The sequence below is a fragment of the Lepisma saccharinum genome, chromosome 27, assembly GCF_977018435.1.
Source record: "Lepisma saccharinum chromosome 27, izLepSacc3.1, whole genome shotgun sequence".
Lineage (NCBI taxonomy): Eukaryota > Metazoa > Arthropoda > Insecta > Zygentoma > Lepismatidae > Lepisma > Lepisma saccharinum.
In genome coordinates, this window is record NC_139255.1 from 50,959,978 (window position 1) to 51,104,156 (window position 144,179).

Sequence of the window (144,179 nt, forward strand, 5' to 3'; positions counted from 1 at the left end):
TGAAAATATGATTACATTAGTGATTTTAAATTGTATTCTTGGGGTCATGTACACACTTGAATTTTGAATTTTTCCCCGAGAAAATTTATATATAAATACCAGAGCTGAAAAAAATATTATAATTATAATTATTGTTTTTTAAGTTACATTTTATTAATTATCATAAGTTTAAAAGTGTTTTTTTTTCTAGTAAATAGAATCTTATTAAATTTTGAATTGATTGTGAGTTTTGTGTTTTTCCCCGAGAAAATTTATATATAAATACCAAGAAACTTCTATTTAAATAACATCTTGTAAAAAATGACAACTTGTATAACTGACTTACCACTTGAACTGCTATACAAGATTTTTGAATACACAGTCGATGGAGGTGAGGATGTTGCGAGGCTTGTTGAGTTAAGCAAAATAGTGCCTGAATTTTATCCACCGTGCAAGATGATTTTTATGGATAATCTACGCAAAATAAGTGGTATGAAAAACTTACAGAATCCCGAGTCTCTTTTTCGGGCTGCAGGCAAAAAGTTAGCTGATAGGATGGACGAGCTTCATGAGGGGAGGGAAGGAAGGAGACGGTATACGGATGATTGGTATAAGTCAAATGCTGAAACAGACAGAATTATCACACAACTTATTGCTTTGACTGAGGCACGAATTTTTTTTCTCACCTGACATGATATATAAATAAAATACTATTACTAAAAAGGAGATAAACGGATTAACTTTTGCAAGCAACCAAATCTTATGAAATATTGATAAAAGATATGCTTTCTATTAAAAATGTAATTACTTATAAACATGGAATGCGTGATATTCTCGAAAAATGTAACCTCTCTTTTCTCTCTTCAAGAAGTCGAATCTTATTAAAACAAACAAAAAAACATTAACACGGACGACAAATATGCATCACATGAAATAACAAACAACTTATTTTGTTTAGTTAAAAAATTCTAAATTTAATATCCAATAAAAACACATGATAACAACTTATTTGAACTAGTTTTCAAATTCAAATATTTAGGAGTAATATTAACAAATGAAAATTATATTAAAGAGGAAATAAAATAAAAAGTAGACTTAATTCAGGAAATGCATGTTACTTCTCTCTAAGAAACTAAAAGTTAAAATATACAAAACAGTAATTCTGCCTGTAGTATTAGTGGAGAAGGTTACATAATTTATATTTATGTCCAGATATTATTAGAACAATTAAATAAAAAAGACTTAGGTGGACATGCTATGTGGTACAAAGCTCGAATGGGAGAGGAAAGAGGTGTTTACAGGATTTTTGTTGGGAGACCTGATGGTAAGAGGCCTAGACGAAGATAGGACAATATTGAGATAGATCTAAAGGAAATTGCTAGGGATAGTTAAGAATGCTTGTTTAGAAGTAACAAAAAAGAGATTACTTAAAAAGTAAAATTAATGCAATTGAAATAAAAGTATCAGAGGTGCAAATAAATTTAGAAAGGGGTGGCAACCTAAAATAAACTTGATGAAAAATGGCTGACTCTCTTAAATAGATGGAAGAATTGCTTTAATGATTTTTTAAATGTTCATGTAGGAGATAAATCAGAAATAAATGAAGCAGAACTTATAGTCCCAGAAACTAACTTGATTGAATTTAAAAATGCTAAAAAGATAAATTATTCGTATTTGGAATACCTACGAATCTTGTTAATATGTATGACAAAATGTACAATTCATGATATATTATAAAACAAAGATGCATTATATTTATTGCTTTTTAATTTTGTCTTAGAATATGCTGTTAGGAAGGTAAAAAAAAACTAACAAAGTACTGTGACTCAACTGTTAGCATATGCAGATGATGTAAATACAATTAAGAATAATGCTTAAATATTTTTCAAAGCATCTAAGGAAGTTAGCACAGGCCGAAACTAAGTGATAATTACTCGATTTTTGAACTAGTTTCCAAATTCAAGTACTTAGGAGTAATACTAACAAATGAAAAGTAGGATTAATTCGGAAAAATGCATGTTATTTTTCTCTTCATAAATTTTTGTCTTCTTGTTTAATATCTAAGATACTAAATGTTAAAATATACAATAACAGTAATTGTGTCTGTGGATGTGAAAACTTGATCTCTTGAAGATAAATTGAGGTGTATTTGAAAATAAGATCCTTAGGAAAATATTTTAGCCTAAAAGGGATGAAGAAACAAGTGAATAGTGAAGTTTACATAATTTAGAAGTACATAATTTATGTTAGTTTCCAAGTATTATTAGATTGATGATTAAATCACAAATACTTAGGTGGGTACGAATGAGAAAGGAATAAAGGAGATTTTACAGGAGTTTTGTTGGGAAAAACCTGATGGTAAGAGACCAAAACGAAGATGGAGGCGGACCTAAAAAGAAATCGGTAAAGATGGAATGGAATACATAAATCTTGCTCAGGATAAGTACAAATGGAAAACTGCAGCTATGAATTTTCGGATTCAAGAAGGCTAGAGAGTTAGTTAGTTAATTGATATTCAATGTAATATAATTTAACATATTTCAGAAACTAAAAGGCAACAACATGGTATTCATATTGACAAGGGAATTCCTACAAAACTTTTTTTTTTCCTCGTAAGTTTACTAATAGCACTTACTTACTAATTATGAAGATGAGGATGATAATATGTTCCATCGTTCCTATATAAACGTTTCAACGTTTCGGTAAACGTTTTGGTAATGTTTTAACGTTTCGATAAATGTTTTAGTAATATTATTTTAACATTTAGTATCTTAGATATTAAACAAGAAGACAAAAAATTATGAAGAGAAAAATAACATGCATTTTTCCGAATTAATCCTACTTTTCATTTGTTAGTATTACTCCTAAGTACTTGAATTTGGAAACTAGTTCAAAAATCGAGTAATTATCACTTAGTTTCGGCCTGTGCTAACTTCCTTATATGCTTTGAAAAATATTTAAGCATTATTCTTAATTGTATTTACATCATTTGCATATGCTAACAGTTGAGTCACAGTACTTTGTTAGTTTTTTTTTACCTTCCTAACAGCATATTCTAAGACAAAATTAAAAAGCAATAAATATAATGCATCTTTGTTTTATAATATATCATGAATTGTACATTTTGTCATACATATTAACAAGATTCGTAGGTATTCCAAATACGAATAATTTATCTTTTTAGCATTTTTAAATTCAATCAAGTTAGTTTCTGGGACTATAAGTTCTGCTTCATTTATTTCTGATTTATCTCCTACATGAACATTTAAAAAATCATTAAAGCAATTCTTCCATCTATTTAAAATAGTCAGCCATTTTTCATCAAGTTTATTTTAGGTTGCCACCCCTTTCTAAATTTATTTGCACCTCTGATACTTTTATTTCAATTGCATTAATTTTACTTTTTAAGTAATCTCTTTTTTGTTACTTCTAAACAAGTATTCTTAACTATCCCTAGCAATTTCCTTTAGATCTATCTCAATATTGTCCTTCTATCTTCGTCTAGGCCTCTTACCATCAGGTCTCCCAACAAAAATCCTGTAAACACCTCTTTCCTCTCCCATTCGAGCTTTGTACCACATAGCATGTCCATCTAAGTCTTTTTTATTTAATTGTTCTAATAATATCTGGACATAAATATAAATTATGTAACCTTCTCCACTAATACTACAGGCAGAATTACTGTTTTGTATATTTTAACTTTTAGTTTCTTAGAGAGAAGTAACATGCATTTCCTGAATTAAGTCTACTTTTTATTTTATTTCCTCTTTAATATAATTTTCATTTGTTAATATTACTCCTAAATATTTGAATTTGAAAACTAGTTCAAATAAGTTGTTATCATGTGTTTTTATTAGATATTAAATTTAGAATTTTTTAACTAAACAAAATAAGTTGTTTGTTATTTCATGTGATGCATGTTTGTCGTCCGTGTTAATGTTTTTTTTGTTTGTTTTAATAGGATTCGACTTCTTGAAGAGAGAAAAGAGAGGTTACATTTTTCGAGAATATCACGCATTCCATGTTTATAAGTAATTACATTTTTAATAGAAAGCATATCTTTTATCAATATTTCATAAGATTTGGTTGCTTGCAAAAGTTAATCCGTTTATCTCCTTTTTAGTAATAGTATTTTATTTATATATCATGTCAGGTGAGAAAAAAAATTCGTGCCTCAGTCAAAGCAATAAGTTGTGTGATAATTCTGTCTGTTTCAGCATTTGACTTATACCAATCATCCGTATACCGTCTCCTTCCTTCCCTCCCCTCATGAAGCTCGTCCATCCTATCAGCTAACTTTTTGCCTGCAGCCCGAAAAAGAGACTCGGGATTCTGTAAGTTTTTCATACCACTTATTTTGCGTAGATTATCCATAAAAATCATCTTGCACGGTGGATAAAATTCAGGCACTATTTTGCTTAACTCAACAAGCCTCGCAACATCCTCACCTCCATCGACTATGTATTCAAAAATCTTGTATAGCAGTTCAAGTGGTAAGTCAGTTATACAAGTTGTCATTTTTTACAAGATGTTATTTAAATAGAAGTTTCTTGGTATTTATATATAAATTTTCTCGGGGAAAAACACAAAACTCACAATCAATTCAAAATTTAATAAGATTCTATTTACTAGAAAAAAAAAAACACTTTTAAACTTATGATAATTAATAAAATGTAACTTAAAAAACAATAATTATAATTATAATATTTTTTTCAGCTCTGGTATTTATATATAAATTTTCTCGGGGAAAAATTCAAAATTCAAGTGTGTACATGACCCCAAGAATACAATTTAAAATCACTAATGTAATCATATTTTCAGAACCTCTTTTTTCCCCTTTCCCTATACTTATCAACATCTAAAACCAACACATATGCCTACATCTGATAGCAAATTTCCTATAACTATTCTATGATAAAAACTATGTTGTATTAGGACATTCAGGAGCTCCAACTAATCCGAGTTCTGGGTTCAGGCGCGTGGAAGTGTGTTGGACCCTTTCTTGAGAGTAATTCTCGAAAACTACATGTTACGCATTGCATCTCTTCTTCTTATTATATCTTCTTGTTTGTAATTTTGTTATTTTACGCCGCCTTTCTTTCGATTTTAGCTAATCGCAACAATAAAAATAAAGATGAAATTGGATAAGAAACACTTATAAAGATCTCCTATGCAGGGGTTCGAACCCGGAAACTTCAGTGGTGAGACCTAAAATCGACCCTTGAGCACTATGCCGGTAGAATAATTATTGATCCACACAAAATTTAGTGCCTGTCTGCATCCATACCTAGATCAAAAAATTCGAACCATGTCTCAGCTCCTTGTAACTTATTTAATTATTTACACTTGTGCTTGTATTAGCTCTCTTCGTGTTTAAGATGTCTAGAGATTTAGTTAGTTAGTTGTTTTCTACTGCAGTATTTGAATTTTTGAATAATCACATGTTAGTTATGAATGCATTGTTGACATCCTGTCTACGTCAAGCAAGTTACATGATCCTCTATCTCTTTTTTATAGAGAAAAAGAAATGTCACGACCTTCCCAAGCTAGTATTATTGACGTGACATTCTTAAGAAGTTGACGTCACATCTACACACACGCATGCACACTCGGGGAATGTTTGGAATGCAAAACTATTGATTTTGTCAACAACTAAGTTAGATGAGAATTCTTGCCAACATTTCTGTGTTGCAAAAGTTTCTTTGGAAAAATAATTGCATTTAAGAAATTATTAGACCCGTCTAGTTCGATATACTTTTAGACATATTGTGGAATGCAATAGTAGAACTGTTTTTTGAACTTCTGCAACTATAAAAGAATTCTTATACAATAAAACTGGAATTTGAACTCTTGCGTAAAACAAATTTTCAGTTTTTATACTTGTAAAATCAGCTAAAATCATGATTTTCAGTTAAATTACACTAAGAGAGCTCACTATGAAATTGTTAGATTTTGGGGAGGGGGGAGAGGAGGCTATTTGCTCGTACCCCCTTCTCTGACTACTGAAGAACACTAGAACAACACCTCTATACTCTTCAACTATTCTCACAATATTAACTCATCTGTAATACGAAAACTCTTTAAATAGCCTAAGCGCGGACCGCATCTGAAACAGTAAGCCAATCAGAAAACACCACAGTAACCCACAAGTGTCTGTCAAATAAGCCGGAAGTAAACCAGAAGTAGACTAGAAGTAAACCAGAAGTAGACTAGAAGTGGACCGGAAGTAGACCGGAAGTGGACCGGAAGTAGACCGGAAGTGAACCAGAAGTAAATATATATGTAGGTGTAGGTGTATGTGTGGGTAGGTGTGTGTGGGTGTGGCTCATATGAGTATCTTGGATTAGTTTTTAGTGTAGTTAAAACAATATTGAGAAAAGCCATATTTTTAACAAATTTATAAATAGCAATTTTAGCAAATTTAGGTTTTGTAAAACATCAATTTGGGGGGGGGGGGGTCATCTTTTCTCGGAAGCTTTTTTTTTACAAAAATCGTAGGTTTTACACAGTAACAATAAAATTTTATAGACATTTTGCCTTAGTTTTAAGTATTTCTATTCAGTCAAAACACTTCATCATTTCTCGTCCCAATAATATCATCAATTGACACCTGACTTAGTCTAGCGAACACGGCATAGTAGGGTATTAAGCTTTCACTTATGACAAGCAGGGCTGGATTAAGATGAAATTGGGCCTGATGGTGCTAGTGAGTAAAGTGTTTAACGTAAAATTGATTGCATTAACTTGAAATCTTCGGTGAACAATAAACACAACGACGTTATAGTTACGTCACAGCGCAAAGAATAATAGTAACTGTATAATAAGTAACGCTGTGCCTAGGCGTCCGAAATTGGGGCTCCAAATTTCATTCTAAGATTTATTTTCAGGTTAATATAGCAAACGAAAACTGTTCAGCTTTCGGAAAATTTTCGTCTGTTTTCATCTGGGCCTATTTCAGGAATGGGCCTAATGCTGCAGCATCAATAGCACCCACCTTAATATGGCCCTGATGACAAGAATCGTTTTGAAAATACATGTATATTGTCCGCTTTTTATTACGTACTGTACGCTACATCACGGATACATATAACAACACAGGAATGTTCAGAAATTGATAGAAAGACAGGGGGAGGGGTAGCGAGAATATTGTTTCGACGCGGACAGTAGTATTTAACATACTCACATGTAAAAGTGCATTTATGGTGTGAGTTCATTCAGTTACTAATTTTCATTATCTCTTTAGAAGCGATAGGGTCGAATAAAGTCCTCTCGCCTCCCCCCCCCCCCACTATACAGTGTAGTGCAACATAGAGCCTCGGCACTAAATAAACTTGCATTTGCTACGACCATACACATGCAAAGTTAAAGACGAAATAATAAAAATTAAGAAATTATCAAATAGTGGTACGTACTCACCACAAGAGACCAAGGAATTGCTTGTGCTCACGTCTGTACAATTTTGATTTTGACATACCAATCTCATATCATAGGGTGACCAGACATACTCTTTTTAAGAATATTATACTCTTTTAGAGGTTCATATACTCTTTTCAATTTGAAAAATCCCCAAATATACTCTTTTCCATAAAAACAAAGGTAAATATGATATTGAACAACATATAAAATCGAAGTCACACACAGAATGTTCATCGGTTTCTGAGACACGTAAGTTGGATAGTTTCTTCAAGTGTATTGATGGATACAGTAAGTCAATATGGTTTGGAAACTAAGGTTGTTGGATTTGTAGCAGATAATGCACCATTAAATTTTGGTAGCATGAACAAGACAACATCAGTAAATAAAAATGTGCACAGAGAGTTAGAGCGCAGATTAGAAAAAAATATTTTGCCTATTGGTTGTGGAGCTCATATTCTACAGAATGCAATTTCTGTACCTTGTGCGAAAATAATACCCATATATGTTGAGAACTTGGTTTTCAAAATATACAATCATTTTAGTATTTTTACTGTGAGAACAGAAAATTTGAAAAGATTCTGTGAATTTATTGGGTGCCATTATGAGGGTCTTTTATACCACTCAAAGATAAGATTCCTCTCTTTACTTTAATTGCACGTCAGTATGAAACGATAAAGGCCTATTTTTTGAGTGAGGAAAATGCCCCAATTGCTATAGTCAATTTTTTTCAACATGATACAAGTGAACTATGGCTACATTTTCTGCATGCACAGCTACTTCTGTTTAATGATACTATTTTAAAATTTGAAAAGTGTGATATAACAGTAATTGAAGTTTCTGTTCAATATTTTCAACTTCTACAGAATAGAACAGAACTTTTCCCCATTCTCAGCAAAAAGTTTACCTATGAAACTTGTAAAGGAAGGGAGTATGAAGGAGGAATATGCATACTCTGTTTCAAATAGGTTTTTTCCCGTATTGTGAAGTGGTAAAATACTTAGAAACACTTAGTTTTTTTTGAAGATGTCAAGAAACTGAGGCATTTACTCCTTGACTCATGAATTTCCTATGAACAATTTCAAGTGTCATTTTTATATATCCATCAACAAGCAAAACATATTTCAAGTTCATTGGAATTTAATGATAATGATATTTTTGACACTTACTGTGAAATTTCAAAAGCCGTTGAAAAACATCTTGAAGATGGTGGGGGGGGGGGGAGAAAAGAAGCAATGATGGGTAAGTGGAGGCCAGTCTACAAAGATTTAGTACAGGCTGGGTCAAATTTAAAAGTGATTGTGCCTCTTATAAAATTCTTGTTTACCTTACTCTGCCTGGTACGAATGTTGTTTGTGAAAAACTCTTCAGTGTTATTAAAACTTTTTGGCGAGAGGAAAAACGTACACTCCTGGTGTCAACACTCGAACAAGTAATGAAAGTGAAATTTAATGTGGACATGAGGACGATTTATACATACTCAAGAAAGCAAAATCATCCCAGAAGTATGAATGATGGTGCCCATTGGTGAGAAAGTATTTGTAATTAGCGAATTACATTAGACCCTTAAGTAATTTGAATCTGTAGAGTTTAGGCCTATTTTATAGGGGATATAATAGAAGCAATAACAAACAGCCACCCTTATTTTCGTTTTATTTTTATGTTTTGTGCATGCGCACCTTCAACCTATAGACTATACTCTTTTTGGACAACAAATATCTGGTCACCCTACATATCATGTAACACACTTCACTTCATATGGCACTGGCATTATCAGAAAGTTTGAAACATGCAGCACAAGGATTGTATTGTGATTTACATCAACATCAAGTAACAGGAACATACAGCACTCTTCGAAGAACGGAATAGCACACACCACCGACATTTTACCGGCCACATCGAAACAACACGGAGAACACGTTAATTATGACAAGAAACTCGCTCGTTATTTGTAACACGACAATAGTCTATACACGTACCAAACAAGCAATGCATGTACGTACATACATGCTACAAAGTTATAAACAATGAAAATACGTAAAACGTTTGAAAAATATGCGTTTTTTACACCATCCACTTGGACTGATAGGTTCACCCACAACCGACACTTCATATCCCCACCGCAAACAGTGTTGCCAGTGCACAGTGGTTGCCTTCTGGTCTCACTTATCGCACAACACTTGAGCAACATTCTGTTCTGACGTCACGGAAAAAAGCTTTTTAATTTTAGGCTAGATTAGTCTAGCTATGCTTAGTTCTATTAGCCTAAATAATAATTTTTCTTTGTATTTATGCTAATGGAACCTAACCCAACAGGCCTAACCTAACCTCGTAGACATTCCTTGTCTGACGTCATAACAAAACTGTTGTGCGACAAGGGAGGCCCGTTTCTTTCTTCCAGTGATTCATTTGCTTACGTATTTGGATTAATGAAGATAGACGATGATTAAGTGAAATAAATGGAATATTTTTTTCTGGGGGGGGCGGTATACATATATATGTGCATCTCTCGAGTAATTTTGTTGGTGCCTATTACTTAAATACTAAATATACTATACAGGGGCGGCTTAAGAGCTAGGAGAAACGGACGCCTGAAGGGGCCGCCACACCGGAACATGCTCCTTCAATAGCACCAAAACTTTATATCTGATTACATAAGCGTGGTTATTTGTTTGTTTCAGTTAATTCTTAAGTACACTTTATGCAAGAAAGGCTACTCGGGACTGTACCTACAGTTTAAGGCGAGGAGATACAGTTACGCACCATCTGTGCATTTATTTGAATATCGTCGGAATGGGCAATGCTACTGAAGAAAAACGTGGGGGTACAAGAGAGTATGAATTTCTCCACATGTGGCATGTCGAAGCGTTTTTCAAAGTTGATTATTAAGCTAGATACGACCAATGGCGTCGCGTGCGGTTCACACGGGTGTTCACAATAACGTTTTTATACTGAATGGAGATTTACTCCTCTCCCCTTGTAACTTCATATGCAATTGAAAAAGTAAGAATAACAGTTTAACTTATTTCCCACAAAAATCACGCTATATTTGAAGTAATACAAGATTTTTCATTCAATTAACACCCTTTTAATTACGCAATTTAATTAGTGCAAAACTAATTAGTATAACATGCAATCTCAGGTATGTGCAATGCAAGACTACCATACTTCGCAATATACTTTCTATAACACTGACCATATGTCAACCAACGACATTCATTCAGCGTTGAAAGCACGTGCATCGTTAGCGGAACAGAAGGGAGGAAGCGTTGTCCAGAAAAAATATTTTGTGTATGTAAGATATTTGGATATTATACAGAATGCCCTCGCCCCGCCCACAATAACTCTTGTACAATGCAGAGGTTTGTCTGGTGAGGGCCCATCCTTTTTACTTCCGTTCGTTCTGCTTCGCTCATTCGCGAAAATGAAGTTCCTTTCAAACTCCTAACAGTATTCATAGTGTAAAAAACACAACACTACACTACACACACACACGCACGTCTGAAAGCCAATGCACATAAGGTCACCCAACCGCTTGCCAATAGATATCGCGCTCTCAACAGTCGACACCACTCTAACCGCGCTTTGCCGGTTGCCGCCAAAGAGCATAGGCTTTTTTACAGCCCCGAAAAATGAACGGAACTTGACCTTTCCCAAAATAACGTGTCCCCTTGCAGTTCTCCTACAGCAACAGTGTTGCGAAAAATTGAAACGCAGAAGTTGCTAAATCTTCAACATGCATTAAAAGTTGCTGAATCAAATTTACAGGTGAAAAATGCAAAATATATTTTTAAAAAGTGCTGTAAAGAACAACTTACATCAGGTTTATTCCAACCAATAAATTAAATTTCAATGTTTGTGCGTTTATATGTAGATTGATAAATTACTTAATTTCAAATGAGATAATTTTATGCATATTTCATTTTTTAACTTTCTAACTTCAAAAAAGAAAATATTATATGTAGCAAAAATGCATCTCTAGTACATATTCTAATAACGTAGAGGATAGTCAAAATAATTTACTAACATCAATTGATAACTGTTTTCGGTAACAGCTATTTAGGCCTAGGACTCCATACTATTCTGAGTATAGTTACCAGAAAAATGCGCGTTCAATTGATGTAAATATAGTCCGCAATTTCCTTTGCAATTTAAGTTGGTGACACTTCTTTTTTTTTTTCATTAAAAACATCGATTACTAAAAAAAGTTGCATAGTCTGAATGGCCCTTAGACGCACATGCGCAAATCATATAAACTAGGGATGGCCAAACGGATCCGGATCCAAAAGTTACGGATCTGGATCCGGGTCCGGATTCGAGAGTTCCGGATCCGGGTCTGAAAGTTTCGGATCTGGATCCGGATCCGGGTTCGAAAGTTTCGGATCTGGATCCGGATCCGGGAGTTTCGTATCTCAATCCCATTATAATATTACCACACCTTAAAAGGTATTATGATCTTCGATTACAAAGACATTTTTCCTTAGTCCTACAATAATTTTTTTCAAGCGTTGTTCCTAAAATACTTTGCTACGCATAGGCTAACACGCTCGTGCACAAATGTCCGAGGTGATTTTGTAAATGCCATTGAAACGAATATGTATTCATTCGAATGTATTGGAAATGAAAACACACATAAATGTGAGACATTCAATTCCAGGATGAAACCTTTAACACATATAACAAGATAGAAATGTTATACAAAAATTATTCAATTGTTCTACAGTTACAGTTTTACAAATTAAAATAAAACATTATAATATATGCAGTGTTATATAATTACAAAGTGTAAGACTAACAAGGGAGGTTATCTAAGTGTCCCCCCTCCGATTTCCATGAAACGTGGCAGGTGTATAGAGGGGCCCAAAGGAAGAAATACGTGTTTTTTTTTGTTTCAGCTAAAAAACGGTTTTAGGGGGCAAAACCCGCCTCAAATGTCAACATGAGGACAAATTGACGTGCGAATCATCTGACCCCTGTGTCCCCCTCCGATTCTCATGAAATTTGACATGTGTATAGAGAGGCCCTATGCCCCCTGTTTCTTCCTATGCCATATTTACGGGGTTTCGGGGTCAGATCCCCACTTCAATTTCTCCTCATCTTGACATTTGAGGGGGGCCTCTATACACCTGGCAAGTTTCATGGAAATCGGAGGGGGAGACTTAGACCTCCCTAGTAAGTGTATTAATTAATTACAAATCGCGCACGCGCACAAACACACTATATATATATGTGTATGTATATTATATATATATGTACATTAGTAGGTAACAATATGTTATAAGCACATTCTTACTTTCCAAAGAAGCGCATGTGGGATGGCAAAACGGATCCGGATCCGGATCCAAAAGTACCGTATCCGAAAGTTCTGGATCCAGATCCTGGATTTTGGATCCGCCAGGATCCGGATCTGGCCATCCCTAATATAAACCTTGAAAGATATGTAACTCCTGCAGACTAGTTTCTAAAGAGAAGTCGCTCGTCACTATTCCGTGAACTTTAGCGCCCACTGGAATTTAAAATCCGCCAGGTTTAGCGATTTCTCACTAGAGTTGGCAACTATGTAGCTCAGAAGGTCTCTAGTCCCCCTAGACATGCCTTGTATATGCTGCACTCTGGTGCCGAATGCAAGAAGTATTGCCGCTTGAATCAGGGCTTCCAGCACCATATGTTCGCACAGCCCAGTGAACATTTTCGCGGTTTAGTGGCCAACAGTCCCTTAGCTGTCAGTCTGATGTGATCTGATGCGACAAGCACAGCGATTGTGTTCAACGCAATCCGTGGAACACAGTGGGAGTCAGTGTTACCAACTCTTCAGACGTGAAAGACGTCAACTCCGAGTAAATTGTGTGTATATATTCGAACATCAAAGAAGTATTTTTTCGAATAAATTTCGAATAAATATGTGTGTGTGTGTGCATTTAATATGTACGTAATTTAAAACATTTACATGAGTGTTCACGTGCTCATGCGAACATTATCACGTGACGCGCCTGGATACGACCTGTCTTATGGGGAATCAACTTCAACATCAAGTTCCGGCTAATCAAATGGGAGTTTCGACTTTTCTGCTGAGCAATCACGTCTTCAAACTGCCCTCTTTCCGTTGATATCATTTTCTATTCCATCGGAAGTTTGATATTCCCAAGATAACAAAATCAAAAAATACTCCCACATGCCCAATGCATTTATCCTTGCCTCCTGGCAGTGTTGCCAAACCTGGTGCGCATAAAAGAGCTAAATTTCACCTTAAATGGAGTTAAAACTGACTTTCAAGCAGCTAGATTTACGAAGTGCTTCCTAGAGTAATGTTAGTTGTCAAAGAGGTGGGGCGCTGCTATTACCGTTAACTCTAAATTGACGACAATTTATTCTTAGTTTTCGCCATCTAGATCCAGTGGCATCACCCATGTCGTACGAAATCGAAAATAAAGGATTCCCTGATAATAATATTATGCCCATTTCACGTCAACACGGCGCTATAAGAAAAGTAGCTGGGGATATAAGAGGGGATGGGTCGACGCAGCCACGCAGACACGTGTAAAATGTATAATCATGGCAAAAGTTGGTCTATGTGGGCCGGAACCAGTGATGGTATCATAGTAAAGCACGGGGGAGGGCGCCCCAGTTCACAGGCAAACGAGTGCACGAAAGAGCCAGATCTGGCTCCAAGAGAGCTAAGTTGGCAATACTGACTCGGAGGGAAAAGCCGGGCGGAGACTGTCCCTCTACCTGGTGCGTGGTTATTGTTTTAAAAAGAGTTGGATTCATTGCTGTTACTGCTGCGTAACATAACAAGTAGGCTATATTGCAAAATTATGTACAAGGGTTGGATAAAAAGTAATGGCAACACTGGTATAATTGGTACTTGACTGTATTGGCAGAGGAGCACGTGTTACATTCCTTCAAAGTAATCGCCCCTCATCTCTACGACCTTCTGTAACACGTACGGAAGGCGTCGTACACCGTCAGCGCGTCCATCTCAGTCGATGTCCCGCAGTGACCGCCCTATAGCACGTATGATGGCTTCGCGCGCGTCGTAGTGCTTCCCGCCCAGTGGTTCCTTCATTTTGACAAAACGGTCGTAATCACACGGTCTCATACCGGTGAATACGGCGGATGTTCCAGTACCTCCCACCAGTAGCGTACGCAGGATTTCATCAGGGGGGGTGTTATTTCGAAAACTTTCTACAAATTCACATTACCATTGTTTTATTATACTTTAATTAATTAATAATAATAAATTAATTAATTACTTTAATTACTACTAATGCAGCTGCTATTTATGAAAGATATAGAACAAAATTACATTTCTTTTGTTTCTTTGTTACAAAATAATTGTCTAGTCAACGGTTATTTGTATATGATAAGTGAGACATTTTAAGTGTGAAGAAAATTCATAAAAACAAGCAAATATATTAAATTTATTGAAATAATCGAAATATGAAACTCATTCAAGGAGCCGCGCTGGTCTAGTCTGACAACTTCGTGGGATATCCGGGTTCGATTCCCGGAATTGGTTGGAATTTATCCAGCCTTCTCCACACCCAGCCTCATAGCAATGAGTACCTGAGAGCAACCCTGGGGGATGAAGGCTGCCGGAGCATGGTTTGATCACGTCACCTGTAAAATAGTTCGAGATCGAGAATCTTTGGGGCCCACCACACCACTACGTGTGCCTTCATGGCACGGTGCTATATGCACGGGACAATTTACATTACCTTTACCTATGGAATTCGCCCAGGATGATGATGAAGCGCGAGAATACATGTTGCAAAATTACACTGAGTCTCTGTTTTCGTTGAAAAGTAATTTTGTAGACATTCCAACACATTTATCACTTCTAGGTGATTCACAAAGCACTTCTTCAACATTATTTATGGATGTAGACTCAGCATCACTTGAGAGTTCACAAGGGGATGTGAAATCAGTACCGGGAAGAACGTTTGCAATAAGGTCGGCACACTGCAACGAAGCAAGAAAGTTTCACAATTCTCGCGAGAGTCACTGCGCGACTTTTTGCAAAAAAAAATTGCAAAATTGAACTTTGCGGCCACTTAGATTGTGTTTGGAATGTTGTGTTTTTCTTCATGCTGCATGGGAATAATAATTCAAATTATTATTATTATTATTACTGTCGCAGATCTTGGACTGTGATAAATTAGCCATTTTTAATTTTTTTCTACAGCATTTTCCATAATATTTCAAAAGCTCAAGGGGGGGGTTTAAACCCGGTAACCCCCCCTTTGCGTACGCCACTGCCTCCCACTACCAGTTATGCAGGAGCGCCGTCACATTGTTCGCAGTGTGACACCTTGCATTGTCAAGCAGGATGATGGGACACCGTGCCGTCGCTTCCTTCTTAATGCGAGACGAAGGTGTTGCAAGAAGGTGCAGAAGTAGGCTGCGTTGACCGTCTGCCTGAGAGACGTTGTTCTTCTTGCCTAAACATATTGTTAGGGCGCTTGCACTCTCGTCTTCTGCTTCAGAGCACTGCTGTTTTTGACTGAATAACATACAATCGCTCCCACTCACTATACTTCCTCGTCTGACATTCCTTTATCAGCCACGAAACGCTTGTGGCGCTGTGACTCACCCCTTTCACGGGACAGCAGTGTTGCCATTACTTTTTATCCAACCCTTGTAGTAGCCTAATTTAAGCTAAAAGATAGCTGTTATTTTGATGTCATTATGCAGGTATTAAATAAACACATATCAACAATAAACGCGTTCTTTCACAGTAACTCTGCAAATAATAAAAAATCAAGACGTCTGTCTCGAATACTTGTACTCGTCCGAATTGCACGAGAGCGTAAAGACAGCACTCTAGAGGCCCATCGGTCTCTTCCGGGCTATTTTCTTCCGGCAGACAATAGCATTTGTCTTGAATGTCTAGAGGAGGTTGTTATCGCATCTGGAAGCGCATCATTCTTCCGTTTTTCTCTCTCGAGCTTTCAACTGGTGACCCTAGAGGTCTCTACTCTGCGTACCTCAAGCTCCTCAAATCTCCATTCAAAACTGAAATCAATCTTTATTCGAATATCGCTACTTGCAGTGGCGCAGGAACGGTATTGATTTGGGATGGCTTTTAATCTTAACTGGCCTATTGGTAGGGATTTTTCATTAAATAAATATTTATTTTCTTTATTACTAATTTCCAACTTTACCTAAGTCGGGGTCGATTAAATAAACGTTAAGAAAACTAAAAAATAAAGATCAAACAAAAGTACAGAAAAAGTCAAGAATTCTGGATTTGTTATTTTGGTAGACGCCCTGTAATTGAACTTAAAACTACTCAAGATGAAACTCTGGAACTATCTCAAATTATGGTAATTGCTGAATATTTGTTTGCCATTACAGGTCTAATGCAAATGTTGAGAGAGTACTTTTGTTACCATCAGCACAACAGACTCACAAGAGAAATGATTTTTTTCATAAAGTCTGTAAAATGTTTGGTACTGGTTCCTATAATTTCAAGAGTTTGACTGTCCACTCTAACTTAAATATATTTTGACTAAACCGGAAATTTTGAGAAAAATTGGCTCATCTGAGAAGTACCACTTAAATCATGTAGTAAGATTAATTGATTTGTTGTTTTAAGTTCAATTAAGTCGGGACTGGACCTACAGTTTAAAGTGGGATCCGAACCACTATGTGCCTCCACCAGGAATCGAACCAGAGACCCTTTGATTACAAGGCGATGATGCTACCACTGTGCCATCGGGGAGGCCTCATGTACTAAGAGGTGCATTGTTTAGTATGATTGCAAGTTTTGAAATTTTGCATTTAAAAATTCATTGTTTTAAACCGAAAAGTGTAATTTTTAAATTACTTTCTAACGTGTTCTATGGAAATACGTATTTAAGGACACAAATTATTGGTAAATAAAAACTGAGGAGAGCGGTAAATAAAATGGTAGATCAGCGGTATATATCAGCGGTGGAAAAAAAATTGGCACACACTTTTTCATCATGAGAGGAAACAACATACAAGAGCTATAAATTGATAAACTATTTCTTCATTTTTATATACTGTACACATACACAAGTACTTAGCTGTCCAACCAAAAATAAAACATCAACACAAAATCACTTCATTTCTAAATTGCATATCTCAAGTGATTTATTCATTGTATGTATTTAAAGGATATCCTTGCTGTCCAACAAATAAAATAATCACTACTGCACATACACAAACACATGTTGAAAATCACATGATGATAAACAAAATTCATTCATGACTGAACACAAATGACTCCATTGTTTCCCTTGATGTGCGGGAACAGACTAATCTTATCGCTGCTACAACTAGCAAGTTCAATGAAACTGGAAGTTGAGTAGACATTCGGGGGAAGAAAGGAATGCAGCTTGACAGGGAGCGAAGTTTTCGAACTCAGATTATATGCATGGGAAATCCCAATTTGCAGCGTCTTCCTGATGTATCGAAGATAAAACGTTCTTCAGCTGCAAGTGGTAGGAAACTTTAGGTAAACGTTTCGTTACAAATCGACAGTTTGCGCGCACAATCTCGATTGCCGGTTTTTGCGTGGTTTCTACTTAATTTGATGATATTTCACGGTTATTTCGCGAAAAAGCGTTCATTTCGTGGAAAATCACACATTTCGCATTACTTCGCGAATAAAACTCATGCATATTTCATCATTGGGGATGTAGTTAGGTGCAGAATGTTCAAAATTGCAACTTTTTTTCACATTTCGCGATTTCGCGCATCGCTAAATTTAAATGTCCCTACGTATTATTTATTGAGAATGTTTTGTGTCCTACACTTCCCTTATAGTGACGTGGTAACCCTAGGTGCTCCGCCACATTGGGCTCTCATAGTGTGGGATCATCTTAATGGGATATTCAACAATCGCTGGTGTGGCTGTGGTGGACCAATCCCATAGCCTGCGAACAGCCTGGAATTAACGCCTCCAGATACTTTGGGGGGGGGGGGGGTAAGTCAAGACATTGGTGTATACTAGGGCTACCATATTTTGAAATGCTAAAAAGAGGACATTTTCTTAGAAAGCCACACACACCATCAATTTATTCACAAACACGAAAACATTACATAAATCACACAATTTATCACCATTAAATAAAATATTATCTCCATGATATTATACTGCCACTAACTTTACTCTGCAGTATTTACTTTATCTTCATGTTCACTGCCAGGTTTCGTGAAAGACTAAGTCAGTTTTGTAGATGAAGCTTCACCTCTGACGGCTCTTTTGTGCTTTTTGCACTCCACGTGTGCTTACAAGTCTAGCCCTCCTACGTTTGCCACAGACACATATGTACCGGGTTTACAAACCATACACTCGCCTTCAAAATCGTCTCTACCACGTCTAAATCATGAATACAGAAGGTTGATCCGTCTATATGTGTCCGATTTTAAACCTTCACCCCTGCTCACAGAATCGACCGATCTGAATGATTCAAACAGCAGGAGAAAGGCTAAGGCATCTAGTATTGCGCCAAGTTCGTGTGTGTGTGGTGTGTGCATCATGGCTCCCAAGGTGAACCGATTTTGGGAAGGCTACGTCGTAGCACTTTTCCACCACAAGTTTTCCGTGACACAGATTCAAAAACAGTGCGGGGAAGATGGATGTGCATTGGGGTTAAAGACCATCAAGAACATAATTAATCGACATAAACACCACGATGTTCCAGCACTTCGTTCACCCACAAAGGGGAGTAGAAAGAGACCGTGTACTGCGGTGACTCCATCTTTAGCTCGGAAGTTGCCCCGAATTGCCCTACAGGTAAACCATCCTACGCAACGTGTGATGGCAAGACGAGTGCATGTGGCACAGTCTACTGTGAACCGCAACCTAAGTGGCAAATTAAAGCTCCGGATGGTGTTTAAAAGTCGTGGACACTTCCTCACTGCGGCCCATCAGAGGGAGAGAAAGACTCACTGCAGGCACCTCTACGAACGCCATCTATCCGGGGAAAAGTGGAAGTTTGTTGCCACACTCGATGGAGCATGGACTTATCTATCCGATTGTGGCAAAATTCGAGCCGTAACGTACACCCCACGAGGCTCAAAAACCCGTCCTGACTTCATCCGTCGGTGCAAAGCAAGTTTCGCGAAGGGATTTCTGGTTGTCGCGGAATACTTCTATGACGGCAAGTTAACGATTCGGCTGGTGCCTAAAAACTGCGAAATCAACTCCGCATTTTATCAGCAACATATCCTCACACCAATTTATACAGACGATCTGCCCCGTTTGTATGGAAATGCAATAAATCAGGTCTGTGTGCATATGGATAAGGCCTCATCAGATACATCTCGTTCTACACAGAGATTTCTGCAACAAATGGCGGCAGACACCGGCATCCAAGCTATTCCCTTCCAGGACATACCGGTGAAGTCACCTGATGCCAGTTCCATGGATTTTTGCGGGTTTGGCCTATAGAAAAGGGTACTTGCATCTCGTCGTGTCACCACTGTCCGTGGCCTCTGGAAAGCATGCCAGGAGGAGTGGCTCAAGATTCCCGTTCCTGTACTTCAACGGAGCCTCCTACAATGGAAGTTACGGTGCAGGGCTACTGCCAGGACCCATGGTGCTCACATCGAGGACAACCGCTGGTGGTCCCGTGGTTTTTCCTAAAGTAGGTGAGACGGCAAAATCGGACACATATAGACGGATCAACCTTCTGTACTTTTATTGTAACTCATTAGTAAACTTGCACTTTCTTTTAGGCACCGTGTTCGCAAAGCCTAACTTCCACTTCGAAACACGAACAAACGAATGACGCGGAAATCACATCGACCGGAACTTGAAACTGTAACAACAAACGACTAACGCTTAGCGCATCGTCCAGTACTGCCAACATCAGACGTTTAATGATTCGAGAAGTTGTAACTTCGTGATCTCTGACCTATAATGATTGGATAAAAGTAAAAACCCGGATATTTTAACAGAAAGTAAAAACCCGCCCGGACGCAAATTTCAGGGTCCGAAAAGAGGACATGTCCGGGAAAACCAGGACGTATGGTAGCCCTAGTGTATACACAAAAACCACAGACTGAAGCGGACCTGCGATTGCAGATTAGAGCATCTTTTCAACAGATCACTCCAGAAATGCTGCACGCCACATGTCTGTGCGGTATGAACTGTGCCGTGTACGCTGGGATACAAACACTGTGACTCTCCTGCACATGTATGCACCATTAACAGGCAATACATTTGAATGGTTTCTGGTATATAACACATTACTTTTATGACATCCCAAACGGATCACCCGTAATTAATATTCTCTTACACCCCATCAGTGATGCCAGAGCAGATTGGAAGTACACAAAAAGACTCATAAGTTTGATTGATTGATTTGCTTTCATTTACTTCGCTTCTTGTTCCGCTTTTGGCTAATTTGCGAAGATGGGGATGAGTGATGATATGATGAATGGACACTCACTGAATGTAGATACCTTCCAGGTAGCACCATGAAAGAAACTACCACCTCTGGGGATGACGCCATATTGAATACCTTACCATAGGGCTGGATCAACGGATACAGCAACAAATTTGTATATCATACAAGTCCTTTAATTCACTTGGCATTATACAGTAATTAAATACGTTTGCACACTGATAAGATACACAAAAGCCAACATCCGATAGGCTAGCTGAAAAATGTTCTTCCTGCTGCCGCGAGCCGACATGCACCATGCAGCTGTGTTAGAATATCACACTCCCAGAATTCCGCATTCTTACAAGAAGCTCCCAGCGGGAGTAAAATAACACAAATGAGGAGTGGAAAGGAATACTATATACAATCTTCAACACTCACAAATATCCATGCCCAGGCCGGGATTCGAACCCGAAACCCCTAGCATCATACCTTGATGTGCTAACCATTCCGCCACAGGGGGCAGCGACTCAGACATTTGAAAATTAATACAGAAATGTGTATAATGATGCAATTGAACCAGGGGGGGGGGACATTGCCCTTTGTAGCAGTGGCGCAGGAACGTTTTTCATTTGGGGGGTACAAAATTCAGCCTCCCATATATATATAAACACACATACTACTGCACCTAGAAATACATTTCGGGTGTCCAACCAAGTGTTGCAATAATAATAATAATAATAATAATAATAATAATAATAATAAATAATTATATTTAATTAAATTAAAATATTAATTAAATATGTAAGTTATCTAGCTTACGTGTAGTTAAGATCGCCAAGATTTGCATAAAAACAACTGCCCTGGCAAGGAATTTAATGTCAAATAGAAAAATAATTGAATATTTATTGAATAACATACAAGGAGTTAGATCCAATTAACGAAAAGTAAAGTTTCTGATTAATATTTTATGGATATTATCATTAGTTGTGTGCATAAATCTTTTGGAACCCTTCAAAGCCGTATGAGCCAAATCCCTTGCCTTTCAATAAGTTCAGCGGAAATAACCATCAATTATATAACAAATGCTAAACAAATATATTTTGATTATTTACTTTTACTTCTTGGTAAGTCTTTCGGAGGAGTGTCCGGACCCCCTCCTAAATACGTCCTTGATACTTAGGTATAATGTGAAGGCATGGGAAATATTCTATTTTAGAACAGCACACACGAATGTCCTGTTATTTAATGCAAAATTTACATAACTATTTTTATCTTCGTTTTTCTTAGAATTTGTGTTTTTTTTAACAGATTTTAAAACCAGATAACAATTCTGAAACATATATATTTGAATTTAACGGAATGGAAAATCAGGAGTTCGAAATGTGAAAATTGCGAACAAAAATACATCTATTCATTCTAATGCAGGTTGAGATTAAAAGGGGTGAGGAGGATCTTGAACCACCCCAACCGGGAATAATCACCTCCCACCCACTGGATATAGAAACCACATTATTGAATATGCCATACTTATAGAGTTCCACTTCAGTTCAGTTCATTCTATTTTTAAATTCCCATAGCTACGCATAAAAATATATTTAAACAATTTATGGCAGATGTGTACACATCCAATGTCTTTTAGAAGCCATGTATTTGGTATTTACTCAGACATCTGTAGGGCATTGTATTAAAAAAAAGAAAAAACTGAGTTGAGATGGTTCCCGATCAACTCGTAAGAAGTGTAACTTCGAAATATTTGTGAAACATTTGACAAAGCATTTATTTGTTATATACGTAATTAGCTGTACCTAATGACACTCTTCAAGCACTGAAAGTACTATCATTAGTCATTACATATACAAAACCGAAATCATTCAGATGTCAGAGGAAGCAAGGCAAGACATACGCTCAAAAGGTTGTTTTTCTTTAGTTTCAATCTTTGGTGGACAATATGAAGAACCGCCCAAGGTTTCTTTTCGTATGTAGTAGTATTAAATGCAGATACATACGTGTGTTTTAGGGTGACATGTCAATTTCTCGTTTATGTGAAAAGGTGAACTTTAATGTAAGCAAAAGCATGTGCGCGTCACAGTTAAAGATTTTCGCATCTACAAAGAAAATCCAAAACACATTCCCACCTCGCCAGCCTCCGTGGCGGAGTAGTTAGCATAGCGCTTTGACCAGTGCCGGATCTACAAGCCGCAAAACCCAGCTGTGCGGGGGGGGGGGGGGGGGGGCGGAGACAAGTAACCGTTTAGGGAGCCCTAAGCCATTGACATAGTATAGGGTTCGTATATGTGTATGTAAAAAGTACGTAAAAAATAAACTCAGTTACTCAGGGGTACAGAATTGAATACAATATATATAGATAAAGGTAAAGTTCCCTGTGCTGTGCATCTCTGTAGCACCGTGACATCAAGGCACGGGGTAGGTAGGGCTCCACATATTTTCGTTGTCGGCCATCTTGGAGGTGATGTGATCAGCACCATGCCGCGGTCGCGTTTATCCCCAGGGTACCATTTGATTTAAGGCTGGGTGAGCCCTAGAGCCGCTTTATGCTTGGACAAATCCGGAAAATTTCCGATCTTAAGACACCCACCCGGGTTTCCCGTGTGACAGTCAGACAGAATCAAATGAGGCTAGAATTTCACTAGCAATGCAGAGGTGAAGGTTTCTTCAAACTATCTTGAATCAGGAACAACTTACGACGGCATGATTGTAACAAATGTATAATTTTCCAGGTGTGAGAAAATAGTGTCAAATACTCGTATATACACCACATCACCTCCCTTTCCATTTTTTTTAAAAAAATGAGTTGAATTCAATATGGTGGGCGTCTACTTGGAACACACCAATGTGGTTCCCCCGAAATTCAGTGGTTCTCAACCTTTTTCTGTCTGGGACCCATGCTGAAGGATATTACACTTCATGGGGCCCATAAGCATGGCCGCCGGCAGAATTACTTGTAGGGTTGTGTACCGAGTATATAATCACATTGTTTCCTAACATCGAGTACTTTAAGAAGCCCTCTTTTACGCTTGCTTATACAAATTACATATACTACGTACATTCTAAAAAAGTAAATATGTAATTTAAAAGACTAACCGTGAAAAAATTCCAGTAAATTCTTAAAACAGCCGCAATCCATTTGTTCATAGGCGGTTAGCTTTGTAAAGTCAGAGTGCATTCGGAACATCTCCAGCTACTGCGCGAGTCTAGCCAGCGAGGCTACGAGCAGTGTACAGCGTGAGCAATAGAGTTAGCTATAGGCGCAGAGTAGAGATGACGTCAGCGGTTCGCTTGTTCATTGGAGGCGTGAGGAGTTATGACTCGCTCCCAAGGTGCAAGCACAGAACGGCCAGAGCTGTTACGGAAATAATTTCACTCTAATCTAAGCAATCTCAATAGCACGATAGCGATGTGAAATGACTACAGGTGATACCTCTCGGCAATCGCATATATATATATATATATATACAAACACACACACACACCCGCACGCATACGCTATATGTGTGTGTGTAAAGGTTGGTAGGTAGAAGGGGCCCCTTTGGCAATATTTTGCGGGGCCGCCTGAGATTTGTAGATACGGCACTGGCTTTAACGCCAGAGGTCCCAGGTTGGGCATGTGACTGTTCATCAATTTCATATCATTACCCATCCTCATCTTTGCGATTAGCCAAAAGTGTCAGAAATGCGAAGTAAAATAAACCTAATAAATCAATCAAACATTCCCATCTCACTCAAAGACCTTGTGAATCCAATCCAAAATCTACCAACAGAACCTGCAGAGAGTTTCATTTATCTCGTGCATTCATCTGACTAATGTAATTTTCTTACAGATTGACTTTCGGGTTTAACTTAAAATGGCGTTGTTTGTGTTGCCTTCGATACCAAAATTAGATTTTAAGCAATTAATGTCCAATTATAAGTAGCTATACATAATACACATGTAAAAATAATTCCCCATCCCCTGATAGTATCGCAAATTGCACCCTGTTTAAATGTCTAGGAAAAGTTTCATTTCACCTAGGAATGATATCGCGATGCGATGAGTCGAGAATTGTCACAGCCTCATTTCGTCTCCGGTGTGGCGAGGTCTATCTCGTTCTTGTTTGTGTTTATTTTTGTTTCGGTTTCCACTCAGAAGTCATTACAACTTATTCTAGATTCACTTCATGCTCAGATAGGCTAATCGGGACTCTATTTTCAAAATCTCTTAATATATAGGTTTAAGTATAGTTTTCCGAACACCCCCTTACAAAGTTATGAAAAATATGGGTGAGGTGAGGTACATTGTACCCCCAAGTTGGTCTGTAGTGTCTCGTCTCGTTCGTCTAAGTATTTCGTTTTTCAAAATTCCATTTTAAATATTCAAAAGGAAATGGGATCAGTCATATAGCCTACTCTTCTGATGAAGATTTGTATCTTATCTTCGAATCGACGCGACCATTTCTTTAGAAAAGTGTACCCCTCCCCCCCCCCCTTACGAAAAGGAGCATTCGTCTGCAGCGTGATTTTCTGAGAGCAAATCTGATTCCATCGTTCCACACACATTTTAAACAATTTTCATGTCCTTAAAGAGATTTCCAAGAACTTAGGTCAATGAGCTAACTAGTAGCGACCACAATGTAGTAGAATAAGTTTAGAATGGTTTGAATTTCTGTGGTAAGGAAGATAATGTTTATAAGTTATAAACAATATACACTTTTTTATTGGGCGAACCGAAAATAGGTTCTTTTAACAGTAGCACCTTGCGTCTGCTGTCAAATTACCAAGGGGGTACAACTCGATTTACGGATTTTGGGGGGTACAGTACCCCCTTCAAAAATTTAGGGGGTACAATGTACCCCTGTACCCCCCCCCCCCGTTCCTGCGCCACTGCCCTGTAGTGTAGCCATTGTTGCACCAGCAAACCTTCGTGTGGAGAACCCAACTACAAACCTCAATTCTGGAAATTTTGAAAAAAAAAAATATTGAAAAACTGCAACCCTTTCTATACATTTAAAGATAACAATTTATAAAAAGAATAAAGTTGATTTTCTTGGCTCATTTCAGTGTTCTTATAAAACGTAACAAGGCAAAGAAATTAAAGGATTCATACATGCTTAGAAGTATATTTACAGAAATAATGGGTGATGTTCAACTTAGCAGTCGAAGGATGGTATAATTTTGCTAGTTATAATTGACATGTTACTATTTATTCTTGATAAATATTTTTGACAAAACTAACAAAACAATTATACTAACCATAATAGTATAACTTTGGCATTATTAAAACTCATACTTTTCTGCGTGTGAGATATTTAAAACCGATGTAGCGTTTTGATCAATTTTGAGATGATGTATGTTTGACAATTAGTGCAAAAATGTTCACTACACCAGTGGGATGGGATTGGACTCATTAAACATTCCCCTTTGGTATGGCCATGGATACAATATATATCTATAGCCAAGAACGCTCCCATCATGCAGCAAGTGAAAACTACCATCCTTTTACGGAGTTGAAACATTCTCCCTCTGGTAACTGAAGCGAGTAACCAGAAAGCTGTTCCCTTGTTTGAACAGCTAGGCAGAAGCGTTTTATCTTTGTTGACAATCTCTCATATTCAGAGCAACCATCCATCTAGCCACCTGATTATGAATTCACATTTTATCTCTTGTTTTGGAACCCACAGATTGGAACACCTAATCTGTATTTTCAGTCTAAGCTATTATCGAGATTAATAGGCATAATAGCTATCAAGTAAGAAAAGCTGGAATGAAAATATGGATTGAACAAGATGTCGTCGAGGCTTAATATAGAGTTCACATGTTTCAAGTGCCATTTTCTGTTTTGTCTTTTAGTTTTAGGAATTTGCTCAATATATATGGTGAGCCAATATCATTCTGACCTGAAACAGATTCCCACCAGTGCAAATACTTGGGAACTGAAACAATGTAAAGTAGGGATAGGAGAGATTAATCGGTACCATATCAGAATCGGATGATATCGGTGCATCCGTAAAATAACTGATAGTTTTACTGATCTGGGATATCTATAAATATTTTGTTACAATTCTGATGGATATACACATATATGCTCTATTCTGTACTATTTTTAGAAAGTATGTGTCTAAATATGGAGCTGCTTTTGCATTGTACGAAAAAACTTGGTTCTGGTAAAATAAATTTATTGAAGAGGTCAATGAACCACTTGCAATTTTATATTGGTACTCGCCCAAAATTTCATACTGGTCCCAATATATCGAAATATTTTTAATTTTTAAAATATACTTTATAATTGGAACTGCACCAATCCACTAGGGCTCCATTTTAATATATTCATAATTTCACATAACATAATTACTTAATAAAAAAATCCATTTTTTCCCACACTGCTGTTAACAAAATAATGAAAATTATAATTTTCTGGGAATTTGGAATCCGCAAAAGTATACATGGCATTATTGCGGACCCCTAGATGCCATGACTCTACAAAGGTAAAGGTCAGTATCATTGATTAAATGTGAACCGATACTTTCGGTTACCGAGAACACTGCTATCGGTTGATACCGTATCACGCCGAAGGTGTGACTCGAACCCGGGACCCCTGACATCATAGCACAATAGACTAATCACTTTGACAAGGGGTCTTGCCGGAGCGCTGGAAGCATATTACACCAGCAATCTTCAGCGGATCTTGAAAAATCTGCTGACATGCGATTCTACCGGAAATCGTATGAAAAATAAGTAAACTTAGGTTTATGCTAAAAGCACTGTTAACGGCAGGACACAGCTCGCTAACAGCTTTAACGATCATACATTTGAATCTCACAAAAACAGTTCGAGAAAACTTTTCTCGGCCACAGTCGTGAACAGAAAGCTATCAAATGAGCAGTTGTTGCTTCCGATTTATAGTCAGGATCACCAATTGATACGATATGAGTTACAGCGAGGCGTTACTTCAGCATAAACTCAGTCCTAGTAAATCCTATTAATGCAATGCAAATACGGTTAGACATTAGAATGTGGGAACAAAGCTAAAAATTGCATAATTCAAAGACTTTAAATTGTTACTTTGCAGTAAACAATGATGGGGCTGCTGCTTCCAAGAAATTCCATTCAGTTGTTAACGTGATGAGTCTTTGAGTTAGGCGAAACCCATACATTTGCTCATGGCCATCTCGTAGAAGTCTCGCACACAGTTTCACCTACTGAGACTGTATTGGCGTCTCGTCCTTTGGGGCTTCCGGGGCTTAGCCCCTAAAGAAAAACGGACGTATTGACGTAATTTTCAATCACCATAATACATAACTATCACACAATCTTTTAAAAGGCGATTTACCCACGTAAGTTCATCGTTTGCTGCAATGGATACGACAGCGCTCCTAGCGGCATTGATGTCAATTATCGGTCTCGGGGCTCGTCGCAGAGGAAGGCGTGGTCTACGCTACATGCTACAGTGAAGGTCACGTGCTAGCAGAGAGAGCGAAGGTGGGAGTGCAATGGGTTTGGGTGTTGATTTGGGGCTAGTTCCGTCGCGTCGCGTTCGTTCGATCCTGCGTGTTGTAGTGTAGCGTTGTGGTGGCTTTTATTCGCTATGAACAAAGTGGATTTCTTGTTGGCAGACATTGAGTGACCAAGAAAACCTGCTTAAAAAATGCAATGGGACCCAAGGGCGCCGACTTTCCAAAATGTCTGTGGGTGCATATCAATGGCGGTTAGATCTGTAATTATCAAGTATTGTATACTTTAAACAACTTACATGCACAATGATTGCAAGAGGCAATGATATTATCAACACGTTACTAAAAGAAAATACCACATTCATACAAATTAAAATGAAAAAATCTTCGTAAATGCAAATAATTTTAATTCTATTGCAGAAAGAACTATGCAAGGATTTTGTTGTGAACAGAAACTATAAAATGACTAACTTTATGTACCAAATAATAATAATAATAATCATGACATGTTAACTTTCAATATAAAACACATTCCTTCTTACGTCATTTGCACTTATGAATTTGTTTGCAATTTTGGTAATGTCAATATACTTCCATTATTAATGTGGAGACTGCCTTTGACTTGACCAGAGACAGGCAAGGAAGGGGGGAATGTGTTGCTTGGTTGCCTTTGCACAAACACATTTGAAACATTTATGTTTTAGACGTTAGAAATTTTAACTTCCATCTCAATGTTTTATGTGCTTATTATTTTTTGATAATGGCAAGTGAGAAATATTTATTTTATTTAGTTTTTATCAAACTAAAAATCTTGTGGGTGCGGCGCACCCACAAGATTATTTATGTGGGTGCTCGAGCCCCGGAGCACCCACGTAGTCGGCGCGCATGGGGACAAGACAGACTCAATGCCTTGGCAGTGATTACAATAGAGAAATAATACATTGCAAACATAGATGGCTTCAATGAAAAAATAATTACAAAATTTGCTGAGCAGAAGAACAGGAGAGCACAGTTCTTGTTTAAATGAGAACCAACGTTCGTAGAAAGGTACGTTTCACAGCAATACCTGTTTCTTTTGTAATTCATGTGAATGGTCATTATATTTTAAATTCTTTAAAAAAATAAGTCCAATTTTGTAGTTTAGAGGAAGATAAATACCTGTTTTTTTTTGTAATTCATATGAATTGTTATTACCTTTTAAATACTTTTTTAAAAAAATAAGTCCAGTTTTGTAGTCTAGAAGAAGAAAAATACCCATTTTTTGTAATTCATGTGAATTGTCATTATATTTTAAATTCTTTAAAAAATAAGCCCCGGCCAAATTTGAGGCCACAAGACGCCACTGGTATTGAACTATCAGAACACTGATAAACATTCTCTTGGCCTATCAACCAGGTGAGTTCGGGACAAGTTTCCAAGCTTTCAAGAGCTAACACCAGTCTCATCTTCAAGGTTGAAGTGTAATTTCGCTTTCTTGATTTGTAACAGTGTGCTGATGGGAGAGGATTTCACTCAAGCAACAAATAGTTTGCATGGACGTCGTTAGATAGCATACAGAATTGAGAGCATCTTTGCTCGAGTGAAAAACGCTCCAACAGGCAATATACACCTGAAGCCCAGTAATACATGTATAACCATAATTTGTCTCTGGTAGTGGGCCCTCAAACATGGATCATGAAGTGAAACATGCAGTGAAATTGAAACTCAAGTAAACATATTCATCATCTCCATTCTAAAATGTAGTTTCATCTACCTTACCAATACACAATGATATATGAAAATGAAATAGATGATTGTGGGCTGAAACTACCAGAGTAGATATTTTACATGTGCGTCTCCCATTATTGTCACATTAAAAATGATATTCGAATGCATATGCTCGAGGGATGGGAAACTCGAATGAGTATGAGGCAGTGAAAAGTCACATGCACGAGTCTAATTTGTAAGTTCTTGAATCCATGGATGTGATGTAGCATTTCCTTTCTGCAGAGGTATTTGAAATGTCTTGAAACTTTACCGGTGACGAATGATGAATAGATTCCATCAGGCTAGAACCAGGCGAGTTCTGGAAAGATGAGAGTGACTTTAGCTCTCGAAAGCTTGGAAACCTTTCCAGAGTTCACCTGGTTAATAGCCCGAGAGAATCTATTGTTGGCAAGAAATAACGTCTCACGGAGTTAGCTCTTTATGTACAGTTTTATTTACACTTCTACCCTTCGCCGTCGTTTCATTAAGAGATCCAATGTCAACTGCTCCCGGATGCCATTTGCCCCAAAACACAGAGAATGCACTTCTCAGGACTTCACTCTACGAGCGCACTATTTAGCATAGTGCTGACACACTCTCGCCGTGTATCACTTGAAGAGTCTCTGTCAAGATATCTTGCAATAATCTACAGTCTGTCAGATAGACTGTACTGCAAAGGACACTATGGAAGCCAACGGATGGAGAGAATTCTGTTTTACTTTTCACGCAGCTTTCTCTTCTTTTCTCGATAAAAGTACAAGCTAAATGGTGAAAAACTTGCCTCCGTGCATTTATAAATATGTAAAAATTCAAGCAGAATTCCTGGTGCAAATAATTCACCAAGAATTCCCAATTTTCAAGGAATTCCTGGTGAGTAGCCACCCTGTATGAGTAGTTACGAAATGTAAAACTAATGAGGGTTGCAGACAGCTTCAGACTGACGAATAGGCCTGCGTGATTAAATTGTATTAAAAGTTGCCGAGATGATATCATTGCTAAGTGTCCACATAATTGAAACCTTTCTGCAGTGAATTAAAAAGGAAAAGTGTAAAGAACAATTAACGTTTTCTAAAAGCGAACTCACAGTGGCTGCATAGGAAACTTCTATCTCCACCTACAATTGTGGATGTTGAACAGAAGGAGACTAAGGACATATTTAGAGGGAAGGGTTCAGGGGGTCTGTACACCTATACAAAAAATAACCTACCAAATTAAATAATGAAAATATACTTGTTTAGCATTTGTTCTAGAGGCGATGGTTATTTATTTCTGCCAAACTTATTGGAAGCAAAGGATTACATTGGAATCTTATGGCTTTGGAGGACAGTACCAAATACTTTTGCATGCTACTAGTTATGATATGCATAAAATGTTACTCAGGAACTTTACAATTTGTCAACTGGTTCTAACACCCTTTTAATTTTCAACAAATATTCAATTCTTTATCTATCTGACATCAATTTCCTGGTTAGGGTAGTAGTTTTTATACAAATGTTACTACACGTAGGCTAGATATCGAATGTGTGCTGTCACATCTCTATTTTGATTCTGCCTAACTATTCATGTAAAAATGATACAATATTAATTAACTTATATACGCACCATCACCATCCAGGAATTACGGGACCAATACAACAGTGGATGCACACCACCCATATCCCATGCAACTGTGCAGAGCACACTGGCAAGCATGAAGTTTCACCGCAGACGGCCCACTTCTCACAAAGCATCACCGCCGACTTAGTCTTGCTTGGGCCAACGAGCATGGTTGGTTGGTTGATTTTTAAGTCCACTTTGTGCACAGTAAGGCTAATTGGGATTGGACCTACAGTTTAAAGTGGGATCCGAACCACTATGTGCCTCCACTGGGTACCAACGAGCACGGTGATGGGTGATTGGAAAAGGGTGTGTTGGTCTGATGAATCACTGTTTTTGCTACACCCCTCTGATGGGTGTGTGCCTGTGGGGCACCAACAGCACGAGGCTATGGACCCTTCCTGCATGATGAGTGCTGTACAGGGAGGTGAGGGTGGCTGTGTGGTGTGGGGTTGCTTCTGTTGGCATGGACTGGGGCCATTGGTGTATGGACTGCCGTGTGACATCCGTTGCGTATTGGGAGGTGTTAGGGGACCACTTACACCCCACAATGCAACACTTCTACCCACACGGGGACGGCATTTTTCCATGATGAAAATGTACAGTGCCACAGAGATGGAAATGTACAATGGAGGACTTGCTTCGCTGGAGGAACATTCCACAGAGCATCTGTGGGATGTTGTCAAATGAGCTCCTTGAACCAACCATGCATCATCCTGCACAGACGTCAGTTGGCTCATTATGGGATGCCATCAGGAATATATAGTGTCAGATCCCTGTGGAGACATATCAGCACCTCGTGGAATCCATGCCACGTTGTGTCCAAGCCATAGGTGGACCAAAAAATATTAGGTAGGTGGTCGCAATTCAGTGAGAACTCTGTGTATTTCTGAGACACTTGGTTCAGAAGCCACCCCTTATATATATTTCTACATATCTGCCAGGAGACTGAAGATTCGGTTTCCAAATATACAGGGTTGTTCACCACCACCGATCATGTTCTATTGGATCTCCAGCATTGTGGACTATCGCTCGGCATCGCAGTTTCCATTGCAGCAAGCTCCGGTGCAGGACAGGCATGGGAATTCTGTCCCACTCTTCCCTGCAAGCTTTCCTTAGACCATCCAGGGTGCACGGGCGGCGATGTTGAAGACGTCGTTTCAACAGTCCAAATGCGCAAAAATCCAATGGGCTTTTCACAGGAATGGCTTCAAATGGAATGACACAAATTCCTAATTCCTCTGCCATTTCCTGATAAAAACTTAGTGATGTTCTGGCAGTATGACTCGAAGCCTTGTCCATATGGATCATCACCTGGTTCGCGTCCATTCCATACAATTGTGGGATGTCTCTCCGATAGATAGGTGTCAGAATGGAGTCTTGGAAGTATCTGGCATTCACCTTCACGTTTTTGTCCACCTTGCGTATCATCAACTTACCCTCATATCCGAATCCCATCACAACCATAAAGCCACGAGGGAAACTTTCCCTGCACTGACGAACAAAGTTGCTGCGCCCCTTGCCTTCAATGTCACGGTATGTGATCGCCCGAATGTGTCCACTAGCAGTGACACTTTGCTTGCAGCCCTTCTCCTGGTGGTTTTCGTGGGTGAATGTTTCGCAAGGAGAGCCTGTTGTGTGTAACAGGCCACAATAGCTTTCGCAGTAGTCACCCCGAGTGTTAACACATTCTCCCGACACTGTTTCACAATGCGTACGTATGAAAACTTAGCATGGAAAGGGCCATTTCGTAACTCTCCCAATACCAGTTGATTTTCGGCACCATTTGATAACATTCACTACCAATACTGACGCACCTACAAGGTCAAGACAACAACACACCTCCCGCCAGCAGACCCATAGTTCAAGCATGATATGCCAGGTGGCAGCACTGAATTGAAAATAGTCGGATATAAAGCGAACAACCTTCTGTAGTGGGGGACAAGCACTTTGGCTGAGAGAAGCAAATTGGGAAGAACTGAACATTTACGCAAAACTCTTGCTATGCTATCAAAGTACTAGTTTTTGATTAGAGGAACAAATAAGCACCTTTGACAACACTTATAAGAGCAAGTAAAGTTTGAGGAACATGGAAAGGAAACCAATACAGGCCTTCATCAGTGCCATGCACTTCAGATGAAGCCTTTTCCCTGTTTGTCTAAGCAAAAAGTCAGCCGAAATCACAAGGATGAACAAGGTGTGGTGGATGGTGATGGAATTAAAATTTCTGGGTGCGTCGGCACTTAAGGCCATTTCGCACCCTTCTATGTATACGGGAAAATGTCCCCTTATCTAAAATTCTGACTGAAAATTTAAAAAAGGGGTGTAGATAGCTCCTTGGGAAAAACTAAAAGTGCAAGGTTGTAAAGAGACCTGCACGAGACAAACACGACACATTAAAAAGTCGGAACAAACAAACTAAAAACCTCCTTACAGACGGTGGAACAGTCCAGCTCTTCGTAAAAAACTAAAAACATTTGTTAAAATGTTGTTGTCATCACCCAAGAGATATGACAAACAGCCAGAAAGGTTAAAAGTCTGCCGGAGGTAAGCAAGATCGACACATTCAACGAGAATGTGTCGAATGCTTAATAAAACATTGCAAACACGACACAACGGAGGGTCCAGCCCTTGGAGCAGGTGATCATGCTTTAGACGGCTGTGTCCTAGATGCATGCAGGTAAGAATAACTTCTCGCCTAGAGGGACGGGACGAGGAACGCCAAGCACCTATGGTGGGCTTAACAGCGTGAAGCTTGTTCCCCGTTTCCGCATCCCACTCGGCCTGCCAAGTGTCAAGAAGGCAACAATGGAACACATTCCGCAGGTCGCTAGCTGGCAAAAGGTGGACGAGACCATCGCCATCTGCATCAGCAGACTTGGCGGCAGCATCTGCTGCTTCGTTCCCCAGGATGCCCACGTGGCTAGGGACCCAACAGAAGTGTACATCCGCGCTGGCAGATAAGGACACAAGCCGTCTTAATATGCGTTGCACTACCGGATGCCGTGAATACGGCGAATCCAGAGACTGCAACACGCTGGTCGAATCGCAGCACACAAGGATTTTCTTCAGTCCATTCACGTCTGCAAAGTCCAGTGCCTTTAGAATGGCGTACAACTCTGCCGTATAGATGGAACAGGCAGGATGTAGCGAGTAACTGGAACACTGAGAGTCAAGGATGAAGGCGCAACCAACAGATTCCACTGTCTTGGACCCATCCGTGTAAAACACATTAAAATTGGGGTGCTTCGCACGAAGTTCTAAAAACCGTTGCTGGTATACAACCATTGGTGTTTCTGCCTTTGGAAGGGCAGTCAGAGAGAAATCGATAGAAGGTGCAGGAAACTCCCAGGTCGGGAGAGGCGGAATGAGTGGAGAGATGCCAGGAAGATCACTGTCAACACCAAGTGCTGACAGGATCTCGTCTGCACGAACACCAAATGGTCTAGTGACACTAGGGTGGAGCCGATACCTTGCCAGCCTACTCTCGTCTGAGATGGTGTCAAATGAAGGATGTGAAGGCATCGAGCGAAGATGGAGGAAGTAGTTCACTACCAGCCGCTGTCTTCGCAGAGACAGCGACTGCTCAGATGCCTCTACGTACAAACTGGCGACTGGACTGGCCCGAAAGGCACCAGAGCGCACACGTATACCAGCATGGTGGACGGTGTCTAGGATGCGAAGTCTAGATGGGCGGGCAGAAGAATACACAACACATCCATAATCAAGCTTCGACCTGATGAGTGCACGGTACAGGCGAAGCAGTACCGTCCTATCAGCACCCCAGGAAGTATGAGATAAAACACGTAAAAGGTTGAGAACTCTAAGACAGGAGAACTTTAACTGGCGAAGGTGAGGTAGCCATGTTAATTTCTTATCGAAAATGAGGCCTAGGAAGCGGACCTCATTCACGAAGCACAGGGGAGATTTCCCCATGTACAGGTCAGGATCGAAATGACATGTACGCTGACGATAAAAGTGAACACACATGGATTTCTCGGATGAGAAGGTGAAACCTGTTTGGGAACAAGATGTTAATTAAATAATGCAGGGTTATCTTGCAAAACACTATCATCAGGTCACCATACAACAGCTTTCGTCGATATGCAGTGCAAATCTGTACATTACACTTCTCAATAATGAAGGTTAAGGAAAGAAGAAAATCGAAAAAAATGGTACTGGCACCCCTGTAGCCACACCAAAGTGAATGGAAAATAATGTATGTAGCAGTGGTACAACACAACATTGAAAATAGGCTGATATATCATTAGGGGAAAAATAGTGTACAAGAGCAGCAGTGTTGCTAACTTACAGAAACAATTCCATGGATGCTGGATGGACCAAATTTGAGGGCATGTAATGTGCATCCTCCAATTTTGAAAGAATGAAGGAAAAAAAACATTTTCGAAAGTTGTACTTTCTGGGGAATTTTGAAAGTTGGGCCTTTCCCTACTGGATCCCTAATCGTTGAACATAATGAATGTGTTTTGTTCTCATTACATATAAAAGTGAAATATATCGGCAAAACGTGGTGGCTGAAAGTTATAGCACATTTTTATGAGATCTATCCCATAATACAAAGAAGAAAACAGTCATTTTCAAACTCAGTTTGTTAATAATAGTAACAATGGACATAGTTTTGTGATCAGAGTATTTCATGTGTGTAGAAATGAACAAAAAGAACAGAACTGAAATATCGTGTGTAGTTTTCAAGAAATGGCTGCCACGTGGTGCTGGGAAGATAGTTATCAGAGCTGCCAGGAGCATGCTTACCCGTGGCAGGAATACATTACTTCCCACTAATAGTTACATGGGTATTGTCTAAACACCAGTTGTTTAGCTTAAGGGATCGTTGATAGGCTATGTGAAAGCCTGATATTCAAAGTTAATTGGCTGCGAGAGGTGTATAAGAGGGGAGGGGTGGTATAGCCCTGAGGAGCTATGTCAACACTCGACCAAGCAAGGGGCTTGCCCCGTGAAATAAGAACTACACTCACGATTAAATTTAAACACTTCAATTGACTGGTCTGGCAGGAATGTGAGAGAATGATAGAAAGGATTTAGGAACGTTTGTTACCTGTAGATCTTCAAGTGAGGATCAACTCGCTGGTTCGTAGGTAGAACACTGATGTAACTCTCCTGAAATAAAACTCCTTTATGATAGCGTACTACTCCTCACTGTAACTTCATTAGCGCCGGTCGATAATCCAACTATAAGCCGGAAGCAACAACTATTCACGCCGTAACTTTCTTAGTTCAGCTGCTTGTATAATTCCGCAGTTGAGAGACCACGTCTCTCGATAACGGCGTTTTCAGCATAAAGCTGTGTTAGCATTATCGTTCTTGCGATTCCGGAAGAATTCGTTTCAGCGGATTTTTACATCCGCTGAAGATCGCAGGTGGCATTTGCTTGAAAGAAGTTCTTTCAGGCTTCTTTCATACTCGGGCCCTTTTTATGAGGTGATTAAACTATCGAGCTATGGCACCCGGGGTCCTGGGTTCGAGTCATGCCATCGGCATGATACGGTATATTAGTTCACGAGAGGCATAAGCACAACAATTAATTTCCACAACATTGGAAATTATTTTGCAAGTAGTGCAATTAATAACAATGAATAATAGTTGCATATGGTATCACTATACATTGATTGTAATTATGAGTAGTTTGTTTAGTATTTTCAACCAAGTCCATACTTAATTCGTATATTGATACATAAAGTTCAATTTATTTACATATAGAGTGAGTGGCCTCCCCAAGAGGATTGGGGGGGGGGGGGTCACAAGCCCATCCCTGGTCCAGTATTCGTAAAAAAACTGAAGGCAGCAAAAGATGGCAAAATCAGGGCTGACCATTAAAAAAAATATTCATACTCCACCTTTTTAAGAAAAATCCTGGGCTAACCAAACCGGTATGTACAGTTTATGTAAGAATCGAAACCATTAAAATATGTTCTCAATTGGAATTGAACTAACAGACCCCTTGTTTATATGGCAACAGTCCTATTAATTAAATATGTACAGTCCTATTAATTAAATATGTACAGTCCTGGACACTTCTGGCTTGTAATGAACCCACTGGAAGTAAATAGGTGTCCATGACTGTACGATGGCACACAGTAAGCAAAGAAATGATCACTCTTGAATTCATGACTGTGATTATGCTGCTTAAATAAATACTTTTTTTTGAGGGGCTTAGTGGAAAAATGGCGTATCCAGCAGAATTTTCAAAATCGAGATAACAAATTTGGATTGTGCACCATTAATCCATCTCCTGACATACTTTCACAGTTCATTTGTATACCACATGGGTTGTACACCCAAATAATGAAACAACACAATTGTTTTTCCGACAAGTTGAGTGGAAAAATGACCTATCCCCTGTCAATGCCAAAAAGTTAGTGGAATAATGTCCTATCCCCTTTGCTTTTTATCGCAATGAAGCATGTAAAATGTGTTGCAGTCTGCAATTGGCTACAAGCCAGGTAATAATCTAATCGTGGTCACTCTTGTACAGGGAACCAAAAAAAATTCTTGCCGTTTTTGACGTCCCATTAATCATGCGCTCACAGAGAGGAAACGAAATGACACACGTGCCTGCCAAGCGATCGGGAGTTAGTCTGACCATAGACTGTCAGTAATACAGGCACGTTGCGCACACACAGCAGTCATATCTCCTCCAGTGTCGAAGAGAAATGGAGGTATCGAAGCAGCTTGTTTGCGTGTGTTTGTTGTATGACTTTAAAGTGGGCCTGTCAGCTGCAACATCAAGTCGCCACATTTGCCAGGCACTTGGGGAGAATGCCATGAACGAACGCACTGCCAGGCATTGGTTCCAGAAATTCCGTTCGGGAGATGTGAGCCTTTCAAATGAACCTCGCAGTGGACGACAACATGCGTTGGATGACGAGGCCTTGAAAGCAGCCATCGAGGAGGACAGTGGTCTAACGTATGATGAACTTGCAGAAAGGTTCCATGTTTCCGCTGAAACAGTCAGACTGCACCTGCATGGGATAGAGAAGTCATACAAGTTAAGCAAGTGAGTACCCCACACATTGTCGGCAGCCAACAAGGAACAACGAGTGACAGCCTGTTTGTCCTTGCTCACTCGGCACCTGAACACACCCATATTTGATCGCTTGTTCACTGGTGACGAAAAGTGGGTCCTCTATGACACTCCCAAGCGTACCACACATTGGTTGTCGCCACGTGACCCTGTTCCTCACCTCAAGACCACCTCTGCACCCACGAAAGGTTATGCTCTCTGTATGGTGGAATTGTCGGCAAGTGGTGCATTACGAGCTCCTTCCACCTGGTCAGACCATCACTGCTGACCTCTACTCTCAGCAGTTGCAAAGGGTGCACCGTGCATTGCGGCAGAAGGAGTCGGCATTGGTGAATCGCAAGGGTGTGCTGTTCCTGTAGGACAATGCCAAGCCACATGTGGCACGGACCCAGAAGACCCTTTAGCAACTTGGCTGGGAGACACTGTGCCATCTACCATATTCACCAGACCTTGCACAAACAGATTGCCACCTGTTTCATTCCCTCAAACAAACCAGCTCCGTGGGAGATCCTTTGCAAATGAGGGAGACCTGCGGAATGCTCTCACGGACTTCTTTGCATCCAAGCCCACCGAGTTTTATCACCAGGGTATTGTGCAGCTTCAGGAACGTTGGCAAAGGTGTTGTATGCTGATGGAGATTACTTCGAAACCTAAAGGTACGTACCACCCAATGTATTGCTCTTTGTTTATCACTGCTCTAGAACGGCAATAACAATTTGGTTACCTTGTACCAATAAATTTGCTTTAAAATTTAAAATATTTTTTAGGGATGGGCTGATATGAAATTTTGGCCAATACTGATAACCGATATTCTACCGATTCGATATAAAATTAGAAATGGTTCTTCAAGAACCTGAATGGTTCAATGACCTCCTTCATAAATGTTTGTTTCGAGGTACTGTAGTGCAAAAGAAGTTGTATATGTAGACTTATACTTTTTTAAGAATTATGGCATGGAGATTATAAAAATTACAACAAAATGGCATAATTTTGCACAAAATTATAAGATATTTATCGATATATCAGATCTGTAAAATAATATGTAATTTTACCATGAATCGATACACAGATATTCCCATAATGGCCGATCCCGATAGAGTACTGATTAATCAGTCCCATCCCTAATATTTTTCATTCAAAATTGGTGGAAAATAGAAAGAAAGTTTGAATTTTGGACAATTTCCAGAATAATTAGGCTAGGCAAAAGTGTTGCGTGGCATTTTTGAGGACTCGTTGAAAAACAAAACACCCAGAAAAGTAGGGGTGTGCAGGACAGAATTTTTTTGGTCAGGACGGGAATTTTTTTAAATCCAGATATTTGGGACGGGAAAAATTAACTCTGGAACATTTTTGGTACAAAAGCAAACAATTTTCGATAAGTTCCAGACAATTACAATGCAGAAAACATCGGGAAATAACGACTTTTTAAAATGACCATTCGGTATTTCCAGACTGCTCGGGGATCCCGAAAAATCGGGAATTCATTTTCCGATGTCGGGATCTGGAGGGGAATTTTTTTTCCTGGTCCCGACTTTTCAGGAGCCCACACACCCCTACAGAAAAGTATCATCTGGTATCGGTAAAAAAAAAATCAACCAATATTTTCTATAACGATACCACTGGCATCAGCTCAACCCTGAATAAGAAAGTCAATTAGAAACATCATTATACTTTTATAGTGTGTTATGTTAAGTGTCAAAAATGAATGGTACCGAACAAATCATATGTAAAAACAGCTAGTGTGAGGCTTATAGAATCATAAAAGCCCACCTGTATATATAAACCTTGGGGCAAGCTTTTAAAGAAACCACAAAAAGATGTTCATACTCCAATTTATTTATAATCATACATAAACCATATTTTTTTAACTTCATTTTTTTTACTCCAAGCTGCCTTATTACTTATTTGCCTAGATATCTTTAGAGAAAGAGATATTATGCATGCAATAAAATTTTACTTTCCCGATTAAAAAAAAAAGGCCTTCATTGATTCCCTTTTAAGTACCCAGAATGTATTCATACCATATATATATATATGTGGAAGAATAACATATGCCAAAAATTACATGTAAAAAAAAAAAAAAGACAATTTCAAAATTAAATGCCATAGATGTTCGAACAGTGGATTTTTCATGAACTGCTATCCCCTAATTTACTGGACTAACTTCTAAGTAATCAAAGAGAAACGGTTGATGTGGGCCAATGAATGGTGAGTGCTGCTCAAGATCGTCACTGGTGGTAGACATGGGTGAGCCAGAAAGGATGCTGGAGCAGTGGGTTGGTATCTCCCAGATGTTCTTTCCCCTGAGGTCCAACCCGACTTTCAAGTTAGCCGGCAAGCTCCCCATTACGAAATGATCGTCGGTCATGGGCAAGCAGTCCTTAAGCATCATCCTGAAATTGGATTAAAAAAAAGCATTTCGTTAGCTGTGGGCATCCCACCTAATAATGTGTTGTGTAATTATTATTGTAACTGATAAAATTATTTAATGAACTGATTAATTCAATTATATAACTGATATAAGTTTTGTTAATTTAAAGGATGATTTGCTGTGAATTAATTGTAACAATTCGACGTGGTGGTGTATCTGGCTGTCGATTTGATCAGCATGAAGAAACAATTGTTACTATTAGGGATCTTTCCGGATTTCAAATATCTGGATTATCCACATGGATATTAAGACTATCCAAAATGTCCAGATATCCAAATGTGTGCACATGTTCTTTATTTGTCACTTTCGTATTTCACTGTACGTATTTTTCCACAAATCCTTTTATGAAATCTCCGCCATTTAAAACAAGGCGTTAATAAATAAATCTGTTCTATCAGGATTATCCAAATTATCCAGATATTTGGAATATCCATTGCATTCGAAATGGACATCAGATAATTTAAAATCCGGATATCCGTTATACAGATTATGTTGTCATCTCTAGTTACTATTAGAGGTTTTGTTGAAACTACAACTTGAAATGTAAATACGAGGGGAAAGTGAAGAATACAAGCACATGTTTTCTAAATTTCAACATTACCATTACCACCTCTCACCCCACTCACAAATGTAATATAAACGATTTGTATTATTCCAATCGTATTCAAAAATTCTAATTCAATTCAATTAAACTGTACACACATTTAAAATATTTAATGTAAGATGCAGAGTTTAAATTTCTCATTTCATATATTAAGACTCTAAATATCTACAAACATAAGTTACAAATGTTACGGTATATACTAATCTATGAAAAATTGTTAACCATTTAAGAATTTCAAAGTAAAATTTATGTAAACAACTCCCAAGATATCTTATCTTGCAATAACCTTCTGTCTGTCAGACTGTTCTGCAAAGGACGCTAACAAAGTAAACGAATTGAGAGAAATCTGCTTCATGTTCCACACAGCTTTCTTTCCTCTTCGATAAAAATTAAAGCTAAACAGTGAAAAACTTGCCTCACAGCATTCATAAATATGTATAAATTCAATGGAAATTGCATTAATGAAATGTTCAATTTTTCACGTCTACAGAGAATAATTCACGCATAATGCATGCATAATTCCTAGAGCCAATAATTCATGCATAATTCAAGGAATTCCCGGCGAGTCACCCAGTTAAGGTCCTTGGTGAATTGGATATACTGCAAAACCTCAATTTTTACATTTCTCAATGGACCATGCTGAGAAAAAATTAAAATGCGGGAAAATGTAAAATTGGGTAAAATTTTTATAATATTTAGCTACGAGGGTCACTATTTCTATTTTGAGCCTTGGCAACACTGATTGAAGTTAGGCGCGATTTGACGTTTGCACGGAATCGTCTGGCATTATTGACCATAACGTACTTCAAATGCTTTGTCAATAGCTTGATTTGTGTTGTTTATGTTGCCTTGGAGATTGCGCGACAACAATAAAATGGAATTAACTCGTGAACATTTTCGTGCGATGATTTTTACGATTTTCGACGTGGATTATCAAGACAAGAGTGCATCGATCAACTTACTTCCACATTTGGCGATGAAGCCCCATCCTTTGCCACTGTTCATTTGCCATTCGCTCACCGACGAGATTCGCGAAGGTCGTCCAAAATCAGTTGTTGTTCAAGAAAACATTGATGCTGTGCAAAACCTAATACTGCAAGATCGTCATGTGACATACTGTGAGATTGAGGCAACCATAGGCATTAGTTCCAAAAGCATATATAAAATATTACATGATCATTTAGCTGTGAGAAAGGTATGTTCTTGTTGGATCCCACACAATTTGACAAAAACTCAAAAAGACGCTCGCGTCAATTGGTGCAAACAAATACTCAATAAATACAATCGTGGTGCTTCAAAAGATGTATATAAGATTGTAACAGGTGACGAATCATGGATATATGCATATGAGCCGGAACGTAAACAGCAGTCGACTGTATGGGTGTTTCAAGATGAACCCAATCCAACAAAAGTTCTTCTCGCTCGAAGCACATCGAAACAAATGGTCGCCTGTTTTTTCGGGAAAACTGGTCATGTGGCAACTGTGCCTTTAGAGGAACGTAGAACGGTCAACTCTGAATGGTACACAACAATTTGTTTGCCAGAGGTCTTCGGTCAAATACGGAAAACAAACAAACGCCGTCGGATCATTCATCATCATGACAATGCCAGCTATCACACATCTCGTCCAACAACCGACTTTATGAACAGTCAAAAAATCGAATTGATGGGTCATCCACTGTACAGTCCTGATTAGGCACCCAATGACTTCTTCTTGTTCCCGAATGTCAAGAATAAATTGCGTGGACAACGATTTTCGTCGGCGGAAGACGCCGTTGATGCGTTCAAAAACCATATTATGGAGGTGTCTCAAGAAGATTGGAAAAACTGCTTTGACAAATGGTTCGAACGAATGCAAAAGTGTATTGACCATAAAGGAGAATACTTCGAAAAACAATAAAGCAGTTTTCAATGCCAAATTCCTGTTTTTTCATTGTTAGGCTCAAAATATAAATAGTGACCCTCGTATAAGGTATGCCCAAATGAAAAGGAGATTTTTGCTGTAGCGGCGTTGTATCTAATCGAAGAAAGTAAATATGTTTGCCGATAGAAGGCTCGGTGTTTGTACCAGTTTGCAGGTGTAGCGAACGGCTTCGCCTGCTGTTTCCTCAGTTGGAGAGAGTTGTTTTACGCAGACGAGTGCATTATGAATTCATCCAAGATCAGCGCAGAGAGCTGTAATCCAATTTCTTCATGAAGAAGGCGAGCGTGCTTCACAACTTTATCACAGGATGAAGGACGTTTACACAGAGCAGTGCCTCTGTGAACTCTGAACGGTACTGCAACACGTTGTTGAGGCTTACACAGGCCATTAAAAACTAGCACAGAGGTAAGTTCTCAAAGGGGGTAGTGCTGTTCCAGGACACTGCTAGGCCAAGAAGACCCTCGATCTGCTGAGAACATTTCAATGGGAAGTACTCACACATTCTCCGTACAGACCCGATATTTCCCCGTGACCCACATCTTCGGCCCCTTAAAACAATCAAACAATCACTGAAGGTCAATGGTTCACCTGTGACAAGGAAGTGCAGAACACGGTTAAAAACTGGATCCGTAAGCAACCCAGGAGTTTCAACACTGAAGCCATCCACTCTCTTCCTACGTGCTGGGATCAGTGCATCAGTATCAATGGCAATTATGTGTAGGTATCATGTTACAAATCAACTGTAATTCACATTTTATGTAATGAAAATATTCTGTAACATAATATTCTTTAGATATAACCATAGTCTCCTTTTCATTTGGGCATACCTTAAACAAAGTTATCTAAATGTGTCTTTTAATAAAATGTCTTGCATAGAGTTCTGCCACTTGTGCTCTGAACCTCCTCCTCTACCACATTTTGATTTACTAACGTTCCTTTCCAGTCTATGGCTCATGCCCTACATGCTGGCAAGGAAAGTGGGGAGTGAGGTAGCGAACAATCCAGAGCAATAAGAAACACAGCAGGGTCAGTCCATGTCAATTCAACCAAAAAAAAAAAGGTTTAGGAACCCATGATCTCAGATTTTGATAAAACTTGGCACATTTAATCCTTCCATGGTGGCGAGTAACCACATTCTTTTTCTCTCTAACTTGTCTGATTTCATTTTTATAGCCCCTCAAACTTTCAGTGATTCCTCTGTTCTTCAGTGTGAGCCTGTATTGCCTTGGTAAAAATATTCTTCTCCCTTACAAAGCATTCAATCTTTTTGAAATTTCACAACGTTAACCAAACAATAAGGATTTCAGAAAAAAAAATATGACAACATACCACATTCGCACTTTATTACACCAATAAATTAATAAAATGTTATTTTCTGATTTCTTTTGACCAAAAAAAGGGTTTACTAAAATTTGAATTATCACTGAAAGGGAAAGGTGTAACACTAACAGGTAATTTAAAATCAGCTTGTACACCCAACTGCAAAAGAAACAGTAGGCGAATTGTCCACCATTTTCATTCGGTCCGTATTGCACAATATGATAATTAATTGAAATAAAGACTTCAATAAGCAGAGGGCAATGCATGTTTTGCTCCAACATAATTTCATTCCTTAAAACGACACAGGATGTAGAATAAAAAGTAATGAAAATTACGATGGACAATTTGCCTACCATTGTCTTTGCCGTTGACTGTACATATGATCTAACATACCCACCAATAAAATCGATGGCTTTTTCATTCCTTCTGAAAATATGACAACTTATTTGTTTTTTGTTCGGATTTTGTATTTTTCAAATTAACTCCAAATTTAAGAATCTAGGTTCAAAATAACATTGAAGCAAATTTTTCGACTATAAAATTCTACACAATGTTTTCTTTAAGGGGGAGAGGAGCGCTATACCCCCTCCCCAGAAGATTAATGTCAACCTGAAAGTAAATGCTTCACATATATAATAATTTTATATCAGTCACAATCATTTATGTTAATTACTAGAAGGCATTTCGGGAACCTAACTCCAAAGTGACAGTGATTGTACAGTATTATGGGTGGAAAATGCCACAATTACAAACTAAACTAAATCGATGTTTTTGCAAAATGGAAATAATAAACTCATACAGATCCACGTATGGTTTTGTTAAGTACCAATATCATCTTCTATGAAATTGACTTAATTTCTCTATTCTCTATGATTTGAATTCAAACTGCAAAACAGTGAATTTGGAAAATTATTACAATTCACAAGCTAGGGAAGGATTATGGAATTTTGTCATATGCAGTAAGTTTAAAATAAAATATTTGATTATTTTTAAAGTTACAACTAAATGAGATAAGAATGAAGAGTGATTGATTAAGAAATACAATTTGTGTAATTTATCAGTCTCCTTATACATTCTCGGTATTATATGTTGATATTTCCACTGAGGTTTGGAACCCTCTGCTTACAAGAACCACGAGTGCGGACTAATTTTTCAATGCATAAATATACTTCTCTCTTCTCTGTAAAGCAAACAACTTAACTCTTTTGAGCTTAAAAAAACAGGAATTTGGCATTGAAAACTGCTTTATTGTTTTTCGAAGTATTCTCCTTTATGGTCAATACACTTTTGCATTCGTTCGAACCATTTGTCAAAGCAGTTTTTCCAATCTTCTTGAGACACCTCCATAATATGGGTTTTGAACGCATCAACGGCGTCTTCCGCCGACGAAAATCGTTGTCCACGCAATTTATTCTTGACATTCGGGAACAAGAAGAAGTCATTGGGTGCCAAATCAGGATTGTACGGCGGATGACCCATCAATTGGATTTTTTGACTGTTCATAAAGTCGGTTGTTAGACGAGATGTGTGACAGCTGGCATTGTCTTGATGAAGAATGATCCGACGGCGTTTGTTTGTTTTCCGTATTTGACCGAAAACCTCTGGCAAACAAATTGTTGTGTACCATTCAGAGTTTACCGTTCTACGTTCCTCTAAAGGCACAGTTGCCACATGACCAGTTTTCCCGAAAAAACAGGCGACCATTTGTTTCGTTGTGCTTCGAGCGCGAACAACTTTTGTTGGATTGGGTTCATCTTGAAACACCCATACAGTCGACTGCTGTTTACGTTCCGGCTCATATGCATATATACATGATTCGTCACCTGTTACAATCTTATATACGTCTTTTGAAGCACCATGATTGTATTTATTGAGCATTTGTTTGCACCAATTGACGCGAGCGTCTTTTTGAGTTTTTGTCAAATTGTGTGGGATACAACGAGAACATACCTTTCTCACAGCTAAATGATCATGTAATATTTTATATAAGCTGGTGGAACTAATGCCTATGGTTGCCTCAATCTCACAGTATGTCACATGACGATCTTGCAGTATTAGGTTTTGCACAGCATCAATGTTTTCTTGAACAACTGATTTTGGACGACCTTCGCGAATCTCGTCGGTGAGCGAATGGCGGCCACGATTCAATTTGTTATACCAGCGTTTCATAGTGGCAAAGGATGGGGCTTCATCGCCAAATGTGGAAGTAAGTTGATCGATGCACTCGTCTTGATAATCCACGTCGAAAATCGTAAAAATCATCGCACGAAAATGTTCACGAGTTAGTTCCATTTTATTGTTGTCGCGCAATCTCCAAGGCAACATAAACAACACAAATGAAGCTATTGACAAAACATTTGAAGTACGTTATGGTCAATAATGCCAGACGATTCCGTGCAAACGTCAAATCGCGCCTAACTTCAATCAGTGTTGCCAAGGCTCAAAATATAAATAGTGACCCTCGTATCAATGGAGTTTCTGCTTCAGTACAGTATATCCAAGTGAAGTACTGTGAAACTGACAACATGCAGTTATACCATTAATGCTGACGAAAAGGGTATGTAGGTTGCCTATTAGAAATTTAACGCAAGGAATTTATAGAATAGCATTGTATAGGTATCTCATTTAGCTAACCACACATTAAAACAGAAACACTAATAATATAAGCTTCTGAAAGTTCATATACGAGGGGAGTGCTGAAAAAAACTCCAAGCACTAGTGGTCGGAGAGCGACACACACACATGCAGGCAGGAAGAAGTGACATGTAGCTGTAATCTGGTACAGTTGTAATGCAGCCATTTTAGGACAGTTCTAGGTTAAAAATTGCAGCTCTCATACAGTCTCCCACCGACTGCGATGTACGTAGCTTACATTGCACGCTCAGAATTTGGCACAGAGCCACCAGCAATCGTGTGAGGTGTGCAGACCGGACGTCGTGAGTGATAGTATGATCAGACGATGGTGCAGACAATTCACGGAAGGCCAGTCGAATGTGCACAACCCCATACAGCTGAGAACACACGGGCCCTTTGCATCACTTCAGGTGAGAGATCTTGAACCACTCCCGGTGCAGCCCTGGCCTTGAATGTACAGACTTTCATCTCTTTGTTTAACTGAAGATGTTTCTGGCAGGGCAAGGATTTGACAGCTACACTGTGGTAGAGATAGTTCCAGTCTTTGCCGTCAGACAGATATGCCATGGGCATACAAAATTTAGTGGCATGCTACGACGAATGCTAGAACAACGGTGGTGATTATGCCGAAAATTAGGTTAGGACTCACTGTTGCTAATGCAATAACTTACAACTGATATTCTTGTTTTATTTATGCCTAATCGGTAGGGACCTTGATATTTTTTTCTTTTCAAATTGGTGTATTTTATTTTTTATTTTTTACTATACGGTGTTATTTTCCCCAAAATTAACATTTTCATTTTAGCGCATTTTCTGGCAAATATCTGAAATTATACCTTCATGGTGTTTTTAAACTACTGTTTGAAATTGTAAGTCACATGGCTTACACCTCTTTGTGAGAGTTTGATATCTTGAAAGTTATTTTCCATACCCCTTTTTTAATTTTAAGGTAAGGATTTGTAGATAATGGAATTTTCCTAGTATATACTGAAGGGTGCATATGACCGTAAGTGGCGACGGACCCAAAAAATTAAAATCAATCAATCTCACGTGACCGATACACATATATTATGGCACCAAAAATTGGCACTATCTTTTTTTGACTTGTTAGTGTTACGTTTCCCAAAATTCGCGTTTTTGTTTTAGGACATTTTTCTGCCAAATATACCGAAACTTAATACTCCATTGTGCTTTTAAACTATTATTTTAAATTGTAGGTCACATGGTCTACGCATTTTCGTGACAGTTTGATATGTTGGAACAGATTTTTGAGGAAGTAAAAGTAAAGTGCTCCCCTGAACTTTTCCATGAAGGTGTATAGTAGGGGTGTGGAGTTAGGGACCCACACTTTATTGATCACGGCTGAAGGTATGGGTGATGTGATCAGCACCATGCTCCTGGCTACCTTTATCCCTCAAAGTAACCTCAAGGTACCTGCTTCATATGATGCTGGGTGGTGCCGGAGCAGTTTGAATAGGTGGAAAACATCCCGGTTCACCCCGCAGGGGATCGACCCTGGGTTTCTCGCATGGTAGTCAGACGCCCTAACGACTGAGCTCCATTATTTCTCGCTCGACAAATGCCGATGGTGCACACTTAGCTTGGTAATTCAAAACACATCTCGGGCGACAAATACGAACATGTGGCTCCCGTGTGACTGTAGATACGCACGCGATCTCCTGTTAGAACCCTGCCACTTTGCTCTGTGATGCAAATGGTTTTGATAGAAGTTGAAAAATTCGTGGGAAATACATGATTTAATGTGGCTGTCGGAAATATTCCATGTACGTATAACTCTATAGTTTACTCTTGAATAATATGTTGAAAATCTTGCATATTCTATGTACACAAACATGGCCTAGAAAAGTCAAGAATGTTGGATTTCATGGAATTTTTCGTTGTTTTGGGACATTTCTTTTAAAAAATCGCTAAAAACGTCAACAATTCGCATTTTATGCCAAATTCGCATTACTTCGATATTTCGAACGGGCGAAAAATGTGTCCAGACATCACTGCACATTTCTAAACATAACTTCGCACTAATTACCATTTTTCACGGTTTTGGCGTTTGCGAAAAATCAATGTCCCTACTAATTGGAAATTACTTTCTGACCACCCCTCGTATAAATCAGTAGATGGAAAGTGAAAATTTAGCAGGGCTGGCAGAGAAAAGTCAATTCTTGAAGAAAGTGATTTGCTTTTATGATTGAATAATTCGAGTAAATACGAGTATGATATTAAAATATTTATATATTTATTATTAGTAATTTATTTCATAATATTGGACATTAACCTTACTCAGTGAGAGATTAGTGACCATCTCCCACGAGTTTAAACAGACAGGACAGAAAGTGGCGTTAATTTCATTGCAATACTAGTGTTGCAGTAAATTTGAGGTTGGGAGCATGCACTTGCCAATTTTTATAACGTTCACTAATGCAGATTTATGTTTCAATTTTTCGTGATAGTATTCAATATATATTCCATTTGCTTGGATTCTTCTTGACATCTAAGAATAGTGCAATGTCATTGTAAACGTATGTTAACTTGTGCAAAACCAGTAATACGTCAGGATGATGAAAGAAAACATTTGTAAGCACTCTACATTAAATAAGGCAAAGTGAGCCAGAAGAGTAATTAAATTCCAGCAGCATATTTGCTGTCTACAGCTCTTCTTGTTTATGCATGCGCTTTTTGTTGGATGTTGCAGTCAATGCAATTTCTGTCGCATGTTGTAGTGAGATACTCTGTCGGGTGGAGATATTCGACAAAAATCATATGTATCAATGGAACCTATTTGTTTCCATGTTCCTTCAGTTTGCCCAACAAAATGCCTTACTACGACGTCCGATAACTATCGGACGGCCCCACCCGCTCGTATCCCCTCCATCTGTTGACAAGTCCCCTTACTACTCCCATACAGACAAGAAAAAATGATAATTCAATGCATTTTCCACGTAATATTTAGAGGCTTAGCCTTTACTCCCCCGATGATACCATATGGTATCATCAGAGTAAGGTCGCACTGGCCCGATTATACCATATGGTATCATGGTACGAAATTAATGTGCATTTTGGACCTTCATACTCTTATGTTTGGGTGGAAACACTGACACAGGTCTGGAGCAAGCCTGGGAAATTCAAATTGATGACCAACCTCCCCCCTCTCATCAACATATCCATGCCACATTTCCGAACAGAGTTTCACATTTTGGCTCATTATTCAACTTGTATGTCACCCAGGAATATGAAACATGTTTCAATCTCTTTGGAAACGTCCATTGTTTGAAGAGAATACTAAAGTTTGCGCCCTCTTCCCAAAATAGCGGGAGAAGAGAGGGCAAATTACAGATTTTTCTTTTAAAATTCAGTGGTCACACCCCGAAGCCCCCCTTCCTCAGTTCGGTGTTCTGAATTGTACACGGTTGCATGCTATGATGTTTTAGCTGCAAAACAAAACTTATCCGAAGTACATTGCTCTCATAGTGCGCGAGTTCTAACAAATTTCCTCCAAAAATGCAAATTACCTATTTTCCGTAAAAAAAAAATAATCACATTTTGGCTTATTATTCAACTTGTATTGCACCCAAGAACATGAAACATGTTTCATTCTCTTGAAAGATGTTACTAAATTTCGCGCCTTCTTAACAAATAGCGGGAGAAGAGGAGGCAAACTCCAGATTTTTATTGTTTTTTGATTGAAATTCGGGGGTCGTGCCCCCAAAACCCCCCTTCCTCGGTTCGGCGTTCCGAATTGTACATGGTTGCATGCTCTGATGTTTTAGCTGCAGAACAAACCTTATTCCAAGTAGTCCTCCAAAAATGCAAATTACATATTTCTCGTAACAAAAAAACAAATAATCACATCTTGGCTTATTATTGTATGGCACCCAAGAACATGAACCATGTTTCATTCTCTTGAGAAATGTCCATTCTTTGAAAAGAATACTAAAGTTCGCGCCTTCTCCCCCAAATAGCGGAAGAAGAGGGGGCAAACTCCAATTTTTATGTTTTTTCCATTGAAATTCAGGGGGATGTGCCCCCCCAGCCGCTCCTCTTCGGTCCGGTGTTCTGAATTGTACACGGTTGCATGCTATGATGCTTTAGCTGAAAAACAAAACTTATCCGAAGTATATTGCTCCCATAGTGCCCGAGTTATAACAAATTTCCTCCAAAAATACAAATTACTTATTTTTCGTAAAAAAATAATAATCACATTTTGGCTTATTATTCAACTTGTATGGCACCCAAGAGCATGAAACATGTTTCATTCTCTTGAGAAATGTCAATTCTTTGAAAAGAATACTAAAGTTTGCGCCATCTTAGCAAATAGCGGGAGAAGAAGGGGTAAACTCCAAATTTTTGTTTTTTCATTGAAATTCGGGGGTCGCGCCCCCCAAACCCCCCTTCCTCGGTTCGGCGTTCTAAATTGTATAGGGTTGCATGCTCTGATGTTTTAGCTGCAAAACAAAATTTATCCGAAGTAGATTGCTCCCATAGTGCCAGAGTTATAACAATTTTCGTCAAAAGAGTGTTCGAATTCAATGAAGACGAAATTCCCTGACATTTCCCTGACTTTTTTTGACACCACAAATTCCCTGACTTTTCCCGGTTTTCCAGGTCTGTCGCCACCCTGCTGAAAGTTTGAGGGGCTATAAAAATGAAACCAGACAAGTTATAGAGAGAAAAAAAAATGTGGTTTCTCACCACCATGGAAGGATTAAATGTGCCAAGTTTTATAAAATCTGAGATCATGGGTGCCATGGTCTGCTCGAACTGACATGGAATGACCCAGCAGCCTGTAGAACGAGGTGTACCTAGTAATTTCTCCCCTCAACGTCTTAAATCTCTGTGCCACCGCTGTTGTCTAGTTGGTTTGCTGCATATTCCCCACTCCCCTTGCCAGCATGACTGCCGTAACAGTAGAAAACACCTATAACTGCACTTATTACACAAAACAAACCTCTCTCTTCCAATAACACATTTATGTAGTTTCAGGAGTATTAAGTTTATTCCTGTATAAAGCTGTTCATCTTTACTTCTCAAATATTTACAGCAGAATTAATCAGTTTTCCATGAATTGTGTAAGTCACAGGATAGTTTAAACTTCAGAAAGTGTTACATCGTTAAATAAACTCTAAATTTCATGCTTAAGCGCCTATTTCGCATTTTGCAGTTCATTTCACATCATTTCGTGACGAAACAGGGTAGGCAAATGCACCTCACACCTTTCAGAAACATGAAAAATTAACATTTAGAGCATGTTATTTCACATTTCATATTTTCGGCAAAAACAAAAAAATGCATGCCTCTACATATCAGGAATGGGTCGATACCTATGAAGTACCGATATAAAATTCCAAATGGTTCTTGAAAAAGCTGAATGGTTCATTGACCTCCTTAATAAATGTGTTTTGAGGTGACTGCAGTGCAAAAGAAGGTGCATATTTAGACATTCACATTTTTAAATTATAACAAAAAGGCAGAATTTTGCACTAAATTATAAGATATGTGGTATATATACTGGATCAGTAGGGATGTGACGAAGCTGAAAATTTACCGATGCCGATGTACTCACCGATAATTTTTGGAACAGATACCGATGCCGATATTTAACCGATTCCGATACATAAGATTATTAAACAGAAATGGGATGTTATTTTCAGCATGACAAAAATAAATTTGCTATGTACATTTCTATTGCATATCATATGTATATACATATATATTCTCAAGAGATGCGAATGTACATTTGCATCTACAAAATGTTATGTAAACCTTTAAGAAGAACATGGATTCTCAAGAGATTAAACATTAGTACACAAGCAGTTGTTTGAAATGCAAAATTAATTCCTGTTCTGCCAGATTCAACTTCAGAAACACGAGATTTGGAAGCACTTCAGGAAGTAACTTACTTCTTCTCTTATCTCAAATCTGTTCAGCAACACTGAACACTCAATCACTGAATACTGATGAAGCAGGTATGCCCAAGTATTTTCTCAGGACTTGCTTCAGGTTTGAATACTCACTTTTGAATTTCCAATACAACAGCAGATCCTGGTTTAGCAATGTACTATTTTATTTCCGATCCTCTGAATGAGTTTGCAATAATTTTATTACAAAAACTCTACAATAATGACAAATCATAACCAAATTTTCAATAAATCTTACAAAACTAGAATATAAAACTTATTAGAAGGTAAAAACTCTAGTATAATCTGTACCGGTTTAAATATCGGATTTTTGCAGATTCCGATGTGTCAATTTCGGCCGATTTTCATACATCTGTAATCAGCTTCGGCACATCCCTATGGATCAGTAAAATAATATGATGCGTCTATATCCGCTGATACTGACAGAGTACCAATTAACCTCTCCCATCTCTAATACATATGACGGTATCATACACAGCGACAAAACAATGAATTTATTGTTACTATTATTAACAAATGCAATTGAAAATGTAGATATTTTCCCCTACCAACATTGTTAGATAGAACTCATAAACGGGGTACTATTCTTCAACCAATGCTTTTTGCTGATACATTTTGCTTTTATACGTAAAAATAAAACAACTTGTTCAGAATGTGCGACAATTAGGGGTCCAGCAGGAAACACCCAATTTTCAGAATTACCCAAAAATTAGTTTTCTAATTTCTGCATATTTGCATCTATTAGTTTTCTTGTTAATTGTGAGGTGGGTATTACATGTCCTCAAAGAGAGTTCGTTCTTTTGTCATGCTTTCCTGCAAATTTGGTCCATCCAGCATCCATAGGGGTGATGCTAGAAGTGATTTTCCGGAATTATTTTCTGTAAGCTGGCAACATTGCTGCTATTATAGATTCTTCTAATCCCCCATCCCCTCCAAGAAGTATAAGTAGAGGCATGCAAATTTCGTTTTTGACGAAAACACAAAATATGAAATAACATGCTGTAATGTTCATTTTTCATGTTTCTGAAAGGTGTGAGGTGCATTTTTCTACCCAGTTTTGTCACAAAATAATGCGAAATGAACTGCAAAACGCGAAATATACTCTTAAACACGAAATTTACCGTTTATATACCGACGCAACACTTTCTGAAGTCTGAAGTATCCTGTGAGTTTTGCAATTCACGGAAAATTGATTAATTCTGCTGTAAATATTTGAGAAGCAAAAATGGACCGTTTTACCCAGGAATAAACTTCATACTCTGGTAACTACATAAATGTGCTATTAGAAGGGGTAAGTTTATTTTGTGTAATAGTTAGAGGCACATATTTTTGGTAAATAAAAAAGCAAAATTTCGGTACAAAAACGGAGTGAATTTCGGGTTCAAAAGCGGTAAATAAAATCAAATATCGGTGTTATAGTGGTGAAAAATTGGATGAAAGTGGTATATAAAAATACATTTTGGTTTTAAAATTGTGAATATAATCCTAAATTTGATTTAAAAACTACACTTATTCCACAGAATTAACATTTCACTTCTAATAGCACATTTATGTAGTTATGTATCAAAGTATTAAGTTTATTTCTGTGTAAAGGAGTCCACTTTTGCTTCTCCAATATTAACAGCAGTATTAACAAATTTTCCAGGAATTGCATAACTCTCAGGATAATTCAGACCTCAGAGGGTGTCACGGCGGTGAATAAACCCTGAATTTCGGGTTTAAGAGTTAATTTCGCTTTTTGCAGTTCATTTCGCATTATTTCGTGACAAAACATGGTCACAAAATGCATCTCACACCTTTCAAAAACATGAACAATTAACACTACAATGTGTTTTTTCAAATTTTGTTTTTTTGTCAAAAACGAAATATGCATACCCCTAGTAATAGTGCAGTTTTTAAATCAAATTTAGAATTATATTCACAATTTTAAAACCAAAATGTCATTTTATATAGCACTTTTGATGTGATTATTCACCGCTATAACACACCACTATTGAACCCGAAATTAATGGTATTAATGTACTTTACTGCTACATTTTTTCTAGGGATGGTCAATTCCAGGTATCAAATAATTTTCTATCCAGATTTCAAATATCCAGATATCCAAACATTTGGATTATCCGAAATGTCCAGATATCTGAATGTGTGCATTATCCGAAATGTTGTATTGTTAATCTGTTAAACTGGCTATTCACATATTATTTTATTCGACATGTTTCAGATAATCTGCATATCAGAATTCTATGGATATTCAGATATCTGACAATTGCATCAAAAATGGATATTGGATAATTTGAAATCTGGATATCTGGATTTTGTAGCAATCTTTAATTTTTTCATTCACTCCGGTATATCGGAGTGGTCACAGGAGCATGGCAATGTGTACTATATTTTTTTAAATTTGATTTTTCTTCTTCTTCTTTTAACACTCATTATTGCGAGGCAAAATGTATAAATTTCACCACCGCTAAAACAAAGTCACTCTAGGGGAAAAAAAATCATATCTCTATGACAATTTGTTCTCAAGCAGCAAGTTACAATATCTTTTTTTCTTCACGGCAAGCACGCGCTTCTAAAGTCTTCATCCACAGAGGCTAGAAATGGATGCAAGGTCCTGTGCGCTAAAGGTTGATCATTGTTCAAAATATGGATTAATATTAATTTATAAACATTCCAATGCAAACATTCCATGCATCAATTTACTAGTTTTGCTTCAAAATATTCAAGAATTACATCAGAATATTAAAACAACTGTCATTTAGTCACAAAATAAATTTATCCACACAATACTGGTGAAAATAAATGGAAACTTCAAATTTGGATATTTTTCGTGATAATTAGACAAACCAAAATTGTTACATGGCATGTTTTCTGGGTGCTGTGCGATACCCAAAGTCCAGACAAGTATCGAGCAATACTGACAACAAGCTATCAGTATCGGATCATCCCTACTTATAAATTTAAACACATTATCGTAGTTCATTGTGGCTTTGTACCACACAAATCTACATCAGTTCTACTTACCAGATCTTCTCGGATGCCACCGTGTGCACTCTTGGTACTGGAAAACCATTAAAGGCCCCGGCGCAAGCAATAGTATAGGCACCCATATCTTCAAAGATGATCCAATCTCCAACATGCATTTCTGGAAGCAGAACGTCCTCCGATACCTGGTCCAATCCATCACATGTCGGACCCCAAACAGAGCACTTATGCAGCTTTCCTTTGATGGCCTGTGAAAAAGGAGCACTAGCTTAGATTTCACTCAAAGACACTCACTCATAGAAATTACTAGGGTGCGGATTTATAGGCACTAAAAACCTCTCGAATAGACACCACAGTTATGAAAATAGGCACTTAAAATGGACATAAAATAAAAGGAACCCTAAAATAAAATAAATAAAACAGTAAAATAGGCATTGAACATGAATTTGTTATTTCAATTTTTTTCTACAAATGCACAGTTATATGGTATTCGCATTACAGTGCACTAACGATTCACAAACTAGTTAACACTATATTGAAAGAAATTCACATTTGCAGGGAATCATCAGTTAAAGTAATTCTGACAAAGATCTTGTGCTAACGATTGTGCCAATTAGAACAAATGCCACAATTGCATGCAAAATAGCTCATTAGTGAAGAAAAAACTTTACACTCTTAACCAAAAAATTATTTTACAGTATGTTCCAATTACAATTTCTCTGAAGAAATGAATGTTACCTAATGTACAAATGTTTCACAAACAATTCACAATTATTTCAATCAAATCATTTGCGAAGAAGTTAGAACAACAAACTGGTTAACTTAAAGCATTTGTATTAATTAATTTTTCTGCGACTATATGACCTGTTTATCTGTGTATATGAATGAAATTTTAGAATAAATAACATTTGACTTAGTGTAATTCTCTGTAGGCAACTCAAGGCCAAGAATTCTGCATGTATTTTGTATATATTTTAGTTGAATTTTCCATTACGGAAATGCCCAAAAATTATCCCCATTATCAACCCCCACCCCCTTGTTCTTTGGTATTTTGAACCACATATCTCTATAACTTCCCTTCACATGCATAAAAAAAGCAAATTAGTACTTAATGACGCCTACAAGCTTTCAGGTGGTAAAAAAAGGGTTGTTTTATTTGTCCAAGTATGAGTCACCGCCAGCTGTTCAGTTTGCTTACCCTGATTAAGGGACATTTGGAACTTCCAAGATCTGATATCCCTTGTGGCCCTCGGATACGGCCAATACCAGATTTCATCAGTTCAACATACACAAAACCTTACCTTCCTCACTGCATGGAAAGCCAAAGGAGTGCAAAAATTAAAGCTGAAATAAGCAAAAATTGCAGAATAGGCAATTTTAGGCACTATAAAAATGTATTTTTGGACTAGAAACACCATGAAACGAACTTAAAAACATCCAAGCCTATGTTTTACCACAAAAGAATAAAAAGGCAAATTGGGAAAATCCACACCCTAATAATTCGATATTCAGGTAAATAAATGCCTTCTAACCACAGTGAATAACATGGTGAAGGGCAAATTGCCTACTGTATTACTTTGTAGTCAGCTGTAGGCTGTCCTAAATAGGTATAACAAAACTCCAATTTTACATTCCAGGATTTTACAATTTCCCCACATTTAAATTTTTTTTTATATCTTGGTTCCCAGAAAAACACAGAATCAAAGCTCCACAGTAGTATAATATTCTGTACATCAATAATTAACATACACATTTTTCAAAGTCACTCGTGTTGGACTTTATTCATAATTGGGAAAAGAGAGACGCAGTGAGATGCAGTAGTATATAAATACGGAGAAATTAGTACTCACTCCGTATTTGGACTTTATGTTGCAGATTTTATATTTCACATGGGTCAAAATGATAAAACTTAATATTTAGAAAAAACATAAAATTGGGGTTTCAATGTAAGTGATACTTTAGAGGCAACTTTTGTCTAAAGTAGGCAATACTGCTTGAAGATTATCAGTTTGTGGTGTGGAGTTGAAATCTTCAGTAAAACAATTAATTGCTAGGGGCATGCGTATTTCGTTTTTGACGAAAAAACGAAATGTGAGAAAACACATTGTAGTGTTAATTTTTCATGTTTTTGAAAGGTGTGAGATGCATTTTTTGACCATGTTTTGTCACGAAATAATGCGAAATGAACTGCAAAAAGCGAAATTAACTCTTAAACACGAAATTTAGGGTTTATTCACCGACGCGGCACCTTTTGTAGTCTGAATTATCCTGAGAGTTATGCAATTCCCGGAAAATTGATTAATTCTGCTGTTAATATTGGAGAAGCAAAAATGGACTCCGTTACACAGAAATAAACTTAATACTCTGATAACTACATAAATGTGCTATTAGAAGTGAAATATTAATTAACTGGAATAAGTGTAGTTTTTAAATCAAATTTAGGATTATATTCATAATTTTCAAACCAAAATGTATTTTTATATACCACTTTTCATCCAATTTTTCACCGCTATAACACTGATATTTTATTTTATTTACCGCTTTTGAACCTGAAATTGACTCAGTTTTTGTACCGAAATTTTGCTTTTTTATTTACCAAAAATATGTGCCTCTATTAATTGCCCATTTAATAAAAATGAAACCTTGATCTGAGATAGAAACATCAATTACCCTATACATATTTGCGATATTAGCATGATAAAGTTATTGGGCGAGAGTTTTTTTTAAGTCCACTTCATGCACAGATAGGCTAATTGGGATAGGACCCACAGTTTAAAGTGGGATCCAAATCACTATGTGCCTTCACTAGGTATCAAAACCTGGGAACACTTGTTCACAAGGCAACAATATCTCCAATACACCACTACGGAGGTCCGAGAAAGTTGTTGGAAACTGTAATGAAGCTAGTGGAAGCTGCTTGTAAATAGCCGGTATATATTCCACAAGAAATGCACTTTAAATTTCGAGAGAGAGGGGAGGGGGGGCAACGACCTTGCAGGATATTGCGAACCTTTCAAATCTGAAGTCAATACAATGAAAAGCTGCACACTTACCTTCATTGGAACAGGTGTGACATGAGCATGATCATACAGCAAGCAGTTAAAACTTCCATAGACGCCTTCATTAATGTAATACATGTAGGAAACAGAACCGTCTTCGCGATGGACCTCTCTCAGCGAGTGGATGTTGGTGGCCAAGGTGTAAGCTGATGCCACAAAGTAACGGCCAGGTTCTGCTATGATATCAACTCCACAACCATCAGGAAAGTGGTCATCAAGAGCTTTATTTACGATTTCAGCGATCTGCAAAGGAGAAAAATGACGATAACAATTTCATGGAGGCCTAAGTATCTTCAAAAATATGTAAGATTCACAATTTTATTTAGTATTGCATAAACAATGCAGTAAATGGAGTTGGACAAATCCAGAACCTTAATCTGATATGGATATGGAAACAGATGGAAAAGCATGGCTACGAGAAGGATAGACTGGACATAAACAGAAGGAAGAAAAGTGGCAGGGGAGAAGAGGAAGAGAGGTGGTTTGCAATAAGGAGTATGGGGAAGACCACAGAAAAGATATGCAAAGTGCTTAGGAAAGCGGGCATTAAAACTTACAGGAAGGGAGGGCAAAGCATCTTACGAATAGCGAAGAAGGCAAACAAGAAAAAGGAAAACAGAGAAGAAAAAGAGGAAGGGATTATATATGAAGTGAAATGTAAAGAACATCAGTGTGTGTACATAGGAGAAACGAAAAAGAGGCTGAAAGACAGGTTGAAACAACATAGGGATGATGTACCACTTAAGAGAGAGAAAAATGCGATATTTACACACACGAGAGAAACAGGACATGACAGAGTGGGATGATTGGATTGATTTGTTGTTTTAAGTCCACTTTATGAACAGTAAGGCTAATTGGGACTGGACCTACAGTTTAAAGTGGGATCCAAACCACTATGTGCCTCCACCGGGAATCGAGCCCGGGACCCCTGATTACAAGGTGACGATGCTACCACTGTGCCATCGGGGAGGCCATAATCGAGTGGGATGAGTCTAAGCAGATAGGAAGGGAGAAGAGAGTACTAGTGAGAAAATGGAAGGAGGCCAAGGAAATAGAGTAGAAAGGAGAAGACTCAATGAACTGGAATGGGGGACTGAAAATAAACAAAGAATGGAAGAAGGTGTTAGAAAGAGTGGGAAGGACAAGAGCGAAGGAGGAGAGAAGAAGAGGAATGAAGAAAGAAAGGATAAGGAAAGAGAGAGCAGACTCAGCACCCAATGTGCACAAACTTTCTGGAACTGTATTCATGAATGATTGTGTTCAAAGTTCCCACAGTGTGTTCTGAAAGTTGGTGACATGTTATCAATCAATTTTCAAAGATCAGGCTTTCCACTAATTGGATGTTAATGGGAACAACTGCAGTGGGCTACAAGCCATCTCGGCTGGACCCTCTTGCACTGATGTATGGGCATTTTTCAACAGTTTGCACGATTCAAATTTCTTTCTACAGCTAAGAGTCCCATCACCATGCTGTGCTCCAAGTCTTCTGTGAATTTACCTTACGTTTCTTCTACTATCTATCTCAAAAAGTCATCAAAGGTGTTAAGATTCATTTCCAACACATTCCTATATAGTTGAGACTGCTTTATACGTAATTCTGTTTTATACGTAAGTTACTGTGGGTCCCGGCAAAATATAATTTAAAAATGTATTAATTATACCCTATTTCTATGTAATGCATTTATGCAATGTCGCGGACGTAATTTCTTGTCGTTACAAAAACTCAAACTGAGTTTGAAATACAAAGAAGGATAAGCAGACGTGGTGGTTATCGGTCTCGTGTTGCGAGAAAACGGTTAAGGCACAGAGAAGGCGAGAGGAGACACATGGCATGAAATCAGAGATAGAGAGATTTGCTGCAGTTGTTCTGAACATGAGATGTATTATTTTCTTTTGTACAAAATCGCGATACGGAAGTACACACATTAAAAACATGCTGATAGCTGATGTATGACATGTTTTATACAACAGAATAGCAGTTCCTTCAGTGAACATTTGCAGTTGCTACTGGTCGGCCATGGAGAACAGAAAAGAGGAAAAATTACATACTTGACCGGAAAATAAAATTTATGTGGGAATTGGACGCTAATCCACTAAAACTGAAATAGTTGCATTTATAGGCATCCCTTACACCACACTCTGCACAGTCTTTAGTAAAAGAAATGCTATTTTACACATTTTATTAAAAATTTGGTATTAAGTCAACAAAACACAGCTATCAACAAGAGGGAAGACATGCAGATTTGGAAAATGCACTTCGTACATGTTTAATGTATCGTTAATGTGCCATTTTATGACAGAAGTAACCTGTATTATACTGTATCTTGTTCCTCAAAATATATATAATTACAGTATTTTAATAACGATATGACATGGTATCTAAATCTGATTTGCAAGTAATTCTCAGTTATTTGTATTACTCATGTATAATGCGCACTTTCTTCCGAAGTTTTTGCCCCTAAAAAGTGTGGTGCGTATTATGCACGGAATATTTTTTTAATGTTTAAGGAAGCCTATCATATTATATATCGTTGTAAAGCTTCAATTCTGCAGTTTCTGAATATGGCAACAGTATTCCATTCAAGATGGTGACACTCATTTACAATGCGGTTGAAATAAGCTCACTACAAAATGAAGGAACATTCTGATTTTTATGGTACTTTGTATGAAAAAAAAGACAAGGAAAAAGAATAATTAAAATGTATTACTGGCCAAATAATATGACATATATGGAGCGTGTAAATGCCTTAATGGAAGAAATCTTATGCTGCTAACTGCTAGTTTAAGGGCCTTGAATGTGCCTCCTATAAATGTTTCGTTAGTCATAGAAAAAGTATATATATTTTGTAGTCATAGAAAAAGTATATATATTTTGAAGTTTTTTAGAAAAAGTAAAGAGGAAATGAGCAAATACACTTATAAAAGTTTAAAGGCCATGTGCCACAATTTTTAACTTTGTAATGTAATGTTCTCCTCTTGGTCCACATAGCAACAGGTGAATCATTGAATAGGAATGATGTAATTCACTGTTGATCAGCATAGCAACAGCTTTACAACTAAGAAAGCCATTTCTTGAACCTGAATTGTACTGTGCATTGTATATGAGATATAATTCTTTGTCACTTTTCCCTATCAAAAACTAGAGTGCGCATACATGCATAAATATGGTATTTTCCCTTCACCTTGACATACGTATAAATCAGATTCAACTGTACATACCTCATCAATGGATGATCCCTTGTTTCCGGGATATCCCCCTCCAATGTCCAGCAAAGTAAGTTGATATCCCAGGGATGCAGCATGGTCGAACACTTCTCGGGCAGCGGCTATTGCACGTCGGAAGACAGGGGGATCCCCACAACCGGAACCAACATGGAAACTGACACCGACCACATCCAATCCCAGGTCACGTGCTACTTCCAGTAAGTGAGGAACTTCTTTCATATTTGCACCGTATTTCATTCCCAGTTGACACTGTGCTACTTTGGCATCACAGCGAATGCGAATCACCAACCTGTAATAAACAGTTATACTAAGTTTCTATCCACTTCAGACTACATTTTGATTACATACTCTGGCAGTAAATTAATGCTAATAACTAGAGGCACATATTTTTGGTAAATAAGAAAGCAAAATTTCGGTACAAAAACAGTCGATTTCGTGTTCAAAAGCGGTAAATAATCACATCAAAAGTGCTATATAAAATTACATTTTGGTTTTAAAATTGTGAATATAATCCTAAATTTGATTTATAAACTGCACTTATTACACAAAATAAACATATCCCTTCTAATAGCACATTTATGGTGTTACCAGATTATTAAGTTTATTCCTGTATAAAGGGGTCCATTTTTGCTTCTCAAATATTTACAGCAGAATTAATCAATTTTCCGTGAATTGCATAACTCACAGGATACTTCAGACTTCAGAAAGTGTCGCGTCGGTATATAAATGGTAAATTTCGTGTTTAAGAGTCAATTTCGCATTTTGCAGTTAATTTCGCATTATTTCGTGACAAAACAGGGTAGGAAAATGCACCTCACACCTTGCAGAAACATGAAAAATTAACGTTAGAATGTGTTATTTCACATTTCGTGTTTTCGTCAAAAACGAAATTTGCATGCCTCTACTAATAACAACTTTTGTTTCCTCAATAGATGAAATTATTTAATATGCTCAATGTTTCGATGTACTGCATGTACATCTTTTTGTGACAGCCAATAATAAAATGAGATGAAATGTAACCAAAGTAAAGGCAACAATATTGCAACAATTAAAAGTCCAAGAATTTTTTGAAAGCAGTCAGTAGACAATTTCGATTGTTGTGGTTCATTTTACCTGTATTCCGAGACTACCATACCGTTACCGGCCATACCCGGAAAACCTATCCCAAGCATTTCCCAACTTCCAAGAGCACCATAAAACGGGTTAACAACATGTCTCGAGAGAAGCCAAAGAGAACACCCCAAGGATCGAAATCAGGTCGTGAGAGTCCGACAGTTACGGATGCGGAAAATAGACTACAGGGCCACCCAGAAGCCATGACACCTCAGGCCAGCCAGCAGGACCAGCGCCCAGCCGACCGTTCCAGCATCTAGGCGATCCCGAGATAAGTATAACGATATTTCGGTTATGAAATTCCCTGGCATTTCCAGGTTTTCCAGTCCAACAATATTTTTCTCCAGACATGTTTATCATCATGATCTTTGCTTTTGAAACTTGCATTTTTCAATTAAATACAAGGGTGGATCATTAAGTATCGCACAATAATTTTTTAAAAAAGAAGTTTAATAGGTAAGACAACATAAATTATACACATTGAAACCACATCTTTTAGTAGGGATGGGCTGATATGAAATTTTGGCCGATACCAATAAAGTACCGATATAAAATTTACCGATACCGATAACAGATCCGATATAAAATTAGAAATGGTCCTTGAAGAACCTGAAATGATCATTGACCTCCTTAATAAATGTGTGTTTCAAGGTGACTGCAGTGCAATAGAAATTGCATATTTAGACATTTCCTTTTTAAAAAGTATGGCATGGAGATTATCCATAAAAATTACAACAAAATGGCAGAATTTTGCACTAATTTATCAGATATTTATCGATTTATCGGATCCGTAAAATAATCGGTAATTTTACCGATAAACCGATATGCCTATATTGGCTGATACCGACAGAGTACCGATTAATCAGTCCCATCCCTATCTTTTAGCTACTTTTCGACATAGGAGCCAAGTCCTTCAACACATTTTTCCCATTGTGGCACTAGCTTCAATATGTTCATAGAACTCCGTCAATTGGGAATACAGCCATCTGCGCACAACCGTTGCACTTCTTCATCAAAATTGAAGTGTTGCCCACCTAGGAATTTCTTCATTGGGCCAAACAGATGGAAGTCTGAAATGTTGAACTGCCCTGACAAAGTTCTCAGATGGATCTACCGGTCGTTGAGAATTGCCTGCTCAATGGCTGTAACATTGTTACGTTGCCAGGAACGTGACAAGTCAACAAGGTTCACACAGCCTCCCTGAAAGAATGTGCACCACCTGGATATGTTGCTACGGTCAAAACAGTCTTCCCCATACACGCCCAACATTTCCCTGAGAAATTCACTAGGTTTTGTCCTTTTGCCCACAAAAAACGAACTACAGCTCTTTGCTTTTCACACGTTGACGACAATAACATGCGTGCCATCTTTGTTAAGTAGTTCACGCTTCTGCCGCAAGAGTTATGCCTGATCGAACAAATGCCATCTCTAGCATGAACTTCAAACTATAAATCTGTAAAATTTTAATGTCCCAACCACAATAGCATCGCGGGAAAAAATTGTTGTGCGATACTTAATGATCCAGCCTCGTATATAATCCGTTAATTATTATGGGGTCATTCCATGCCAAACGATCCAATGGTGGTTGCATGACCATTTTAGAAAATTTTCATCTTTAGTACATACAGTCAACTCTCGATTCAACGACCTTTCACAGTTCCCGGGAAAAGGGTCGTTATTGGAATTTGCACCAATTTTCAGCTTAAAGGGAGCTCAAACGGACACAAAGATGCCTAGGAGATGGTAACACCATTTATCCTGGTAGTTATACAACCTGTTATGCACAGGATGCATGTTGTGAGAAGGAAAATAGAACATGAAAAAGTTTTCACAAAAGAGAATTTAAAATAATGTTACTTTGTTTCAATTGTGCACAGTCGTTGGTTTTCCAGGAAATTCCTACAATTCTAGTTCATGAGAAACCCGTTTCCACTGAGTCCAATGGAAAGGAAAACAATCTCTCGCTTATTGCAAGCGAAACTCGAAGAATCTTGACACCAGTCAGACTGGTGCCAGCAAAAGTCGGGAGATAATCGGGAAGAATTAGAGGCAAGCATATTTAGTTTTTGACGAAAACACGAAATGTGAAATAACACATTCTAATGTTAATTTTTCATGTTTCTGAAAGGTGTGAGGTGCATTTTCCTACCCTGTTTTGTCACGAAATGATGCGAAATGAACTGCAAAATGCGAAATAGACTTTTAAACACGAAATTTACCGTTTATATACAGACGCGACACTTTCTGAAGTCTGAAGTATCCTGTGAGTTATGCAATTCACAGAAAATTGATTACTTCTGCTGTAAATATTTGAGAAGCAAAAATGGACCCCTTTATACAGGAATAAACTTAATATTCTGGTAATGATTTAATGTGCTATTAGAAGGGATATGTTTATTTTGTGTAATAGTGCAGTTTTTAAATCAAATTTGGGATTATATTCACATTTTTAAAACCAAAATGTCATTTTATATGCCGCTTTTTCACCGCTATAACAGCGAAATTTCATTTTATTTACCGCTTTTGAACCCGAAATTGACTGTTTTTATACCGAAATTTTGCTTTTTTTATTTACCAAAAATATGTGCCTCTACGAAGAATGAATGTTGGATTTTATACGGGTTTACTGAAGCATCGTCTGTTACAAGATTAACTGGTAAGATTAGATCTCTCGGGAGAAACAACACAACTTCTCTAGGTACGAGAGAAAAATAAAATAAAGGCAGGGCTGTAATTTTCGTTCTGGTTCCGCTGTGTAAAATACATCGTAAAAAAAAGTTACTTTTCTTTGCTTCAACCAATTTCATTCACCCTCCTTCCCCATTCAAGGGAGCAGTCCAAACTACTTCCATGACTTGCATTGTAATCCAGCCTGAAAAAGGAAACGTGCAACTTGCGATCTGTTTTCACCCAATGCGTATTCTAGGACACGTCATTAAACAGCGTGGCAGTCGATAATCATACTGTCACATTTTACCATGCATCAGACAATAATACGGGCAATATTTCCTATGCAGACAACAGCATTGAGAAAAAAAAAAAAAGAGAGAAAAAACAACAACTGAATTCTGCAATTACCAACATTGCCCTGCACACCAGTTGCGGAGAATGAGCTGGGGAAAGGGGGGAGGGTCACTTTTTTTATACTTGTTCTATGGTTTTTGTTCGTTTTCAAGAATATATCCAGAACTGGTTGCCCCATTTTAAACGTCAAAGGAAAGGAAGAGGGGTGGGTCCTTTTCCACCCTCGCCTGTAATCAGCCCGCATCAGCAAGAAAATCGTGGCTGAAACAATCTGCATCACCCCCCCCCCCCCTACCTTTGCTGACGGAAAAAGAGGGATAAGTCAGCCAACGGAACACTTTTTTGGCAGATATTACGACATCGACACAATTAGGAAAACGTATGAAGTGGGAAACGGGAGTTATGATGCACTTAAGATCGAAGTAAACTTTTGTGGAAACCTGGATGACAACGCATTAAGCGGGTTGACGATCTTTAGTTGGCCTATGTGGCTTTGATTATCTCTAACAGTTTCGCTTTTTTATGAAGTGTTGCAGGGAACAAAGAACACGTTTTGAATGAAAGCGTTTACCGGAAGTTGTCTACCAGGCCGAGAGTTGCTCACTCACGGGAACCTGCTGAACTCTAGGTCAGAGCTGGACAGATGGGCCAGACTTCCAGGTGCCACGCATCTGTATTTTCGAACATTCCTGCGATCTTATCTCTCAAGGTGGTGTATTTATGGATGAAAGAGCTTGACCTGCCATACACATTGGCAAAGACTGCAAGTCCAGCAGTCATTTCGGGCTGCTCCCCCCCAACCCCGCGAGTTTTCAGCAGCTCTTAGGACAAGGAAACAAGTCAAGTCGATATAAAATAACATCCAAGCACATTCGATCTTCTCTTCTCGCGTATCCAAGAGAAAGCATGGCAAAACAAGCCTGGCACGTTGGGTAGCGGCCCTCGGGTGCGGGGTAGCATTGGTGCGCTTGAGGGAGGGGAGGGCAGAGGTCAAGTGCTACTCAAGCATGGTGTGGTGGTGTCTATTTGTAATTCAGACCCAATTGTGAGGGGTAGAGAGCTCGTAAAGGGAATGAGTGGAGGAAAAAAAACAACGCATTTTTCCACCGATTTCCTTGGATTTTTCAACTTTATTTTCCAAATTTTTCTAATTTTTTCTAAATTTTTCACGGTTCCCGGGAAAAGGGTCGTAGAATCGAGAGTTGACTGTACGTTTGTACATGTTTTAGATATCAAAACCAATGTTCAAGAAAATTTATTATCTTTAGTTCTCCTGCGCAGCCATTATTCCAACATCGCACATGGCTTTTTTTTGCTCATGTAGCACTTTTCAGAAACCTTAATATCTCAAAAACCATTAGAGCTAGAGACCTGAAACAAAATTCATGTTGTAGTTAATGAAGTATACTTTCTATGATATTCAAGTATGTTTTGCTTAAAATTGCATCATAAGTATGAAAATTATGGTGGAAATTGGGGTAACAATAGTTAAAAAATTGGATTTTGAAGACAGATTTTTTCAATGAAGGCTTGATTTCATGTGTAGACCTGCCTGCAGGGTATCTGTAAATAAAATATCAGTGCTTAGAAATGCAACCCTTTTTTACAGCATAGGCTCAAACATGGCCGTTCATTGAATTTTGAGTTTTTAGGGTTCAATATCTCAGATGGGTCCTCTTTATTTTAGGGATGGGCCGATATGAAATTTTGGCCGATACCTATAAAGTACCGATATAAAATTTACCGATACCGATAACCGATCCGATATAAAATTAGAAATGGTCCTTGAAGAACCTGAAAGGTTCATTGACCTCCTTAATAAATGTGTGTTTCAAGGTGACTGTAGTGAAAAAGAAGTTTCATATTTAGACATTTACTTTTTTAGAAAGTAGGGCATGGCGATTATCCATGAAAATTACAACAAAATGGCAGAATTTTGCACTAAATTATCAGATATTTATCAATATATCGGATCGGTAAAATAATCTGTAATTTTACCGATACACCTATATCGGCCGATACCGATAGAGTACCGATTAATCGGTCCCATCCCTACTTTATTTGCTTCTCTCCTTCATTCCTTCTTTTGATTTAGAAAAAGAACTTGTTCAGTACTGCAAACGAAAGGGTGGAGAATGTGTGGTGTTGACCAACTCTCCTTATAAGAAAAAGCTTGAAGACTTTTATACTGTCAAAGGCCACAAAAATTCTACTCAGGCTTCAACTAGTGGGACAGCACAATAGAGGAATCCTGCCGCCAACAAGAAGAAGAAAGTTTTAGGAAGGAAGCGTAAAGTCTCACGCTCTTCTAACGGTGAGGATTCACATGAACCGCCACCAGTGGCCACCGACGATAATCTCGATGTGGACCTTGACGACCCTGATTCTATGGATGCCATCTGCATGTTTTGTAATGAGAAGTTTTCAGATGATTTCAGTGAGGAGCAGTGGCTTATGTGCTCTTCGTGCTTCAACTAGAATCACAAATTGTGTGATGTGGCGAGCAGAGTAAATACACATGTTCGTATTGTCTGAATGCCTGAGTTTTTCTTTGGACTAGATTATGATGTAAATTTAGGCCTACTAATTGTACACACATTTTTCAATTTTTTAATACACCATCAATTTTCATTTTATGCCAGATTTATAGTGTCATAGAAAATGCTGCTCTTTTACTTACATTTATAAGTACACAGCATCTGGATATATTTTTGTTGCATATACTAATTCTATAGGAAGTGCCAACAAGACTAGGATCTATAAAATAATAGATCATCTTCACCAACCTTTCAGATAACTATGATCACATTGTCAATGTACTTTAGCTATCAATCAGATATCTGGACTGCAAGTTTTACTTTGATATTCTTTCTAATATCTAGTATTATAAAAGTGAAAATTTATTACAGAAATTCAAAGGAACCATAATTTTGCACAAGACTGAGAATCATAAGAACCAAATCCAGAAGGCAACTTTTTCTCTTGCAGACTCCAAAATGCATGTAAATTCCAGATGATTCTGCATATTCACTGACATTTCTCTGATAAGCTAAATACCTGTTTTCCAGATGCGTAGCAACCCTGATCTTACCTTCCTCCGTTCAGCTCAGAACAGTGTTGCCAGGTTAAATTTGAAAAAAATCGGGAGATTGTCACTTGGAAAAACAGATCTACTAAAAAATCAGTAGATCTAATAGTAGCAGATTAACGAAGTTCTACGGAGGAGGAGGAATGGAATAGTCTGAAAAAGCTTTCCAAAGCTGTCTACCACTATCTTTATTGAAGATTAATTATTAGATGTCAAAAGATGTTGGCACCTCTTATAGGGGTGCCAAGTTTTCAAAAATCTGCTCTCCCAGAGTTAAGCACCAAGTTCTGATTATGCCCCTCAAAATTAGGACACAAGTTACGTTCATGCGACAGGTTGCAGATTTAAATACCAGTAACCCTTCTTTGCAACTGATTTTTTTCCATTTTTTTCCTCAGTCACTCCAGGTAAAGTAATGTTGCTAATTAAATTCTACCTGCTGGTGTAAAAACAACAAAGGACCTTTCTACCGCCACAGTATCAAGAATGAAGGATGTAAAAATAGTTGTACAAGTAGTTACACTTAGCAATATATTTTAAAAAAAAGATTGAACGACTGGAAAAAATAAAGCGTGCAAGTCTAGCAACTGTTTATTAAGGAAATTGTCTGAAATCAATAGACCTGGCAACACTGGTTTGAACCATGCTGAAGCCTCCTTCAATCTGCCCTCCCCTACACCTCCAAGTAGGATGTGGTTCTGCGCAGACCCATTTCCTTGTGGTTGCACAATACTGCTTAATTACTCCCCATATAAATTCAAAGTTCCAAGAAATTCCTGCCCAACCAATAACAAGAAACATACCTTGCTGATGGAAAAAGAGATTTCATCTTGTGAAGCTCGGTCTCATTATCAAAGGTCATTGTATCAACACCAAGAGCTGCAGCATGGCGGATGTGTGATGCCTGCTTGGCTGGGTTGGCAAAAATTATTCTGTTGGGCTGAACACCTAGTTTTAAAACCTTTGTCACTTCTGCCTGTTAAACAAAAAATAGAATGTGTTATTACAGCAACACTATTTACAATGTACTTACAAAAGAAAGAATTCTAAAAATAATAATAAAAATATATATTACATAGAGAAATTTCTAGGAATTGAATTAATTATACGAACATTAAAGGAACATAAAATGAATTATAAACTTGATAAATGAAATTCTACATGCTGAAATATTAGCATTACAATTTGTTTTGTTCAAAAGACTATTTAGTGATTAAACTACTGGTAGGTACATCTCTTACACACACACAAGATGAAAGGGTAAGTAACGAGACAAGGAACAATGAATTGCAATGCAGATCGATATTGTGAAACCCTTAAAAAGACCAGTATTTTTGAACGTGCACTACTTTTAGTTAACTCTATATATATCAGTAATAACATTATTGCTTTAACCTTTATTCTGATCTTTCTAAATTAGGACTAAAGATTCCTGTTCAGTAGAATTTTAGACAAAGTAATTGAATAGGCAAGAGATTATTCATTTTTATCTTTATTATCTAATGTTGCTTTTCTGCCACTTTTGGGTTGAAATTCACGAAGATTAGGCATGTCCAAGCTAGGATTTAAATTTGGGAACTTGGGTGGCAACACAAAGTCTAAAGTGCAAAAGGACCAAATGAACTAATCAGAACTAATTGCACTTTTGATAAATCTCTTTCCATGTCTTAAATCGTTACTATTCTTGTCCTATCTACTGAGGAAGCCACATGATGTGGTGAAAGCTAGAAAACAAGTAAATACATACCAAAACTATCTTTATTACTTAGTGAAATGATGGCATGTGCTGTAAGTTATGCCCTATCTACTTATGTACATTAGTATAAGTGTTCTAAATATTTGTTAACTCATCACTATGAATAAATAACAGCAAAAATCGATTCAAATCTTTCACCAGGCTGCAATAAATCTCCTCCATCCAAAAATTTCCTTCAAGCGTAACTAATCAATTTCAGTATTAAAAGTCCAATATGAAAATACAAAATATTAATGCCAATTCATCATTTCCTTGCCTCTTAACGATAATTTCCACACACGTGTCTGGCAATAATAGGTATATTCTGCTTCAATAGATATACCAGGGTGGTCCAAAAGTCCCGGAACGGTCACATATCGTGAGAAATACAAATCGAATCTGAAAACTAAAAAATACGTGTTAAATAAGTGAAAGAAAGCTATTCAATGATATCACACTTGATTCCCCACCCCTGGCCCCTGGGGGTGGGGCAGGGTAACTGTGAAATTTTAAATGGAAATCCCCATTTTGTATTGTAGAATCGGAAAGAGGACTTCATTCCGGGGGGAAATCAAGTGTGATATCATTGAATAACTTTCTTTCACTTATTCAACACGTATTTTTTAGCTTTGATTCGATGTGTATTTCTCACGATATGTGACCGTTCCGGGACTTTTGGACCACCCGGTATGAAACATAAATCTATATTGCGTAGTAGAGTTGAACTGATAAAGAGATGAATCTTATTGGTCGATATTAATGGTATCCGAAAGTATTAACTCTTAAGTGAAACTGATGAATATTTTAATTCTTTTTTTAATCTAAGTATGTATAGCGCACAGTGTCATTTGCAGTAATAGCACTGTTGGTAATTTAGTAAATTTATGTTTATACATATTATTCTGAATGTTCCCACATTAAGCAGGCAGGAAATTTTCAAACATGGTGCAGATGTAAAAACACACATAAACTCAGCTGGAATTTAGTGTTGAAGTTGCTTTGTTCAAGACCAGGCTCTTGTGCAAAGTGAAATAATTTCATCACCCCTCCGAAGAAGCATAGTTACCGGCAAAAGAAAAATGAAAGGTGGCAAGCTAAAACTTTACTTCTGGTGAAAGTTCTCTGTAGTTACAATTCCAACTGGCCTAGCTACACAAAATATATTATGGTTAGCCTAATATTTAATCTGAAGAATTTGAATATGTATTAATCTTGGCAAGAATTCGTACGAGTCGTCATCCTCATCAGTTCAGCGCTATTTCGCATTCATAAATGAAAAATTAGGGCTTTAAACTAGGATCAACTTGCCTGTACTCACAGATGACTTAATGCAATCAGCATTGGACAGCTCACAGGAATAGGAATGGTCTGAACTATCAAAAGAAACAAAAGAACTTTCTCTCCACAGACACCGAATCTTAGCGAAAAAGCTCTTTCTCTAGGATAGAACGGTTGCCTTTTACTCTACAACTGATGTGTTCAGCATCGAAGCGAGCATGAAACTTTGCATAAGCACAGCAATTTTTTCTTGCTCCCACCACTGCCCAAAGTAATTTAATATTAAAACAATGCCACAAGAGTAATTTAGCAGGACGACGCATGCTGAACACATCAGCTACATGTTCATGAGTGCAACTACGCAGCCATAATGCCGAACCTCCCTGATTAAACCACAAGAGTGCACTCCGTCTTGTGAAAAAGCTCTTCAGCGCAGACCCTGGGTGGGGATAGGGAGTTCTGAAGTGCCTTCTCCACAATACAGGCATGCCAGGGGAGGCGGCGACCTTAATATTCCACTATTTACCTGAATACACAGGCACCATTGGTGAGCAGTCTGTCCATCGGTATGGGATCGTCCCTCGGGGACTCAAAACGCAGCCTTTTACGCTTTACCAGACATCCTGCTCATGACGAGACACCAAAGCGCCAACTCCATGTTCAAGAATTGTCCAGTACGATGGTCTTACCTTTGAAGCACAGTCAAATCCTGTGCCAAGGGCTGCCAACACCTCGAGCACAGTGAGACTGGCATTACACTTCACAGCTACAAAGGAAAGAAACCAGAGTTTTATACAATAAAAAAAAGGACATTGTATTTCCGTATCTGTGTGTCTCTCTCTTCAAATTCATGCTACATTCAACAATTGAAAATTATTTTTTATTCTAGTATCATAGGCTTCAAGAGGGAAGGTCAAACCAGTCAGCCCCTATTCATGGAAATTGGCATTATTCATTCAGACAGAAAAGGAGCAAAAAGTTTATTATTATTATTTATTAACCAAATATAGTTCAATTCATTAGTCTTTTAGCAGTTACTAAAGTAAAAGCTCATTCGAAAAATTGAGTGTAAAACAGTCTGCCACTTAATCCAAAGAATTGATGATCAATCTTCAGAAATCATATTTACATGAGCAAGTTCACAGTATATGTAACAGTCATGACTAAATTTTCACTTGACTTTCAAAGATTCTTCTAGAATGGAAAATTAACAACAAAGTAGAGTAAATATATAGCAACTGCAGAAAAATGTTACTAAATAGCTGTGGGGGATTATGACAACTGGTGGATTAAGTGGTAGACATACATTATGAATGTGGAATGAAATACATTTATTTTCACTAGTTTGTAACAATAATTATGATTTTATTCACGTTATATCAATGGCCTGACTCCTACACAAATACTATGACCCATACCTAATATTACTTCAAAAATAAATTGTTGTGAATTGCATATGAAGTGAAAATATGTATACTGTGTTAGATGCCTATTTCCTTTTAGGAGAAAAAAAATATCCAAATTTCAGTTAACTGCTTGTACAATCAGGAGTAAAAGTGAGTTTGGGTCGGTCTTCTGGTCTCTCAAATGTACAATCAAAAGTTCAAATATCAAAACTGAAGAAGTACTATCATTTTAAATGCTTCTTATTTTAATAAATTTTGCCGTAATTACAAGAATGTCTGGCATGATTAAATTAGTAAAAGATTGCAATTTTCACTACTTCATGGAAAAGATTTAAAAAAATACTACTTCTGAATTTAAACTAAACATTGAACTTTGAGCATTAACTCTATTAGACTGTATCTACTAAAACGATAAGAGTAAATAGAATAAAATTAGCACTAAATCAAATACTGCTGGAGCATGTAACATTATTGCATTTAATTTAGGTCACTGAGGCATTCACATTATTACATTTAATTTAGGTCGCTGAGGCATTCATATGGTAACAAGAATATGAATGATTTTAAAATTCTTTCCATACAAGTGAATAATATAATAGGACCAGAATACTCTCCTAAAAGGAAAATACATAAATGGACAAAAATTGGTCCACTTTATCCTGTGATATGTTAATGAGGACTGGTCTTTCATATGGGATCCAAAACATTTGCCTCATCTGGGAACCAAACTTTGAACTCCATGATTAAGTTTAACCATTATACTTTCAGCAAAGCCATGCAAAATAGGATAACAAAGTCTAACAGTATTGTTCTCAGAAGATATTATAATACTGCAAAAGATGCCTGATGGGTGCTGAACAACTTGTGTATAAAACAAATAATACCATAGTGAGGATCGACTCGAGGCAGCTTCTTTTTCCATTCTTCATGCCTGTTTACAATCTCGCCAATATCGCAAACATAGAATGCCTCTTCCTGCACCTGGAAAAAAGAAATGCAGGCTTTAATAGATCGATATGCAATTTTTTAAATTAAATTTACTAGGGGTGTGCAGGATCCCGGAAAGTCTCTACTGGGATATCAGGGTAGCTACGATTTTTTTATTATGAAATTCCCTGACTTTTCCAGGTTTTCCAGACCAGAAATGAAATTTTTCCAGACATGTTTGTTGTCATGATTTTTGCTTTTGAACCTCATGTTTTTCAATAAAATATGCAGGCACGTTAATTATTATGAATATGAATATACACAGTTATTAGCTGAAAATTTAATGTGATGAATACAATGCTATTCAATGAAAAAATAAAAACTATTGTACTTCCGCATTTTCACTAATTCATTACAATTTAAGTGGTGTAAAAAAATCAATAAAAAAATGTGGCATATATCAAAGCTGTACAATGTAAACTGTATACAACCTCAACTATATCAATACAAATGAGAAACAACAGAAAATTAGGTTATGTACCTTTAGAAAATATGCAATAAGTTTAATGATTATATTTTTAAATTTATTGAAAATAGTACATTTCGGAAATTCAGAACATGAATGGGGCTGGTGACCCACCATACACCTAAAAAAATATATATGTTGGCCATACTTTGGAATCAAATATCTCCATTATTTGAGTTTTCCACATGCTGGAACCAATTTTATATTACGGAAAACAGAAATCTGTCTATTAAAAGGTAACAGTTCCGAATGTTTTATGATTTTTTCAAATTTTCCTAGCAGGAAGACTAATTATCATACAATTTTGGCAATCATTGTGAACAAAATTTGAACCTTCCTTAAAATAATGAGCACTGTTTGGATTCGAAAAAAAGTTATTTATGTTGAAAAGAAAACTTCAAAATGACCTTATGCAATCATGCACACTTCCCACGGACAAGGTATTCTCCGGTTGACAAGCAACAGTAAGTATTGTAAACTAGTAGGAATGAATGTAGAAATAAATCGGAACCTTAGTAGAGTGCATTCAGGGTCTTTATTTTAATTCTACAACAACCAAACCTGACCCTCTTAACCTAACCACAAAAGCATATATTGACAAAATCTTAAGTAATCGCTAAAACTCTGCAGTATGTGTAACAAACATACTAAATCGAAATCGAACCATGTAAAAGTTGCATTTGTAGCATGATGAAAACGTAATAAAACAAAAGGAGCTTGGGCCCATTTTCACCACTTTCAGCATAATTTCATTCTACACGGAAAAAATACGTTACTATCGGCATCAAACCAACATTCCTAACCTAACAACGATGTGTGACCAGCGTACGTTTAATTCCTCTATTTCGCACCAGTTTTTAAAAAATAAATTTGTTCTACATGCACAAAACACGTGCATATTCGAATAATGACGTCACTGATACTGCATAAAATCACTAATTTCTTGGGTGTAACACATCTCTGCAATGTAAAAACTACGACAACGAGCAAATGAACTAGTTGATCAGGTTGCTTCTGAACGAGTTGCAAACAAAGAACTCAAATTCACAGAATGGGTTCACGGGGGAATGAAGTAGTGAGTCCCTTTGTTTTTACTAGGCATCCGCACCCGTCCAGTGTGACGTCATCCACAGCAGTTTACGTGAAATTCTGCTCTTCAAGGCAGAAAGTATTACATTGTCTGTGGTTCAAGGAATATACAGTTATTGCAGGTCCAAAACCAATGAACTGGCCTAACACCAACCTGCTCCGCTTCACGTATCAAAAGAGAACGGGTTCCGAACGGGTGTGTTCTTGCAGAAAGGAAATTTAATTACCACACACAAAGCTAAAGCAACATTTTCTCCGCAAGAAATTCTGAGGATGGCTGGTGCGTAGGTTTCGTCTTGAGTAGCTTGTTCTCTATGGAAAAATCTCAGGCTTCTCCAAATTCCGGTCTTGAACAGGTTCACAAGAACGAGTCGCAAAATGAACGGATCCAAGAACCTAGATCCGAGAGTGAATAAATATAGAATTGAAATGCAAAGGAACCATAATTTTGTAGGTAACAGACTAGAAGTCATAATGACGAGAGGAACATGTTTCTGAACTGAATCTTTTGGGGGAACTGGAATCACAAGAACCAAATTCGGAAGTAGATATGAACCGTTAGTTCATTTTGTAACTGGTTCTCCTGCAACTCCAAAATGCGCGTAAATTCCAGAAAATATGCAAAATTCCCTGACTATTCCCTGACCAACAAAATTCCCTGACTTTTCCCTGTTTTCCAGGTTTTCCAGTCGCGTAGCAACCCTGGATATGGAAAAAAAAAAATTCTCATCAAGACCCCGAACAGTCGAGAAATTCCAAATGTTAACCACTCGTGCCAGTTGAATAAATGAATAGATGATGCATTCATACAGGCATGCAATTTCGTTTTTGACGAAAACACAAAATATGAAATAACATGCTATAATGTTCATTTTTCAAGTTTCTGAAAGGTGTGAGGCATATTTTTCTACCCAGTTTTGTCACGAAATAATGCGAAATGAACTGCAAAACGCGAAATATACTCTTAAACATGAAATTTACCTTTTACATACAGACGCGACACTTTCTGAAGTCTGAAGCATCCTGTGAGTTATGCAATTCACGGAAAATTGATTAATTCTGCTGTAAATATTTGAGAAGCAAAAATGGACCGCTTTACCCAGGAATAAACTTAATATTCTGGTAACTACATAAATGTGCTATTAGAAGGGGTAAGTTTATTTTGTGTAATAAGTGCAGTTTTTAAATCAAATTTCGGATTATATTCACAATTTTAAAACCAAAATGTCATTTTATATACCACTTTTGATGTGATTATTCACCGCTTTAACACCGAAATTTTATTTTATTTACCGCTTTTGAACCAGAAATAGACTGTATTTCTACCGAAATTTTGCTTTTTTATTTACCAAGAATATGTGCCTCTATGCATTGATCATTATTCAAACCAGAGATCCCTTGGTTTATCAAGCACCGATAACTAGAGCTCGGATTTTTAGGTAAACAAACATATTTCTATCTGCATGCAAATATCATGAAAAATAATATAATATGGTCATTTTAATTGTTTTTGAGAAAGTTCTGGGAAACAGAACGAGATGTCGCAGGAAAAATAATCCCTTTAAAAAATCATATTTTGCATATACAAAAAGTCGTTATGGGAACTTTTAAGAAGAACATATGTAAATATGAGCTTCAAAATGGCTTACAAATTCTGATCATGGTAACTACCTCACAAGTACAAATTTTTATTTCACATAAAAAGCATTTTCCACTTTTTAAATATCAGTCCATGAGAACATGTCCAAATGAGAGGAGGCATGGTATGAGGGGGAGGAAAGGCAGGATCATTTGCAGATTTTAGGGGTAGCAGGAAGTCTTCTGCTGTGGTCAGTGTCCTTTTGGAAATACGTGGCAGTTGATATGTGTTTTTTTCTTCTTCAGGGTTTTGAGACAGCAGGTTCAAGTAGGAAAGGTGCTACTGTGCATATTGAAGCATGTAGCATTGTAAGGAAACTCATTGATTTCTGTGATCATGAATCTGCAGAACAATATTTCGTGCTAATTACACAGAGTACGAATTATGCATCTGCAGCAAAAGGTGTGTAAAAAGCAAACAAATATGGCAATTTGGAGAGAATCGCAGGAGTACAATGATCAGTAAAGTAAAGGCCTGCTGGATCCTAAATTGTTGCACATTGTGAATGTGTTATTTTGTTTTCATTATTACATGTAAAAGTAAAATACATAAGCAAAAAGTGGTGGTTTAAGAGTAAATAGCACATTTACAACACCTATCCCATAAGTGACGAGGCAGACAATTGGCATTTTCAAGTTGCATTTGTTAATAATAGTAACAATGGATATACTGTTTCGTCATTCTAGTATGTAATACCTAGAGGCACATAATTTTGGTAAAAAAATTTAAAAAAAGCAAAATTTCTGTACAAAAACAGTCAATTTCAGGTTCAAAAGTGATAAATAAAATAAAATTTCGGTGTTATACCGGTTAAAAGTGGTATATAAAAAGACATTTTGATTTCAAAATTGTAAATACTAAATTTGATTTAAAAACTACACCTATTTGACAAAATTAACATTTCACTTCTAATAGCACATTTTATGTAGTTATCAGAGTATTAAGTTTATTTCTGCTTCTCAAATATTAACAGCAGAAATAATCAATTTATCGTGAATTGCATCACTCGCAGGATAATTCAGCCCTCAGAAGGTGTGGCATCGGTAAATAAACCATAAATTTTGTGTTTAAGAGTTTATTTCGCAGTATTTTGTGCCAAAACATGGTAGCAAAATGGATCTCGCACCTTTAAAAACCATGAAAAAATATACACTACAATGTGTTTTTTGAAGTTTCGTTTTTTCGTCAAAAGTGAAATATGTATGCCCCTAGTAATACCTTCATATGTATATGAATGCCTAAAAAAGAGAACTGAATTATGATGTATTAATTGATGCCATGCGGAGGTGGTTTTAAGCAATCCAGCATGCCCCGTCCACTAAAGGCTAAAATACAGCCAAATATTTTTAGCACCTAAAATTTCATACCCTACTGATAACATTTCATGCTGAATAGGGAACACCATGATTTTCCCCTACAGTTCCAAAGCATGACATCATAAAGTAAACCCAAGTAAACCAGAAAATATCGTACTTACACCAGTATCTGCAATATCCGTTATGAGTTTCCATACATCAGTCTGGGCTTCTAGAACATGAACTCTTTCATCAAGGTTGGTGATCTTCATTGCGGTGATTTTTTTGGGGTTTACAAATTCAAAAAAGACTTCTAGGAATAAGCAAACTGAAAGAAAAAATATGCAAGTATACGTAAATATAGTAAACAAACCAACATGCACACCAGAAAAAACGGGTGCCTGAAAATGTTTACAGAGCACCTGAAATTTAGATTTTTTATGCAAGCTTGCTTACGGAAATTCAATTACATTTTTTTAAAAATAATGAGTACAGTATGTGTGGTTTAATCAAAATAATAAACATGCCATTATACATTTTTGCACTGTTGCTAGATAATTTTAAAATCTGTAGCGATAGACTGTTCACTCTGGCATAATTACAATATATTGCATAGTTATTCAAGTTGTTACCAGTAGAGGTTTCTTTAAGAGCCACTCTGGTACAAGAATTAATAACTTTTAATCCAATCTTGTATAAATTATTAAATTAAATTTTTAAGACCACGTTTCATAGCTTATCTTAGCTCATACTTGCAATAATAATAAAAATTAACCGTCTCCTGAGAAAAAGGGACTGGTGTGAATTATTTTTAGTAGGGATGGGCCGATATGAAATTTTGGCCGATAGCGATAAAGTACCGATGTAAAATTTATCGATACCGATAACAGATATTCCACAGATCCGATATAAAATTAGAAATGGTCCTTGAAGAACCTGAAAGGTTCATTGACCTCCTTAATGTGTATTTCGAGGTGTGCAGTGAAAGAGAAGTTGCATATTTAGACATTTACTTTTTTAGAAAGTAGGGCATGGAGATTATCCATAAAAAGTGTAAGAAAATGGCAAAAGTTTGCACTAAATTATCAGATATTTATTGATATATCGGATTGGTAAAATAATTGGTAATTTTACCGATAAACCGATATGCCTATATCGGCTGATACCGATAGAGTACCGATTAATTGGTCCCATCCCTAATTTTTAGTTTTGCCTACCCATGGAAAGAGCGGTATCGTGTACATGCATAGACTGCAGGGCGAGCAGTCTACTGTAGTGTTGTAAGAGGGATGGAAAGGTGGGAGTGAGCATGGCAGAAAGCTTCAATGTTCTTGTACAGTGGAGAAACTTCTTCCATCCGATTCCTGAGTACTGAAGACAGAAGAAAGAGTGGAACGGAGCGGAGCTGTGCATGCGGGCAATAATGGCATGGACCGTGCCATCAATTTTTTTTGGAGGTGATTTCCTTAAAATTACGGATGGGTCGATATGAAATTTTTGGCCGATACCGATAAAGTACCGATATTAAATTTACCGATACCGATAACCGATATTCTACCGATCCGATATAAAATTAGAAAGTGTCCTTTAAGAACCTGAAAGGTTAACTGACCTCTTTAATATGTGTGTGTTTCAAGGTGACTGCAGTGCAAGATAAATTGCATATTTAGACATTTACTTTTTTAGAAAAAAGGGCATGGATATTATCCATAAAAATTACAACAAAATGGCAGAATTTTGCACTAAATTATCAGATAATAATCGATATATCGGATCGGTAAAATAATCGGTAATTTTATCGATAAACCGATACACCGATATGCCTATATCGGCCAATACCGATAAGAGTACCGATTAATCGGTCCCATCCCTACTTAAAATAAAACAACCCGTATTTTTCTAAAATGTACGTAAATAATATTTACACCTTGGTACCATTCTCCAATATGTGCAATGAGGCGAGGGAAAATCATAATGCACTTCTCTAGTAATTTATTTTAGCTGGTTCCAAGTCACTTTTGCTACTAAGAGCACCATATTTAATCCATTAGGAATTTAGTTGGCAGACCATAGTGCTATGTAATGCTAAAAAAATTACTCTGTAATAGGTTAGTAATATACATGCTGTTGTTAACTGCAAACCTTATGGCAGTACTTGGGGTGGAAAATGGGGGAAGGGGATGCTTGGTCAAAACTGAGGGTTAGATAGGAATATGCTCCTATGATTAAACAAAGGATATTTGTAAACATTTTCCTAGCTGGGGGATGCCATCCCCATCACTTCAACCACTGCTTTAAGGGCATCGTGACGATCTTGGCAGATGTGCCACTGACCTTGTGAAGGATGGGCAACTCTGGAAAGGAGGATGTATATTTTACCTCTCAATGACAGCAGTGTCCCACTTCTGCTGTGTTGCATTTTGGTCTTTAGGTGAAGTGTGCACACAAGAAGCTCACATGACATTTAGTGTTCGCTGGCCAACAAAAGTGCAAGTTGTTGAAGCCTAACATACACACAATACTAGCCACTGTAAAATCCCCAAGACATTTAAAAAAAAATTCAATGCAATTTTTTTTTCCGGCATAACTACCTACATATTTATGGTGAATAAACGATCAAGATTTCGGTACAAAAACTAGGCACATTTCTGTGTCAAAAGTGGTACATAAAATGACATTTTCGTGTTAAAATGTTGAATAAAATCCTAAATTTGATTTTAAAAAAGTACACTTATTACAAAAAATAAACATTTCCCTTCTAATGGCACATTTATGTACTTGTGAAGAGTATTAAGTTTATTCCTGTGTAAAGGAGTACATTTTTCCTTCTTCAATTTTCCGCAATTTGCATAACACACAGAATAATTCAGAATTAACAGAAAGTGTCACGTTAGTAAATTAACTCTACACTTCATGTTTAAAGGTTTATTTCCCATTTTGCAGTTCATTTTGTATCATTTCATGACAAAACATGGTAGAAAAAAGAATCTCGCATCTTTCAAATACATGAAAAATTAACATTACAGTGTGTTATTTCACATTTAGTGTTTTTGTCAAAGACTAAATATGCATGCCTCTAGGTGTAACCATTCTTACTTTTAAGTTCATTCCTAGAAAAGTTCCAATTGTTTAATACCAAACCAATCATGATGCATAAACATTTTTTACATAGTTCAAGATTCAATTCATGTACAGGTTTTATTTTCTCGATCGTCTAATACTTTGCACTGATGACGCTAGATGGCTTTACGGAATCGACAGTTTCTTCGCTCTAACAGGCAAACGATCAGTATATGCTCGAAGACCAGTAGTTCACGTGCAACAGTAATTTGTCTGCAGTAGTGGACCTTCAAATATGTTTAGTGAAGTTAAAGACTCAGTGAAATTGAAACTCAAGTGAACATATTAGTCATCATCTCCATGTTAAAATGTAATTTAGTCAATCTTATCAACACACAGCAATATATGAAAATGAATAATGATTATGGGCTGAAACTAGCAGCAGTAATTTTACATATATTTGTACGATTATTATCCCATTGAAATGATATTTGATAATCTATATATTCGAACGAATCACGCTCGAGCGTGGGAGGTTCGATCGAGCAAAAGTGGATCAATGCAGTACTCTAGTATACAGTGATGATTTAAGGGTAACGGTTCTGATTGTTTTATGATTTCTCCAGCACAACGACTAATTATCGTAGAATTTAGGAAATCATTGCCACATGAAATTTGAACCTTCCTTTAAGTAATGAGCGCTGTTTGGACTCGAAAAAAGTTATGTTGAAAAAAAAAACAACTTGAAAATTACCTTACGCACTTCTCATTGACAAGATATTCTCAGTCGACAAGCGACAGTAAATATCGTAGAAGCATGGGAATGAATGTAGAAGTAAATTGGAACCTTAGTAGAATGCATTTAGGGACTTTATGTTAATGCTAAGGAAACCAAACCTAACCACGAAAGCATATATTGAACAAAATCTTAAGTAATCGCTAAAACTCCGCAGTATGTGTTAACAGACATACATCAAAATCGAACCATGTAAAAATTGTATTCGTAGCAAGATGAAATCGCAATAAAACAAAAGGAACTTGGGCCGATTTAAGTATGGAAGATGATGTCCTTGTTGCTGTACAGACATCCGGAGCATCTCCTCAAAGTTCCGCATTGCCACTGCCAACATTTAGTCTCGCACAGCTGTAATTCTTCATGAGTGGAAACTTTCAGCTCGTTGACTGTATGAGGTTTGCGAACGAAGACATTCGACTTGAGGTAACCCCATAGAAAGAAGTCGAAGACAGACAAATCTGGTGAGCATGGGGGCCAAGAGACATCACCGAAATGTGGTGGGGAAACATTTGACATCACCTTCCATAGTTAAATCAACGACGTTACACTTACTCCAAAAACATGTGTTCTTCTTGCACCACCTTGTACATTAACACATACTTCAGATGTTTAGTGATTACTTAGTACTGCACATTTTCTGGAGAACATTTACTTCCCCTTCTGTATGCTCTCATGATTCCTTGCTTGCAAGCAGCCACTTGTTTACTGTCATCTTGGATACAGACTGCTGCTGCCATATACTTCACATGTGTGGGGTGGGAAGGAGCATATCATCCCAAAATGCTCTTGTTCATAGGTTAAGTAGGTCAGGATTAGGGTTCTAAGCATAAAAATAATGCCCGTAATGTTTTGAAACACCCGAAACAGCCCAAGTCTCTTTTGTGTATTGCGATATCATCATGCTACGAGTGCAACTTTTACATGGTTCGATTTCGATTTACGTCTGTTAACACACACTGCAGAGTTTTAGCGATTACTTAAGATTTTGTTCAATATATGCTTTCGTGGTTAGGTTTGGTTCCCTTAGCATTAAAATAAAGTCCCTAAATGCATTCTACTAATGTTCCGATTTACTTCTATTCATTCCCACGCTTCTACGATATTTACTGTCGCTTGACGATGGAGAATATCTTGTCCAAGAGAAGTGTGTAAGGTAATTTTAAAGTTGTTTTTTTCAACATAAATAACTTTTTCGAGTCCAAACAGCGCTCATTACTTTAAGGAAGGTTCAAATTTCGTGTGACAATTACTTCCAAAATTCTACGATAATTAGTCTTTGTGCTAAGAGAAATCATAAACCAATCGGAACTGTTACACTCACATCTAGCCTTGCATAACAGTCAGTCCACCACACACTGTATCTGACACGACTGTAAATCAAGCATGGCTGTTCACTGTGAAGTGTCTGTCGATGCTCTTGTAAGTTACTTTTCAAAAAATAATTTCTCCAGTAAATAATACCTGAAACTCTGAACTATGCTAATTAGTTTTGTCAGGCTTCGAACTTACTTCCACAATTATTTAAGTAATCTAAAGTACTTCCTAACACTCATGCAAAACTTATGAATAATCACTAAACATCCAGGACAGTTATCTTGAAAAAATGTACTGACGACCCATGGTTTCCATACACAGATTCCATAATGCTTATTTTTCATGGCAGTAACTAAGAAGTATTTTAAGAAGATAATAAAATACTATTAAACAATTGAAAGAATTATCATCAACGAAACAACACAATAAACAATACTGAGTTTATCAGTATATGTGTAGATAAAGAGGGTCCAAAGTGAATTTTTCAATCTTGTGCAATGTGTGGTTTTCAAATCAAATTTAGAATTATATTCAACATTTTAACACCAAAATGACATTTTACTGTTGTTGATACCAAAATATGCTCCGTTTTTGCAACAATATCTGTATCTTTTATTCGGCATACATATGTGGTCCAACTCATAACAATGAACTACTACATATTCAAAAATTTGGTTCCTTTAATCATTATCAGCAATTGCAAAAGTTCTGAAAGCACCCAACATTACATTATGAAGCTAATTGATCCGGTCAAAATACACTAACAAGTCGTTTTTGATAAACCAGACCTTTGATTAACAGTTTCATACATCGGAGACACATTTAAATCGGAAATTTTGTCTTTCTCGTGGTTAGTACTTACCAATTATGTGTTGCGGAACATAGTGGAAGGTGCCATTATGCTTTTTGCACGAAAACAAACACTTCTTCTGCTAAAATAAACCACTTTCCTTAATGCTACAGAAAGCACGTCACGGTGCGATATCGCTTGCTTTGCGAATGGTAACGCTTCTTTTGTTTTCGAATATCAATGTAATGTTTCCAACTCTATTGTGCATGAAAGTTGTAAAAAACCGGGGATCACGTCTGGAAATTGTACATTTTGATGAAACATTGTTCGTTAGCCCCAAAAACCATCCACGGGTAGCCCCACAAACCATTGACATTAGCCCCAAAAACCATCCACGGGTAGCCCCACCAACCATTCACACGAGGTTAGGTTCCATTAGCACCCACTTCACCCCTAAATTCATCGAAAAACCATTTTCCTTTCTCAACAAAAAAACGCACATTTCTCGAAAAAAATCGCACCTTTGGAAAACCTGATTCCACTAGCGAGATCGCGTGACTTCCGACGCTAGAGCCATCTGCAGGTACATCTTGGAAACAACGGCATGATGTTGTCGATTTTCACAAAATGCGCAATATTATTACATGAAAAGTGATCATTTATTGTTCTGTTGCATTGTACGATGAAGTTTTAGGAAGAATATATATCGACGAAGGTTGTAAACCTTGGAGAAACTCATTTCCGTAAGTAGTTTCTTGTGTAAAATTGAAGAAATTTGTCTCCGATGTATGAAACTGTTACCGACCTTTGAATTGACAGGACATTTTAAAACGGTCACTATAATCAATATTTCGGTAATTATGCGATATTAGCCGAACACCTCTCACTCGTTTATTTCGTTAATTTTAGCATTGATACTTACCTATTCTGCATTGCGGAAGATTCTTTAAGGTGAAGTTATGCCATTTTCCATAAAATAGTGTCACCTTTTCATATTACGAGTCATTATTTGTCTTCCTTGTTCTGCTTGAGTAACAGACAATATGGCATGCACTCGTCATGGATCGTCATGCTTGTGTTTTGTCGATTTGGAGTGACTGTATGCAGTGTTTCAACTTTCTTAACCGAAAAATACCTACTTTCGTGTTCATTATGTCATCACAAACCATTGACGGATAGCCCCACGGACCATTTCTAGCAAGGTTAGGTTAGGTACGCATAGTTAAAAAAAAAAAAAAATCTCTTAAAAAAGGCAGTTTGGAAAATCTGGCGAGACCGCGTGACTTTCGACGCTTGTGCCATCTGCAGGCACATAATGGAAACAACGGCATAATGTTGTTGCTTTACAGAAAATGCAAGTTCCTTACATAAAAAGCGATCATTTCTTGTTCTGCAGCATTCTATGGTGAAGTTTTCAGTTTCCGCGAAAGAAAATACCTCGAAGAACTTCGACAATGCTACAGAAACTGATTTCAGTAAGTAGTTTCGGTACTACTTTACTATACCGGAGACACCTATCAATGATTTATTTCGCAATTTTTTACATTGCTAACGTACTATTCTGCATTGCGGAACATTTATTTAGGTGAAATAATGAATTTCTAACGAAAATAATGTATATTTCTTACATTAACGAGTACTTACTGTTGTTCCTTATTTCCCACAAACCATCCACAGGTAGCCCCAAAAACCATTGACATTAGCCCAAAAATTCACGATAGCTCCACGAACCATCACGTGGACGAGGTATGCCTACTAGGTTAGGTTAGGCCTGTTAGGTTAGGTTCCATTAGCACTCCTTTCGTTCAATTTAGCATATACGGACAATACGAGAGCGCATTGTGCTCTCGTGCAGAAAGCAAATGGCGGCTGCAGCAATAGCGCGTTGGAAATAGATTTTCGTAGAAATCCACATGCATTCGCATTAAAATGGATCAAAACTACATTCCCGAACATCAACAACGCTACAGAAAATGATTTGCGTAAGTACTTTCTCCTGTAAATTTGATGAAATCCCTCTCCGGTATAGTAAAGTGTTACCGTAGTTTCTCCTGTAAATTTGAAGAAATCAGTTTGGGCGATATCGCATATTTACCAATATTTCATAATGTACACAAGTGATGATAACATTGTAAATACCATAACTCTATTAACAGCATTATCAAGTAGTGTATGAACTCAACACTGAAAGGTGTTATACCTTGTCATACCTGTACTATTTAAGTTATCATTCTTCTATTGTGACAGTTCAAGTTTAATACAATATATTCCAGATTGACTGTTATTTCCTTAATCCAAAATGGGCCTGGTCACATCAAATTTCGAAGAAACTAGTTTTTAGTGTACTGTTAGGGAAAGAAAAAGTGTTATGACAGAATAATGTACTTACAAGGCAGATTTTAAGGAATGAGAAAAAGCTAATCTCAGCAGCTGTCAACAGTTGCCGCCCAAGGGGGTTCGCCGTTCAGAGCAAGTCTCCAGTTGGACTTGTAAAGGCAGAAGCCTGCCGCAGGGCTCTCAAGAAGTCGCCCCGAGATTGAACCCTGGAGAGAAAGAAAAAATCAATTAGAAAAACAACATGAAAATATGCAAGTTCATCATATTAACAGAATTGGATATAGCCTTAATAACACTAAATCCTTACAGGAACATATCTTCCCAAATCCGAAGGGGTGGTTTTGGACCAGATTGAATACCGAATAATTCAATCTCATTTGGCATAATCACAAACATCTACTGGGTGGCCAAAAACGTATAAGTGTGTGTTAGTTCCCTCAAAACCAACGAAAGAAAGATGGACATGATGATATCTTAAAAACGTTCAAGAAAATTCAAGTCTAACTTATCTCTGTGATGAAAAAAATATTTTCTTGCATGAAGATTTTGTAATTCAATCCAGATTTAACTCGATGGATTTATTCATCGAGTATATTCTTTTTCATTTGTCATAGTCTCTACTTAGACATAAATTGAGCAATGCCAGTAGACACTTCAGTCACAAGATCAATACTTGCAATACACGGTGCAATCAAGGCTCGTATGCTCATAGACAACTTAACACTACGAAAATTATAGGCAATTGAAACATGAAACTTCTAATTCTTAACCATATAAATATTTACCATTTTATTTAGTTCGTATCAAAGCGAAATTCAGGTCTCTCGGATCTTGCAGCATACCGTATGATTTCGATCACACAAAACTAACACTTCTACATACCTGTACGGACGCTGGCCACCCTTTGGGTAGGCTTCTAGTTAGTGACGGAATGGTGAATGAGTTTTAAAACGTCCAAAAGGAATAAAGGTATTGAAAACTTTGGATTTTCGCAGCCAGATTTGCTCCTTCACCTCACCTCAACCACCATGCTCTGCAAAAGACTGAGAAGAGAAAATGGAGGTTGCTGATGACGTAAGCTACACTTTTTTTCCGCACATATCTAAGCAAGCGCGCACGTAGTTCGACATTTACCACGAGATGGCACGCAAGAGATCTTTTCATGAACTAATCGGCATAGATCGAACAAGAGATGGCGCTGCAAACTTTCAAGCTTTTCCATCACGGAAGGAGTTGCGAGAAAGTGTTTTTTTTCTTTTTTAAAACGCTATTTATAAAATATTTATATTTTCAAGTGTTATTGAAATCGGGCTCTGGATCGGACTTAAGGACGCAAATAGGTTGAAATTTGCAGGAATTCATGACAAAGGACCAGTCTTCTACATGACATTCTGAAATTGGGTATATCTCACATGCCTCCCAATTGCCATCAATCTAAAATAACTATCCCGTTTCATAGTATGAATTAGGGATGGCCAAACGGATCCGGATCCGGATCCGATAGTTTCGTATCTGAATCCCATTATAATATTACCACACCTTAGAAGGTATTATGTTCTTCGATTACAAAGACATTTTTCATTTGTTAGTCCTACAAGATTTTTTTTCAAGTGTTGTTCCTAAAATAATTTGCTACTCATCGGCTAACACACTCGTGCACAAAAATAATCTTACTTGTTTAACATAAAATGTCAGAGGTGATTTTGTAAATGCCATTGAAACGAATATGCATTCATTCGAATGTATTGGAAATGGAAACACACATAAATGTGAGACATTCCATTCCAGGATGAAACCTTTAACGCATTTAACAAGATAGAAATGTTATACAAAAATTATAGAATTGTTCTACAGTTACAGTTTTAAAAAGTAAAGTAAAACATTATAATATATGCAGTGTTATATAATTACAAAGTGTAAGACTAACAAGGGAGGTTATCTAAGTGTCCCCCTCCGATTTCCATGAAACTTGGCAGGTGTATAGAGGGGCCCAAAGGAAGAAATACGTGTTTTTTTTGTTTCAGCTAAAAAACTGTTTTAGGGGGAAAAACCACCCTCAAATGTCAAAATGAGGACAAATTGAAGTGGGGCTCTGACCCCAGTGTCCCCCTCCGATTTCCACGAAACTTGGCAGGTGTATAGAGGAACCCTATGCCACCTGTTTCTTCCTATGCCATATTTACGTGGCAGATCGGGGTCAGATCCCCACTTCAATTTCTTCTCATCTTAACATTTGAGCGGGGGGCGGGGGGTTGCCCCCTAAAACAGTTTTTTAGCTGAAACACAAAAACATGTACTTCTTCCTTTGAGCCCCTCTTTACATGTGCCAAATTTCATGGAAATCGGAGTGTGACATAGGGGTCAGATCCCTGCGTCAATTTGTCTTCATCTTGACATTTGTTGGGCGTTGCCCCCTGAAACAGTTTTTTAGCCGCAACAAAAAAACACGTATTTCTTCCTTTGGGCCCCTCTATACACCTGCCAAGTTTCATGGAAATCGGAGAAGGACACTTAGATAACCTCCCTTGTAAGTGTATTAATTACAAATCGAGCAATATATATGTATATATATATATATATACATATATATATATATTGTGTGTGTGTATATTTTATATATATGTATATTAGCAGGTAACAATATGTTATAAACACATTCATACTTTCCAAAGAAGCTCTCATGTGGGATGGCCAAACTGATCCGGATCCGAAAGTTCCGGTTCCGCGGATCCGTATACGAAAAATTTTTGGATCCGGATCTGGCCATCCCTAGTATGAGTATGTAAATACAATTTAACAAAATTTAACCCTCAACCGTTAAATAATAAGGGGACGACAGTATTGCAGTTGGAATAAATTTTCCGAGATTTTCGCATCTCTTTCCAAAATATGCTTTTTTTAAAGCATTATTTAATAGGGACATTTAATGCCCAAACTGTAATTTTAAAAAGGCAGGCAGGCATAGGGATTAAAAGGAATATATAATATCGACGAAATCGGGATGTTTTGCAGCCGCATTTGTGACACTTGCCATGACAAGCATTTCAGGTGCCATCTAGTAACACGACAGTGCATGAATTATTCACTTAAAAGTCAAATATCGTTGAAAAATTGTGATTTTTCATGTAAATATATAGCCAATACTTACGTACATGTCTGCGTCGGTTGAAAAAAATCGACCTGATAGTGTTGCCAGCTAAGATGATATGCCCCTAAAATGGCACTTTCCACTTAACCCACATAACAGTCCCAAACATATCAAATACTGCACATGACTCATATCGGTCGCAAATGTCATCAGAAGTTTAATTATGACCCTTCGAAAATTGTTTGTACAGTTTTCTCACTGAAAACTGCATTTCTGAGAAGAAAAGAAAAACATTAACGATGACTTCCGCCAGTTATTAATTTATACAGGGTGTCATTTTAATGGCGCCCACGGACCACGGAAACGTATAGAGGACATCAAAACAAACAACTTTTCTCAGTAACATTTTTCTCGTTGGTGCATCTTTTCGGCGCTACAGTCGTTCAAAAAGACCGTTTTGCCGCCTGGATGCTGGCAACCCAACACAACATTTGATTGCATTTGTGGCGTCATATCCCGTCGTGAAGCGATGCGTTCCAGGGTTGCCAGGAACACTCATATTCTGTGAAAAATGACATAGCTACAATCAGCCACATTATGTACCGTAAAACAAAACGAGAAAACACGTTCTGTAACCTAACAGGAAGTAAACAAACGATACGAAAAATGGTAGAAAGGAAATAGAATTCAAGTGGAAGTGGTCATATCGAATTTTGTCTCAGCTTACATGTCAAATATTTGCAAATGTAATAACCAAGTTGTCATCTACAATTTAGTGTATCCACTTCGTCCTTCTGATACTAGTTGTCTGTGACACACTGAACAGATGACAAAATAGAAATGAAAGCACTCAAAATTCCAAAGGTAAGCAACACATAATATAATGTATATTCAGGGCATTATGAGGCAAGTGGCATAAATGGTTGAAAATACAGGGATATAAGTATTAGCAATACAAGCTCTCCGACGGCTGTGTTCACCGGATACACATGTAATAGTTTGCAACTGTGAACAGGGCAGTATATTCGCTACTGATTCATCATTAGATTGTTACTTTACTGTGGTTGTACGTGTTTTAGCCGTAATGTAACAACGTGAACCTCGGATACTTCCGTTATCAGCACAAACGTATCACAAGGCATATAGACACAAACCTGTAGATATCAACCTTGCAACGAGATTTACAAATATTTGATATGTAACTGGGCATAAACAGCCACATGTAAGCTGTAAGTCCAATAAAATTTATTGTTGTTGATATTTGATATGTAGGCTAAGACAAAATCCGATATTGACACTTCACTTTGAACACGTATTTTTACCATTCTCATATCGTTAGCTCACTTCCCCCTTCCCCTGAGATGACTTCTGATCTTCTGACTTGTAGGCTTTGATGTTCGGTCTATTGGACGCGTTTCTCACTTCGGTTTACACCTAATCATGTGGTTGGTAGTTTGTCAATTTTCACAAATATTGTGTGTTCCTTGCAACCCTGCCGTGCGCTGTTTCGGTGCAGGAAATGACATCACAGATACGATCAAATGTTGTGTTGGGTTGCCAGCATCCAGGCGGCAAAACGGTCTTTTTTGAACGGCTGTAGCGCCGAAATGATGCACCAAGGAGAAAAATGTTACTGAGAAAAGTTGTTTCCTTAGATGTCCTCTATACGAATCTGTGGTCCGTGGCCGCCATTAAAATGACACCCTGTATAATTTTTCTGTATGGATGACGCTTCATAATGCAGAAAACGCGGTGAAAATATCTCTTTGGGGTTTTCATGTTTTCATGCCATCAAAATTTGGGTTGCGTGACTTTTGAAACATTCTGTATCACTGCCGTGAAAGGATTTTCTCATAATGCAGGCGAAACCCGAGCGAAAGGCGATCTTTCCAGGTGGTTGCCAGCTTGGGCTGCAAGTTGCTTCACCATTTCGTCCCCGACTCGAGAAGTGTCAAACGGTCAATCTCCAAATCTTGAGGCAGGATGGAACGTACCCGTCGATTCGACTGTTTGAGCGCTCACCGCCACTAGATCGAAAGGATTTTTGTCTTTTTGAAATTGAAACGTGAACGAATGGTCATCTTTCCAGGTGCTTGCCCTTAACAATAATGGTCGGAGCCATAGTTTCTTTCACCTCTTTGCTTCAGGTTCTTTCAGCATTGCGTTTGAAGGAATGAAAATCGTTTCCAAGTTTCAGTTTGGATCATATTAATTTCTGCTAACAGAAAAATACATTCACACATGCACAAAAAAATAAACTTATGAAAAAATTCTCAAATATTTCAAGAAGCAGGTTTCTCCCACTATTTTCCAAGATGGCGGATTTTCTCCAAACACATGGACGGCGGATTTTAAATATATTATTCTCTATCCAGGCATTCCCAAACTGTCATTCAAGGGGTCCTCAATAACAATGCAAGTTGCAAGTACTTAAAAAGTGATAATATGCAATTATAATTTATTTTGGTAAACCAAGAAATGATTCATACGATTCGGACAGACTGAATTACACCAGACAGTGTAAGTGATGTAATAGTGAAACACCTGCATCCACACTCAGACAATATTTTCCCCCTCAGGTTGAGAAAAGCATGTGCATCAGAAATCCATTCTTGGAAACTAGAGAAAGTATCTTGTGACTCTTCTTTGAACACCCTCTACCACAACTCCACGTCTCTGATCGACTTCTGGATCCATGGACGTCCCCTATAGGGGCTATCCACCGGAAGGAAGTGCCTTCGCGCGGACGCCATACTTGTAGCACAACAACTTCCGGTTCGTAAGCTCACAACATGCCGCTAAAGGGAGCTGAGATTGTGGCATGTATCAAAGGAACGAATGGGTGTGTACGAGGAGGATGTAAACTACGATCAGGGCTAAATAATCTTTCACAGATATCTCTTCATCCCTTTCCTCGAGATCTAGGGCGCCAAAATTATTGCATTCAAGCTGTCAAGCGTGAAAATTGGAAGACCATTAGCAGGAGTAGACTCCGCAGTAATGACAACGGAACGAAAAAAAAACACATTCCGATCCAGACTTCGGAAAAAATGATAGTTTAAAAGTAGTTTATTCCCTGCATTTTTTTGTACTAAATGTCCGAAATTTATTGAAATTAGCAGTTTTTATTCCAGAAATGCAAAATAAATCATCACCCGAGGGTGAAATTGTGTGTATAATTATTATTTTTTTTTTGTATCGGGTAATGTTGAATATTTTCCGCTCCTATAATCTCCCAATTTAGTCGGGAAATAACATTATTTTTCCCGTTTTGAACGTCAGGACTTTAAAAATACCCCGTCCTGTTTCCTTCCTAACCAAAAATTTTGTGTCCCGCACCACTTGCACTTCATTAAAAGTAGAAGAGAAATATTCAAATCTCGATTTTCTCTCTGTTTTAGTGATATGAGCAAAAATATTACTTTTCCTTTCAAAAGATGCTCGGTCATGGTCAGATAGGTTACACGTTAAGTTCTTGAAGTACACACGAACTGTATTAAATTTTTGTGTGTGTAACCAGAGGAAATATTTTTTTGTGTAGCCATAAAATTAAGTGCGGGTACTATTATTAATTTTCGTCTTTTGCAATGGAAATCTTTTCAACATTGATAGATAAGAGTGCCTCCCCGATGGCGCAGTGGTAGCCTCGTCGCCTTGTAATCAAGGGGTTCCGGGTTCGATTCCCGGTTGAGGCTTATTGTGGTTCGGATCCCAATTTAAACTGTAGGTCCAGTCCCGATTAGCCTTACTGTGCACAAAGTGGACTTAAAACACCAACTCAATCAATCAAATCAACATTGATGGAGAAGAGGTCCTAGGTTTGAACACCATGGAGAGGCAATGGTCGTCATTGTGTTTGTCCCATCATTAATTTTTCCAGCTTATTATTCATCTTCATCGCCATGTTTAACACAAATAGCAGAAAATTGACTTAAAATAACAATGAGTGTTTTGTATTTCTGCGTTCAAACGAGAACGAAACCAGCAAGTGTGCATTATCGCATCCCTCTGACTCGTCCTGACTGAAGAAAAAAGAAAAGAAGCTCCTTTTTCCGTTTTTTATATGTCCGTACATCTCGCACTTTTTCACTTAAAACATAAATGTATGCATTTAAGCGCTCTCGCTCTGTAGGAAAAAATACTTTCAATTTAATACGTAGGCTACAAATATCGCCAATGAAACGACGATCAGCAAATGGATCTCATCTTGGAATAATGCCGTATTACTTCCTAGTTGCTCATCCAATTGATATGCAAAGACCTCTACTTTGCCCTGATATATCTTATTCTCCTCGTCGTCAAGTGCTTTTATATGATCCATTTCATCCGATATACAAAACGAGAAGAAATGCCACAAGTACGCGCTTGAATTACCCGGCCGCCGTGAACCGGAAGTTGTTGTGCTACAGTTCGACAATCGATTGTGCCGTTCGATATGTTTTTGTTTACTCGTGGATAGCCCCTATATCCTGCCACTTCTAGAAAGGCAATACTGTGTTTAATGGCTTTCACGACAACATGCCTGTGTGAGTGTACCAGAGGCGTCTTGTGAACGCAAGCGGTGCATGCTGCGCATGCGTCAATTGTGGTGAAAAGGACAGCTTGCTCTGCGACGGCATTTATGAGCGGTTCTACATTCTAATTTCTTCATATAGAAGTACTTAGCTTATATTACATTTCTTGGATCTGAAGTGACGCATGCGTCAATTGTGGGAAAAGAATGATTACTTCCTTTCACTTCAGATCCAAGAAATGTAATATAAGCTTAGTTCAGCGCTCTCGTGTAAAATAAAAACTTCTCCTATATGAAGAAGGGCCTCCCCGATGGCGCAGTGGTAGCATCGTTGCCTTGTAATCAAGGTGTCCCGGGTTGGATACCCGGTGGAGGCACATGGCACAGTGGTTCGTATCTCATTTTAAACCGTAGGTCCAGTCCCGATTAGCCTTACTGTGCATAAAGTGGACTTAAAACACAACCTCAAATCAAATCAAAAATCAAATCCTATATGAAGAAATTAGAATGTAGAAATGCTCATGAATGTCGTCGCAGAGCAAGCTGTCCTTTTTCCCACAATTGACGCATGCGTTCACGAGACGTCTCTGGAGTGTACCTTTTCTGCTCTCACACAAATCCAAACGAAGCACAGACACATTATTCAATTGATCAGTGATCGGTTAGTTCGTATGAACTTTCCAGCCTAATTATTGCCTATTTTTGTGGGTGCAGGAAAAGGTTTATTATCCAGACACAGAGCTAATGTAGAGGCTGATCATCGGCTTGGAGTGACTACGCTTGAACCAGACCTACAACGCTTGGTTTCTGGAAAACAGCACCATCCGCCCCATTCATCCAACAACTGTACCAAGTGAATTTTCTCAAGTAAGTTTCCAGATCCAGACTCTTGTAATTATTAGCCAAGTGTTACATTTGTTTAGAAAGTATGTTTATGTAAATGAAGTTTAATTAAACTTTAAAAAGTTTAAAAGGAAGGAAATATTAGGCCTATATTATACGAATAAAATCAAATATGGTAACATTACAAAATTCTCTCTTTTGCTTACTGAATTAACTATTATGTTCCGTGGCTAGAGAGTCCTTGGACATGCATGCGATATGCTGAGGGGGCCTCAGACACAAAACGTTTGGGAAACCCTGCTTTATACTCTATCATTCCGGACAATGGAATACAAAAACCATTTGTGTTGCAATTATCTCCATTATTTACCACTATTTCCACTCCGTTGCTTGTAGTATTAATGATGTTGGCGTATTTTGCACAGCAGACAATAAATTGATGTCGTCATAGTCATTGCTGATTGATTGATTTAGAGTTTTAAGTCCACTTTACGCACAGTAAGGCTAATCGGGACTGGACCTACAGTTTAAAGTGTGCCTCCTCCGGGCTCCGAGCGTCTACGGGGTCGACTCTGCCCAAGTGAGTACCTGGGGCAAACCTGGGGTAAAGGCGGTTGGTGAACCACATCACCTCCATAATATGGTCGAGGTCGAGAATGTGTGCCTCCGGGCAGCCTCATTCGTCTGCAAAATGCAATCCAGGGTGTACTACGTGGAAGGTCACCCCTTGCACCCACCGGAAAAAGATTGTCATGGGACGCGAGATATACGAATATTACTAAAGTAAGGGGGGACTGCCCCTTAAAATCCGGACCCCAGGTAAGTATGTTCTACATACGTATGGTATGGTCTTTCACTCTCTTTTCCAACTTCTCTATCTTTTTCTCTTGTCTCTTTCTCTTCTTCTGATATTCTTTTATTTCTTTCTCTATATTTCTTACTGATGTTCTTTCCTTTTCTCTCGATATTTCCTTCAGATATTCTTCCTTCTTCTCTCTACATTTTCTTCTGCTGTTCTTTCTTTTCTCTCTACATTTTCTTCTAATGTTCTCTCTTTTTCTCTATATATTTCCCTCTCATGTTCTTTCTTTTCTCTCTACATTTTCTTCTCATGTTCTTTCATTTTCTCGATGTCGCAATGGTAGCGTTGCCTTGTAGTCTAGGGGTCCCGGGTTCGATACCCGGTGGATGCACATAATGGTTCGGATCGCACTATAAACTGTAGGCCCAGTCCCGATTAGCCTTACTGTGCACAAAGTGGACTTAAAACACCAAATCAAGTCAAACCAATCTTTCTTTTCTCTCTACATTTCCTTCAAATGTCCTCTCCTTCCCTCTATGTATTTCTTTCTCATGTTCTTTCTTTTCCTCTATATATTTATCTCTTTCCCTTTCTCATTTCCTCTTTCTTCTCCTTCCTTTCTGCGTGGGTACATCATTTCCTTTCCTGAAAAGCTCAATTAGCGCTATGAAATACGAGGAAACTGTTGTAAATTTCGCATTAATTCTATAATGTCCACCACTTCCTGCGTATAAAGTTCAGCTGTCGGGAAATTTCCAATTAATTATTCGTTCTCTCGCATCCGAAGGTCTCGTCATTAACTGCCACCCAATGAAGCAGTTCCGGGGAACCGCAATTATCTTCATTATGCTCGCAATCGTCATGTTTATGTCTGCTACGGGTCGAAACGTACCAAATTCCACCTGTGCTGGCCGTGAGGTAAGTATTAATGCCTGTTGATTTTCCATAGGAGAGAAAAATAGTAGTTATAATTATTTATTGTTAAGGATTCAACAATCAATCTCTTTACACTCGACACTCGAATCCAGGAACTTCGGTGAGGGTTTTTGTCTGTGCTTTCCGAGTTTTGGCTGTTTTTGTTAGTTTCTTGATAAATAGAATGTAAAGAGATTACGGGCAGTGCATCCGTGTTCAGTTCATTAATATTTAGGTGCTTATGCAAAGCGATGAGATGTGTACGCGACAAATATGATTAGCGGAAAGTGAAAATCATTATTATTACAAGTGTATTAAAGTAAATCTTCGATTTTTTTTTTTTTTTTTTTTTTTTTTTTTGCGAATGAATCTCGAGCATGAATATGTTCATACCAGAATTCATTAAAAGAGCGTGTTCGGTGCTCGTTGATTATCAAATTTTTATCGAAATTTCTAGTCTATACTTTTCTTATTCTAATTTTTAATAAAAGCACAAAGCAGTGTTTCTCCTACAACATTCTTCAAGTTGCTACTCCATCTGTCTACTCTGCGCAATGTCTTATGGGAACAAAAGACAATCGACAAGTACGGTAACAAAACAACTAACAAGTATCGTGTGAGACGAGGACTAGCAAATGGGTAGCCAGTCCAGCGCCAAGTAGGGCATTCCTACTGGAAATTCAGTTCCGTGTGATTCAGCCTTAACACTTGCAACGCTCAATCAGTGTGGTTAGGGTGCTTGCTTTAAGTTAAAAAAATAAACACAGATTTCAAATTCAGAAACATTTTATGTGTAAAAAAGTACTAAATAAGCGCATATTTATAACAATCATATCATTTTCAGTGAAAATATTGGAACATTTCGTGGCGCCCCTGTAAGAAGACTGTGGATCACTCTTTAGGAATCACTGATCTAGAAAACAGCAAAAACAAGCCACAGGGAGATTCACGCGAATGCTCTGAATGGAAATCTAAGCAGATATAATTTTTCAGAATTTATTTTTTCTAGAGGAAGGGAAATTTCGAAAACGGTTCGGCTGGCATCGGCAACACGGGCGTCGGGAGGGGGGGTCAAACGGGTCGGTGGACCCCCCTGGAAATTGACATTGTTCATTTAAAGATACAGGAAAGCCGTTAGTTACTCTTATTGTTAAGAACAGAAATAAAGTTCATTTAGTTAGTGTTCAAAGGGAATAATCAAAGTAAAACTGCATTGGATCGAAACCATTGAGTGAAAAATTACATGAACAAGGTTATATTCTACCATTTCATCCAAAGAACAAATGGTTCCACAGTTTTCAACATTCTAATAATAACAGTTATGTACAGGAGAAAGGTCACACAACACACTTTATACAACACCCGTAACATTTAAAGCCATTTCTTGAACGAGACGTGCAAAGGTTAATTACAAAATGCATTCAGATACTAACTGCATAAAACGCAAAATAAATAATGAAAAATAGTTGTGCTGGTATTCACTCGTTTGGTGGATCGAGTATCTCCATTTATATAATAATAATAATTATTATTATTATCATTATTACTATAATTATTTCGAAATGTACTTTGTTAGTTTATAATATTTATTATTGTATAATATCATTTATAACAGTGGTAATAATAATTATTATTTATCTACTATTAAACTTTTATCATTTGCTCGCCCCCCCCCCCCGCACCCTGCAAAACATTCTGGCGACGCTCATGATCGGCAAATGTCCGGCTTGAGGGGAATCCTTCTGCTTGCTAACAGAGTTAATTTGCTCTTATATTTTACGTCGTTTCTTCTGCAAGTTTTGGCTAATCGGGACAATGGTAAAAGAAGAAATAGGTGAAGGGAGAACCACAAACACATATGGGGGACGCAACACGAAACTCGTCACGATTAGCCAAAAGTGGCAGAAATGTGACGATAACGGAAGTAAACCAATCAAAAGAAGCAAGACTAGAACCCATTGAGCATGGACGTCCACAGGATTTTTTCCCAGGGGGGCAAAGGAGGCATATTTTCCCCCATAATAGTGATATGCCCTAAAAAAAAACACTGCTTCAATCTGAAATTATCTTCCTTTCGTTGTGGCCCAGATATCTGTGGGCACAAAACTATTGCGAATATCTAGAGCAGGGGTTCTCAAACTTTCTCGTTTCACGACTCCCTTAGTGTTTCAAAATGTCAGTCTGAAATTATCATGTTCCTTCAACACCCTCATAAAGATTAACATAAATTACTCCGACTGAAATGAAATTGTGTTTGAAATACCTATATACTTTCTAGGTGGACCTTCATTTTCCATGGGGGGAAATCCCCCCTTCCTTTCCGGTCGTCCATTATACTGGCTGTGGTTGATCGATCGATTTGGTTCATTAAATATGCTTAAAACCAAACACCACATTAGCATACTGCATTAAGCAAAATAAACAGAATGTTGACTTTTTATATTTTGCACGATTATACAAAAATCTCTCCCGACTTATGAGGATCATCTTCAAGCAGTTCGCAATGTCTCCGCTTGAAGGCGCTGAAATCGCTCAGTCTTGCGCGCCATCTGGGAAACAAGGTGGAACTAGCTACTATTCGCTCGTTGCTGAATATCTTGCATAACTTATTTTACTTCGCTTTTCTGCCACTTTTGGCTAAGCGCGAAGATCAGGATGAAATTGATGCAAGGACACTCACAATGAAAACCAGCGCCCAGAGCGGAATTCGAAGGCTGGCTGTAGGTTCAGGCGCAAGAGCATCGTTGCCCTGCAACATTGTAAAAAGTAAAGTAAAGTGTTCCCCTGTGCTTAGCACCACGCCATGAAGGCGTATAGGGGGTGTGGGGGTAACGCCCCACACTTTCTTGATCCGGTCGTAAGTGGGGGTGATGTGATCAGCACCACGCCCCTGACCGCCTTTACCCCCCAGGTTTCCCCAGGTACCCATGTTATTCGACGCTGGGTGGGCGCCGGGGCCGCTTCCATCGTTAGAAAAGTTCCCGGATTTGAACCGGCCGGGGATCGAACCCGGGACCTTCAGCAACCTTTCAGTGACCTTTCGGTAACCTGCAACATTGCAGTTACCGAAATATACTACAAGGAAGTGAAGTTGGTTTTGTGTTCTTGGCCGCTTACAAGGTGATTCAAAAGTCTCTTGACATTTTCCTTATATCGCTAATAAATGGCGTTCAGGATGGGATAAAAGACACTGTTGTTTTCCAGCAAGATGGTGCACAACCCCCATTTTCGCCAGAATCGTTCTGAACTATCTCACTGGCACCTAGGTGACCGGCCGTGGCTCACCAGGACTTTGAGCGGTTCGCTCTCAGATCTGACTCCTCCAGACTTTTTTGTCTGGTGTTTCATTAAGTCTGGGGTTTACCAAGTAAAGATCAACACCATAGAGCAACTGACACAGCGAATGGCTGCAGCAACAGGGAAGATCACGCCAGCTATGTTTGAGCATGTGTTCCGGTCTACGCAAGAGAGAGGTGGGTGCTGTGCCTGGACTTACAGGGCCACCACTTTGAAATGTACTGACCTTGTCTTCTATTCTACAGTACTTTTCAGCAGTACCGTTAATCTTGTCAATAATATGCTTCTTTATTAAAATGTCAGACTTTTGAATCACCCTGTATAAACAGAGTGAATTAACATAAATTAGAAAACCATGATTATCTGAATGTAACTACGCAAAACATCTACATTATCTCTTGTTTCAGTGCATGGATGACACAGACTGCTGCGAACGTTGGCCAGCCTGCGTTACAAGCCTGGAAGGGATGAATGTGTGCTCGATATGAAAGCTATTTCTGTCTCCTCTCTAGAAACCAAGAGAAGTTGAATGGAACTGTCACATTATCAGATGTTTGAAACACTATTTTGTTATTATATCGACGTGTACAAATAAAAACTGAATGAAATAATACTTCATGTTCAAGAAATAGTACTTTCCACCATATTTGAAATTATTTTGGTGTAACTAATTTTGTTATTTTCAATATGACAATAAGTATTAACTTTCAAATTAAGATAATCTGTATTAGAACTTATTGATGTGAATATTGTGTGGTTATGATTATGTATAATAATTACACCGTCAGTCTGAAAGTTGAAATTGTTAATCCGCGGCTTAGATTGCACACATAGTCAGGATAATGTCAAGCTATCGAGGAGACTCGTAGTGTCGAAAAGAGACGTCAAAAACATAAACTCATTTGTCTGAGAAACCTCTATACAGTGTGAAAGTTCGTAGGCATGGGCGCAGTTTGGTAGGGGCTTGAGAGGCTAGGCTCACAGAAACTGACATTAGTCCCCCCAGAAGCATGAAAATTCATTATGAAACTTCATGTGTTACTCTTGTGAAGAGGTGGGTATTTTCGTTCAACCTCCCTCACCCTCACGACTTGCCTTTTACCCTCACACCCTATTACTCTCAAGGGTCAGCCTCACCCTCACAAGTCTTCTGAGGGCGAGGGAGAAGGTGAGGTCTGCCCTCATGAGGGTCGTCCTCTGCTCTTGCGGTGTGGAAGCCACGCTTAAGGAAATAAGTTCAGATTATGCATCGATGCACAATACAACAGAAATTACATAGGTGCAAGCATGGGTACCCCCTCCCTGAGATTTCTGGAAAGAGTTAATGTAATTTGAATGGTGAAATTGTAGAAATATTTTACAACAAAAATGACTGACTTACAGGCCATAAATTACAGCAACTATTATTATTGTTATTTGAAGTAGCTTTAAGCTTACAGTATATTTTACACAGATTATCTAAGTATAAAAACTGATTTTTGTCCTACATGAATTAATGTTAAGTATACAATTATGCAAATTATATACAGTAAAACCTCGTTATTCCAGACCCCAATAAGTCGGGCTTCGCTTAATCCGGACAGGCAAAAGGCAAACAAAAAGTGTGATAAAGACACATCATCATAATATGGATATCGCGTTTTGTACGTACTGTTGCTTTACATTTTACTCTACTTTTTAGTATATTTAGGCCTATGCCCTTTAAATACACCATAATAAACGTGTTTTGTTGCTATAAACTGAGTTTTAATGCACTTTCTACTGTTCTTTTAGGTTATTTCAGTTCATCTGGACTTTCGTTAAACCGGTCAACTTATCCCCCATTAGTCCGCATTAATGAGGTTTTACTGTATAGATATTCAGAATATAAATTATAATGTTTTTAAAAAAATTAGTAGTAATAGTAATGTAATAATAATAATAACAACAACAACAACAAAATAAAAACAATAATAGTAGCAGTTATAATTACCATTAATAATACCAATTTCTGTGAGATAAAATCCTGCTGGCGCCCATTGCTACAAGGAGCGATTTGTAGCAGGATTGTGGGTTTTCTTGAATCAATCATCATACTCTTTGCTTATTAAAGACACATCCCGAACAGGGATAATTATTTCCCACCCACTGAGTATAAATTAATATATCATGCTATCACCAACCACTTGTAATAAACCCATTTACTTTCAATGAGTTCGTTACAACGGACGAGGATGGTGCCACGTGATGTATGGAAGCTGCTTTGCTTCTTGACTCGTTAGCAACGACAGTGAGTGGGTGCAGTTTAATGCACTCTTATCGTAATTTATAGCTGCAAAATAAGTTATTTCGCTCATGTTTACATTGAAGAGAAGATGATATTAACAGTACGATATTTAAAAGGCAAAATGGAGAAACTTACACAGTCTGCCATCTAGCGTGACCACAGAGAAGCAAATCGGCAACACAGTTGGGTGCACTGCCAATAGATGTCGCTAGTTTCACCCGTGACGTATTAACACCACAGATTTTAACATAGAGTCGCAGCTCTCTCTTAGTAGTTTGTCTATGGTTGCAACCCAGAAGTGTACGTGACTGTACACTACACTTGGATCGACAGATGTGTGGGAGAGACGTTTTGAATTAAAGCCGTGATTTCATGCGATGCTTGCTTATCATGGTATTTATTATCTGCTGAAAATCTGTAATATGTTACATCCTGTGCTTCAATTGTTTTATTATAGTCATCACAACTCGTTACTGTACAATTGACAGTGGCTTGAACTGATATAATAATCGATAGAAATATTAGGTTTGATTGAGTGGATGAAATTAAGGAAGAAATAACAGATAATATTAAGATTATTGACAACTATTTGCGAAGCGTACACCAAAAGTTTCACAACGATGACATTTTATACTAGGTAACCCAACCTTCACAAGGAATTGGTGAGTTATCTATGGAAGTAGGCGTGATTTCAGGGTTGCCAGGTACGCAATGGATGTATGTGAAATGAAGTACAGGGTGTCTGAAAAGTCACGCAACCGAGATTTTGAAGGTAACCAACTTCTGTACAAAAAGCGATAGACACGTGAACCTTGCATTGACTTTAGTTGCGTGGAAATTTTTTGAAACATTAATCAAGAAAATGGTTCTCTAGATGAACGTTCAGTATGAGGAAAAAGCTACTAAGGTGTTAAAAATGTACACAGTAAAGAGAAATATGGATAAAGGACAGCTATGAAATTTTCGATGAGCTCTGTGGGTAGTTATTAAACTGATGAAAGAACGATAAACTCTTGCGTATCTTATATCTTATGCATTACAGGCAATTTATGGGGTGAATTACGACATATTCAGTAAAAAGTTGTTTTTTTTTCGAAATTATGAGGTGTACTGCAACATTGGTCGTGTCAGAATACAGTACTAGGAATGCCCGACATCTGACTAACAAGGGAGGTTATCTAATTGTCCCCCCCCCCCCCCCGATTTGCATGAAACTTGGCAAGTGTATAGAGGGGCCCAAAGGAAGAAATACGTGTTTTTTTGTTTCAGCTAAAAAAAGGTTATCGAGGGCAAAACCCCCCTCAAAAGTCAAGATGAGAAGAAATTGAAGTGGGGATCTGACCCCGAAACCACATAAATATGGCATAGGAAGATGAGACACAGCACAGAACTGTAGGATTGTCGGTACCAAACGTAGTGCAATTGTAGAGAGATGCTGAATTCATAGACACCTTTGTTCCCGGATAGGCATAGGCATAACAATAGACTCTGACCAGAGCAGAGGGTAACGAAGCGTCAGAAGAGCCGCACACGGGAACCATAACCCTACCAAGCATGACCCTGATATCATATAGGTGATATCCATAGCCAAGGACACAAGAGGATACTTCCATAGATGAATAGACAGCATGTATAAGACATTTATTAGCACAGAACTTCAACCGCCATCGTTCTTCACGATAGCATTTGCGTTTGGTACCGACAATCATCCTACAGTTCTATGCTGTGTATGTTCCAATTATATGTGCGTGTTCTTCCTATGCCAGATTTACGTGGTTTCGGGGTCAGATCCCCACTTCAATTTCTCCTCATCTTGACATTTGAGGGTGGGGGGTTGCCCCCTAAAACAATTTTTTTTTAGCTGAAACATAAAAACACATATTTCTTCCTTTGGGTCCCTCTATACACCTGCCAAGTTTCATGGAAATCGGAGGAGGACAAAGGGGTCAGATCCCCACTTCAATTTCTCCTCATCTTGACATTTGAGGGGGGTTTTGCCCCCTAAAACAGTTTTTTAGCCGAAACATAAAAACACGTATTTCTTCCTTTTGGTCCCTCTATACACCTGCAAGGTTTCATGGAAATCGGAGGGGGACACTTAGATAACCTCCCTTGTAAGTCATCAATGCCCAGATGAAAGAAAGGATTTGAAATTTATAGTACAGAAAGATGGGTAGTTTGGGTAGATAGATGTTATCCTATAAACTCTCCTCGTTAATGTCATAGATGTTAATTTAACCATAATGAATGGGAAATACTTGCTAAGTCCAATATATATATATATAGCCCCAATCCCACTGACATAAATGTTCTCAATGAAGGAAGCCCCGGAGGCAAAAAATGCCGGATTTACGACCCTCATGCAGGGTCGCCGACTTGTCAAAATTATTGGGGGGGGGGGGCTCTGATCACTGAAATAAATTAATGAATGACTCACTCTCTCCCTTTTTTAAGTTCTGGCCTCAGTGTTCTCAATCTCATAAAAGCTAGGGGTGTACGGGATCACAAAAAGTCGGGACTGGAAAAATTCCCGTCCCGATCCCGACTTCGGAAAATGGTTTCCCGTTTTTTTGGGATCCTGAGCAGTCGGGAAATACCGAATGCTCATTTTAAAATGTCGTTATTTCTCGACGTTTTCTGCATTGTCAATTTCTGCAACTTATCGTAAATTATTATTTTTTAATCCAGAAATCACATAAAGTGAAAATGACGTGTAGAATTCGAGATTTTCAGAGCTTCGGGAAATTTCGAACATTTCCCGTCCCGAAAATTTCCCGACTTAGTCGGGAAATTGAAAATTTTTCCCTTGCCGCACACCCCTAAGAAAAACCCATGAATTCCTCAAAAAAATCAATTTTTTATTCTCAGTTCGAATGCAGAATATTAATTGTCCACGGATGGATATGTCACAAGTTTCGTCAACCATAATAGCAAAATATTTCCGACTTTTAATATCTGCTACCACGGAGCGCAAAACAGATCTCCTAATATATCAACGATCTCGTTCTGAATGTCATACGAGTGCTATTTGTAGCCCGAACGTCCCATACACTACCCTAGTTTATGCACATCGTCTTTTGAAACTCTTTTTAGTAAATAATTTACCAATACTCATAATTACATACTTAGTATATAGTAATGAGTCATGTGTTTTACTGTCTCTGGTCATAGCCTCCCCAAAGTTGATGTTTTATCGATCTCAGCCCCCCAAAGTTGATGGTCTAGAAAATTTTAAATGTGTATTTAAAGTTAAGTTCATGTTGCACAATTCAAAATAAACTTTACAAGTGAAGCAATATAATACATTAGATCCCCTTAGGCAAAATTATTTGGGGGACTCTGCCCCCACATCGTTAATATTGGGGGAGGCGCGAGCCCCCCAAGCCCCATGGAGTCGGCGCCTATGCCCTCATGAAATTGTGCCAAAATACCGAGAAAATTTTAAAATCTCTCAATTAGCCCTTTCTTAAGGGTGAATCAATAATGTGCGTCTACGCGTAAACAACGATAGTCTACATTCTACACGTAGACTATTTTATACACGTAGATGACGTAATCTATGTAAACAACATGGCGAAAGGTAATAACTTAGCAAAGGGCGGAGTGGAATTAAAAGAAAATTATACTGCGTATCAGTTGCTCATGTGTGAGGACTTTCATACTCTTTCTTCCAAATTCGAACAATTTCTCACCTAGGAAAAACCCTAAGATAGGAAATATTCCAGTGTTTTATGGGAAAAATACTAATTTTGCCTCACGACTGCCATCTGTTGTTTCTTTTGCATACTATTTATATTCTTCCATAGTTGATAATAGAAGAGAATAGAAATTTTGTTGTAAATAGGATTCTTTTCAGTTCGTTAGGAACCAATATTGTTGAAAATGTCAGTTTCTTTTCATGAAACCCTTGAAAATTAATTTTAATGCACTTTAGATTGTCTACGTAGTCTATGTAAACTAGAACCCAATGTAATCTACGCGTAGATTACGTGTAGACAACGCATGTAGACGTAAACGTATAGTCTACGGCACATCACTGGGGTGAATATGCCCTTTTTTATGTTCTTTAACAACCCGTTTCCTCTTTTGCCAGCATTGTTTGATTCATTCTTCATTGTCAAGCTACATTATTTCTCACAGATCAAGAACATACAGATGAATCAACTCCTGGTTAGAGAAGGTGTCTCAAACAAGGGTGACATCTACATAAGGAGATTCAGTCCAGATACAATTAGATATTGGTAAACTCAATGCCAAAATATCTACATCGTGCTTGTTTTAACTAAGAGAATAATACCAAACAATTCTTTAGAGTTTACAGTGTTGTTGTTGTTGTTGACCATGGAAACTGACGTTGCTAGGGAACTTAAAGAAAGTTTATTTTCACCCCGAAAACTACTGTAAGTTAATTATGCTATACTTTTTGAATTTCAAAATATCAGTTTCATAAATTAATGCAGAGTATTAATTTGAGAGGAATGACGGAAAACAATTATTTTTCTATTAAGTTTACAAATGTGTTTATGACAAAGATGTAAATATTGCTTTTCCAATTCAGTGTCGTTATTGGATTTATTTATATAAAACATCCACCTAATTACCTTGAAACGTATATTAATTACTCAGTTTATTATTTAGGAATTAGGAATGCAACAACTTCAATTATAAATACAATGTGCGGCAATGAATGAATGAAAAATTTTAAATACTCCACACTTAAGACAAAATAATACATAAGAATTAACATATATAATTAAGACAAAATGAACTACTTTTTTCATTGAAGAAGAAATACCAAAAGAAAATACAATCCTTACATTTTAATTTTGATTTATTTGAAAATAAGATTTCGTTCCACACACTCTGTTGTACTATATGTCCAGAACTAAATGCTCGGTGGCCAAATCTGGAACTAACGATGGTATGAGAAATTATTTGCAACATGTAACAATGCCCCTTAACATTTACAATACGTGAGTTTTGTCACAGTAATGTAGACGTGAGAGAATAAGTTGCCACAGAAGACAAGTTCTGAGTTGCAGACTTTAAGTCTATTCCAGCTTGTAAAAATAAACTAGTGTATGTTAACAAAGTTTGCAAGATTGCGGACGATCCTTAAGACAAAATTTCAAGTTAGTTTGATGGTACATACTGTATCACCTAAGCACGTTTTCCTTCTGATTTTTCGATTTGCTGTTTTTCTGGTTTATTCACGTGAAAGTTGTCATTTTCCGATTGGTAAAATTATGTTATAATATTCCTGTGGTGTCGGACGATGAAAATAAACCTGAATTACGTTAAATAAGTTGTTATGAGGTGTGGTAAACATCTGTATCATTTCGAACGGGATTCGAACCCGAACCTTGATGCTAATTTATATCTAGAATGCCAGCTGTGTATAGTGATTAATACCTGTCTGATAAAATGCGTATGAGGTGTTGTTCTTCTTGTAACAGCACAACATAGGGAGGGTATAGCTAATTAGATAGAGAGCCTGCTTCATTGTTTGTGTCCTCAAAGTTTAATTACAAAGTTTTCATGTGTTTATTGTTTGTCACTAAACGATAGAAGACAAATAAATCAAATAGTGGTAAAAGTATAGTAGCTGGATGTAACGACCCTGCGTGGTTGCCATATTATTTAAAATATTTTGTTAAAGACAACATACTAAATGTCCTGCGAGGCATACGCATTCAGTTTAATTTTTATCTAATCTTATGCACATTCCTGTAATTGTTGTTGTTTAGCACACAGGTGTTAGGATTGCATTACCATGTGCATTTAGTAACTTCTTATGTTAGTGGTTTTTACAATGTAAAAATATGATAATTCATAGCACAAAGGTTGCTACTCTTAAATTTGAAGGGAGTCTGCAACGCTGCAGCCGGCTTAGTTCCGATTACAGCGCCTAGAATAACGTAGTGTGGAAAACGGCATGCTTCTGCGCTCTCAGGCTGGTTCCACTCGAAAATGATCCGCTAGAGGCGCTGGTGTTGACCCCGGTGCTTGGTGTTCGTCTGCTTATAATGGAAGTAAATGGAGTTTTCGCTGCAACGTCTGATTCTTTTACATGAAGCATTTCTATGAATGTGATAATTGGTATGATATTTGGTACAGTGGTCGCGAAGATATTAACGAACATTCTAGACAGTCGACCACGTCCTGTTATCGTCATACTTTCATCAATAATGCGGGAGAAAAAAATACGCGTGAAATGCTCTTGGTAACTAAATTTTTATGTATGAATTAGGTTCATAATTATCATCATCATCATCATTTCTTTTAAAGATATACACACTGAAGCATTTATATTTTGATATTTACTGTCTATTTTCTTCCGCTTTAAACTAATCGCGGCAATGATGATAATGATGATTGCATGAAACGACAAGGGGAGTGCCATCGACATGAGTGTAAGGAAACTTTCGGACCAATGGGACAAGCGACACGGGATGTTTACACTGATGTGACTAGTGACACAGACACTTCCAGACTGTAAAATAACATTCATTGCGCATGAGGGTCGAAACAGCAAACGACACGTTCATATGTCGTATTCGCACGCTACTTGTTTTTTCGGTCGGAAAGCTCCTTAAAGGAAGGGTGCTCAGACCGAAGCGACGCGCTACAGGGGAAGTTCCCAACTAAGTGACAAGAGACAGCCTTGAAGCGGCACTTCAGTCTATTAGCAAGCGTTTGCTGCTAATTGTGTGAACAACAGATCTAGGTGACACGATAAGCCACACGTGTCGCTTTGTCGCTCAAACTGGGCCATTTCCTCAATAGCTTGCAACGTGTTGCCGTGGTTTGTTGTTCGCGCATGCGCGATGCAATGAGTGTCTTGCTCTAGGGAGATTGCGCACCAAAGCGGCACGCGACACTTATCGCTTGAGGATTTCACCAACCGAACGCTGGCCTGTGCTGCCCGTCATGCCTTTACAATGTGAAAGTCGCTCTTGATTGGCTCGTTTCCAAGCGACATGTGTCGCGTCTTGCTTCGGTATGAAAGTTGCCTTGGACCGAAGGACCCGTGTCGCTTTGGTGTGAAATCCTCGTATAGTTTCTTGCGTGTTGCTTTGGTCTAAAATCTCCTTGAGGAAACGGTGCAGTCAGAGCTTGTGTCACTAAGGTTCGAAAGGCTGCATTGATTACAGACTGCTCGCTTTCAAGCGACACTTGTGGTTTGTCGCCTCGGTATGAAAAATATCTCTCAGGATACTATTTATATTCTAATAACATAAAAAAATAAACTCTAATACACAGTCCAAGACCTGACGTCCGGAATCACATTGCGATGTTTCTTCTTGTGTTACGCACGCATGCTATTTATTTATTCATTTTATTTTACTTTTCTTTCCAAATTAATGTCGTTTCGTGACTGCAAATCACTCCACAAATATAACTGTTTCCATCAATTCACGTACAGCCTTTCAAGACAAACAAATCTACATAATATATTCCAAAAACTAACAAAGCCGCATTACTTTCATAAGAATTAGCACCGACTCTGATCGCACTGCCATCTATGTTCTCATCAGTCGCCGGAACCAGTTTCTTGGGGCGTTTTCCACACTACGTTATTCAAGGCGCTGTAGTTCCGATGTTCTCCACCCGCCTCAGTGCTGCCACCAAACAGTATATAAACTTTTGCACCGCTTATATTGAACTCTCCAGCCTAATTATTGAATATTTTTGTGGTAGCAGGAAAAGGTTTATTAACCATTTTGTCTTGACTCATCTCACTCAACAGGTCGCTAGGTGCCGTGGCATGCCGCGAGTTGATAGTTTCCTGGAGAAGAGGCCTTGCTCCAAAAGGTTTATTATCCATTATCCTGGTGTAGCGTGCAGTGCACCGGCACGAACGTTGCGTGGAATATGTTATTTATCTTCCTTCAGATGTAAGATGTTTAGTGTTTCAAAAAATTGTTTCTAAGCTTCGCTTCCTTTTGGTTGTTGAAATTGGTTCTTTATTGCACAATAGTCTTAGCTCACTATTTATTTGCCTGGTCAAACTTCAGTTTTCAAAATCATGATCGTCGGAAGCATTTGCCACAGAAGAGGTGAGAATACTAAACGCGCGGTCATGAAAATAGGCGGCTGGAGAGAATTGCGCTGTTGCCACATGTGGGAAAAGCAAAGCGAGAGCGGGACAAAAGTTTCTGGTTCCCGCGCACTGTGTGGCAACGTCAACCGGGCTGCGTTGCCTAGTTCGAGCGTGAGGCCGACCTCTCTCCGTGGCACTTTTGTGTAATCCCTAACCTTTCGAGCAAATGCTATCGGTTTGTATCACATGAATTACAAAGACCAACTCTACAACGAGATCCTTCATTCTCTTAAACCTCCTAACACACCGAGTTGTGCTCCGACGTGGCAACAGCGCGAACTTCTGCTACCGCCTAATGTCATGACACGAGCCCGGAAGTTCAGGCATTTATTTTTGTTAAAATAGGCAGGCAAAAAGGCATTTATAATGTGGAAAATAGGCACTAAAAATGAAAAAAAGGCAAAATAAAGCGAAGAAAGGCACATTTGGAAGTCACTTACTTTTATCTCTAATCTCTGGCAAAATGTTAAAATCTGCATTGGGAAGAGCATTTGAATTTTCTCCGTCTTGATTCCACATAACTACAAGCTGTTTTTTTAAGTTCTCAACATTCATTGATAGTCGTCTGTCAGAGAGAATGTTTTTCATAATAGAAAATGATCTTTCTACTTCGACAGAAGTTATTGGAGCATACATAAAACAAGCTAATGTAGCTGGACTCATTTTGGTAACAGCATTTTCACCTTTTAGAATATCACAAATTGTTTTGAATTGTTTCAAGTCCTTATTTGCACTCACTACACGTTTGCACTTTTCCGCAACAGCTGACCCCTTTTCTCCTGGCACTTCCATCATCTGCTGCATAGATTCCTCGAAGATTTTCATGGATGCTACAAGAGCCTCACCTCTTTTTTCTAGCTTTGGAATTGTCTCTGGCAATGCACCATAATGTGCAAAAATAAACGACAGTTCATTCTTCAGTTCTGAATAGCACAGGAGTTTTTCACTTCACGAATTGAAGCCGCTTCATTTTCTGGAAGAGCATCGATCACCTCACTGATTTTTTCAAGGTTGTTAGCATAATATATAGCTGCTGATATCCAGGTTCCCCATCTCGTGAAGACTGGTTGCGGAGGTAAACTAAGCTCAGGCGCAACTTCCTGAAATTTTCGGGTTCGAGAGGGAGATTTCAGAAATATCTTCTTTGTGTTCGAAATCAACCTCTCCACTTCAGCAGTCAATCATTCACAAGGAAATGTTAAAAGGAAATATCCTAACTGAGCATGAAATACTTTTTTCTCACACTTTTCTCCTTCAGCAATGTTGAAACATGCGTGAGTTCAATATTACTTAAATAAGGCGAAAATTATTCACATAATAAACGGAAGAAAAATAAATACCAACATATTGTTTTAAAAAATGGTCCAATTTCATTGAAAAAGGCAAAAAAAGGCATTATAATTAAAAATAAGCAGTGGGGTCCCAAATAGGCAAAATGAAAAGGCTTCTAAAACATTCGAAACAACATAAAAATCGTATATCCGGAAAATTTTTATCAATATATGCAGTAGATAAAAAGAGGCATTTTTCCAAATTTCCGGGCTCTAGTCATGACCGTGGCTATAGTCACTTTGTCCAGGCCATGAACTCCTAGCCAATCACAACGTTTTCTCCTAAACTACCCTGATATATTGTTCGTACACTGTTACTAGGAGACAAACACGGCCGAAAAAACAACATAACATTGATTTTAATATCTTGACTTTTAGGGAGAATTCAGAATTGAACCGCCTGGTGACGGAGAGGTTGGTCGCTTGGTCGCCCTTGTTTGACTCGTGCCTTTGTCAACCCTGGCGCTACGACGTCAGGGGTCCCTGGTTGGCATATTGCCCTGAGCATGGATCAGGGGCGCCGACTTGTCAAAACTATTGGGGGGCACTGATCACTGATATAAATTAATGAATGACTCAATCTCTTCCTTTCTTAACTTTTAGCCTCAGTGTTAGGAATCTCATAAAAGCCCATGAATTCCTCAAAAATATCAAAATTCTTATTCACAGTTCGAATGCAGAATATTAATTGTCCACGGATGGATATGTCACAAGTTTCGTCAACCATAATAGCAAAATATTCCCGACTTTTAATATCTGCTACCACGGAGAGCAAAACAGATCTCCCTAATATCAATGATCTCGTTCTGAATGTCATGTGAGAGCCATTTGTAGCCCGAACGTCCCATCCAGTACCCTAGTTCATGCACATCGTCTTTTGAAACTCTTTTTAGTAGAAATTTTAACAATACTACTAATTACATACTTAGTATATAGTAATAAGTCATGTGTTTTGCTGTCATAACCCCCCCCCCAAGTTGATGGTTTAAACATCTAAAACATTTCAAATGTGTATTCAAAGTTAAGTTCATTTCGGGAAATTCAGAGTAAACTTTACAAGTGAAGCAAAATAATACATTAGATCTTCTTAAGCAAAATTGAGGACTAAAAGTGGTAAACGTTGTAAGTGCCAAAAGCAAAAGTGTTGGGAAATCGCATCGTTCAGCACATCAGCCCGCAAGAACGTTCACACTAGTGACCTCTTTACACGCCCTTTGAACTACTTAGAGGGCTGGCTACCAGCCACATTTCACGTTTACCACATTATAAAGCATGGCACATTTCACAGTTTAACGTGGAAAATGGTGTTTGAATTATTGTGGTACTTACAGCGTTTACCAATTTCAGTCTTCAATTATTTGGGGGCTCTGCCCCCACATTGTTAACATTGGTGGGGTTCGAGTCCCCCAAACTCCATGGAGTCGGCGCCTATGGCATGGATGTTTCTTAGCGTTAATTCATCAATTTCTTCATAGTATCACTCATTCTCATCTTCGTACATTTAGCAAAAGTGGCACAAGAAGCGAATATAGCAAATATAGCAAATCAATCAATCAATCAATCAACCTTCCTAATCCAAAAGGCAAGCTTATTACATGTAGAAGAGGAAGTGTTTCCGTGTCGATAATTTCTCTTTTCCTCTCTCTCTCTCCGTTTCAGTACTATTCAGCCTAAAAAAATACGCTAAACTCTTGAAAATCGTTGTACGTTCACAGTTGCCATTCCAACATTGCCATGTAGTTTCCTAAAATATCAACTAGAAAAGTTTGGTTTGTGAGTATTAAAGACTACTTACCTTTTCAGTTTATGCAATCAGTGGCTTTCAGACGCCGTATTTACACAAACGCCCAAGGCCAAGTCTTATTACTTTATTTAAGCTTCCCATTCTTTTACCTTTACTATGGGAAAGATAATAATAATGCACCATATACCAAATTGCATAGCTATATCTTTTATTATCTTTTACAAGACTCGTTCAGGAAAATCTTTTCAAACTTAGTAATAAAGTTTTTATTGTATGACCTCTGACAAACAATCCTCTTCAGGGAGTTTTGAAACTCACGAAAACATAAATTGTGTGGATAGGATCCAGCACTCGAAATCCTTAAATTCTGACTCGGTTCTTTCATTATGCACCCAATTTGTCGATCTATTTATTGCATTTCTGTAGCGTTCTGTTACTTTGTCATGAAAGGACAGGGCGGACCTACGTAGCTCAGTGGTTAGCACGGCGCCCCACGTCGCCAGAGATCCCGGGTTCGAATCCCGAATCCATCAATTAAAAAAATCATCACTCATGCTCATCGTCACGATTAGCCAGAAATGGCGAAAAAGCGACGCTATACAACAAGACTGAAATCAATTCTAAACCAAGTTAAATATCCTATCCCTTCTCATTATTGCAGTTTTTCCCAGTAAAACTATGCATGCACAAGATTAAAAAAATAACAAAACATATTTCGTCTGACAAAATTTCTCTAATTCTCAAGTTATCAGGCAACGAAAGTAAAGTAAGGAAGTACTGTTACAATTACTCATATATTTTTGGTAACGTGTTACTACAGTAATTACCTAAAAATTAACGGCTTACGTTTCTCAATAGCTCTGCTGTTTTGCTTTTATCCCATTGTTTGAAATGGTCGATGGCAATTTCCAGGGGAGATCGACTGACAATTTCGACCACCGACAAGTTGGATCAATGTCAACTCTGCCCTCTTATCTAACTTCATGTATTCAAGTTCATAAAACCATTGCACTTTGTAACCATTCATTCAGTAATCGTTCTCTTCGTAATTACATCGTTAAGTGAACTAATTTTAGGATTCATAACGTTTTTGGCTGGATTTGACAATTTCAAAACTAGTACTCACCTTGTGGTGTGAACTTGTTTGAACATGATTGGTTGAAGGGCCTCCCGGATGGCGCAGTGGTAGCGTCGTCGCCTTATAATCAAGGTGTCCGGGGTTCGATACCCGGTGAGGCACATAGTGGTTCATATTCCACTTTAAACTGTAGGTCCAGTCCCGATTAACCATATTATGGACTTAAAACACCAAATCATTTGTCTAATTAGCACTCACTTTGGCAAAAACGAAGACCGCCCATATAGTAAATCTAAGAAAATTAAAACCAGAAAAAAGGACCTTCTCGCCCTTTGAAAGATATTTTGACATCGAGGTCCATTTCTTTTCTAGAGGGGAGTTTTTGCAAAATTTTACAAAGCCATTCTGCAATGCGCAAGAGACACACTACTCTTCTCTTTCACCTAAGTTAGATTTGATTGATTGATTGAGTTGGTGTTGTAAGTCCACTTTATGCACAGTAAGACTAATCGGGACTGGACCTACAGTTTAAAATGGGATCCGAACCACTATGTGCCTTCACCGGGTATCGAACCCGGGATCCCACCTAAGTTAGAAGTCGAGACAGAGATCCGCTCTGTCCTCACGGCCTCGAATTCCAGCCCATTCTTCGAAACCCATATTTCTTAGTCGGTTGCACCGAATAGTTATAACACTTTTATTTTTTCGCTACGTTTGGCTACTGTTCCAGACCCACTCGCGTCCTAATATCAAATGCTGGTCTTAAATTCCCAAACACATCGCCTAAATATGATGATTTCCTCAGCAGCCAAAGTGAAAGTTTCCATCCACCCTCGCGTCAACATTACATGTGACGAGGGAGGACTGGCACGTCTCCAAAAGATGTGCCAAAACATCAGGATTGGTCGCCGTAAAATTAGCTAAAACATTAAAATCTCCCCCAAAATAGCCCAAATATTAGAATCTTGCCATAAAACTTTTAAAGCCTCACCTGAAGATGTTTTTGAATCAGTCCTATTAAACTACTACTTTCAGGCATCAGATTTCGACCAGGTACTGAGCTTAGAGTAATCGAAATGTCTTCTCCTTTTCCAGAACCGCACGGATATCTTGAACAACCCTTCCAAGAATGAAGACTGGAGACTGGAGGACGGAAAATGATTGAAAGCTGACGACGAGCGACTGGAAATGAAGGGTCTCCATGAATATCCTGAACAATAGTGTTGACACCCTTCCTACTGGTGTCCTTGGATTATATTCCAGTATATAGCAGGAATCCACGCATTCTAAGAATTGAAACAGATCACCTAACAACACCACACCAGAATACGTTTGTTTTCAGAGACCTGCAGGAGGATAAAGAATACCTCACATCTTGTACCTTTAAAGCTCCTATGTACAGGGTGGCGCACTAACAGTTGACACATTTGAAATCTAAATTTTTATAAAAACAAACTGTGGTCGGAGCTGAACAATACACAAGCGCATTCGGTAGTCCTTGGAAATACCGGTAGGCGGCCTATCGCTGGGCTGGCTTGGCATGGTGTAGTAAACACATCCATTTCCCGCCAGTCAGTGCAGCGCGCCAAAACAGTCCTGTTGTATGCAGAAACGAAGTGCGTTACAGGTGCGCAACGGAAATTTCGAGCTCATTTCAAAACACGATGGGCTCCAGCAAGAAACACTATTCTTCGTTTGTACCGTACGTTTGAGGAAGAAGCCACCGTGAAAGAAGAAAGACGACCTCGGGTTGCTTCAGTTCGGACCCCTGAAAACATTGAGGCTGTTCGAGTTGCCATGACACGCAGCCCTCACACCTCACCTCCCCCCACCTACCCCTCACACCGCTAATGTTGTGTTGGACTTTTTGAACACAGTTTTTGGTGATAGAGTGATTTCCAATCGATATCCTGATCGACACAATGGAGATTTCTTCTGGCCGCCTTCAAGCCCAGATTTAAATCACTGTGACTTTTGTGTAGTTTTTTTTAAAGGAACAACTCTTCCCGTTAAAGCCAGCAAACATAATGGAAATGCGAGGTCGGATATTTAAGTTGTCTGGTGATATTCACGAAGACATGTGCCGTAGAGTGGTAAGAAATATGCGCACCCGCCTTGAAGAGGTTGTTCGGCAAAACGGGAGCCATACTGAACATGTGATACAGTGAGAAAACTTTCCACGGACAGACTATTCTGTATGTCATAATATGTACATGCAACCTTTATAAATAAATTCGCAATCTAAATTTCAAATGTGTCAACTATTCGTGCGCCACCCTCTAGATGTAAAAATAAACCCTTGTTGCAAAATCATACTTCGTATTTCTAATTACAGCATTGCATTTTTTGGAAAATTCTAATGTATCTTGATACCCCACATAGCCCCATTGCCAGTGATTAATCCAAACACCTCAAACACCCCCCCCCCCAACACCCTCCCAAATTTTGACGAACACATCCCTATCATCATCCTTTGCCGTTTCCTACCTATGGCTGGGTCGGCATAGAAGTGAAGCCTCTCCATTTTTTCCTGGTCTTCCACCACTCCTCTCTTTCCACGGTATTCCAATCTTGTCCTCTTCTCCTAACACACTCTGCTATCTGCTCTTTCCACCGACATCTTGGTCTCCACCTTGGCTTATGCCTTATTCCCATTCCTGGTAGTCTTTCTTCATCTCTTCATGTGTCCGAACCATCTCATCTGTGCCTGATCTATCCTGTCCTGAAGCTTCACCACATCCACTGTCTGTTGGATCTCCTCATTCCTTATTCTATCCCTTCTAGTCTTCCCCAGTCCTTAATTCATCTCCACTGCCTGCATCTTTCTTTTGTCTCTCTATGTCATTGTCTAAGTCCCTGCTCCGTACGTAACTATTGGCACATAGTATGTGTTATATATTACCTTGTTGCATTTCATAGGTACATCCCTGTTCCATATTAATCTCCAAACGCTTTGATATAGTCCACCACCCATTTGTCCTCTTCTGTTTACTTCCTCATCTATTCTTCCACTTCTCTCAATTATGTTTCCTAGATATTTGAATCTCTCCAATACCCTCAGCTCTTCCGTGTCAATCTATATTCTTGGTTCCTTTATGGCTCTGTTTCTTGTTGTTATTAGCATCTCGATCTTTTCTGCACTGAATTTCATTCCTGCTCTTCATTTCCTCATTCCAACTATCAAGCTGTCTCTGTACTTCTTCCCTGTTTCCCCATATTACTAAGTCAGCAGCGAACAACAGGGCCTTCATCTCTTCCTCTCCTATCTTCTTCCCCGCCTCTTCGTTAATTGCATCTATTGTAATTATGAATCCATGAAAATATAGATTTTTAAATCAACAATAGAATGATAATACTTCAACATTAACAGAAAGGAACGTAGTCCAATGGACCTTTCGATCAGCTAAAATCAATAGCTCAAAGAAGAGGGTGGAATGTGCAGCTTGGTCATTTTCTGGAAACACCAGCTTTCTTGACAAGGCTTCGGCCAGCTCTAGGGAAGGGACATTGCCATCTGGAAAATGTCAAACTGACCTCTCGCCCTCTTTACAGGAAGCACATACCGCACACAGTGTTGGCAGTTCAGAGTTTGAATACCTAAATAAATATTTCTTAAATACGTTACAGATTTGTAAATTCAACCCCTGAGTGAATTAAATTTACATTTTGTTGCATTCTCCTTTCGATTCCTTCATGTGAAAAATGTACCATAAAAGTAAGGGAAGAAATTCAAAGATACAGGTTTGACTTCCTGCAGTGAATTGTGTTACTGTGGTTAGCAACACTATTTCATTTTCTGTAATTTGTGTGACATGAATGATTTTGGAGTGGTTGAGAAGAGAACAGTCAAATGCCTTAGGTCTTAGGTCAGTGTAAGTGTGTTGTTCTGCTTAGTGTAACAATGTCTGAAACTTGACTGCAAAAGTGGTTGAAGAAGAAAAGAGATTTTGAAAACGAAAATGAAACCAGACAGAAAGAAACCGAAAGTGGTGAGTAGAAAAGCAATGACACTATATGTAGGTATAATTTCTTCCAACGGATATTCATAAAGTACCAATATAAGTTACTGACTGAGTATTCGAAGTAAAACGGCAAGTATTTAATGAAGAAGCTAAGTGATTCATTCACGTCTATAGTTGATGCATGTGACAATTGTTATGGCTCTAAGAGTTCTTACATTTGTAAAAGAAATTATATATTGGAAAGAGACTTGTAAGGGCAGAAGGGGGCAGGGGGCATGTGCTAAGGTAAAGAGGACGCCGAACGAGCAAAGCAAGATTATAAACAAGAGTAACCGTCGTGGGATACTGTGAAATGAAAGTATTGTCGCTATGTTTAATTAATAATAGCCATTATCAATTTCCAAAGAAATAGTTCTAAAAATTTTCATGCTCACTTCCTTCATATTATATTACTACTACTTCAAAATAGTTCTTGTTATTATGTGCCGTACTATCAACTCGCTGTATTCTGTAAAATTGGTGCTACATGTACTGAACACTAACATATTGTACTAAATTACCCAAGAAGACAACGAAATGAACAATTCCAAATGCACATTGGGAACCTTTTGTCAAAAAATATTTTTTATTAAAAAGTCTTCTTTGCTGCAGTTAAGGAAAAAAGTACTGTAGTTGAGGAATGAAAGGCAGTTGAGACAACAGGGTGCAGGGTGCGCCAAAACATATTCTAACCCCGAGGGACAAAAATTTCTAGATATGGATCTGAATGTACGTACATGTGTCAATTGCACTACAACGTTCCTGTCATACAAACACTTTTTTCAAAATTTGGAAATACCTTTCTGGTGTATATTATTGGGAGTCGAGATAGATATAAGCAATTCTACTGAAACAGGCAAGCACGCACGCACACGTGTAATGCAATCTCACTCATATTTCATTGATGAATTTGGTACCTCCCAATGATGAACTCCGAGTTACACCTACGACAAGAACCATACAAATACAGTTTAAATTATTGGGCAAGTATTCCTAATTTCTTTATAACTAGCTTAAGAATTGCATGAAATGATTCCTGGTAATAATATGTTTAAATTTTGTGATATTCAATACCACCTCTTGTGTTTTGTCTAAAGATTGATTACATCTAGTACTGAACATTATCGCAAAGCAATTCTCGAAATGTTAGACTGAAATATTAATATTATCACAAAAATAAATGTATATGCATAAGGTTGCAGAATAGCCGCAGAGTAAGCATCGCCCCTTAATAAAGAATTGAATTGTCAGTAGCGGCTCGTGCCTAAAATAGCAGGTGAAGAAGTACATTTATAGGCAATGAAAAACAAATAGTAAGTGTCAGTGGGCCCCCTCACAATTTAAAACGTCTTTTTTGTCTTCATCCGTCCATCTGGAAAAGGGTGTCTGCAACAAATTACACACTAAGTCATTTACTGGGTTGATTGTACAAACCACAGCTCAACACATGAACACAACACACGATAGGAAACGCGAAACACACACGCGGAACAAGATCTCGCGAGAACGCAACGATTTTACCACAACCACAGGATGCATTGTTTTCTGTCGACGAGAGAACTGCTGCACCTAGAAGGCGACACCCGTTCAAGGCCAACGCTAGTTGACGGTCACCGTTGCCATGAAAACCGGCTAAAGTCTTCCGCAACCTGGCGGCGTCTGCTCTTGGTTTGTTTATGCTGCGACGAACTCTTCACGTGCGTAGCGCCGAGCGGCGTATTATTTGAGTATTATCGTGTGCGTTCTGCTGGGAAATAGTTTAATTTAACAAGCAAATGAAAAATGTCAATATTAATTTGAAAATTAGGTGAAAACATCTGCACTTGTTGCACTTGGCCAGCCGCCACTGAATTGAATACAAATTCTTCATAACTATGTACTATATGTCCAGAATGCTCGGCGGCCGTGGCCAAATCTGGAACTAACGATGGTATGAGAAATTATTTGCAACATGTAACAATGCCCCTTAACATTTACAATACGTGAGTTTTGTCACAGTAATGTAGACGGGAGAGAATAAGTTGCCACAGAAGTCTAGTTCTGAGTTGCAGTCTTTAAGTCTATTCCTGCTTGTAAAAATAAACTAGTGTATGTTAACAAAGTTTGCAAGATTGCTGACGATCCTTAAGACAAAATTTCAAGTTAGTTTGTTGGAGTGGTAAGGTCTGGCCCAGTTGTCTGAAGATCGCAGGTTCGAATCTCTTTTAGAGCCGAATATTTTTTTATTAAGTAGAATTAGTGTATTGTCGACATTTATAAGAAGCAAAATACGATAAATCTAATTCCTCGTCGATGCCACTTAGGATGTGTTTTTCGCGTAGTTTCTCCAATACTAAATTACTTCTAACAGGAGGCAATAGGGTGGACAGAGAGATATTGGCGAAAATCTTAACCCTTTGAGGCCCATCCTGTGAGGTAAAATATGAGTTGATTGTTTTTACATAAAATAGAACAACAATGACAACCCATATACCCAGTGGCGTAGCAACATATCGCGAGGTCCTGGGCGAGATGAGAATAAGAGTCCCCAACCCGTTTTTAAATTTGAAATCTCATTGTGACTCGATACAAAATCTTCAGAGATACGTCAGCAAATTATCATATTTACCTATATAATAAATTATTGAAGGAAATTATATTTAATTTCACTCACTCTAATAATGTCTTTCTTTGTTTTCCGGAAGCTGAAATATGAAGCTGTAGGAAGGAAGTAAGAACTGCTTATACGTATTATCTATCCATTGCCTTCTTGAGTTGCAAACGAGCCAAGCATTTAAATGCCTCGCACTTGTTTCATGGCAGTTGGAGGTGCTTTATTGTTAACATATTCAAATCGGGAGTGCAAGGTCGAGAGAGAGAGAGGAAAAGACAAGACAAATTGCTTTTTATTCGAGAAATGAATAAATGGGTAAAAATGTCCATGCAAGATATCGAGAATTTTTGCGAAAATGTTACACATGAGAAATATGACAATAATTTTTAATTTTTCCGGCCCCCCTTAGTCTTACGCCCCTGAGTTTACGTATTATAACGTTCAACTAGAATTTAAAGCCAGAAAAAAACATAATGTTTTAATTTTATTGCCTACAAAAATTAGCCAGTTCCATCTTTTTTCCCCTCACTTCTATTTAATATATTTTTTGTATCAACCCCATGAGACGCGAGGCCCCGGGCGGTCGCCCACTTCGCCCACCCCTTGATACGCCACTGCATATACCTCCTTTACAAATTTTTGGGCACCCCGCTGCAAGACAACCGAGGATGACGTCATACTGCTGAGAGAACCTTCGCGTTCACTGATTGAATTCTGGTCTCAGACAGAGATCACGAAACTTGCCAATCGTGGAACTCCGCACGCTCAGCTCACAGTCTTCTTAGGTAGATTGGGCCATCCTATATGTGACCGAATTGTAAATGTCCTCAATTACAATATGTAGAGTTGACAAGAAGACATTATGTTTCGTAGTTTCGAGGAACATTAATATAATTGCAATATACTTTTTATGAATAGCAGATAGAATAGTGCAATATGGTTTCAACACATGGGTAGGAGCATATAAGCAATACATCAAGAAGAAGGGTGTCGTCTGGTCACTATGATACCTGCTCACAACACGAAGGGTCCCCGGTTCGATTTTCCCCATAGCACCCTTTTTTTCTAAGGATAGAATGCCAACTAATGCAAACCTGTAAACATTTATATTGCGTATTTGATGACAAATGTATTTTTTTAAATAGAAATTGCAAATATTTTAGAAACTGCTCAATACAAAACTACTTTAATAATTAAAACCATAAAATGAAACATGAATAAAGTCAATGTAATAATAAAAAAGGTAAATAGTGTATTATTTATATCTAGTGTTTGCATAGAATTGATGTAACTATATTTTTTGCTTGTGCATCATGGGTTTACTGATGAAGCTATGCTATTAAATCTTGCCTCAAAATCCATACACAGATGCAAACGTTAATGTTGTATTTGTTAGTAGCCTCGTGGGAAGCTGTCATTTCATAAAGTGATGTATCTTGCAATTTTCCTATTTATATTTCTTCAGTTTTTATTAAAATAATAAATGATTAATTTTGTTTTATACCTTGAAAAAATATGTGGTTTTAGGCGTTGTATACATGCAGTGAGCGAATAAGATATCAACTTTGTATCACTGCACTCGTCATTCCCTAACCACATACAAACGTTTCTTAAAAATTGAAAGACTATCATCACCCCCCCCCCGACAACCACATCCCTTGCATACAAAATTACTCGTCTCTCCACTGCATGGAGGTTTCGATTGTGGATCCACGTGATTAAACCAAGATGTGACGTCATAGAGTCATGTATCGTATCGTCGTGGATGCTACACGTTGAGGCAGCGGCCACTCTTCCACGACCCTTTGGGAAACGTCTTATTGCAGAGCAATCAAGGAACTAACTTCTTGTGTGTGAATTCCATCCCGGGCGAAACAGGTTTTCCTGTGCATGACCCCTACTTCCCTACACTTCCCTTAAATACCTAAACTTGCATTTGTTGTCGAATAACATATAAAGCCGTATAATATTTTTTCCACAGAAGCCTAAGTGGACAAATGAAATGCTTTGTGAGAGTGGCCTTGTGGTGAAGTCGGTTCGCCTCTCGTAAAACTCTGTTTTTTTTACAGTGCAGTGCCAACTTGCGTATACTCAGGATGGAATTAATTACACATATCGGCACGACTTTATTTTTTAATAAAAATGTTTGAGACTAACTACTCGATAATAAACTTCTTACAAAATGTGGAAAGGCATGTGAACAGTTCTTGCTTTCCATATCACGCAAGGTCAAGAAACAGTGGCCTAGAAGCCACGTAAAAATTCCAGCTTTTATTAACAAGACAATAATTGGTTGCGTTATGAACAGAATTTCGATTTTTGAAACGAAAAGTAGCTAAGAACATATTAGGTTATATGAGTCGACAGATTTAGTCCAGATCTTAACATTATAATTGTGTTGTAAAATCTGTAGCTGTAAGAATCCGACTGAGGAACGGATGGGTTCGAGTCCGCCTGAGTTCTCGGTCTGTGTATAGAACCGGTAGCAACCCACCATCGTGAGGAAATTGGGCAGCCACGAGTGAGTAGCGTAACCCGGTTTCGGAAATCTCCTATAACGGATGAGGGTTCGACGTGCTGACCCCACGTCACCCCATTACCGGTTGAAGTTCTCCACACCTCTATGTAGGATTGTGGGAAGGAGGCTGTCCTGCCATGGGTTATTTATTATATATTTATTTAAGAAGGAAACATCTAAGGCGCTTTTCGAAATTAGCAGGTGAAATCATGGATTAAAAATGCGTGTGCTGTGGTTACAGATTTTTAAAAAATGTCACTGTCTAAATGCGGATTCGAACACACACATGTTGGTGCCTCATTGGCAGCTTAAAAAGAAAAAAATCTGTTACCGCGTTCGAACACGCATCCTTCAGAGCGTGAAGCCGTAACACTAACCACTTATTTATTATTTAAAGGAAATACACCCTACACGGAGGTATCCTCCACCATTCACTTTTTTTCTCACTTTTACACTTTTTAATTGTTACAGTTTCTCAGGTTCGTATCATCGGGACAAAACACAAATACCCATGCCTTACCCGAGACTCGAACCCGGAACCCGCGACATCGTAGAGGACTGTGCTGACCAATCCACTACGGAGGTCAACAGCCACTCAACTACATCTTCTGTTGATAGGTATTTATTTACTTTAATCATGTAAGTTTTCCAATTGTTTCACTACTGGCGACGCGAATTTCCTCTCGCTTATTTTCTTTCAGATGTAGTTGTTTTTCCAGACCGATGCATTTCTTGTACCTTCTGCCACCCATGGAGATCCTTATGGAATTAATTTTTGGGATGCAACTCACAGAAAAGAGAATATTTTAGTTTTAAAAACTTGAGGTGGAATGATGTGTTCAGTCACACATTTGACCTCAAAATTTTTCATCTTTGAAGTTTTGCTTTCAACGCCACCATCAACCGAGCATTTATTTTCTGGACATATAGTACATGTCTGCGTCTGTTGACAAAATTTCGACCTGATAGTGTTGCCAGCTAAGATGATATGCCCCTAAAATGGGACATTTTCACTTAACACACAAACGTCAGTCCCAAACACATCAAATACTGCACAATGCACATGACTCATATCGGTCGCAAATGACAGACAGAAGTTTAATTATGACCCTTCAAAAATTGTTTGTACGGTTTTCTCCCTGAAAAGTGCATTTCTGGGGAAAAAAACATTAACGCTGACTTTTCGCAAGTTATTAATTTATAGAATTTATCTGTATGGATGACGCTTCATAATGCAGAAAACGCGGTGAAAGTATTTCTTAGGGTTTTCATGTTATACATAAGCCATCAGACTTTTGAAACACTCTGTATCATATCCATTGCCGTGAAATGATTTTCTCATAATGCAGGCGAAACCCAAGCGAAAGGCAATCTTTCCAGGTAGTTGCCAGCTTGGGCTGCAAGTCGCGTCATCATTTCGTCCCTGACTCGGTTGATTGAGTTGATGTTTTAAGTCCACTTTATGCACAGTAAGGCTAATCGGGTCTGGACCTACAATTTAAAGTGGTATCCGAACCACTATGTGCCTCTACCGGGTATCGAACCCAGGACCCCTTGATTACAAGTCAACGACGCTATCACTGCGCCATTGGGGAGGCCGGTGTGTCATTGCTGAAGGGGTGGCGACTCCTGGCTTAATGTTACTTTTAGGTGTAGGAAGTTATGTTAAACAAACCGAAGAAAGGCTTAGAAAGTGCGTTCAATCAAACAGGCCCACGGGTCACATGTACTATTCATTGCATTTATAATATTAGCTCTACAACCCTGTACTCAAGGCGACCATGCCCCTCTAACAATGACATATTTATATGCAATCCTAAAAATACACACGAAAATAACATTGACAATTTTTCTTTTTCTCTCAACATTTTCTTCTGATGATCTTTCTATTTCTCTCTACATTTTCTTCTGATGTTCTTTCTTTTTCTCTATACATTTTTTCTGATATTCTTTCTTTTTCACTACATTTTCTTCTGGTGTTCTTTCATTTTTTCTCCCTATATTTCCTTCTCATGTTCTTTATTTTTCTCCCAATATTTCCTTCTGTTGTTTTCTATTTTTCTCTATATATTTACTTCTACTGTTCTCTCTTTTTCTCTATATATATTTCCTTCTCGTGTTCTTTCTTTTTCTCTCTACATTTTCATCTGATATTCTTTCTTTTTCTCCCTATATTTCTTTCTGGTGTTCTCTTTTTTTCCTATATATTTCCTTCTAATGTTCTCGCTTTTTCTCTATATATTTCTTTCTCATGTTCTTTGTTTTTCTCCCTATATTTACTTCTCATGTTCTTTCTTTTCTCTCTATATTTCCTCTTTCTTCTTCCTTCCATTCTGCGTGGGTAGATCATTTCCTTTCCTTAAAAGCTCAACTAGCGCCATGAAATACGAGGAAACTGTTGTAAATTTCGCATTAATTCTGTAATGTCCACCACTTCCTGCGTATAAAGTTCAGCCGTCGGGAATTTTCCAATTAATTATTCGTTCTCTCGCATCCGAAGGTCTCGTCATTAACTGCCACCCAATGAAGCAGTTCCGGGGAACCGCAATTATCTTCATTATGCTCGCAATCGTCATGTTTATGTCTGCTACGGGTCGAAACATACCAAATTCCACCTGTGCTGGCCGTGAGGTAAGTATCAATGCCTGTTGAATTTCCACAAGAGAGAAAAATAGTAGTTATACTTATTTATTGTTAAGGATTCAACAATTAATCTCTTTACACTCGACACTCGAATCCAGGAACTTCGGTGAGGAGGTAGAAATTCGAACACCCAAGGCTCGGCTGTACCGAAATCTTTATCGAAAATTCATCTCCTTTCAAGAAACCGCTATGATATTTAAAATTTTGAAAGAAAAAAAAATATCTGCTGGCAATTCTCTCTAAAACATTCATGTGAATTTTCGTTTATCTTCCTTTCGTTGTTTCTAAGATATCTGTTACTTAAAATAGCCTTACGTGCGCACGAGACTATTGCGAATATCTAGACCAGGGGTTCCCAAACATTGTCGTTTCACCGCGGCTTTAGTGTTTCAAGAATTTTCGGCAGCGCCAAGTCAGAATGTAGGCCTATATAACACTTGAAACGCTCAGTTAGTGTGGTTAGGCTGCTTGCCTTGCCTTGCCTTAAGCACATATTTATAACAATCATATCATTTTCAGTGAAAATATTGGAACATTTCGCGGCGCCCCTGTAAGAAGACTATGGTTCACTCTTTGGGAATCACTGATCTAGACAACAGCGAAAACAAGCCACAGGGAGATTCACGCGAATGCTCTGAATGGAGTAGTGTAAAATACTATATTATAAAATCGAGAAAGTACGAGGTATTTTGACTAAATAGAAATACTTAAAACTAAGGCAAAATGTCTATAAAATCTTATTGCTACTGTGTATAACCTACGATTTTTGTAAAAAAAAGCTCCCGAGAAAGTACGAGCCCCCTCAGATTGATGTGGCTACACCTGAATCTGCTAAATTGTTGTTTATAAACTTGTTAAAAATATGGCTCATATGATATTTGTTTTGGCTATACTTAAAACTAAGTCAAGATGCTCATATGAGCCACACCCACCTATACCTATCTACACTTATACCCATACCTATTTATATTTACTTCCGGTCTACTTCCGGTTTATTTCCGGTTTAAGTTTAGAGTATTAATATGTTAACCCAAATATTTTAATTCAAGACCAGGCCCAACTTGTTTATCTAGTACTAAGACAATGTAATATGCAGAGGTCTTCTAGAATTGCTCTGTGACTGTCTCATTTTTTACATCATAAACATATGATTTTTCACCTATAAGAATAACACTACATATGGTGCCATCAGGGAATGTATCATGGAATTTACAGATAATTTTAATGTTTGTCCTGTCATTAACCACAACTAGTTTCCTTTTTGAGGTGTTGATGACAAACATGGGTCTCTGTGCTTTGAATTCATCTGGTGAGTAATACATGTCAGTATTCCCAATTGTGACTCTTTTGTATGCTGTAAATGCCTCATATAATTTAAGGAAATCATCCTTGGATATGTTTAAATTATAATTTTCTCTAGGAAACACCTCATTTCTGCCATTTTTAAGATATATGTTCTTGATGTTGCAGCTATCAAACTTACTTGAATTTTTTTCTTCGTTATTGTTTCTTCCAGTCTGAAACAGTACCACCACAAAATCTGGCATGTCATATTGTATACTGGAGAATGAGTTTGTAGCATCAAATTCATAATAGCTACCAGTGGCAGGCTTCTGGACACATTGATATGTATAAAATTGTAAAGGCACCTGTGGATTTTTTAGTATATCTGCTTTGTATTTAAGAGCATAACTGGCTTCATATTCAACAACCGGAATTCTTAGCTCCATAGTCTGAATAAGACATTTGCCTTCATCAGGCAGGGTATTAGGCAGAGCTGCCCCAGTAGAGTTTAATGTACTGTACCTTTTGTTTGAGTTGGTGTTTTAAGTCCACTTTATGCACAGTAAGGCTAATCGGGACTGGACCTACAGTTTAAAGTGGGATCCGAACCACTTGTGCCTCCACCGGGTATCGAACCCGGGACACCTTGATTACAAGGCAATGACGCTACCACTGCGCCATGGTGGAGGCCCCAATGTACTGTACCTCATCAAAGCATTATTATCATTAGCAGCTCTTCTAAATGTAATTCTTAAACCACCCTTCCACATAATATCTTTGTAATCTGAAAAGAATCCTGGCAACAGGCGCATAGGGAACAGCACTGTGTGGCCCTTGGTTAATATTTTATCACCAGCCTCAAATCCACCTATTTTGTAGTAAGAAGCCTCGGTTTTGGATAATTTTAGTGTGGCCAAAGCTGTAGAGGTAATACCAGGGTAGTCTACTCTGTTTATAACAACACCATGTTTTCTGATCTCGATTTCAGAGAACAGATGTGGCACAAAATTGTCTACCAGTCTTATATTTGAGTTAGCCGGATAATCTGTACCATCGAGCTTTACAACATCAAATTTGATGTAGAGGTCTGCTCTGTGAGGGTGTATAAAACCATCCCCCTACATCAAGGTCAACCTCAATCTCTGTGTTGGCTTGATTTAAATTTGCAAAGGTCCTCCGGTTTGGGGGGAATGATTGTAGCTCATAACTCTCAATATTTTCCATTTTATTTATTTATTTATTTATTTTTGTATGTATTTTTATTTAAATATTAATTTCTATGATAGCAGTTGTTGTGGCTCCAGCAAAATCAACAAATTCTTCTTTTTCATTAGTGACCATCAACTCAATGTAGTCTATTCTATTATGGCACACAGGAAAATATAATGTTGGTGATGGAGTGTAGATGATTGGCTCCATAAATTCAGAGTTAGGTTTGAATGTTGCAATGATACCAGTTTGTTTCTGAGTGCCTATGCCATCTGATTTGGTGATCATACCCTCGGCCACATTACAGTGAATATTAAGAGTCTCTATGGCTAAGAATTTAGGTATATTAATAGCAGTGTGTTTAATGGCTGGTTCAAGTTTTGTGTTGTTCTCGAATCCTAATAGTTCTCCTATAGTACCCAGATCTACAGTTTCTGTAGCAGACACAATCTCTACTCTGTGAGTGACAGAATTTTGAGTTAACACTATACCTCTGGGTAACTGAGCATTTAAAGTAGACAGATTATACTGCCCTGGAGTAATGACAATGTTTTGGTCACCAACTGTGATTGTGTTGTTGTGGTGTGTAATATTGGGGATCAAGTACATGCCATAGAATGCTCTAAGAGCTATTGTTTTGGGATATACTATATCATCATGTAATCTGAGTTTTAATATTGAATTTTGGCTGGTGAGATGGAATACTCCCACGATGTTTTAGATACCACAAAGCTTTTTGAAAATTTTCAATTGATGGTTTATTTAATTGAGACAGATATCTAAGAATAGATAAACACAGATGTCCACAATTAACATCTTTGAAGTTTTGAACACGTTCATTATTGTAATAAAGATTAGTTGATTTTAGATATTTTACTAAATTCTCAGGTGGAATACCTCCAAATGAATCGAACACAAATGCTTCATTGTTTGAATATTTAAGATAGCAGATCTAGTGAGTGCCCTGATTTTTGTACTTATCCAAATTAACTATGCCACACTCTTTTTTGAGTGGTTTATCTGGTAAAGAATCAGACATGTACACACCTCTAAAATTTTTGATGCCTAGTGGCTTAATTAAAGCTTCAATATCTTGGTTTGTAAGCGGTTCTTGTTTTTTTAAAACTTATTTATGGCTTTCTTAAGACCTTTGCCTTTTTTTTCCATAGCCAGATTATGGCGCTTTTGTTCATCTAATTCTGCCTTATTCTTCTTGGCATCTATTACTGTTTTTGCTATAGCAGCCGATCCCCCTGCTAAGCTGCCAACTGCACCAAGTGCTGCTAAAATAGCTGGGATACTAAATATAAAGCCCCCTGTAAGCAATTTTTTTCTGGAATGCTGTAATTTTTTTAATTGAGGGGTACTAAGTAACAACTTCATACCATGGCCCTTGGCAAGACAAGAACGTTTCTTCTTGCGCTGCTTTTTGGTTAGAAGACTATCAATAGTTTTAAGAGATTTAAGACCTGCATAAGGTGTCTGATACATAACACCCTTGGCCTTCATTGTTGGTTTATTATATACATATTCTGGGATTAACTAGTTCAATTAAGTTGTAGCCAATTTATTTAATCTATTACAACCCCCACCCCCAGTTTTTGTTTGGTGTTCATAGCTATGGTGGTCCCCAATGCTGCTATTCTCTCACCCAAAGAAGCATCTTTGCTTAGAAATCTACCAAATGCAGCCTCTTCTAATTTTTTGTCTGCCACATTTCGCTTGTCAAGATCGGTATGTGTGTTGTATGCTATGTCATGGTCTCTACAAGCAGCATCTAGGGGATTAACACCAGGGTCCCCTCTGTTTAGTCTATGGTCTAGTTTGGTACCGGGACCACAATACTGATAGCCTGGTATGTGTAGCTCAAATGGTAGCTTGTTTATGATGTTATTAACCAGCCCCCGACCCTCAGAGATATTCCAAAATTTAGGTGGTAGAGTATTAATAATTTTTTATAAGATATCCAATCCCCTTAGTGTCATTCACTATAAAATTAGACAATTTGGTGCCTACCATGTCCATAATTCCAACCTTTTCATTGTAAAAATTATGGTTACCTGCTTTTTCTTCCCCAGCTATGAACAGCAACCTATCTACAAGTTTCCTGACATCATCAACCCAGACAAATTCTTTAGGCAGGGTGTTGTACTGTTTAATCCCACTACCTGTCTTGATCTGTGACCATATGGGCTTGATTAAGTTGTTGTATTTTGCTCCACTGCTAGACTTGACTCTTTTTTGTGTGGGATCATTGTTCTGGTATAGAGCATCTGATTTTATTAATATTTCTTTGTAGTGCTCATAGTCTTGATCTGTATAGCTGCCAGGTCTTTTCCGAGTCATCAGTTCCCACAATCCAGGTGTGCCAGGATACTTAACAAAAGCACCTCTTTCTCCAAGATGAGATTCTGAATATACAATCAGATCATCTCCCATAAATGTTACTCTAAAATTGCCAATTCTATGTATGATGCTACCATCAAGCTCTGTGTCAGCATATAAACCAAAAACCTCATCTTTGTTGTCTTTAGGTGTGCTTAAATATTTTTGAGCAAGAAGACCCAATTCAATAGGATCTTGACTAGCTTCAATTCTTCGAGGAGGAACAGGACTAGGTGGGGTGATTGGATAATCTAATATGTTCCTAGCAGCTACTGGTACAAGCTCTGTGATCAAATTTTGATTCTGCTCTGTAACAGTTTTGATATTTTTACCTAGTTCACTAATAGCATCAATAATAGGCTGTTCTGTGCGCTTGTGTTGTTCATAAATACCTCGGTTCTCTGATTTCCATTCCTTAAATCTTTTTACAAGATAGTCTCTTAATTTAAGATCATCAACGATTGGTCTTTCATGGTTATTTATATATGTTTTAATATCTAGAAAATTGTTGATTTTATTTCTATATTGGGTTTCCTTGTCATATCAATTGTGACAAACCCATAGCTGTCCTGGTTCCAGCACCTACTGCAAAACTTAGAAAAATCATTGTAGCTCAAGTCCCCACCTACATATTCATCATGTATGTGTTTGAGGTTAGTATGGTCTTGATGAAACACACATATAAAATTGCTGTTGTCTCTTATCAGCTGTTTTGGTATTTTTGAAAAAGTCTGTGCCAGGTATAAGCAATCTCTGTTTTTCTGTCGCCCCTGTGTAAAAAAATGTCTAACCTTGTTTCGGTTATCCAGTATAATATCATCAAACACAACAACAGAGTTATCGAGACATTCATCAAGTGGCTTAACATCTGATTCAAAGTGGCCATATCCAGTCCATCATATAGCATAATCAGCTGCTGATATTTTAATTGTTCTAAGCTCTTAGAGAAGACATACAAGTGCCTGTTTTTCCAGTCTAACCAGTTGGGTGCCAATAAAAAATTATCAATCATTAGTGTAGTTTTACCACAAGCCGATGGCCCAACAATAAGACATCTGATATTATCAGGCAGCAGCTTGTCATTTCTCTTAGTCTGCTGGTCAGGCTCTGGTAGTCTTTTTATAACATCCCAGATGTTCATAGTATCACTTTGTCTGCCGCGATCCAGCTGTGTTCTGGGAGACCTAGCCATTTGACCAGTATCTTGTTGCCTTTTCTGCGGATGACTTTTTCTATAAGATATGTGTTGGGCTGTTTAGTTTTGCTGAGTTCTTCTTCATAGAATCGGCCTTTGAGAATTTCTCCTCGATGGTCTTTTATTATATATGTGTTACGGGTCCCAGGTTTAACTTGAACCACTGTAAATAATTCTGTGCTCCAGTTTCTGGTAAAGCCTCTTTTGAATATGTGCTTATATTTACTGATTCTTACTTGATCACCAACCTTATATTTAGCTATTTTGGTTGTTGGCTGATATCTAGGATAGTAAACAGTGCTGATCAATTGTTGCTCATCAGATGAAGTTACCTCAGAGGGCCTCATGTTGATTGTGGTGTGGATCGAGTTGTTATATCGATCTAGAAGTTCTGGTAGGATAGTAAGCCATTTATAATTACCTTGAAGTGTAAATTGTTTATACATATGATTTTTTAGAGTTCTGTTGAATCTTTCTACAATAGAGGCCTTGAGATCACTGTAACTCGAGTAATGTTTTATTGACTGGCTTTTAATAAATTGTTGGAACACCAAATTATAGAATTATTTGCCATTATCTGTTTGTAGATAGCGCGGTGATCTTCCACTCTGATTAATAATTGTCCTGAAGGCTTCTGTAACACATTTTCCAGTCTTGGATTTGAGCGCCACATCCCAGCCATATTTTGAAAATGTGTCTATGGCAGTGAGTAGATACTTGTAGCCTTTGTTGATCTTGTATTAGTTTTTTAGCTGTCCACTTGCCATCTCAACCAAGTCAGACTGGCATAAATCATCTATGCCTTTTGTGACTACTGGCAGTCGCTTATAGTTATGTCTGTCTGGTCTGTGTAATTCATCAACAATAGTTGTTTAGACATAGTATGTAGACAAGAATATTGCAACTATAGGGTGTTCAGCAGCTGATACTACAGGGTTTTCTAAATATAGTTTGTCTCCTATTTGTATATTAAATTCAAGAGAATCATCATCTTCAGCATAAGCTGTCTCTAATGTATTGGGGTCTGTAAAATCCTCTAACTCTACACTGGTGACCTTTGGTTTGTTGTCAGCATTGGTTATTGATAAAGTAGGATAGTGGTGAGCCTGTGGTTGTAACCAATATTTGATCTTGATTGGTCTGAGTGTACCCCCAACAAAAAAACTGGTAATAAAATTGTGCAGGGGACAGCATATATATTTTACCACCAAGTGTAAATGGTGAATCATATTCTTTGTTGGGGATACTGTACAATTCAAGGATTACTGTATGCTTAGGATTCTCAATTAGGCCAGTTATTTCTTTTTCTGCTGTAAGCTATCTACTCATTACAGATTCAAGATGCTCATTGATAGTTCTAACAATCTCATCGTGGTCTGGTTTGATTCTTATGTCCACAGCAAGTTTCTTGTATTGTTGTACAATCTCTTGAAGCTGCGTGGTAAAAACAGACAGAGCATTTGTTTGGTTGGATTCCATGGTCTCTAGCTGTTGCTTGATGTTGGCTACAATTTGCTGTAGATTTTCAACAACAGCCAATTTAGAATTTTGGGTTGTAAGATCATGGACTTGTTTTCTAATATCCTCAAACAGAGCATAAAGTTCATTAATATGTTGATTAGTTGGAAGAGTGGCCACTGTCTGAGTAAGCTGTTTGATCTCTGTCTGGATATTCTTGATATCTTCAGATTTCAATATGCGATTCACTGCTCTCTTAATATTTTTAAGTTCCTGTGATGTAGGCAGATTGGCTACAGTATTCTGCAAAGACTCCAGGGCCAATTTCACAGCATTTAATTCAGAAGCATCAGCCACACTACGCATAGCATCTTGAAGCAGGGTTATGTCTGCCTGAGTAGGTGTTGATTGTTGTAAAATTTTAGTTTTCTTTGGATATCATCGATCAAATGATGAAAATGAGATAGCTCAGATTCAGTGTTGAGGTTTTCAAGTTTGGTGATCTGTTGCTGGATACTGACAAGAGTGTCTACAATACCAGGTAAGCGGGATTCTAGAGTTTCTTGTACATTTGTCAGATCACTTTGTACTGCTGCTATGGTACCCTCAAGATGGCTTATGGTACTCAGAATTTTTCCAAAATCTTCGTATGTCTCAAGTTGCAGCTTGATGTTGGCAACACTTCGAGTTATATCACTCAGAGCATCAGAAGATAGTTGGTTGTTCATAAAATTCTCAAATGTCTCAATTTTTTCTTTAACCTCGGCTACGGCATTGTTCAAGGGGTCCAGATTAGGAATCTGTAGTGATTGAATCCGTTCTTTTAGATTGGAAATTACTAGATCAAAATCTTCTTGTGACTTTATGCTTTTGACAATTGTTTGGAGCTGTGTCTGGACATTATTAATCTGTTCTTCTAATTGTTGTTTCAATTGCTCAGAGTTGGTAGCCTGAGTCTTTAATTTGGCTTGAAGAGCTGCTATGGCCTCCTCTAAACTTTGAAAATTATCTAATGTAGCCAAGTCAGTATATTTTTGAAGCAGCAATTTGAGTTCTGAATCAATTTTAATAAGAGGGTCCATGCATTGTGATTGTAAATTGGTAATTTCTAGTTGAAGACTGGCATTGAGTGTGGTTTGTAAAGCTTGTAAATCACTTCTTAATTTTTTGACTCTGACATCAAGCATCAGAATCTCATCACTGTGATCTTCATGCCTTGTATGGCCAAATATATCATTAGGCATTTTTGTTTTTGCTTTAGTGGTTATTTATTATAGAATATCTAATTCTTAATTCTATAAAAAAAGGTATAAGCTTGCCATAATATCCCGGGACCTCAATATATAAACAGTCACCGGCAGAGACAGTATATACAGTACCAGAAACCATGTCCGAGTACTTAATTCTGTAAATATTTCTGCCTATTGAAACCTTAACATCGCCCTCGGGGGTTGTAATAAATTGTAATTGACCACCTACAGGTAATTGGTAGTGGTTTAAGTTATTGTTAAATATGTACAATGTTTTACCTGTTTTATCATCAACATCTGTAAGTATGTTGTTCAGATGAATAATTAACAAACCACTTAGTTTAGATATTATAGATTGAATATCAGGAGAGGGTGCTGGTGTTGGCAGGTCCATAATAGCTTGTTTTTTGAATCCAAATAAGTTCATGGACATGTTTATTTATTTCAAATCATGCTCTGTGATTAGGCATTGTTTGCCACTTCTCAAGGCACAATGACCCCATGGTAGAGTATGTATGCCACATGATAAAATGCATCTCTTATCGTCATGTGGGTCCAGAGCCACTTTTCTTACAACATTTGTAGTCAACAAGTGATCCACACTCTGAATTCTGCATTCTGATGTTCTAATTAAACTCTGTGATTTGAGGCAATTTTTATAATCTTTAAATTGGAGCTCTTTGTCCACAATTATTCTACCAATGCCCTTGGCTTTTTTGGCAACAACACCACTACATGTTTCAAAACTATACATTTTAGCTCTTAACCCAGCAAATGCCACAATAGCATCACCAAGTGTCTCATCTTTTAACTTGCCAGGCACCTTTTTGTTGTGGTGTTGAATTTTTGTATGTTCACTAGTATCAAAATATTTAAGCAATTCAGGCTGTGATATATCTTGATAAACATCTTTTGTTTGAATATCAAGGATAAAGCTATCTGTGTCCATGTACATCAGTTTTACACGATCACCATAAAAAGGCTTCAGCACATCATAATAGAGCTTTAGCATGTGTAATTTGGCCAATTCTAATATCACAGCCCCTACATAAATAGGTTTATCAAACTTAATCTTTGTTTTTTTCATATTAAAGAGTGTCATATTTTCATCATAAATTCTTCTATAATTAAAATTAGGATTTGCCACCAATTTTTTGCTCCGGCTGGGGTCAGTAACTAATTTAACATCAGTATGTTTTCTGACATTTTCTATGGTTTTGCCATACACTGAATTGACCATCAATTTAAACAAAGTTTTATCAAATTGGCTTACTGCAGATGTTCGAAGCTCGGTGTTCGTATCAATATATGGCTTCAACCATCTTGAGTGCCTAAACCTCAAGACTTTGCCAACATTGGTTACTTGAACACCGTGATGCATCAGGAACTGGAGGTTTTTGTAATATATGACATAACCCTGTTTTGGATCCAGAGTCATCATTAGCTTTTTCTGTTTAGAGCCAGGTGAACACTCAACATCAGGAATTGGGGGCAGATCAGAAAACTTGTTGTGTAAATCATCAGGAATTGTCAGATCAACCTCTAAGAATACACCATAGTGACTGTCATCAAAGTCCTGAAGATTTTCAATACTAAAATTTTCAACCCACTCAAGCCCTGCATATGGCAGCTTATCCATCATAGCATGACCATACAGGCTGTTGGCATCCACATAAAGTATATAGTTTGATGGCCGTGATGGATTATAATCAGGAATATATTTGTTGTTGGCTCTAGCATATCTTTGAGAGCATTGTACCATGCCTCCTCGTATACATTGTTCCATAAACAGATACATGTCCTGATCCTGAATCAGATCCAATTGCATTTTAGTGTTCAAAAACATAGCAGACCATGCTATGCCTGGAGCACTGTAGAAATAGATTGGATCCAGTTTATAATTTTTCATGGAAGATTTTCTAAATGCCTGAAGTATATCGGCTAAGAGAGTCACATCAAGTTTTAAGTATGCCTTATGATAATCACCAAGTGTCCGGCATTTTAAATTGGTCCACATCAACTGAGCATGGTGATAATCTTCATCAGTGATTCCGGATGCCCTGAGTTTACTGTAGAACTCTTGTTGTGGTGGCAGAGTACACTCATCAAATTTAGAAAAATCTGTAACATAGTCATATGGGTATACACCTTTTCGCCTAATTAATTTGAAGTCCTGATTTGGAAACTTGGCACATGTAATTTTAAATTGATCATCAGATAATTGACTGGCTAGAGTAGCCAAGCTAGCCGACAAACTTCTGTATGAATCAAGAAATCTTAAGTGAATAGGAACACCATTAACTTTAATTATCTTGCTAATAGCTATATATTTTTCATGATTTTCTGCTAAAATATTTAAATTCTGCTTGTCAAACCCCTTGTACCTGATCAGATGATGAAAATCATAATTGGATGCCCCGTGACAAAATATTGGGACAAATTTTGGTCTCTGGATCTTAATATTACAGCTATTACACAGAGCCATTTTGAATTTACCATCTGTATGGGAATGGTGTTTCACCTTGATATTTGTATCTGAAAATTTAAAATCACATACCGGGCATTTTTCTGCATTGTTGAAATTTTCAATCTGATTTTTTGTTAAAGGCATCATAGGTTTTGATTTTAATAAGATATTAGATGCTATGTAATGGCACTCATTTTCTATTCTATGTGCAAATTCTTTGATGGCATTTGGTTCCATGTATAAATATTCTTTACTAACAACACCATTCTGTACAACAACATAATAAAAACTAGAAGGTTCATGTAGCTGGTATGATGTACTTGAAGATTCATCAGGATCTGGGCTGCAGAATGCAAGGGGTTTGAGGTTTGATTCAAAATCACAGACTATATATGCTGGGTGTTCCAACAAGGCTTCAAACTTTTTAAATTTTACATTTTCATTTGGATTATGCATAACCATATGAACAGGTTTATGGTTGCCACAGTATTTTAAATGTTCAACTAACTTGTTTTTAGAAATTTCTGCATTTTTTTCACGAACCCCATTTACTATTTTTTGACCATTAAATACAGTTAAACATCTTCGGCACAACTTAAATATTGTATTAAATTTATTTATTTGTTTTCTGACTAAAGCTTCAAGACTGCGTATCAAAGTGTAATGATATGTGTCATCTCCTTCAATTAAAAGCAAATCAATCGTAACATGAGAATCATCATTAAGTGTACAAATTCTGAGAGGTTCTATCAAGCAATTCCCAGCACCAGTATAACAAATAAATACATTAATAGATAATGGTTTACCATTGATATCTCTGGCCTTTTTTTTTCAAATTTATCAATATTTTGAACATACATTGGATATTCTAAGCCCTCCATAGCATCATCAAAATCATGTTCATGTTGTTTATAATAACTTATTCTCTTTGGATTATTTAAAACTGGAAACAAAGCAGCTAAAATACACCACAAAAAGCATTTCTCATCATTATTTTCTATGTTAACCACGGCTTTTTTGTTTTTAATATTGGTAGGTAATGGCAGATATGTAGAACCTTGTAATGGGCTAAATTTAGAAATATTAATATATAACTTGTGTGGAGTTTCACATAGACTCCATCCTGATTCTTTAGCAGCAAACTCAGAGTGTTTAATAATTAATTCTCTATCAACCTGCTTAGTATTTTATCTAAATTTGTATTTGAATATATAGCTACAGTTTCTGTTATGTGAGGCTGTGTAAATTTTGTGCCATTTAATTTCTTATATTGTGTAAATAATTTGAAAGATGGTTTATAAGAGCCATTTTGTACATTTAGAATAGCTTGTATATCAGGATTTATATTGTTCAAAAAATTCTTAATATCACATTTTGACTCTGATACAAAACGGTAATCCTTTAGTTGGTTATTAAAACTGCTTTGGATAGGTGCATTGCAGAGCTGCTTTGCTGGTTTATGATTAACAGGTGTTTCAAGTTTTCTTTTTAGACCAGATGAAGATGTAGATGGTTGTGATAAAGTAGAAGACTGTACATAACAAGTATTTTTATGTTTATATATGAAATATTCCATATTATATTTTCTATGGCATTTTGGGCATATTTTTGTAAGAGTTCTATATTTTTCTGGATCACAATTCTTTTGGTGCCTAGCCCAATTAGAGCTAGATATATTTTTATTGCATTGATTACAATATTTCTGTTTTGGCATTTTTATTATTATTAATTTATTATATAAGATTTCTTGGGGTTCAAATTAAAACTTTTTACTTAATATAAAATATTAATTGTGTTTAATAATATGCTTTATATATTTTATATGTTAATATTTTTTTATTATTGGTCTATTATATAAGATTTTTCTGGAGATTAAATTAAAACTCTATACTTAATATAAAATATTAATTGTGTTTAGCAGTGTACTTTGTATATTTATTGTATATATTTAGTATGTTAATATTATTAGTTTTTGAAGTTGGTTTATTATATCAGATTTCTTGGGATTCAAATCAAAATTTTATACTTAATAAAACTATGACAAATTGTAAAACTATAAGCATACCTGCACGAAGGTAGAATAAGTATTGATCTACAGAAGCACTGACCTACAGAATCACTGACCTACTACACCATGTCGTGATGCGCATGTAAGGCAATGACCTAATGCCGGTATTGATTATGTATAACAAGCTGGGACAGACTGCATCAGCTGCAAGCCAGACTCTAAATATGAATAGATTACAACAAATACAAGGTGGATGTATAAAATATCATACTCTTTTATACAAAATATAAGATTCTTGTTCAGTATACCAGAAATATGTTTAATATAAATAATAAGAAACTCGGTATATCAAACCAAACAGAGCTATAATATAAGGAGCACTGGAACAACACCTCTATACTCTTCAACTATTCTCACAATATTAACTGATCTGTAATGCAAGAACTCTTTAAATAGCCTAAGCGCAGACCGCATCTGAAACAGTGAGCCAATCAGAAGACACCCATTACATCATAACCAACCAATCACATGCCTAATAATTTTGTTGGATAGTATTGAATAATAATTTGTTGCACAACATGATGCAATAGAAGTAGACTAGAAGTAGACTTGTATGTGTATGTGTGGGTGTGCGTGTGAGTGGGTGTGTGTGAGTGGGTGTGGCTCATATGAGCATCTTGGCTTAGTTTTAAGTATAGCCAAAACAAATATCATATCAGCCATATTTTTAACAAGTATATAAACAACAATTTAGCAGATTCAGGTGTAGCCACATCAATCTGAGGGGGGTCGTACTTTCTCGGGAGTTTTTTTTACAAAAATCGTAGGTTATACACAGTAGCAATAAGATTTTATAGACATTTTGCCCTAGTTTTAAGTATTTCTATTCAGTCAAAATACCTCGTACTTTCTCGATTTTATAATATAGTATTTTACACTACTGAATGGAATTCTAAGGAGATATAATTTTTCAGAATTTCGTTTTTCTAGAGGGGGAGAAATTTCGAAAACGGTTCGGCTGACATCGGCAATATGGGAGTCGAGAGCGGAGTCAAACGGGTCGGTGAACCCCCCCCTTGGAAATTGACATTTTTTATTTAAAGATACAACAAAGCCCCAAGTTTGTTACTCTTATTGTTAAGATCAGAAATAAAGTTAATTTAGTTAGTACTCAAACAGAATAATCAAAATAAAAATGCATTGGATGGAAAACATTGAGTGAAGAATAAAACAACAAGGTTATATTCTACCATATCATTCAAAGAACAAATGGTTCCACAGTTTTCAACATTCTAATAATAACAGTTATGTATAGGTGAAAGATCACACAGCACACTTTATAAAAGAAATAATCTCCCTAACATTTAAGGCCTTTTCTTGAACGAGACGTGCAAAGGTTAATATCAATATGCATTCAGATACTAACTGTATAAAATGCAAAATAAATAATGGAAAATAGTTGTGCTGGTATTCACTCTTTTGGTGGATCGAGTATCTCCATTTAAATAATAATAATTATTATTATTATAATTATTTCGAAATTTACTTTGTTAGTTTATAATATTTATTATTGTATAATATCGTGTATAACCGTGGTAGTAATACCTATTATTTATCTACTATTCAACTGTTATCATTTGCTCGACCCCCCCCCCCCACAAAAATTTCTGGCGACGCAACACAAAACTCGTCACGATTAGCCAAAAGAGGCAGAAATATGAAGAGCATGGACGCCCACAGGATATTTTCTCAGGAGGGCGCAAAGGAGACATATTTTCCCCATAACACTTATACCCCCTAAAAAAAGAAACACTGCTTCAGTTTGAAATTATCATGTTCCTTCAACACCCTCATAACGATGAACATAACCTAAATTACTCTGACTGAAATGAAATGATGTGTGAAATATATAGTAATTTTTAGGTAGACCTTCATTTTGGGAACAAATCGCTACATGGAAGTGATGTTGGTTTTGGATTCTTGTGCGCTTACATCCCATAGTAACACCCAGTATAAACAGCGAATTGATATGATTGAGAAAGCCATTATTATCTGAAGGTAACTACGCAAAACATCTATATTATCTTTCGTTTCAGTGCAGGGATGACACAGACTGCTGCGAACGTTGGCCAGCCTGCATTACAAGCCTCGAAGGAGTGAACGTGTGCTCCATATGAGAGCTATTTCTCTCTCCTGTCTAGAAACCAAGGGAAGTTGAATGGATCTGTCACATTATCAGACGTCTGAAACACTATTTTGTTATTATATCGACGTGTACAAATTAACACTGAATAAAGTGAATAAAATAATACTTTATGTTCAAGAAATAGTAGAGGAAAATAACCAAACCTGGACCCGACTCCCTAATACCGACCCCCTTCCTGTTTCCGTAAGTAGGTGCTGCCGCGTGGTGGCAATGGGCGAAACACGCCAAGAATAACGAAAATATTGTGTAAGGAAGGTATCAGCAGTAACGTTCAAGTATCAGGTGCTGTAGTCCGCCGACTTGCTTTTGTGTGAATGAAAGTTTGTACATCGGTGCACGACAGTGGGAATTTTGATAATTAAGAGAGAGGTAAGTAGCAATCTTGTTACAATTTAGACACTAGTAAGTATTGTACTTTGAAATGATGGTAATGGTTTGTTTAAAGATACTTGTGCTTTTATTGTATAAACAATAACACTGCACGAGTATAATGCCCTAAGCAGGACCCCTCAATGAATGCCTAACATTACAATTGTAATTGAAGCAAAGGTCGTTACTCGTTAGTAAAGCCCTTTTACATATTGTTTCAGATGTTCAAGTGAAAAGGCAGTGCAGGTGGGAGAAGGTGGGATGTCCAACAAATGGAAAGGGCGATTGACGCAGTTAGGATATTGGTAGTCTTATATTATATTACTTTTGTACACCTATATTCTTTATGCAAGCTCAATAAATGCAATTCATTTACTACATATCATATATTTACATTTCTTTGCGTCTTTTCCAATTTTTGGAACTTGTTAAAGGAGGGGTCCGACTTTGGCCACTTTTTCTCTGTTGTTACTT

General features: G+C 37.7%; 1 protein-coding gene across 1 annotated transcript; it reads right to left on the reverse strand.

Moving 5' to 3' along the window:
• Positions 1–40,422: 40,422 nt before the first annotated feature.
• LOC145980307 (ornithine decarboxylase-like) lies at positions 40,423–89,200 on the reverse strand. Its single transcript, XM_083113330.1, has 10 exons — positions 89,021–89,200; positions 88,191–88,344; positions 80,024–80,169; positions 75,250–75,346; positions 73,649–73,725; positions 70,750–70,922; positions 62,716–63,010; positions 59,491–59,739; positions 56,477–56,685; positions 40,423–40,999 (listed from the first exon to the last, which is right to left on the reverse strand). The coding sequence occupies exons 3-10, from the start codon at positions 80,111–80,113 to the stop codon at positions 40,753–40,755; spliced, it is 1,437 nt and encodes a 478-aa protein (XP_082969456.1). The 5' UTR covers positions 80,114–80,169; positions 88,191–88,344; positions 89,021–89,200; the 3' UTR covers positions 40,423–40,752.
• Positions 89,201–144,179: the final 54,979 nt, after the last annotated feature.

Coding starts and splice junctions, on each gene's coding strand:
- LOC145980307 (XM_083113330.1), bottom strand. CDS start 80,113: ATGAAGATCACCAACCTTGATGAAAGAGTTCATGTTCTAGAAGCCCAG. Junction 75,347..80,023: donor CGGATATTGCAGATACTGGT/GTAAGTACGATA, acceptor TCTTTTTTCCAG/GTGCAGGAAGAGGCATTCTA. Junction 63,011..70,749: donor TCTCTTTTTCCATCAGCAAG/GTATGTTTCTTG, acceptor TGTTTATTACAG/GTTGGTGATTCGCATTCGCT.